At 39.0% G+C, this 125829-nt stretch overlaps 2 protein-coding genes across 3 annotated transcripts; both read left to right on the top strand.

Moving 5' to 3' along the window:
- The first annotated feature begins 18004 nt into the window (after positions 1-18004).
- On the top strand, positions 18005-40826 carry MAP3K8 (mitogen-activated protein kinase kinase kinase 8). Of its 2 annotated transcripts, none has more exons than XM_054592095.1 (8): positions 18005-18216; positions 22350-22708; positions 29576-29743; positions 31991-32252; positions 33650-33756; positions 37903-38055; positions 38737-38983; positions 39908-40826. In XM_054592095.1, exons 2-8 carry the CDS (start codon positions 22373-22375, stop codon positions 40036-40038), a joined length of 1404 nt encoding a protein of 467 aa, XP_054448070.1. In that variant the 5' UTR covers positions 18005-18216; positions 22350-22372; the 3' UTR covers positions 40039-40826. The 2 variants fall into 2 exon arrangements, with proteins under 2 accessions (XP_054448070.1, XP_054448062.1); XM_054592087.1 differs by lacking the exon at positions 18005-18216 and adding an exon at positions 18400-18602.
- Positions 40827-49087: 8261 nt separating this feature from the next.
- LOC129084162 (armadillo repeat-containing protein 3-like) lies at positions 49088-113633 on the top strand. Its single transcript, XM_054590173.1, has 18 exons — positions 49088-49145; positions 60648-60765; positions 62945-63070; positions 72374-72442; positions 72681-72856; positions 75213-75407; positions 78296-78476; positions 81846-81998; positions 82100-82205; positions 90718-90967; positions 94648-94784; positions 95628-95796; positions 98493-98590; positions 99307-99402; positions 99636-99740; positions 106112-106312; positions 108252-108414; positions 113427-113633. The coding sequence occupies exons 1-18, from the start codon at positions 49098-49100 to the stop codon at positions 113631-113633; spliced, it is 2598 nt and encodes an 865-aa protein (XP_054446148.1). The 5' UTR covers positions 49088-49097.
- The last annotated feature ends 12196 nt before the right edge of the window (positions 113634-125829 follow it).

Below are 125829 nucleotides of genomic sequence, written 5' to 3'. Positions count from 1 at the left end.
TAGTGCCAATGAGGTGATGACTGATTCCATTTCCAACGGAGCTGAAACTGTGAGTTAAATTGGTTTGGTGACATGGGGCTTAGCAAAAGTAAGTCCATTTGGGGCCTGTTGTCTTGTTTTCAACAATGAATATGCCACATATGGCCATCCATTCATTAGTTAATGGACATTTGGATTGTTTACATTTTTTGCTATTATAATTAATGCTACTTTCAACATTCATATATAAGTTTTCATGTGAGCATATGTTTTTACTTCTCTTGGGTAGAAATGCTTAGTCCTGTAATAGCTCTGTATTTAATCTTTTGAGGAACTACTTGGCTGTTTTCCAAAGCAGCTGCACATTTTCATTCTCGCTGGTAGTGTAGAAGGATTCCAATTTCTGCACATTCTTGCCAATACTTGTTATTTTCTGTTTTGTTTTTTTAAATAATAGTCATCTTAATGGATATCTTGCTTTTGATTTGCATTTTCCTGATAAATGTTGAACTCTCTTCATGTAATTATTGGCTATTTGTTTATTTTCTTCAGAGAAGATATTTATAAAATAGGTTATTTGTCTCATTATTATTTGAAGAGTTCTTTATATATTCTAGTTATAAGTCCCTTATCAGATATGTGATTTGCAAATATATTATCCCATTCTGAGGGATGAATTTCTCTTTCTTGATAGTTTCCTTTGAAACATAAAGTTAATTTTGATGAAATCCATTTATCTATTTTTCTTTTTATTGCTTATGCTTTTAGTGCCATATTTAGGAAACGTTGCCTAATTCGAGTTTGTAAAGATTTACCCTTATGTTTTTTTTCTAAGATCTTTTTATATTTTTAACTCTTACATTTAAGTCTTTGATCCATTTTGAGTTAATTTTTGTGTATGGTATGAGACAGGGGTCCAGCTTCATGTTTTTAGATGTGGATATCCAATTGTTCCAATACTATTTGTTGCAAAGACTCTCCTTTCCTCAATAAGTGGTATCTTTATACTTATTGCAGTCAGTTGATCCTGAAACACCTGGGTTTATTTCTGGATTCTCAACTCTATTTCATTGACCTCTATGTCTATTCTTATTCCAGTGCTGCACTCTGTCTTAATTACTATAGCTTTGCAGTAAGTTTTAAAATTGAGACGTGTGCGTCTTCACCTTTGTTTTTCTTATCAAAATATTTTGGCTATTAAGTGTACCGGCATGTCCATACCAATTTTAGGATGAACTTGTCAATTTCTGCCAAAAAGGCAACTAAGATTTTGATAGGGATGTGTTGAATCTATAGATCAATTTCAGAAGTATTGTCATCTTAACAATGCTAAATCTTCTAAAATGTGAAATGGGAGGCCCTTCCATATATTTACATCTTATTAAATTTCTTTCAACAGTATTTTCCAATTTTCAGTGTATAAGCCTTACAGTGTTACTAAATTTATTCCTAAGTATTTTATTCTTTGTGACACTATTATAAACATTTTTCTCAATTTTGTTTTTGGATTGTTCACTGAAAGTTATAGAAATATAATTGATTTTTATGTTGACATTGTATCCTATAATCTCACGAACTCATTTATTAGTTGTAATAGTTTTTTTTGGTAGCTGCCTTAAATTTCCCTATGTGCAAGATCATGTCATCTGCAAAGAGAAATAGTTCTCCTTCTTTCTTTACAGTATGGAAGCTTTTATTTCATTTTCTTGCCAAAGTACCTAGGTTCGCACCTCCAGTACAATGTTGAATATTAAGTGGTGAGAATGCAAATCCTTAAAGCATTCTTGTTCTTAGTGAAAAAGCATTCAGTCTTTCCCCATAAGGTTACTCTTGACTGTCGCTGTTTCTCAGATGCCCTTTATCAGGTTGAAGAATTTACCTTCTTTTTGTTTGTTAAGCATTTTTATCACAAAGGGTGTTGCATTTTGTCAAATGTTGTATCTTTTCCATCTATAAAAATGACCTTATGGTTTAGTTTTTTATTTCTTTAATATGGTATACTACATTAATTGATCTTCAGGTGTTAAACGAGTCTTGCATTCCTGCAATAACCCCACTGGGCTGTGGTGTGTAATTGTTTTTATATGTTGCTGCATTCAGCTTGTCTATATTTTTGTTATAATCTTGTAACTGGTTTGCCTCTTCTTATCATGTTTGGTATAGTCTGTTCGCAGCCCACTGGCTAAAATGTTATAATCATAACATTATTTTTTTCCAAAACCCTTTAGGAACTTCTTTCCCACTCTCTCATTCATGAAACCAGGATTTGTAATAAAAATTAAAATGTAAACTGTGTCTAAGTTTCTTTGAACTACTTGAAGAACAACCTTTTTAAATGTCCTTCAGATAGTTTGGCAATATTTGTCAGTATTACAAATGCATATATGCTTTGATGCAGCAATTCTACTTCTAGAAATTTATGGTATAGATATAGTTGCTAAATCTTGCAGTTGATACCTCACAGCAAAAGATAATAACCTAAATAAATAAGGAAGCTCTTTATTAGTGACCTCAAACTACCTTCAAGATATATTGTTAAAATTGCTAAGAAAAACAAACAAAGGGTAGGACGCTGTACATATAGACACATGTACACACAGATACAAAACACATTTCCTTGAATGCATAGGGACTATCTCCGGAAGGATACACCAAAAACTGATAGTCTTGGTTGATTTTGGAAATGAAACTGAAATGCTGGAAGACAAGTGTGGAAAGAGGATTATTCATACCTTTTATACATTTGAGTTTTTAAAGATTTTAAACATACAATTCAAAATTTTAAAAATTTAAAATACTTCTTGATTAAAATGTAAAATGTGTTTATTTTTGTCTATAAATCCTCTATGTTGAATGTGTGTTATTTTCATATTTGGAAAATTTTCAAGGAAATTATTTGACACACTTGGAAAATGTAGTTTACAGAAAAAAAATTACCCTACTTTTTTTTTTTCCTTTTACTGAGGGGTTCAAGTAAAAAGAAATACAAACTGCTGCTAAAAATGAAGTCACCATTTTTCCTTGTATGTTGTACAGCTATTAAATAAAAATTTAACTGTTAGGAAAAAATGTAGCCCAGGCTGGTGTGGTTCAGTGAATTGAGTCCCAGCCTGTGAACCAAAGGATCACAGGTTTCATTCCCAGTCAGGTCACATGCCTGGGTTGTGGGCCAGGTCCCCAGTAGGGGGCATGTGAGAGGCAACCACAAATTGATGTTTCCCTCTCTTTCTCCCTCCCTTACCCTCTCTCTAAAAATAAATAAGTAAAATCTTTAAAAAAAATGCAGAATGCTTTCAGATCTACAGTTTGCTTCCGAGGGGATGAATTTAGTATTTAATAACCAGGGAAGGCAGGGAAACTCACTATTCACTGTCTACCTTTTTGTACCTTTTTAATTTTGTACGATGTATATACAAGGAGGAAGGAGGGAGTACCACTTTAGACCTTCCATATAACTTTGTTAATGAAGTTATTATATAAATTCTTAAATGTGATCAAACACCTTTAAATATAAAAACCTTAATAAATCACATACATATTCTAAGGTCATTATAATAACTGACCATTCAAATCCGTATCTCTGGGGTTTTGTTGGTTTTACTACCAATATTAATTTTCAAGTGTTACTTGCATCTCTATAGTTATAGATATTCATAGACTTAATAAAGTAAAAGCTTATTTTTTTAATGACTTTTAGATGTTATTTATTTATTTTTAGAGAGAGGGAAAAGGAGGGAGGGAGAGAGAGAGAAACGTCAATGCATGGTTGCCTCTCACGGACCCTCAACTGGGGACCTGGCCTGCAACCCAGGCATGTGCCCTAACTGGAAATCAGACCTGCAACCCGTTGGTTCACAGGCTTGCACTTAGTCCATTGAGCCACACCAGCCAGGGCAATAAAAGATTATATTAAAATTATATTTTCTTTTATTTAATCCTTATAGGTAGGTTGTAGAAACCATGGAATTAAGATTGGTGTGATGTTTTCTGAAATAAAATGTATGAAATATGTAAATTCATCATCTGACAATTCAGTGGTTTAATATATTCAATATTCTCATTGTATAATCACTTCTGGTTGTATTTGTAGACTGTAGGCCTCCCTGCTTCTCTAGAATTCAAGCCAGGGGGCCTTTCATGAACTGCAGCTCGGGTAACAGCATACCAATCCCAACCATTCACTAAAATTCAGTCTTAGAGTTTGCTGGGATTTATAAGGTACAAGTAAAATTGCCGAAGTGACTTCTCATGGTTATATTTTTCAAAGAGATAAATCATTCCTATGCTGTTTCTGTAGAAATGATGGTGAATTCTTTCACCAGTTCATACATATCTGAGATCTAAAAGACATCATCATCTTTCAATATTTAAAGCAATCACGGAGGCTCGCTCTCATATTCAGATGGATAGCGCTCATTATCCCTTTCCTGAGCCTGTCTATCTCAGATGGTTCAAGAATCTCAGGCACAGGCTTCTGTCGTCCAAACGGACAGTCCTGTCAACAAGCACCATGGCGCGCGCGCACACACACACCCCCCCACCCACCCACCCATTTTTCAGCTGCTGCTGTTTCTATTACCGCCACACGGGGTCACTGTTGTAAACTGGTGATTTTACAAAGTGCAATGCATAGGCTTCCAAAGCTAGGAGGAAGCAATGCAGTGCTGCCGGTCAACATGACCTAATTTAAAAAAAAAAAAAAGGCTTACATTGATTTTGAACTCACTATGCGCCAATATGGTATTGTGTCTGAGTGCATCATTCCTTATATAAACCTTACAATATGCCTGTGAATGTTATCATCATTCTCATTTTGTAGATGCAAAAACGGAAATGTAGAAACATTAAGTAAAATGACCAAGATGATGGGGTAAGTGGTGATTCTAACCCAGGTTTGACTGACTTTCCAGTCGCTGTGATTATAAATCCGTCCTCAATATGTTCATGCTGTTTGACCTAATAATTACACTTTTAGGAATCTATCCCATTTAGAGATGCATATAAAGGTTTACACACAAGGATATTCAGTGCAGTATATAGTGGTAAGAATATTGGAGACAAGCTAAAGGCTGAACAAAGAAAGACTAGTTAATTTGTAATCCATCCACATGCTAGAACACTAATAGATTATGTTTAGTAAGTGATTATTAATCACAGTTCTAAGCATTTTGTTTCTTAGCTCAGTTAACCCCCACAAAACCCTGGACATAGTTATTATTGTATTTCATTTAGTTTAAGACATCATCATAATAATACATTCTATTATTTTATGCATCTCTATAAAAAATACTTCCAATTAACCAAGGATGCAATGCTTTTTCATTGTAAATGGTGAGGTATACTCTGACTTCAGAGATATTAAAATATAGGGAGAATGTTCATTTTAGAATTGATTTTTTAAAAAGCTATTATCATCCCTTATTTTATGGATAAAGAAACTGAGGTGCACAGAAATGAAATAATTTTCCAAAGGTTAAAAAAATGAAAAGGCTGTGAGTAAAGGTAGAATAGTAATTAGGGCAACCAATAGTCCAAGTCTCTCCCTTCCTCTCTCTCTCCATCCCCTTCAGAAAAGTATAGTATTTAAACAATTTTTTCAAAAAACCTACAAAACACCCTTAAAAAGAGTAATTTCAGGTATCTCAAATCACATAGGGCTTTTGGACAGGCCTTAAATAGCAGAAAATATTTCTACTGGGACCAGAGGAACCTCTTTGGTTAAGCGAATTGAAGAGAGCTCTCAGCTATGAACTTTTCTCACTTTAAAGTTTAATATATTCTTCACTCATAGGCTGTACGCAAACAACGAGCATTAACAGCTTTACTCTTTTCCCTTTGATTTTTTTTTCTAAGCAAATGGTGCTATTTGGGGAAAATGCAATGACAGTTTTAAAGTCATGTCCACATGCTTGTAAGCAAATGTTCTGAAGTACGAAAATCAGCTTTGACTTTGTATATTTCACACTAAGCTCTACTTCTCTTTTTGGAGGGAAGCTAAGGTTTCCATCGTTGATCCAGGGCCCTGATTCTGGCCTCAGAAGCATTTGGTGAGCTTCCTAAAATATAAAGAGTTCTGACACTGATGGTTGCCAGAGATAGGAGAGGGGATTAGGGGACTAGGTGAAAAAGATGAAGGGATTAAGAAGTATAAATTGGCAGTTACAAAATAGGGGGATGTAATATACAGCATAGGGAATATAGTTAATAATATCATGATAACCATATATGGGGCCAGGTCAGTACTTGATTTGTGGGGGAACCACTTCGTAATCATTTTCTAACCACTATGCGGTATACCTGAAATTACTATAAAATAATATTGAGTGTTAAAATTTTTTAAATAATAATTAAAAAGATAAGAAAAAGCAAAATAAAAATAGAGAATTCTGGGTTGCACTGCCCTGCAAGACTTATAATCAGGTTATCAAGGGGTGGGATTCAGGAATCTGCATTTTGTACAAGCTGGTAGGTACGCTGACCCTCAGAGCCACTGCAGGAGACCGTCACTACAAATGCGTCATCCCGCAGAATTCCACACCTTCCAGAATTCCACACTTTTTGGAAGAGGTTGTCTTACCCCATGGAAACACTTCATCTAATCTAGCAATCGTAAGATTTCATCACTTTTCTTCATAAAGAACCAGTTAATGCTATTTTGCTATATTTGTTATAATAAAAATATTTGCTCTGTTGGCTAAATGTGTTTATACTAATTGTTACTCAGATTACAGTCTATTAACTCACTTACATATGATTTTTAATTATGATCCCATCTTTTAATTAATGAGTTTTAGGAGTTGAGATCTCCCATTCAAGTACTAACCAGGACCGACCCTGCTTAGCTTCTGAGATCAGACGAGACCGGGCACGTTCAGGGTGGTATGGCCATAGACTAGTGTTAAGATCTCAACAAGCTCATGAACTGAGACACATAGTCATCAGTACAGAAAACTCATTTCTACTCTCGCCACATTTAGGGCTCACTCATATCTTCTTTAAAAAAAAAAAAAAAAAAAAGCATGGCCCTAGCTCATGTTGCTCAGTGGATTGAGCACCGGCCTGGGAACCAAAGGGTCACCAGCTCAATTCCCAGTGTAAGGCACATGCCTGGGTTGCAGGCCAGGTCTCCAGCAGGGGGCTCGCAAAATGCAACCACACATTGATTTTTCTCTCCCTTTCTTTCTGTCTCCCTCCCTTCCCCTCTCTGGAAATAAATAAATAACCCCTTTAAAAAAAAAAAAAGGAAAGGAAAGGAAGGAAAAAAATAAGGAAGAAAAAAGCTTTTGAAGAGGGAAGCAAAACTGCTCTGCCATGTCTTTTCCTGTGCAGGCTGCTGTCCCCTGTCACAGCCATCTGTCACTAGCTCCCTTGTCCTCCCCTCTGCAAAAGCTGCTGCAGCCACCTATAGTGAGCCGGTCTCCTTGTGGGCAGCATGGCCGCCCAGGGGCTGAAAGCACAGGAAACCTGCTGGGGTGGGGACCTGTTGCCTCTCGGAAGAGTGTGCTCACACTCCTTGGGAGGCAGCCCACATTTTCTGTCTAGGTCAAGCCACTTCTGCTTGGTGTGTGGCAATGTAGTTAGGTTAGGTAAAGAGAAGCCTGCCCAAAAAGCCTCACAGCTAAAGGCCCAAACACATTAAAAATTGAGTTTATTCCTGTCTGTTCCAGTGTTCTAAAAATAAGCACTCCACAAAAGTCCCTGAGACATAAAAATAAGCCTTCAGATTGACCTTTCTAGAGAGACAGTTAAGATCTCCCTAAAACCTCTGCAAACTATGCAAAATATTCAATAATTCCTTACTTGGGTATTTCCTGACAAATGTCCTGTTTCTTATCAATTTCAGATATTTTTCCAAGAACCCCAGGGAGATTTGCAGTGGAATAATCCAGTTCACATGGTAAAAATGAAACCACTACCACGCAGCTTATGATGCAATAAATAAAATATAAAGAGCCACCAGAGAAAACCCGAAAGTTTGGTTTCTTAAAGAGAAAAACCACAGTGATATGGCTTCAACCTGCTGAACTGGTTACCCAGGTTTCTGGTTGCACAGACCAAGGGTTTCTGTTACTAACTAGAGCCAAAGTCAGTTGAGAGAAAAACCCAGTCTCCACCAAGAACTACTCTAGATCCCCTGCACTGAAGACACAAAATTATATTACTCTTTATATGCCATTTGATTCTATAAAGACTCACTTAATATTTTTGTCATTTAAACAGTGGAAGAATAACCATCTTTACTGAACAATCTGGTTTCATAAATAAACTAATGCCCAGAGGGATTGAGTAAGCTTTTCCAAGTCACACAGCTAGTAAAGGCAAAAAAAATTTTTTTAAAAAGAAAAGAAAACGAGATAAGAAAGAAAACAGAAAATGCACCTGGGTGTTAAATAACACTAAACCTTATGTTCTTTCACTACAAACTTTGCATCAGGGAAAAAAGACACAATGTAATTGTAGTAATATAATTGATTACTGTATTTTGCCTTGTATAATGCTTACTTTTTGGCCCACATTTTTGAGGGAAAAATAAGGATGCGCATTAAAAATGGGTAGTACTAATTCCACATCTATATAAATGTTTTTAATTCTTTTATTTATGCTTATGCATTAAAAGGAACTCTAGAAAGCAATAACAGTATCTGTAAGTTCAAAAAATAAATGCTAAATTTCCTTTATAATACAAAAAATAAGTATTCAAATATAAATAAATAAATAATTGAATAAAAAAATTAGAATGAAAGATTTTTTTTCCTGAAAGTTTGGACCAAAAAAGTGGGTGCATTATACATGGCAAAATAAACAGTATATGTGATTACAATATATTTATGGGAACTATACAAAGCAACATTTCTTTATATTATACTTCTCTAAAAGCAGCTGAATGTTACCAGAAAGACAGGTGAGATTTGTGAGTCAAAATGCCAGCCTCTGGACACGGTTCTGTTATTTGCTAGTGACTCTGGCTAAGTCACCCCTTGACCATTATCATCACTTACAAAATGAAGGTGTTGAATTAAGTCATTTCTAAGATCTTTGCTTACTTTGAGAATCTATCCACATCAACTAATAATAAAATTGCAGCATGGATTTGCATGACAAACAGCTACTTCTACACAGTGACATTTGACCTATAACATGTTTCTGTAACCTCATCATTGTCTTTACGTGAGGGGCACATTCACAGGAAGGTCCTCTCTGACCTAAAGAAGGTCCACTCCATAGCTTCTCTCACACCCCTTTACTTTCTCCACCTTGTTCATGGAAGGAAGTTGTCACAAGTTGTAGTCTCTTATGTATTTACTTGTCCAGTGTCTCTGTCTCTCTCCCAAAGCTATAGGCTCCCTGAAGGCCATGACCTTGTCCCCTGCTGTTTCCTGGCACCTGGTCTTATGACTAGAACATAATAAAACACTCAAATATATATTGAATGAATGAATGAGTGAGCCAATTGCCTTTAAAATGATGTGGTGATTATTCTTTGCCTTTTAACTTGTAAAGTCAATTTTACAAACAATTACCAGAGACAAAGGTAACAAAATTTCAATTTCTGCGCATTACAAAGAAAATCAGAATGATATTCACTAAAATGTTGACAGTATGTTTGTTATCTCCGATCTGAGTGGGGATAAATTTTATTCTCTTTATTTTCCAGAATGTCTTTATTGAACATGAATTGTTTTGCAATCAGATTTAAATTTTTAAAAAGTCCAAATTCTTGGTGTGCTCTCTACTTTGGTATTTTTCTGGGGGGCAGATAAAGCTATACCCTGTGCATTCAAGATGGGGGCGCTCCTGGGACTCATGTGATGCATCAGGAGCTTCTCCATATTCAGTTACTTGGAAGTAAGAAGATGCATCTCTTATTCCAGCTCCCTTTGGAGGACTGCACCCCAGACTGTGCTCATGAATCTTGGATATCCTGTGTGCAGCGGGGGGGCTGGGGTAAAATTTTGGCTTGTGTATTATCTTAGCATCTAGCACAAGTAACTTATCTCTAAATTTCAGATTCCTCAAATGTAAAACAAGGCAAATTTCAACAAATATCAGGATTATTGTGTTAGTGATAACACCAAACAAGTAAATGGAAGTATACGCTTTTCAAAAGTACTTTAGTGCAGTATAAACACATGTAATAATTGATTTACCTTTTCTCCTAATGTCAAAGGTTTTAGCGACTTCTGATAGTATATATAAAAAAGCAAAGTGAAAATAAAATAGCTTTAATTTCTTCCCTCTTCTATAAAAAAAAAACCCCAAGGCTTTATGAATTTAAGTGATTTACCCAAGGTCACATGGACGGAAAGTGTCAAAGCAGATGTTTGAATCCAAAAAGTACTCTTAACTTGCTCTGTATTTCCCAGGAACATTCCCCTTGAGCTTTTTGAACTTCAGACATCAGGGCCCCAAGCCTCCATTTACAGAATGCGACTTCCCCAGGTGATTCCTATGAGGCCAATGGGACACACTTGTTCTACACCTGGCCAGCACCAGCATGGCAGTTAGGATTCCGAGGGAGAGGGGCCCCTCCCACTGCCTAGTGGCCAGGCTCACAGTGCCACAGGCTGGCTCTCAGGAGAGGCCACGGATGAGCTTCTCCCCTCCCTGTGGCTCTCCTGTTAGATTAGAGCTGAAGCTGGAGGAAGGCCTGGACTAACAGAGATGTGGAGGGCCACCATCACCTCACCCTTCCCTGTTGGAGATTTTCCTACCTGGGTAAAAATAAAAGAAATATAGATGTATTATTGAATATTAGAAAAGGTCAAGTAGAATACAAATACAAAATTGATAACTTAAAATGTGTCAAAAGTACCTGAGAACGTAAAATTTACCTATAGGCCATGGTAGGCTGATAAATATTTAACAACCAGCTCTCTGAAAACTCTGCCCTGGCTTGTAGCATTTGCTGGCTTGCATGGTGCAGACACTCCCACTGAAGCCAATGTGAAGCTACTGGTGCGAGGCCCCCAGATGCAGAGTTGGAAAGTGATGCACAGGCGCCCGTCGTGTTATAGTATTTCTACCACGCAGATATAAGAGACATGAGTAACCTCAGGAGCCTAGAGAACAATAAAATGTATTACATAATCAGAAAGTGGGAAGTAACATTTATTACCTTTATTTTTAATGTATATTTTATTCACTTGTGATTTTATATCACTTCACTTTTAATGACTGTATTTAAAACCAGCTCTCACAGATCCTGAACGTTGAACACCGGCTCTGTGAGCTGGTAGAAACGGGCTCCATCCAGCACGCCACAGCCTTCAGGGGTCTGGGCAGAGGACTCCTGTTGTGGGGAGAGCATGGGCCCAAAGACCTGGATGGAGAATCTGTGCCTGAGCTGGGCGGGCGAGCGAGGAATGCTCATCCTGCACCCTCAGCATTCTTGAGAATCTTAGGACCAGGCCTTAAGCCCCAGCCGTACCTCCACACACCTATCACCCTACCCGGAGAGGAGGCAGGAGATCTCTCTGGGTGTCTGCAGACCTCAAGGGGAATTAAAGCTGGTTTACCTAAAGGATGAGCGAAACTAAAGTTCCATTTCTGTGGCTTTCTGGGCCCAGCCCTCTCCACGGTCTCTACTTCTGGGAGATAGCTGGAATTCCTGCTAAGCCTCTCCTCTCCCAGTTACAGATAAAAGTTTAAAAATATCAAGACCAGGTCAAGGTATGTACGCAATTCACTCACGTCTTGAGGAAGGGGGCCAGAGGTTAGAGCCTGAAAAGGAAAAGTCAGCCTCCTCTAAAAGAGAAGCCAGGATGGGAAAATTATCCAAGACTTTGCACAACTGGCCTCTGGTCAGTGCAGCTGTGCATGGGGGTGCCTTGCAGTGGGAGGTGGATACAGGAAGTTGTTAATTTGGGTTTAGGGTCACACAGATAGGGGTTAGCATCCAGTTTTCTTGGACACATTATAGTAGTTCCCTTATATGAACACTAGATACACTATTTTTTTTTTCCTGTACATAACATATCTATGATAAAGTTTAATTTAGAAATTATGCACAGTAAGTGATTAACAATAACATAACAAAGGAGAACACAAACAATATTCTATAATAAAAATTATGTGAGCGTGGTCTCTCAAAATATCATATCGTCCTGTGCTTACCCTTCTTATGATGATGTGACATGATACAATGCCTATGTGATGAGACGAACTGAAGTGAGTGGCATAGGCATTGTGACGTAGCGTTAGGCTACTACAAGGATGACTTAAACACTGCAATACCGGCACCGAGGCAGACTTTCTGATAACAAAGAGGCTACTAAGTGACTAACAGGCCAGAAGCACAAGCAGCGTGGAGAGGTTGAACAGAGATAATTTGTGTCCCAGATGGACCAGAGCAGGACAGAAAAAGATTTCATCTTGCTACTCAGAACTATGCGCAATTTAAGACTTAACGAATTGTTTATTTCTGAAATTTTCCATTTTATATTTTGGACCACAATTGACAGTAGATAACGGAAACCTCAGAGAGCAAAATTGTTGGTAAGGGGAACTACAGTACTTACCCTCTTTGCACTCAAGTAAATCCCACATGCAAATGGACAGACTCGTGCCCACCTCAGGGAAGTTGCCAGATGACCCAGAGACAGAGTTTCGGAGGGTGCCTGGGATGTAGTAAGTGCTCAAAATACAATGGCTATTCTTTCTATTTTTAATATGGATGGAGTGTATAATGATGCTTCATTATTATGAAATCCATCAAGTAAAGCATCTTGATACTAAGAAAAAAGCTCTGATGAACACGAGTCCAGGGCTCTAATAAAGAAAGAAATCTCGCCATCCACGCAGAGGGAGTGAATCTTTTGGCCGTTGTTTTTAGTTCTGTAACAACTGCAAGAGCAAAAACAAAATGTGTTCAACTAACTTGGCTTAAAACAAGTCACATGCAGATAAGCACACCACAACTTTTTTTAGACTGCTGAAAAAATCTGACCAGTTTCCTCACATTTGCATGTGAAGAATGCCATTTCAAAGGAGGTTAGGAAATTACTGTTTTTCGAGAGTAGGCTATTCTAATGTTTTTCTCTACCTATTCATTTACATTTGCAGGTACAGAGTGGGGATCAGACAGTGCAGACTTTTTAAAACCGAATCCTCCCCTCACCCATACAAAATGTCGGTGACAGTTCCCTTCCATCATGGTAGGGCCTTTTCCATGCAGCTTGTGCAGGAGATGGGAGTGCTGGTGTGGGAGACTGAGGGTTGTAAGGAATGGCAGGAGGTGCTTCAGGTTGTGCATGGGTCCCCTGGTCCATGCAAGGGCTGCACTAAGGACATGGGGCTCGCAGCAGCTGGGGGATTGTCACTGCTAACCCTTTCTCTCCCTCACACTTTCAAATATGAAAAGTGAAAGCTCTTGCATAGGCCTGAGCACAGAGCCTTGTACTGCTTCCGAGCCACGTGGTCATTCTGGAAACCCACGATTAAGAAATGCTATAGCAGGACTTTCCATTTGGGAGGTGGAAGAGAGAAGCACAGAACAGTAGTTTCTGTTTTCAAAATGTGGTTTAAGGACCTCAAATTGCAGGAAGTCACAGCACAAAGCAAATAATAAAAACACACTACAAATCATACAAAATAACACAACTGAGGCACCTAGAGAGATCTAAGTTGGAGCTTTCTGCAAATGCGAACAGGGGACCTCTGATTCACACACAGGTCCCATTTACAGGCAGAAATGGCCACAACTGAGAATATTGAGGAACTTCCCTTCCCCTCCCACAGCTACCCGGGGATTTCTCTCCCCTCCCCAACAGGAGGACTCCATCTCCTCCGCCCCAGCCCCCTGTCTCTCCTGCAGCTGTTGTCCCCACTTTGCACAGTGATGGCAAAGGTTGGGGAGTGCAGTGCTGTCCTGAAAGGTGAGGAGAAGAAGCAACAGGAAGGAGGGGGCCAAAGGAAATTGTCCCTTTCATTTTGTCTGCACTCCACCCCCAGAGGATCTGAAGGGACAGAGCTGTAGTCGCCCAGGGCGCGCTGACTCTGCCACGAATGCATTATAGATCCTCCTTTACTCCTTAAGGCAGCCAGGCAGGGCCGGAGGCTCCAATGCCTGCTGCCCCGGCTGTCTCATCTGGGCTGCCTTAGGGTGCTGCTGGGGCAGAGCAGAATCTAATGATGCACCATGTGGTCTCCACAGGCCTGAGGGACATCCACCCAGAGATGCTGAGGGGAACAGGGTCAGCAGCTGCAGCGGGAAGGGCTGTGTCTCAAGTACCAGAGAAGCCTGGTCAAAGCCCATGGTGCAGCCAGCAGTGGAGGTGGGGCATGAGATGGGGCTGTTGATTCCTTGGCTCCAGAAGGCAGCCCTAAATCCCCTCCTCCACTGGGTATTTCATCTATGGGCTGATTTACTGTCCTTTTAGAAGTGTGCAAGCTAACTGATCAAAGCAAATTAAAGCTTTGTGATTTTGAAAGATTTAATATGAAAAAGTTCAATTATAATCAAAACCCAGTCTCATAAGAAAGTTAACATATATCAATGAAAGAGAAAGAAAAGTTACTGTGTTCTTAAAATACATTTCAACTGTTTAAAACTTTTAAAAGTTATAATAATGGTTTTAAATTTATTCTCTCCAGTCTATACAGTTTCTTACCTAAAGGTTATTATCAGAAGTTTGAGAGATCATTATTCAAACATCTTAATTGATAAATATGTATAGCTGTTACAATAAAACCATAGATTTGGTTGGCCAAAAAGGTGATTTAGTTTTTTTCTGCAAAAGACACATTTTTCATTTTCACCAATAACTTTATTGATTTGGATATTTTGAGTATGTCAGCTATCTCCCTCATGGGATGACATTGATTGTTTTTAGTTAATGTCTTGATTTGATCGCTATCAACTTCAACTGGTCTACCTGACCATGGAGCATCACCCAGTGAGAAATCTCCAGCATGAAACTTCACAAACCACTCTTGACACGTTTAATCAGTCACAGCACCTTCTCCATACACTTCACAAATCTTTTTATGCATTGCAGTTTCATTTTTACCTTTCTTGAAATAATAAAGGATAATATGCCAAAAATGTTGCTTATTAAAAAAAAAATCACCAGTTTGGTAAGTTTTTTTAAAAAATGGATGCTGATATGACAGCTATCACAATACAATCTAATATAACTGTTTCAAATGAAGTTAAAGACAACTAATTGCTGCTAGAGCCATTGTACAGAAAAAAACAAATGCACATTTTGGCCCACCCAGTAGAAAATAGTTATGCTCGTGAAATGAGGCTCAAATTCCTCTTTAAAAGTATCTTATTTAAAGCTTTATTCAAATCCAATATTTAATTATCTTCCTTGAAATCTTTGTATTTTATAGTTATAATTTAAGAAAACTGAACATGTTTTTCACCAACCCACATGCAGGTATTCCCTAATTTATTCCAATTTATCCCAGTATTCTGTAAAATATTGCATTTTATAAGTATGAAAAAGACTGGGAAGCAATGTCCTATATGACATTTATTAGTATAGAGCCCCATTTGGGGTTCCATAGGCCAATGCATTGTCCAGGTAGCATACCCATTGTCAGTAATTTGGATTCCATGAGTAAATAAATTCTGATTTCCAAACTACAGATTACAAACCCATTATTGTCCCTACCTATGAGTAGAGAGAAAGGCTCTTCAAGTTACAACTTATTTTTAAAGTGCATTTTGTTTCCTACCAACAGCTTTAAGAGAGCTGTTTTGTAATGTACTTTAAGATGGCTTCTTGAGTAACTCCACCATGCTTGTGCACACTGGCTCAGGTGACTTCCTGCTGGCCAATTTAAACCTCACTTTTCTAGTGCTCCTGCAAGAAAAGGATTGCTTTTGTAAGCCTATGTTAACAGCCCTGATCAAAGCCCGGGCCAGGTAGCTCAGTTGGTTAGAATGTCCTTCAGATATACTAAGGTTGCAGGTTCAACCTCTGGTCAGGGTACAAACAAGTGACACATGAATGCATAAGTAAGTGGAACAACAAATTGATATTTCTCCCTTTTCTTTCCTTTCTTTCTCTCAAATCAGTAAGTAAAAAAATAAAAATAAAAAAAGTCTCATCAAGAAAACCACAAGGAGTCTGCAAACTTTCTTCCTTTTTAGTTCTCCTTCAGTCTCTTCTGACCCACCAGATCCAATCTTTGAGTTTTAAAATGTTTTTGAGTTAACACCTCTTATTTCACCCTGCTGGATGAAATCTTCTATTGCGTAAGTCCTAATCAGCCAGAGATAACACTGCTGGAGCAACAATTTCACCAGTCCCCGAAAACATAGCTGTGTTTGGGAGATCTCGATGTAGGAAGTTAGGCTAATACTTAGTTCCCAGAAGATTAGGTGTGGTTTTAATGATCTCATTCAAGCGGGTGGGGGCCGGAATGGTTCCATGTTTCTATTTTTAAAATGCTTATAAAGATCATCCTTTGCTGCTCAAAGGCAGCAGATGATGGAGAGACTGGTCTCAGGTTACCATTAAAGGTAACAACCTGGCCAACCTGGTTTACAGAGAAAAAAAGCACTCGAACTTCATTTTCAGCCTAGACTGGGATAATTTGCTCTTGAGACTGGGCCATAGTCCACAGAGCCCCAGTCCAGACCAGCGGATCTTCTCTCTCCTTCCTGGGCATGCAATCTCTGCCCAGTTAGAGCCCCAGGGTTGGTGCAAGCAGAGCTCCCTCCCTCCAGAATCAGAAAGGCAAGTCCCCAAGAAGGGCTTTTCCTCCAGGCGCCTGGGACTTCGCCACTTCCCGAGTTCACGTGGAGAGTTTGATGCAGTTTTGAAAAAGCTTGGGTTCTGGAAAGGGCAGGGCGTGGCCTCAGAGTGAAGAGACGTTTGAATCCTGGCACTTTCTGGCACGCTCAGAGTCCAGGTGGGTAAGACAAAAAGGAAGTCTAATATTCTCTCTCCTCCTCAGGCCTGTCTTGCCAAATGCCTGGTTCTTAGTAAGTGCTTGATACTAAGGCAGTGTTGGAGGGGGTCGCGGGGTGTCGGGGGGGGGGGGCAGGCGTGTGGCGGTGACGAAGGGCAGGCTGCAACTCAGTAAGTACCGGGAATGTCCCGCCAAGTGGATTTCGTGAAAAGAGGCGCCATTTCCCTAGAACTCCTGTATCTTCCAGTTTTGCTTGGAATAAACTCTTTCCACCCAAAAAGGGAGAACACTGTAAACAATCTTTGATCTTCTTTCCAAGCAGGACAGAGAATCCAGGATTCACAGCTGGGGTTAGGAGGTAGAGGTCAGTTGACACACTTCGTCGTGGAGCGGTGACATAAAATAACCAGGTCCAATAAAGAACAAAACCAGGTTTTCCTGGCGGAGTACACCAGCCACCCTCCAGGTGCTCGCCCCCTAGCTTCTGGCCCAGCCTACGGCAGCCTTTACCAAACCTTTAAACCCAAGTGCGTGCGTGAGTCCGGACCACTGGTAGTAGCACTATGTCTATGGACTTGAACCGGAACCTGGACGAGGCTAGAGAAGGCCAGGCGAAACTGCACTTCCTGAAGCACAGCGAGGACAGCACGCGCACCCCTCTCCCCAAGGGGCGTGGTGGCCGGGGAAAGGGACTGGGCTTCTTGCTGTCTGGGCCTGGGATACCGGAGTAACACCCAGGGCGCAAGCTCATTAGGAAATAGGATCTTCTTCCAGAGACTGGGACGGGTTGAAGAGGCGCGGTCGCGCTTAGTAACTCCACCAGGTTTTTCCGGCCAGCAGATCCGAGGGAAAACTCAAAGGTGTCTCAGGCCCTCGACTGCTGTCCCCGGCCCCTAGGTGGCGTGGCGATCCTCGACTCCGGAGCTCAGGGTATGCTCCTCCCCAAATGACGCTCGCTCCTCCCTCACCTCGCCTTCAGCACCGCCCGGGAGCCCCGAGGGCAAACGGGGGGAGGACGGAATTTCCCTGCGCTAGGGCTTCGGCTTCCCCGCAATTCTTTCTGTTTACAGAGAGAAAGGGGAAATGGAAAAGGCGGGGAGGCGGTGGCTAGAGTGTGCTGCGCCGCCCCTCCACCGGCTCAGACGCTGTGAGTCAGGGGCCGACGAGGGCGGCCGGAGATCGTTAGTCCAGTCGGGTCTGGACGACGCACCAAGCTCTGGGGCCGGTCGCCCTGGCTCCGGCCTCTGCCACCGCCGGACCTCGGGGCCCTGGCGCTCCCGGTTTTTGAAGGACGGCCACCTGCTGCGCGCAGAGCCGTCGGGGAGGCCGTAACTGGAGCGCCCAGGCTGCGGGGGCGAGCGAAGGCAGCAGGTAACCCAGAATTCGGGGGCTTAGGGGTATCTTCTGGTCTCAGTCCTCCCCGATACTCCAACCGGTCTCATCCTAAGAACGAGGGTTCCCCCAAGGCAGGGGGTAGATTCCGGGGCTCCGGAAGGTGGGGGCGTGCCGGCCTTTTGCTCGGCTGCGCTTCCGTCCTTCGCGCGGGTCGGGGCTGCGGCCACCACCGCTGGAAAGCACCTTGCGCAAGGGTCTCACGCGGGGTAGACTCGCGACTCCGCCCCCTTCCTCCTCCTTCCCGGATCCCTAGCGTGGTAGCAGTGTGGGCTGGAGAGTGAGCGGGGCAGCAGGGACCCGTGTCACCGCGCCTTCCACCGCGAATGCCTCCCGGACAGCTGCACTCTCCGTGCCGACAACCGGTGAGTGCACCTCAGAGGCTGGGCGCCCCGCTGCCATCGCTGACAGGACAGGCGCTTTTATAATTTACAAACCCTTAAAAACTCCCTTAACTTTGAGGAACAGGAGGAGGATGGGAGTAAGGGTGGGAGCTGGCGGAGCAGAGAGGAATTTGAAGAGCTGAAACTTAATTTCATGCTTATACCCTCTGGTGAAGGGTGGTTATAGAAGAGCACGAATGCCGGGGTTTTGGTCTGAGAATATTACGGGGCGAAAAGTTATTTCACAGATACTTCCCGGTAGTAATGCGTTATCAGGACCCCGAAATTCTTCTAGTTCTGGGCGGAGAACAATGCTTAGAAGGTAGTACGAGCTTATCCCAAAAGTTGACAGCGAAGGCCACTAGCTGTCTTTAAGTGGAACATTGCAGTGTCTACCTGTTTCACATTTGGAAAGATACATGTTGATTCGGAATAAAGGTCGTCCTGATAAACACCGGGAACGAAACATTAATACAGCTGCTTTACATGTCCGTGGCCTGAGTCTCAGGTATTTGCCAAGTAGAGTATAATCTGCTTCCAGGAGACGCCCCCAACTCTGATCGATTGAATTTGTGTGCAACATCGCGGGCACATGGGCCGTTCAGGACGGCGTCCTATAAGGAAAATTAGGTGGTTGAGGAATCTAGAGGGTTTGAGGCAGAGTGGCGGTGCTTCCGCACAGCTAACTGCACCATCCTGGGGCTTTTTGTAAGCAAAAAGATGTAATAAGAGATGTGCCGTGAGGGTGAACGTGCTATTTTAGCAGAAAAATCGTTTAAATGGGAAGTAATTCAGGTATGATCATACTTTGTTAGGATGCCGGTAACCTTAGCCATTTTCATTCCCACTTCCCAGGAACCCACACTTTTGTTTATGTAGATGCAAGTAGCCAAGAGTATAACCTTAATGTTTAGGAATAGGATTTCCTCTAAGTTTTATGGATGGTTTCTGAAATAATTTGAAGGAAATTATTTTGACTGAATTTACCCATCTCTCCATTCCTTCAAGTGGCATAGTCATCTACTTGGTTACGAAGTAGGCATTTTATGAGGATTTTAAAGCGCGTGGGGGAAGGGTCTTTATTGTTAAACTAGACTACCTTCACAATCCACACTTTTTCTACCTGGGTACCGATCGTGAATAACTTGGAAATCGTTAGCACATTGTCTGCTAAATTTAGGCTTGGAAGTGCTGAGGCTCTTTGCAGGGATACTTAGTGGGCGGACTGGTCATCGGAGTTGCTCCGGGAGCACTGATTTGCGTGAGAAGAGCCTCGCGTTGCTAGGGAATTATGCCTGGCTCTGAAGATAGTCTCAGTCACAAACTCCTCCACCTCCTCTGCCCTCCTTCACGGCCTCTTTGCCTCTCCCCTTCCCCTCTTGCCCTGCCCTGCCCCCAATGCGAAGTTTAGGATTGTGTATTTAACCTCTTACTTAGGTTTTACATACAAATACTTAGCCTTTCTGCAGGATTTAAAAAACTGTAATCTGTCTTTCCTCTCTGGATCAGCTGACGGACTCTTAAACTGTATGGACTTTTTCACCCTCTTTCTTGAGTCACATTATTATTAGGAACTTTATTTTCTCTCAAGTCAGCCATTTGATAAGTTAAGTCCGGCAACCTTGGAACTTTCCAGCCAGTGGAGTCCTAAATCAGGCTATTTTTGTTTTAACTTCTGTTTTTCAGTAAATTCTACAAGTAGAAACTGCAACTAAATGGTTCAATGAAACCCAAGTCGAATGTCCCTCCCTTAACTTGAGAAATTCCTTTCATAACTCAACAAACTCCAAGAGTGTGTAAGATCTCTGAGGAGGTTTCTTTTCTCTAACGATGTAACTGTGTTGATAACAGCCATCAAACCACTTCATAGGTTTCTGCTATTTTTTCTTTGTCTCTTAGATACAATCTTTAAAAGCTTTCTGTGAAGAAGCTGGGGACTAGGTAGCCAAATCCCAGTTGCAGATAAGAAAGGAGGCCTCATGCAGTGTCTGCAAAGTCGGGTGGCTGACACAGTCCTTGAGTCTTTTATGCACATAATAGCACTTACAAATGACACAGCTTATTTACTCTGCACCAGGCACTGCTCGAGCACATGAGCTGCTTTATTCCTCACAGCCATTCTATGAGGTCGGTGCTGTTATGATTCCGTTGAACAGATGGGGGAGTTTGAGATGCACAGGCTAAGGTACTATTGATCATGCAGGCATTAAAAGGGGGACCAAGATTTGATCCCAAGCAGTGTGAGTCTAGATGAAACTTCAGACTGCAGGATGCTACCTTGCTGTTCTGAAGCTCAATACATACATCAGAAAATGAATGTCAAGTAAGTTAACGATGACACAAAATTATATGATTCTCTTCTTTTGTTTCTAAATTATTAAACTTTTAAAAATTGTGTTAAATTTATTGGGGTGACATTTGTTAATAAAAATTATATAGGTTTCAGCGTACAGTTCTGTAATACCTCATCTGTATATTGCATGCTTCTTTTCTGAAATGAAATTCTCTCAGAGGCCAGCGGCTGAGGGGTGAGTTGCCTGTGGGACGTTTCCTGGCGCCTCATACTGGAGCTCCAGGCAATTGTGTGTTTATTGTTGTTTTTGTTTTGGTTTTTTTTTGGCTGTGAGTTTTCAGTGTGTTAGGTTTTTGCTCCTGTGCATCTCCAACGTCTTTCAAAGAGAGGCGGTGCTTTCAGGAGCACAATAGTTTAAGAAGACATACAGGCCTCCAGATTCTTTTAGGTCTCTTACATTTTTTTTACCTTTAATTCTTTAGAATGGAGTTGTTCTAAAATTCTGAGCATCATTTTCACCCTTGGTTTACCTTCTTTTTCTCATTTACAGGTCCCCAGGTGTAGCACCTGATTTGTATATAAGAACTAAGATATAATAGTGGCTAATATAGCTAATTGGCCTTAACTTAAGTCTTGCCTATGATAAATTTGGCTTTCCTGGCCTCTTTCTTAGACCACAACTCCTCGAGGGTCATTGATCTAGATGTTACATTAGCTTTCTTGGCACCTTGAGATGTATACTCTGTAGTATGAAAAAATTCTGGTCACAAGAGAGGCCAGCTGATTCACAGGTTTAATGAGTCTTCTTTCCCTTTTTCATACCCATCACAGGCAGAAGGAGGATTTGAGGATTTTCCCATGTCTAAATGAGCTTTTTAAGTCATTTGCATCAGAATTATTCCTGAAACTTGATCTATCATCATGAATTTGCTTAAATTAAAATCCATTTTACATGCTTCTAGCTTCCAGGCCTGAATTTTATTTGCTAGGTTAGTTCCTGAATTTGGTAAAGTAGTTCTTTTTCTTTAACACCAAAGGCATAAAAAGGCATAGAGAAGCATGCAGGGAGGGTTGCCCCCTTGGAGGAGCAGCAGGGCTGGAAATTGTAAAGGGCCTGGAGCCTCAGCTTCTGGGACTTCTGAGCTGTTTATGTTTAGGGAAAGTTTGTTTTCGGTGGCTATGGCTTATGCCACCTACTCAGTGAGTAAGGAGTAAGCTGTCTGGATCTCAGGTTTCCCCTCTGCAAAATAAGTGAGCTGGATGGTTTATCTAAGGTCCCTTTCTTCATTGCCATCTTGAATTCACGCATCTATAGACACAGCCCTCATTTTTTAAATAAAGGCATGGAGAAGCCCTATCATTTTATGTCAGTTTCCCATTGATTTCAAATGCCAACACAAATATAGTGAACAGGGTATTTATGTTTTCTTTTGCAGGCTCTCTGGAAAGCACAACAGTAATGGAGTACATGAGCACTGGAAGTGATAATAAAGAAGAAATTGATTTATTACTTAAACATTTGAATGTGTCTGATGTAATAGACATTATGGAAAACCTTTACGCAAGTGAAGAGCCGGCGGTTTACGAACCCAGTCTAATGACCATGTGTCAAGACAGCAATCAGAACGAGGAGCGTTCAGAGTCCCTGCTGCTCAGTGGCCAGGAGGTGCCTTGGTTGTCATCAGTCAGATATGGAACTGTAGAGGATTTGCTTGCTTTTGCGAACCATATATCCAACACCGCGAAGCGTTTTTATGGACACCGACGACAAGAATCTGGAATTTTATTAAATATGGTATGTTTTTTCCTCATCAGTTGAGTGCTGTGTTTAGCTTTCCCCCTGCAGCTTCATTGCATGCACAGTGGCATTTGAACTTGATTTAAACCGACTGCCAAGTATGATTTTTAAAAAATATAACATCTGTAAGAATCACCTTCATGTTAAAGATACAAAAAGAGCCTTTATTAAAAGTTCCATTGAAAGAATTTTGGTAGTAGTTCTACAAATAGGCAATGAAGCAGAGTGTATTTTAATTTAACAATTCATTAAAAAACTGATTCATCAATGAAGAAGAGGAGAAAGACTTAATGAGAATCCTTCATTTGAGAGGGGAATAATTAATATTTCTGAAGGCTGACTTTTTTTTTTTTTGCTTTTTTTCTTGTCACATCTGGAAAAGTCACAATATTAATACTGTATAAATTCAGTTTTTGTAGAAATGTAGTGTGTAGGCAGTAAATAGCTATCTACAGATTCACTCTCTTTAATTGACAAAGTATGGATGACAAATGACATATTTGCTTAGTCCCAAGTATGCAAATAATCCAAAATATTATGACAACATTTTGTTGCCATAAGAGTAGATCAGGTGATGTGTGTAGGTGTGCCTGGCATTCTCTCAGTCTTTAGTATGTCAGAGGTGATTGTAGGTGTTGGCTAAGGGTGATCTAATTTTTGAAAAAGAACAATTAAAGGAGTAGGTGGTAACTTGCAGAACATGCTTATCGATGAAAGTGACTCCCTTGCCTTTGATGCATATAAACAGCAAAATGGCTAATGTGGGGAGGTCAATGCTAAACAGTAAAGAGTCTGGACAAAGAATTTAATAATTTGGGGGTTTTTGCATACCGCATTCATTCAGTAAAAAGCACAGTAATTTAGGTCAGCTATGTAGTGAATTATTTTGTTAGAAACCTGTTATCTGTAGTTCAATTTGGAGGAAGATTACATTTTGCATACTTGTGTGACTTATTTTGGTCTGGTATACCAAATTGTATTTAATAGTTGACAAAGTACTTAACATTGACTGTTCTGCTGATCATTGAACTAGAAGGAAAACCTGATTTTCTTAGTTAAAATACATCTGGAGAACTCTGGTTCTAGATTATATATAGGTCTATAATGACAAACACAATTGGTTATGTATTTCTTTTTTCTAACATTTATTTGTGAAAATGGACATTTTAAAGGAAAGCATGCAGAATAAACAAATTACTTTAGCTAGTAAATATGCAGAGGCTTAGGTATGCCTCTCCTTGTCCATCAGACTGGTGAAAGACAGGACATGGACCTTCACTGGGAATGTACAGAAGGAATTCAGGAAAATTAGAAGGAGTCCAAAGAAATAGCTCCCTGAAGGTTTTGGAATTTAAAAAAGAAAACGGCTAATTCAGAAAAGGAGAGAAATGAAGATATTTAAAGAAAGTGAAAATTTTAGGTCAACAAGTGTAAGTGTAGAATGGCAGTTCCTGTCATCGAGTCTGTGCTCCGTAAATGAAGAAATCCATATTTTGGAGGAAATTTAAGAATAGGACTTATATTGGGTTGGCCAAAATATCTGTTTAGTTTTTTCCCGAACTAAAAGACACATTTTTCATTTTCACCACTAACTTTACTGATTTGTATATTTTGAGTACGTCGGCTCTCTCCTGCTCTTGGCTTCTAGCGGGTGGAGGCCAGGGAGCTGCTAAACATCTCCCAATGCATAAGACAGCCCCACAGCAAGTAAATATTTGGCCAAAATGTCAATAGTACCAAGAAACTTCATAAACCATTTTTGATACGTTCAATTCATTACAGCACCTTCTCCATATAGGGCACAAATCTTTTTTTTGGCATTACAGTTGCCTTTTTACCTTTCTTGGAATAACAAAGCATAATACTCAGAAAATGTTGCCTATTTCCTTCCATCTTCAATGTTAAAATGGCTACACAAAAGTTCACCAATTTTGATAAGTTTTTAAAAAATGCACGCAGATATGATAGCTGTCATAATACAATCTAACAAAATTGTTTCAAATGAAGCTAAAGATAACTAAGCACTACTAGAGCCACCATACGGGAAAAACCCAAACGGACTTTTTGGCTAACCCAATAATAAGGTAGGGATCTTGAAAACTTTAAAAAAGATTTTTTATTTTAAAAATGATCAAGAATGTAAAATATGAAGCAAGAAGACTTAAAAACAAAACAGAATAACCGGAGCATCTTAAAATCCACAGGGACATAGACTGTGCGTCACTGAGAAAACCAGCCCAGTGTTGGATGCCTCTGGGGGCCGTGGTTGGCTTTCCTGTCCCTGCCCTTAAGAATCAGCTCAGTCCCTGTGACTGCTATACCCTGTCGCAGCTCTGTGTTTCATGAGTAATAATATGGGAAATGTGACTTTCCATCCTTGATCATAGCTAGACTGAGACAAGAGGGTACAGGAGGCAGGGTTTGCTTTAGCTCCCTTTCATCCTTATGTTGTGGTCTCCTTGGAACCATCCTGTGGTCAAAACCTTTCTCTCCCCATGGTCTTCCCCCTAATACACTCTTAAAAATTTTCTCTTTTACGCTTCATTTGCCACTCTGTCTCTCTCCTTTACAAAATGACAGCTAATGATCTGCCAAACAGCTTGGTTCCATGATAAAATCTACTGTAAGTGTATCTACGTATGGACCAAATGCTTTCATTCAGGTGTTCACCTGTTCATTTGTTAGATGTAGCTGAAGCAGCCGCAATGTATTGGGTGCTTTTCCAGGCGCTGGAGATACAGTACTGAACGGTTTGTGCTTTCTGGTAGCTTATTGCCTGGTGATTGCAAGAGGCAAGTAAACAGGCAATTATAATGCAATGTGGTACTTCCCAATACAACTATGCTATGACTGCTGTGGGGATGGTCAGGCAGAGTGCCTCACAAAGCCACGGGGTGGGGGGGTTGGGCAGCCAGGAGGCTGTCAGAGAGGCTTCCAAGGGGAACTGATGCCTCTGTTCCTGAGTTAGAGTCAGCCAGACAGAGGGGATGGGGAGCAGAGTGTTCCAGCTGAAGAGAGGAGCATGTGCAAAGACCTGGAGGTGTGGAGACATCATGTGTTCCAGGCAGCTAAGCACCACACGCCTGTGGAGTTAATTAGTTAACTAGGGTGGAGGAACAGGAATTACAAAAATATCTTGAAGCCCAGCCATGTTAAATGATGGTCTGCGTGTGTGTGCAGGCGTACACTCTTTTCCTAAAAATATTTCATAAAGATTCCACCAACTTCCAGCAGGACCCAGGGAAGAAACTTTAGGAGACTAACACTGGGGTTGCTTTGTGTAAGAGTGCTTTGCTTTTCAAGTTATTTATAATCTAGACAATTCGTAACCTGATCTGGGATGAATAACCTAAAATGGGTTCCAGACACTTGACTCTGGAGATGATAGAAGGAGCCAAAGGGCCCAAAGGGCTCACTCCCCGATGTGGGTGTGAGACGCTGCTTGCTGATTCTCAGGGGTTAGTCATGGGGTCCCTGCTTCTCAGGGCTGGAAAATCCTTAAAGATACTGAGTCAAACCGTCCTCTGTCTGTTGCTGAAATCACCCCACTTATCATCTCCAATAATTGCCTGAGCTGTGAGGAGGAGTTAATCATGTAGTGCGACATTTAATTTCATATTTGGCCAATTCTGATTGTAAGGCAGTCTTTCTTCCCTCCCTCCCTCCTTCCCTTCTCTCCCTCCCCCCTTCTCTTCCCTCCCTTCCTTCCATAAAACTAAAATTCATCTCTGATTCCTCTTAGTCCTATTTCTACTCTTTGGCCATCAAAAGGTAGATGGAATGAGTTGGACTGCAGGCCCATGAATTGAAGTGCTTGTGTATGTATCTCAGCTCTGAAATGGATTAGCTGTGTGACCTTGGCTAGTTAGCACACCCTTCTGTGCCTCAGTGTACTCATCTGTAAAATGGGTAACATGCCAGCGCTTACTCCATAGGGTTGTTGTTAGAAGAAATGATATGAAGGCACGTGACCTGTTTACACAAAGTGAGTGTTGACAGAACACAAACAATATTGCAGTATTTGTTGTATATAATTGTTATTCTCCTTCCTTGTGACAGTCCTGTCAATATTTTGAAAATTGTACATTCCCTACATCTTCCCTCCTCTTTTACAAACACGTCCCCTAGTGTCTGCTACCCCTGGGCTATTGCAGTGTCAGCTTTCCTCATCATCTGGGGCTCCCTCTGAACGCAGGCCTGTGCCGTGCCTGTCTCGTAGCCTGAAACAGGAACGCAGTGGGCCATTTGTGGTATGACCAGCAGAGTGAGACAGGACCAGCTCTGCCTCTGTTCTAGAGAATTGGCTGTTTTAATGGAGCCCAAGGACTCATCCATTTCACAGCAGCCACATCTCACAGGCCTCTCATGAAATGGATTTTCACTGAAATACCCGAGGATTTTTCTGAAGCGCTGCTCCTGGCCCACTGTTGTCCAATACCTATGACAGTGACCTGGATGAGGAAGTCAAAAGCTTATAATGCATGCACTTGCAGCTGAAGAACTGGCAGAAACATGCAGCGTGGAGACCCACAAGGGTATCTGGTGGGGCCCCTAGAAAGAAGAAGAAGGAGGGTGAAAACAAAAGCATCTTCAACCCAAATAAGGAAGGTCTAGAGTGAGGGGAAAACCAGGGGCTGTGCAGAACGGCAGAGTGGCCTATCACCCTGTGCGCTAGGGCCTGTCATCAAAGTGGCCATGGAGAACTCGTGGGACATTCTGAGGGGATGCCCTGAATGTGGCAGATTGTGAAATACGGGTAAAGGCACTTGCAGGATTTGATGCAAAGAGGAGAAGGCTAAGGTATGCTCAGTGACATGTAAACATAGGCTTTTAATAACTGGGTTTTGATCATGCCTTAGCTTTAATTACAGTTTTCTAGAAGATAAAAGGCTCATCCAAAGAAGAGGAGTGGTGACTTTGGGGTCAGACAGCTCTGAGTTTGAATCCTGACCTTGTCACTGACTAGTGAGTTACTTAACCTCTGAAGCCAGTTTTCTCATCTGTAAAAAAGGAGATAAAAATAGCACTTACCGCGTAGGACTGTTGTGAGGCTCCGATGAGATAATGTGTAAAGTACTGAGTATAGTGCCTGGTCGACAATTAGCACTCAGTGTATGGCTACTATTATTATGCTTTATCCTCTTGGATAGAATAAGAGGACACTGGGTCAAATTGGATTATAAGAAATTTTGGTTAAACAAAAGTAAAGCTTTCATGCAAGTGTGTTAAACACTGAAGTGGATGACTGAGAGGCTATGGGGAAATTGGATCTGTAAATATTTAATAATAAGAAAAGCAAGTAAGAAACTATTTTATACATAAATATATATCTATATTTAAAAAAAGAAAGGTAATATTCAAGTACAGTTGAATGCGGTGAGCATGGCTCTGTTCAAATGTGGAAGAGGACTAGATTCCTCACGTTCTTATCTGTAAGAAGAGGCCTCTAGTAACTTGAGGTGACACACATCTTGAAAGGAGGTCCTATTTCAAAGGAGTCAAACCTGTGGTCTGTCCTTAGTCCTCTTCCCTCCAGGGCTCTGCATAGGATCCCGCATGGAGGCAGTGCTCACGTATTCAAATTTTCAATGAAGTGACTTCACACTTCTAAGTATTAGAGTTATTCTGTTTCCTTTCCTGACTAATAGTGAGCACAGCTGTTTGTGGAGTGTACAGCTAAGATTAGCAATGGTGGAGACGGAGTGAATAACCCTTACGGTCACTAGAACCACTCCCGGAGCAGAGGCCTGGGAGGAGCCTCTGCCTCTGTACAGGAATCTGGGGTCTGTTCTTTTCCCATGTGATCTGCAGTCCCCGTTTGCTTTATTTGTGCTTGAAATAACTTGATGCTGTTTTGATAGTTCCATAATTCCCAAATTCAGTATCGAGTTATACTTAGGAAAAACTTGTATTTTTGAGACACTTTATCCCTTGGAAGAACACCTTAAATGTTTTTTTTAGGCCTGTACTCCATGTCCTATCTCCTGTGGACTACCTTATTAATTTGTTTTAGTTTTAATTATTTCTCTTTGTCATATTTTACTCTTTGAAAATTGAGATAGACCTTATATGCAGTAAAATGCATAGATCTTAAATGTGCAGTTTGTAGAGTTTTGGTAAATGCCCTCACTTCTAACCCACACTGCTATCAGAATACATCTCTTGGTTTGTGAGTGGACTGGTTTTGAAATCTCTTGCTCTGAGTGCTTGCTCACGAAATCTTAGAGGTCAGGGGCCATCTGTCTCTTATGTGTAGCTGCCTCCCTAGCACCGAACACAGTGCCTGGCACGTATTATGCACTCAATAAATATTAAGTGAGTAAGTAGATGAGAAATAATGCTGCCCTTACTTTATTTAGGTAGCGCTGTCAGCTCATAGCTCTGGCATAACACATTGTTTTTCAGAATCCTCCATGATCATTGGTTTATTTCCACACTCTCTCTGGATGCATCATGTGTGAGGAATAGCTATGCGGACTAACAGGTTAGCACAGTCTAATTGGAAGCAAGTCACCTTGCAGGCACAGTTTATATTTATGCAATCTTTATTTTCAGCCTCTTGGTCACAGTAGTCACGCTCCCTTAGGTAAATCATTTTTAAGTTCAACTTGGCAATTCATGACTCCTTGAGTAGGTGGAAATCTGATCAGGTCTGACCAGGGATGGACATGTTTCTGTTACATGCTTTCTCTGCCTTGCTGGAACTCTAAATATAGTCTCTGTACACTGTTATGATTACACAGTGACACTAATTTCAAACACTGCATGTAAGTATGCAATCTAAAGTAACCAGTTTTTAGAGGGCGTGTCTTAGAAAAGGACTGTGCTGGAATGCTCACCCTCCTGCATTTTTATTTGTTGTAGGTAATCACTCCCCAAAATGGACGCTATCAGATAGACTCTGATGTTCTCCTCATCCCCTGGAAGCTGACCTACAGGAATATTGGCTCCGATTTCATTCCTCGGGGGGCCTTTGGGAAAGTGTACTTAGCACAAGATATAAAGACTAAGAAAAGAATGGCATGTAAACTGGTATGTACTCTGTAACCAGACAGCACACACTGCATGTTTGGGATTGTGGCATTGGTTTATTTATTAGCATTACTCAAAACTTGTTAGCCTTTGACTGGATCTTGTCTGAGGCTGCCCCATCCAAAAGCATCTGTATTTTATGGATTTGCTTGCTTCCTGGGGCCGTTCAGCTCCTAAGTCTGTCACAGTGCATAGTTGATTTTAATGTAGGATGCCGTGATAAAAAAAAAGGAAGTGCTGGCTAATTTAGCACCAGTTTGGATAACATCATCTAACACCATCCCTCTTGTGGTAAGAGCAGGTGGAGAGGCACACTGCTATAGGAGCAAAGCTTGTGCTACTCCTTTAGTCCTACCTGCTGTGGAAGTGCCACACAGAGAAGCAGAAACTGGAAAGGATTGAATTTAAAGAGGCCAATTCTTGAAAAGATCCCATCTCTTCTTATTAACCAATCATAGTGCATATGGTCACCAAGAGCTACATACTAGCATGTTCATGGCAGCACTATTTGGAATAGTCCCAAGAAAATAAATGATTTACAATGATAATAATAATGTAGAGGAGTCTCCTAATCATTATGTTGGACTAAAACAGCCAGACACAAAATAAGATCTGCAGTATGAGATTCTACTTATATCAAGGCCAAAAACAGGCTAACGAAATGCATGCTGTTGGAAGTCCGGTTGGTGGGCTGCCAGTGACTGGAAGGGGCCTGGGGTCATCTCTGGGTGCTGGGAGAGTTCTGTTTCTTCATCTAGATGATGGTTACATGGGTGTGTTCAACTGATAATTCATTGAGTTTGATACTTAACCAGTGTTAAATTTTTATGTTTGTCTGTTTTACTTTAAAACATTTTTAAGTGCAATCAAAATAAACTCACTTGATTTAACAAAAATAAAATAAAAAATTGTTGACTATCACCCCAATCCCTGTTGTCAATTTAAAAGATTGACAATATGTTAGCCTCATTTGTTCCTTCATAAAGATTTGGTGGACTCTCTGGGATTAGAAGGAAGAACAGGTGTCATAATAAGCCATGTGAAGCTTGCATTTAGAGGGGACATGTTCAAGTTCTTTTGAAAAAACCTGGTGACATTTTATAAAGTTCTTAGAATCAAAGTGTCCCATGTTTCAGTTTCATCATAAAAGGCATGGAAAAATAGCTTGTTTGTTTTCCTTGTAGTACTTATATTTGATTTTTAAGCTATATTTTTTCTTAAAAAAGAAAAACATATGATTACCAACCCCAAAGAGATTCAAAAGAGAGTAGGCTGAAGAATGAGATCCCTTTCCTTGAGGAAACTACTGTTAATGGGTTCTTATGTATGCTTCCAGAAAGTCTCTATGGACATATAGTTTTCTTTTTTTTTTTTAATTGCAAATGGGAAAATAATATATGTACTTCTTCATCTTGCTTTTTTCATCTAATTATATTTTGGAGACATTTCATATCTACACGGAAAATTTTCTTTATGAATGACTTTTTTTTTTAATCCTCACCTGAGGACATGCCTATTGATTATAGAGAAAGAAAGAGGGAGAGAGGAGAGGGAGAAAAACATTGATATGATAGAGAAATATCAATCGGTTACCTCTCACCCCCCCTGACTGGGGACCGAACCTTTAACCTAGACATATGCCCTGACCAGGAATCAAACCCATGACCCTTTGGTTTACATGACAATGCTCCAACCAACTGAGCCACACTGGCCAGGGTTCAGTCCTTATTTTAAATGCATTGTTAGAGCATGAGCTGTGGGACGAAAGACATATTATTTCATGACATGAAATACTGAAAAATGATCTAAAATCTAAGTGTTTTAGAAATTACATCTATAATAGAAATTATATCCCTTTTGATTTAATCATAAATGATTTTTTGGTTGGCTTTCTACCCTCTAAATGAAAATAATAATTTACACATTATTTTGTTTTTAATTTTCTCATTTTGGACTGTTTAAAGCTGACATAGTGCAAAGGCAGATAACAAGTCAACGTTATTTTAACAAGGCAATACAATTGTAGGCAGATCAGGGCACCTTCAGGGCATTTATTTGTTTTCTGTTTTGTGGCTTGACCTAAATTACAGTCATCCCGTGGCTTCTAAGGGGGAGTGGTTCCGAGAAACCCAAAGATACCAATATCTTCAGATGCTTACGTCCCTTAGCTGGCCCTCCTTATCTGGGGTGTGGAGCCTGCATTGTCCTGGGTTTGTTTGGAATCTTACTGGTATTTTTGTGTTTTAGATTCCAGTAGATCAATTTAAGCCATCCGATGTGGAAATACAAGCTTGTTTTCGGCATGAGAACATCGCTGAGTTATATGGCGCGGTCCTCTGGGGTGAAACTGTCCATCTCTTTATGGAAGCAGGCGAGGGCGGGTCTGTTCTGGAGAAACTGGAGAGCTGTGGACCAATGAGAGAATTTGAAATTATTTGGGTGACAAAACATGTCCTCAAGGGACTTGATTTTCTACACTCAAAGAAAGTGATTCACCATGATATTAAACGTGAGTTATCTTTGTACATGTACCCTTTTGGCTTGAAGAGACTAGTTAGACAGGGGGCAAATGGATGCTTTCCTTCAATCTAAAGATCTTTAGAGGCATGGAGTGCAGCTCCCTTGGAGCTCTTGGCGCTTTCTTCCTTGGTGCTTCTGAAACGCCTTTTAGAATCAAGAGGGGTCACTAGAACTTTCAATGTCATAAGGAAGGGTGCCTATCCAATTGTGGGAAAGATTAGAGCCACACACCTATTAAGTACTGCCTATGCCCTTATGGCTTTTAAAATACTAATTTACTTAAACACACAGACATACAGCCGCATCTTTTTGAGAAATAATTAGCTTTTAAATTTTGAACATCAACTTGGCAATAGTTTATTTAACAAGCCTTCACTGACCGCACTTGTAGGAGCAAGAGATAATGAGGAAATGCACAGAGAAACCTACTATGGAACCTTAAAGATCAGTTGGGCTACCAGAACTTGCCCTGAAAAAAAATGTGTATTCTACATTTTTGTTTTAGAAAATGGCTTGATAATTTTATGTTTATAGCACAGAATTTGAAACTCAAGCTCTTGGTCATTATTGTATTTAACTTTAGAGCTATAATTGACAAATAACATTGTATAAGTTTAAGGTGTACAGTGTAATGATTTGATAAATGTTTATACTGCAAAATGATTACCACAGTTAGGTTAGTTAATTAATGTTCATCACCGTACATAGTTATACTCTTTTTTTGATGGTGAGAACTTTTAAAATCTACTCTTTTAGCAACTTTTCAATATACAAAATGGTATTGCTAATTATAGTCATGATGCTGTGTGACATCCCCAGAACTTATTCATGTTATAACTGAAATTTTTATCCTTTGACCACATTCACCTACTTTCCCCACCCGCTGGCTCTGGCAACCACGAGACTGTTCTGTTTTTATGAGTTTGGTTTTTTCAGATTCCACATATAAGTGAGACCAGTGTTTGCCTATCTCCGTCTTATTTCACTTAGCACAATGCCCTCAAGTTCCATCTAAGTTGTCACAAATAGCAAGATTTCCTTCTTTTCTTAATGGCTAAATAATATTCCATTACACACACACAGATCACATTTTCCTTACCTGTTTTTCCATCTGTGGACACTTAGGTAGCTTCCGTGTCTTGGCTGTTGTATCTTGAACATTGTTAGTGACTACAGTCATTTGCATCCACCGTGGCTGAATTCTTGGCAGATCTGAAGTGATTTCACCTACACTCTCAGCCTCCTCTTTTGAATATATTACACATATTTCAGTAGGGAAAACTTTTCAATCTATTCTGATTTGGGACTTGCTGTTTTAGATAATGTTTTCATTTTATTTATGTGTATATAGACAATTTTATACTAAAGATTTTCTTCTCTTTACAGCTAGCAACATTGTTTTTATGTCCACAAAAGCTGTCTTGGTGGATTTTGGCCTAAGTGTTCAAATGACTGAAGACATCTATTTTCCTAAGGATCTCCGCGGAACAGAGGTATAATTATATTCCTACAAGAATGGTTGATATCTTATAGAATAAAAATAAAAAATGTTCTAGCATTACCGCGGAAAGCACAAAGAAAGGGAGGAAAAACCATTGCATTAAATTTTTATTGTCATTGGAACATATTTAATGAGTTCTTGCTCTGTGCCAAGTGCTTATTTTAGATTTTAGCCATTTAAATGAATTATATATTTTAACCCTTACCATAATCCTCTTATTGGTAAATACTATTATTATATGCAAGTACTATTATGATTTCCATTTTACAATAAGAAAACGAGATTGAAGAAATTAAAATAAAGTGCCCATAGCTTCTCAGCTAGTTATAGATCTGGAGCTTGAACCCAGTTTTTTGTGAGTCTAAAGTCTAATATCTAACTGCTGTATAAATTTTTAATATAACTAACATATATATTCATAGTTTATCTAATATTACTGTTTTGGTTCATTTACAGCCACAATTTTCATGGTTGTTAATAATATTTATTGATAACTGACAACATTTTAGGCCTATCTTTAATCCTAGGGATCTCATAATAAACCTCAGGGTTGTTATAGCTTAAATATATTTTATTGAAGATGTAAACTAGTTATAATACTTACATTTGGGAAGCAAAATAAAGCAAAACCAAAACAAAACTTTCCTGAATCTAAATGAGATTCAGGGAAATACATTACTGGGTTTTCAAATAAAAATTAACATTCACATTTTTAAGCTGAGGAGTTGATTCACATGGCGAGTATCTGTTGAGCATCTGCTGGATGGTGGGCTGTTGTAGGACCAGGGATGGGACATGGGACAAGGCCAGCAAAGATCATGCCCTTGGTCGTACTTCAGCAGTCCTTACTCTTTGGGGGAAGGAGCAGTGTTAAATTTTGCTGAATCATTAACAGAGCAACAACTTAGTTCACAGTTGGTTATGATGGACAATGGGGAATACAATTGGGAAGATAAATAGGTATAGTAGCTGCCTCCCTCACCCATTCCACTGTGGTGGGTGCTTAACTATCAGCCTCCCAGCCCCATGCCCTTCTCTCTACTGGAAATGCCCCCAGAAAATGGAGAAGAGGGCACTTTGCCCCAAGATTATCAGGTCAGTCTTAGTATTCAACCTAATAACCACCCTTAATCTAGCTGGTAGATATATTGATTACGCTGAATTCAACTGCAGTGCCAAAAAAAAAAAAAATCTTCATTTCAAAACAACACTCTATAAGCCTTTTCCTTCTTTTTAAAAAAATACTATATTTATTTTTAGAGAGAGGAGAAGGGAGGGAGAAAGAGATGGAGAGAAACATCGATTGGTTGCCTCTCTCATGCGCCCCATCTGGGGACTGACTGGGCTTACAACCCAGGCATGTGCCCTGACCAGGAATCAAACCAGCACCTTTTCACTTTGCATGATGAGGTCCAACCAATTGAGCCACACCAGTCAGGGCTATAGGCCTTTCCTTAACTCTCACAAAGCAAAGACTCCCCTGAGCAGCAGAAGAAATCCTTGTTTTTGCTGATATTACTGAAATTATTCTGGAAAATGCTTGAGAGAGGATTCTTGATAGTCATCTTTGAGCAGAATAATATTCAGAAGAGAACACTGTAGACTTTTTTAAAAATGCTTTAGTCCAGGATGTTAAGAATACACAAAACCTAATAAGACTCAATGCTGATGACAGTCTTTTTTTTTTTTTTTGGGAAAATGTCCAGCATATTTTGGCATTAGTCAGAAGTTCAGATACATGACACTATCATTTTTCCTGGAGCCAGCTTGAGAAACAAACTGCTTATGGTATTAAAGATGGAAAATACCTTTTTCTTCCTGGCAGTATGATCAAATCAAACATTTTGCAATGGCTGGAGGAAGACATGCCCTTTCTGGGATTCTCTAGCAAAAAAAGAATGTATGCTAGAGTATGAGATAATCATACTACTCTTGCATAGTATATGAATCAGGTTATTTTTACCAAATGTAAATTGCTTCAATTAGCTTTGGTGTTTAGTGTTTATAGTTATAAACTCTCTTCTAATCAACCTGCATTTACTATATGTGTGGTACTCAGGAGCCGAAATTTGATCATGAGCAAGGCTGTGAAGTCACCAGTGGAATCTTATCAGCAAGCTTGTTTTTTACTCCTCATACTTAAAGGGCCAATAAGATATAGTGAGTCAAAGTCAACAGTGCAGATTTGCTTTCTGTTAGAACCTTTTCACTTGACTACTTCATAGCTGTAGATGATTTTTGATCACTGCAGTGTAGCTTGTCAGTGCGCACACTAGTAACCTGTGTTTGATCTCTCTCTCTGTCTCAGCATTTATGTTCAAAACATTATATTGTAACCACATAATATATACAGTGGGTGGGCAGAGTAGGGTTATAGTTGTGAGCACTTGAAACACAGAGTTTATTCTTGTATTATTATTTATTAATTATTATATTATTTATTAGTAGTACAGCTGTAAACTTACTTTGACCACCCCTGGAGACAGGGTTAACCTGGTATATATTTAATCTATTGTTTTTTAATTAGATGGTGCAGAGAAAGAATAAATAATGAATGCAGATAGCTAATTAGAATCACAGTTATAGCATGGTCCTTTTTAAAAAGTTTTTCTTCTGATTCAGTGTTTGGTCTTTATGTAAGTTAACATGTAATTAACACATGTGTGGACACACACACACACACACACACACATACAGAGGCTCTTTCCCTTTCTAATAAATGTGCTGAGAGGTGAAGGCCTTGGCCCCTGACGTGACACCTAGGTTCCCCGTGCCGGTGCCCGTGCCTGCGGGCCTGCCACTCTCAGAGCCCCGCCCAGGTCTTCGTGCCTTCAGTCAGCCTGCCTGCAGAGCCCATGAGCACCAGGCCCTGCTGCCTTGGCTCTTGCAGAACTTGAGGAAGCGGGAGCTCTGAACCATTGAGCCCTACAGCTCTGGGCGATCCGCCTGAGCGGCAGCAGCCAGGCCACCAGAGGGACAAGACATTGCTGTCCCCAGATGTGTAGTCACATAGAGCCTGCAGAGCCCCATTGCACCACTGCTGTTGGTTCCACCAACAGTAAATACTTGGCCTAATCCTTCTCCTGGGGGGAGAGGGTGGGCACCCCCTACAGACAGTCCTACCCACTGCATTACTTTGTGATGATACTGAGTAAGAAAGTCCCTCAAGATCTGTCTTTGCCTCAAGGGAAGTTTGAGAACAAGAAGGTTGGTCTGGCCAGTTTGGAGGGGGGCAGGGAGAGAGAGGGAGAGAGAGAGAGAGAGAGAGAGAGAACGAACACGAGAGAACACTCAAGCTAGCCCAGAAGTGTGTTATAGGAAGTAGTTGAGCAGGGTTTAGATGGGGAAACTGGGCAATTTCCCCAGTTTCTGTAAGCCAGGTCTTTACTTATTTACTCTGAAATGTATTCTGGGAACACTTACCCCCTTCTCATTAGTCATATAACAGACAGTATAAAATTTCTTAAAGTGAAATAGTGTTAACTAAGATATGTCTGGACCAGCCATAAATACTGATCATTGGGCACCAGGGTTTTCTCTCTTTTTCTTTTTCAAATGTAGAAACAAACACTTCTTAGGAAACTATTTCTAAATCTAGGCCTACTTTTCAAGCAGAGACTCATGAAACCAAATTGAACTTACACAGTATTAACATGGCCATCAATGTTTAGTCACTGGGCTGCATGGGAAGTAGAAATAACTAGTTCATAGAAATAACTAATTAGGATCACTTTGACAACACTTCGCTTTTTAAAGTTCTTCCCTTTCAAGTGATTAGTGTTAATACCGTGTGGACTTCTGCCACCTTTTATTACTGCAAGTAATTACTGCAGGCAATTTAGTGACAAACATGAAGTGAAGAAGACTATTTGTGGTGTCCATTTAAATATAGAAGGAACTGGTGTTTTAGCAGAAACATTAAATATGCATCAGTGCTTTGCAGAACTTTGATGAGCGGGGACCCCAGGCGGCTGGCCGCTACTCTCCTTACCTCATAGGAACAGAGCACCGGTGCTCCCCGGAATGGAAGAAGGTGCAATAAATATGGTGCTGGGGGATGAGCCAGATTCCAAAACTGGATTGGGGAAACCCAGACAAATGAGGGTAGTCAAACTGATGTTCTTTGCTGCTGTTTCAGATTTACATGAGCCCAGAAGTGATCCTGTGCAGGGGTCATTCAACCAAAGCCGACATCTACAGCCTGGGGGCCACGCTTATCCACATGCAGACGGGCACCCCGCCCTGGGTGAAGCGCTACCCTCGTTCAGCCTATCCCTCCTACCTGTACATAGTAAGTAGGAGTCCACCAGGACTAACAGGGCGGGATTCCACCTGCTCAGGAAAGCTGCTCTCCTTCCTGAGTGGGATGGTGGTGAGCTAGTGACCCATGAGAGGCAGCTGAAGGTTCTTCCCGCATGGAGGAAGCCCCATTCTCGCAAAGAGGGCATTGCTAGTTTAGGGGGAACTTACTAAAATGTGTGTTGGGCATTAATAATATGCTATTCTGTTAGACATATAATAATAAAATGCCACTTAGTAGCCTCAGAGTAGCATAAACCTGTGAGCCAAAGCAGTTGTATATGTTCTTTGAACACTTAAAAAAAAAGTATTAGATTATAGATCCTTGCACCAGCCTGGCCTGTAGTGAAACAGACAACTCCCATTTTATTGTTGGGAGATTCAGGAGCAGATACTTCCTCATTACGGCATGGTGATCCATGGGCCACTACTGAGATACAAAGCTGCCAGTGTTTATTCAAACTTAGCATGTACCTCTTCACTGAGCCAAAAGATGGGTTTAACTTGGTGTTTTTAGGAAATTAAAGGGTAACTGGCTTCAGGGTATGAACTGTATTTACTGCAGGGCGTGAGGTGGGAGACCAGTGAGTTTCCAGGTCATATTGCTAGAGTACTTTCCCTCTCGAGGGGATGTTTTCATGAACTGGTGCTAACAGGGCTGGTTTGTTGATAGATCCACAAACAGGCCCCTCCATTAGAGGATATTGCCGATGACTGCAGTCCTGGCATGAGAGAGCTGATAGAGGCTGCCCTGGAGAGGAACCCCAATCACCGCCCCAGGGCCGCAGATCTCCTGAAACATGAGGCCCTGAACCCCCCCAGAGAGGACCAGCCACGCTGTCAGAGTCTGGACTCTGCCCTCTTTGAGCGGAAGAGGCTGCTGAGTCGGAAGGAGTTGGAACTTCCAGAGAACATTGCAGGTATGGACACCCTGCTGCTTGCTCTGCCCCGGGCTTCCCTTCTTTTTCTGTCAACATCACAATGCTGATGGAGTGTGAAAGCACTTGGAAAAAAATAAGAAAGGGACTTCTTGAGTGCCATAAATTCTCTGAGAAATTTCAGCAAGAATGTTAGCAAAAGCATGTTTAAAAAATGGCTAATTTACTAGCAAGTTGTAACAGGTTTTTAGTGCAAGTGTAGGTAACACAGTCATTGAGAATTGCCTCTGACTTGCTTTTATGCAACAGAGAATAACATTCGTCTTCAAAAGCAAATCAAGCAGGACAGTTTTGCTGTTGGTAAAGAGCAGGGTTCTGTGAAGTGCAGTTATGGTAAAAGCCACTCCAGTCTTTGCTTGGAAACGTCAAGGGCACTGCTCTGCTCAGCTCAGATAAAATGTTGTTTGAAGTCAATCTGCATTTCTGTCTTCCTGTGCTTAAACAGCTATAAATCTTTCCCATTTAGGAAAATCAGCACATATTCCCAGAGCATTGGATATGCATAGGAGGGGTTTCTATTTTTGATATTAAAATCTGTGGCATTCTTAATCCATTTAGGTACAAACCCAGATGTCAAGCCTGGAATGCTTGTTTGCATTTCTGTGCTTCTTCTCTGGCTTCTCCATATTTAAAGAGAACCATCTGGGATGTTGGAAAATATACAAGGATTTCTAGCTAATTTCTTGCTGTCATTCACTCTTTTTTGAACTCTCTTGTGTATGACACATTACCTAACTTAGCACATGGTTTTCAGTTCTGTAGCTCTCTAGTAAAATCAGGGCTTGAATGCTGTTTCATTAGGCACGACCTATTTTATTTTATTTTTTTGCAGGAAAAAAACATGTTTTTAGTATTGAACACATTTCCTGGTCATTTATTTTACTTTTTCAATGATTCCCTTTTCAGATTCTTCATGCACAGGAAGCACTGACGAATCTGAGATGCTAAAGAGACAGCGTTCTCTCTACATAGACCTCGGAGCCTTGGCTGGCTATTTCAACCTTGTCCGGGGCCCCCCAACATTAGAATATGGCTGACTGATGACATCGTTAGCTCCAAATTAAGACGCCGCTTTTATCTCCTGGAAGCTAGTTCTGCTGACTCTACACAGGGGCTCTGTCTAGTGCATTGTACCACTTAATAGCTGGCCCTGTGGGCTCCCATGACTCATGAATGTGACTCCATGTGGCTCCTGTGTGTTTGATTTGTGGAGCTGCCCTGGTACCCACCAGGTATAAAGGTTCTCATTTCTCAGGTGATGTGACTAAAGAGGAGGAAGTTAAGCATGTCTGGAAGGATCATTTCTGGTGACTGATTTCATTCACTGTGCACTTTGCTCAAAATTTTAAAAATACCAATTTTAAGAATAATATATTATCCTAAAATTACTATTCTTGGTTCTAACTTAAGTATGGGAATTTCATTTAACTCAGAATAGTTGTTTTGTATATATCGATGTATATTATATGTTAACTCTCTGAGACTTCATCAGTGGATTCTAGTTTAAATTAAAGTCATTCTATTTTGGGTGAATAGAACAACTTGAATACTGTAGCAATAAGCTGAACTAGGGTCTTGAAAGTGGCTCACTGACTCGAGAGGAGCCCCTGTCAGCAGGCCACTAGCGATGGTTCTGTTGTGTTCCTATGGAAACATTTTGTACTGTACATGCTATGCTTAAAACATTTAAAACATGATGTTTTGAATGTGGATAACACTGTGTAAACCACATAATTTCTGTACATCCCAAAGGATGAGAATGTGACCTTTATGAAAAATGGAAACTTTTGTCAATTCTTAATGATGCTACTTTTGTACCTCCTATGAGTCTATTTTCTTTTAAGCATTTGTATATTAAAATAGCATACTGTGTATGTTTTATATCAAATGCCTTCATGCCTCTTTCTTATATGTGTGTGTGTGTGTGTGTGTGTGTATATATATTTAACATTGTAAAGTATGTGACTATTCCTAAAGTATTTTTTTACATCATGCAAATGAAACCAACACTTTTATCCAATGTGATTGGTCAAATCAACTGAATAAATTCAGTATTTTGCCTTAATTATTGTGAAAGGTGTGATTCTCACCTGGGACTGGAGGTGGCTTCTAGGTTTTGGGATATAGGTTAAAGGGGAACATGTATCATGAGGGGGCAAAAGATACCTGAGAGCTTTGCAAATTGTATGCACGCCCCTCTTGTATTGCTGCTGTATCAGGCTGTTGTCATCTGGATTGGGTTGTGTCCCTTTGGTGCACTGAGGTCAAAAAATTGAGAGCTGCTGGTTCAGGCTAAGTGTGATTCTACTTTGGATCTTGTTTTTCTATATTTATACTACTTTGGAATACACACGTATACTTGCATGCTCTGTGCCTATTAGTGTTTGGCGAGTTAATGACTAACTTGCCTTTGTACAAGGTAGTTTTCAATCATGCACACCAAATTCTAATGGAAACTGTTGAATGGGAGTTGGGCCCATTATTCACCGAGTGAATACTATTATACTTCCGCACTCATTGAGTAAGTAAAACATGCCAGCCCAGTAGTCTTCACAACACATATGTAAAAGATGTATTGTTATCTCTAGTTTAACTCTGAGTGGGGAACAAGGCAAGGAAAGAAACAGAGCTGGTATACGAACAGAGGTCTTTCCGACTTCGTCGTTCACGTTCCTCCTCATGCTATGCTGCTTATAAATGTTAAGTCATTTCACTGCAAAGCAAGGACAGTGCCCCCACCAGATTCAGGTCTCTAAATAAGGGTGAGGTGGATTGACCACAAAGCTAATGCTGCCTCAACCTTGGTTCCTCATTTGTGTGTGTCCCTCCAAGATCCTGCGCCCACTTTCACATTATCCCTGATCAGGCGCAACAAAACCTGGACCTGAGTCAAGGTAGGCAACTTTTGATGGTTTTCACCAAAATATAAATAGTCAATATGAATTGAGTTCTAGTTAACAAATCCCACTTGGAAAAAGAAAACCAATTCTTTTTAAATAAATTGGAGCACCTGTGGAGAGAATTGGTGATGTTTTCTAAGAGGTGACCTGTGGTGCTGGTGGCTGAGAAGGTGGCCATGAGAGCTGTGAGGGGACACTGAGGGCTGGACCTTCTCTGAGCACTTGCTGAGCTGTTGACCTTGGAAGCCAAGAGTCGCCTACCAAGAGGGGTCGCCAACTAGAGACTCAGCTTAGGAGGAGCTATGAGGCCTTGAGCGGGTTCTGAGGAAATCCAGCACCCCTCCTGCTGAGAAGATGAGCCGCGAGAGTGGCAGGCTTGCGTGTACCCAGGACAGAGTAACCTTACCCCGAAACCTGCCCACCCTCTACTCTTGAAGTTTCCATGGACTCAGGGATGCATTATCCTCCTGGTGTCTCTGTGTGGCAACCCATACATGTCGCCAACCTAAGAAGTTCATTGGAGCTTCGTTGTGCAGAGATTTTATTGAGGCTTCATTAAACAGGCATGGTTGACCGAGTCATGGCCCCCAGATGGTCACACTCAGTCTCTAGCCTTCTCCCATCCCTGGAGATCAAAATGGTATCATGTGGCTCAGAGTTCCAACCCTCTCATCACATAATAGGTTTTTCTGATGCGGCCAGTCCTCACTTTTAAGTCTTTTGGCGCAGGCAGGGGCCCCACACTGAGCCATCTCTTAGCATAGCCTATCAGGTGTCCTTCATGAGTCATTTCATGAACATAAACTATTAGGTGTGGTGTAAGGGGCCCACTATGACTGACAACACATTCCTGTTACTTGGGACATTCCAAGGGTATAAAGGTTAACTGCCAGGAGCAGGGACAAAGGCCAGACCTCTCTTTGAGTAAAGGGAATTCATCACTACACAGCCTCTTAGGACTGGCATGTTGGTGTCCAGGCCAGAGGGACTGCATATGTTTCTTTAAGTGTATATTTAAGGTCAAAAACCATGGAAAAACAACTTGGGGCTTAGGGAGGTTTTAGTCTTCAAATGTCATCAACACTTTTTTTTTTTGTCTTCAGCTACTTAAACTTAATGGTATAGACAGGGAAGATTTAATATTATCAGACACAGAAGTGAGAGATGACAGCCCTAAATAATGACCACCGTAGTAGCGTTTAGTTAAACCAAAGATTACAGCAATCTACCTTACCTTTTCCTGGTGATTTATAGTTTAAAGTGCTTCATATACATTATCCCTCGGATTGTTAGTCATAATGTAAAAACGAGTATAAATAAATAATTTAACAATTGAGTGACAACATAGTAAAAAGATTATTCAACTTTTTTATTCAAGAATTAGGTTTTATCAGAATTCATTTTTCCAGCACTGCAGAAGCATCATTTACATCACAATTGATATGCTGATTTAGGTTCATCTAGGAAATCTGGAATGTGGCAATACTTTGTTAATATAGTTGAAGATATTTTGTTAATTTGGAAGTTTGAAAAAAAAAATTTTAGCAGGATAACAAATTAATATACCTCCAATATATATGAGAGAGACCCAGGAAAACTGATTAAGTTCTGAAGATTTAAAACTTAATAGACAGTTTTTTTTCCCTCTAAAATCAAACTTAAATTAGCATGATATGAAAAAATTAAGGTAAAGCAGATAAAAGAACTTTTCTTCTAGGAAGGCAGCTATGTGCCATTTAAGTAGAATATTTAACCCCTTTCCCCTAGGTAGGTAGAAATTCTTTCATGTCTCTTTTTGGGAATGTGTAAAAAATTTTTTACTTCTACTGTTCTATCAACCTACCTATCAGAAGTTTTCAGATACAGAAAGTTATGTCTTCACCATTTTTTTCCTTTAAAATTTCTGTATTTAAACTTTTTACAAATTCATACTCATAAAACTAAGGCTTAGCTTAATACCCCTTGAAAAGTAGAAAGCGTATATATTGGGAAAGTGATGAGCTTAGGTGAGTTGTGTTGATACTTGAAGTCTCTGTGACCATCCAGTTGGAGGAGACCAGTAAGAGGATGATATATAATCCTAGAGCTCAGTATTGGACTCTGATTTGGAGCTGCATACATAGCAGTGAAATCACAAATATGAAAAAGATCACCCTGGAAAAGCATGTAGTATGAGAAGAGAGCCAGGGACAGATCCCTGGGAAATATCAACATTTAAGATAGTATAGAAAAACACCTTAAATAATAGTCATGAAAGTAGGAAGTCAAGAGCAAACAGCATCATGGAAATCTAGGACAGTGTTTCAAAAATGAGGTGTTATCCAGAGTGTTATATGCAGCAGTGATGTCAAGGAAGATGAAGACTAAGAAATAGCCAATGGATTTGGGTAATTTTAGTGGTGGGAACAAACCAGATGACTATAGTTTGAAGAGTGAATGAGAGGTAAAAAATGTGGCAATATCAAATGCAGGCTACCCTTTTTGGCAAGTCATGGTCAAGAACAAAAAAAGAAAAATAGGATGATAGCTGGAAGGAGATATAGGACCAAAGGAGGTTTATTTCATTTTTGGTTTGTTTTTGTTTTGTTGTTTTGTTTTGCATGAGGCATAGTAGAGGCTCTACATATACTTGAAGGTACGGGCCTGGAAGAGAGGGAGAGGGGTTGAGATCCAGGGGTGTAATATTCAAAGTCCAATCAGGAGACAGAAACCACATGTTATCTGACCATAGAAAATTTAATAGAAAGGATTGCTAAATATATAGAAAGTTATTTATCGGGTAATTTAAAAGGTGAGAGGAGACAAAAAGGAATCTGAAAGGAGCAACTGTAAAAACCATCAAACACTCTTAGGGTTGGAGGACCATCAGGAGCAGGTAGGAGATGGAGTGTGTCAGAGGGATTCAGGGGAGGGAGAGCTTTTTTGGAAAAGTCAATCAACGAGTATTTTATAAAGATGTCCCTTGAGCTGAGCTTAATTAAGTAGAAATGAAAGAATATTCCAAGAGTTATACATGGAAATAGTAACCGCTTAACAAGTATTTGTCGAACAGATGATGAAAGAACAGAGTGAGCAAGCATCTAGAGAATAAAATATGGAAAAATTTGGAACAGTAAGTTAGTTTGGGGCTCGTGTGGTGGGAAAGTGGTAAGAAATAAGGCTGCACAGAAAGAGTAGGGGCGGGCAGTCAGCTTTGAATACGCGGGTAATGAGTTTAGACTACATTTGAGGAAGCCAGTGAAGTTCGAGTAGGTAAGTGACATGCTAGAGCAAAGATTTCGGGAAGGTTGATCTGTTTGTGGTCTGTAGAAAGACCTGGAAGGAGAGAGAAATCATCGTCCTTAGGAGGCCCTGGATCGGGGTGACAGTAAGTATATACCACAGGAGGCAAAACAGAGGACAAAAATATTGATGGCCAATTGACTCAACCGCTGATTGGAGTTGGTGGAGGAGGGGGAAAGGAAACTGGGGTTCTAGGCGTTTGAGAGGAATGGCAGAAAGAGGAAAGAAATGAGGACGAAGAGGAAGTTTCCAAGAGAAGGGATAAGTTCTGTGTGAAAAGGCTGGAGGGAAAGACGGCAGGTCTGCAGCTTAGCGAAGTCCTGGCAGAGCGAGCGGGGGTTTGGAAGTTGTCTGCACCGAGGTCCTGACTGGGGTCCGCCGTGGGGAGGACGCCGAGCATCTCAGCGCCTGTGCATCCAGAGCCAGCCCTCGGGCCGGAGTCTGAGGCCGCCCTGCCTCCTGCTTTACACTTCTCACCTGGGCCGGAACTCAGAGGCGAGGAAGAGGAGGATTCCAGTGTCTACCCTGTCCCCAAACAAGGGTCTCTTGGGAACGTAAGGATAACGTGCCTCCCGGATAGCAACTGGGACGACGGGCGGACAGGACCGCGCTTCCCGGTCCGAGGCGCGCGTCCCCTGGGCGCGCGTTCCCGCGGCGCGCGTAGGCGCGGCCCGCGTCGCCTAGCAACCCGGGACAACAGCTGGCCTAGCAAGGGCGCGCGGGCCCCGGCTGCTGCGTTGGTTGCTGTTCGTTAGGTCTGCAGAGCGCAGGTCCGCTGCATCTCCGGGCAGGTAAAGGCTGATGGGCGGTTGCACCGGTACACAGCGGTGTGGAGAGGACCAGGGCAGAAGTGGGGACAGAGGAGGTGTCGCGGAGGCGGGGACATCAAGGGCATCAAAGGGACATCTCTGTTAGGCTGGAGTAAGGGTGGGTTTCGTAAGCTGCCTGGTCAGCTCCCATTTAGCAGGCAACACGACTTAGACCCCGAGAAGGCATATGAGGGGTTCAGATTCCTTTCCCTGACTCGGGAAGTGGGTCTCTACTTGCTGTAGCTCACCTCCTCCCCTATATGTCTTCTCAAAATAAATCTCCCCGTTAGAAAATATTTAACATCGCTGAGGCTGAAAGTTCACGAAGGAGAAATAAGAATGATCATGAACAAAAAACCGTGGTTCCTCTTCAATAATCAAGAAGTTGCAAGGTTAAAGCCGATTTGTTTTCATACCCAATGCGAAGAGGTTCATACCTTTTCAATTATTCTGCAGCTAGGGATTTATCCTAAAGAAAGAGTTGAGGCTGTGCCTGAAGATTTTATGCCTAAAGATTCGTGTCACTCATGTCTAAAGTTCATTGCCGTCTTGTCCATAATTCCACAAAATTGGGAACAAATAGTTAACAATAGGAGACTGGCTGGATGCGCAGTGGATTTTTAAAATATTGTTTTAAATGACATGATATGCTAATCCATTGGAGATGATTGGATCAATAAATGGAGAATGAGATTTCAAAACCTATTCATTAATTTAAGAATTTATTAGGGAAATGGTCCCAGGAAGGGAAGTTGAGAAATCCAGGAAGGATAATAAAATCACTGTAGAACACACACACAGAAAAGGAAGTATATCAAAATAGTGTTTCCTCCCAGAGCTTATTTCTGAGTGACTTTTGTTTTATTATACGTGCCCTTCTTGGCTTTTTACAAATTCTCTATAGTGAAATGTATTACCTTCATAAAGTCGTACACTTAAAAATCGTTAAAATGGTAAGTTTTATATATATTTTAGTACAACAAAAGAAATCAATGGACAGGTGGTAAAATAGTCAAGGTAAACAGGTTTAGTTTTCTTCCACAAGTCAAAGGGATTTATTTTCTTAATTTGACATCTCTGTAGCTTTAAAGGAAAGTATTCAAAGAGTAAATTAATATAAGGTAATTTAATTGTCTCATGTTGATTTTAAGTGAAATGGGTTTACGAAGTTTGTTTTTTTAACATTAGGATCATCTCTAAGGCTCCTTGTCCCTGGCCTATGTCAGCTGTATACTTTCTTCCCCAGTAACAATTACACCCAACATGGTAATTAAAACACAAACTAAACACTTCCTGCTTCACAACAGTGCCGAGGCCCAGCTTCCTCACTGCAACCCTGTATGTTTAGACTCTTCCAACCCCTGTACTCTTCAATATGCAGTTTCGATGCTGAATATGAGATGCTGAAATGGGAAAAGTAGGTTTCTGACTGAAAATCAGATGACCTGAAGCAAGTTTATGCAGGTGTAACTTAATTGCTTCCCAAATATCCATAAGGAGTTCCTTTATTAAATTTAAGACTGCTATATTTCAGAATTGGTTACCAAGAGGTATGAAATCTCTTTTTTTCCTAAGGGTTAATCATAGGATGGATTTTCATTTGTCCAGAGTAGTTTCTGTTTGCTTGAAATATTATGGGCACATCTATGGCCTGTGTGCTTTTTAAGATGTGAAAGACGTGTGAGATTTGAAAAAAATCGACTCTAAAATATGAAAACGGGGAAAATTAATATCAAATGCTTTACTATATATTAAAATTTGATTACATTTGAAAATAATTTTCTCATTTTCAAGAAATTCCAGGTGCACAAACTGATTGCTGAGAGGTTTCAACTGCAACATTTTAAGACAGTTTATGATGAAAATTATATGTAATGGGAGAGGTGGATACATTTTAACTTTTTAATACATTGTGTATAGTGTGAGGTAGCGCATCACAGAGTAAGTTTGCTGAGGCCATCAAAGATCTCGAAATTTATATGACCTAAAGTTAGGGACCTGGGGTAGATATCTTTCAGAAGTCCCTGTGGGTTTCTGTGAACACATGGCTTTTTAACATATGTGATAAATTCTGGTCAGTGTCTCTAATGCTAGGAGCTGCTTTTCTCCCATGACAACTCATCTGAACTGACCCTGACATTGTAGATTCTCTTCAAAGATTTTCTATTTCTCAGGATTTCTCTTGAGACTGTAGTAATTTCCTTGAAACTAGAATGTAACATCAGAGATCACTTAATGCCTAGTGCAATCTCACACGTTCTCACTGGAGAAAATTTGAAAGATTTCCAGGGTTATTCTAACAATCTCCAACATCTTGGAAAGTTTTCTGTACCCAGGTGGAGTTACTGATCTGTGGTACATCAACTATGTACTATTTCTTTGACTTTTTTCCACACAGGCGTGGACACATGAGAGCAGGAAGAAAAGGGTCTTGCAAGGAGTAACCGTAATTTCTCAAGAATACATTTTTTTTATATTCTCAATTACTTTTTATTAAGCTATAAATTATGTCAGGGAAAACTTTGTTATCTGGGAAAATGACGCAAATGTTCACCTGGGGTTGGTAGATCTTGCGTATAATTTACAAAATCATTACTCCCAGGAAAAGCAGAGTTAACTATTTTATGAATGCTGAATATCAACCAAGCACCAGACACTGTTCTAGGTGCTTAGGATATTTCAGTGCAAGAAAGCAGACAAAAATCCTTCTTTGTGACAAAACATTCTTGCATATCTCAAAAGTAACTTGGACTTCATCTCCCAAGCCCTGCATAAGTGCGCTGTCAGCATGGTAAACTAAAGAGCAAAAGTTATGTCACTAATATATTCTCTTCCTTTCAAAACTGGAAGCCAGGACTAATGGCCATGGCTTAGGACTAATGCCCATAGGGCTAATCTTATCAATAAGTTACTTAAAAATTATGGTTTAGATAGGGATGTAGGTAACATATTTGTGCATGTGCAGTAATTTCTATATGTATCACATAATCTGTTTTGGGTAAAATTTAAAGAAAATAAGCCTCATAAGGACATAGGTAACTGAGAAATTTGTACATATATAATGTATAAATGACACTTTAACCATTTATTGCATCTTCTCACAGAATGGGTAAAAAGATAAAGAAGAAAGCAGAACCTCCTCCTAAGGATGTGGTAAGTTTCTGATTTGAATTCCAATAGTATATTAACAACTAGTTTAAAAATAAATTGTTCAAACAGTTTGGCGTGTACAAGTATATACATGAGTACACAGTGGCAGATGTCCAAGGTCTGACTAATGATGAGTCAGAGAAATCTAACATGTAAACAAACAAACATTGTCATTGTATAACTAGCACAATTAGTGAGCGATTAATTGTGCTAGTTATACACACTAGCTTTTCCAGTATGTGGATGGCATGTTCATAAGCCAAGTTAATGAATAAATAATTTTGGTTTCTTCTTGTAAATATTTTATATTTGTCAATCTAGCATTAATGTTATTTATCCAAGTGAATTTTCAAAATTAACTGGAAGTTATGCTATAGTTGTTGGATATGTATATAAGGTTGTCAGAAGATAACCCTTTGGACATCAGGATATATTTTCAGTCCTGTGGAGAGAGAAGTCTGGGTTCATCATGATTTTCTCTTCCAAATGCTTAAGTAATGCATTCATTATTACAGAAAGCCCTATTTCTCTTTCTTTTTTTTAAAAGAGATTTCATTTATTTATTTTTAGAGAGAGGGAAAGGGAAGGAGAAAGAGAGGGGAAAAAAACATCGATGTGTGGTTGCCTCTTGCACACCCCTCGCTAGGGACCTGGCTCTCAACCCAGGCATGAGCCCCAGCTGGGAATTGAACTGGCGACCCTTTGGTTTGTAAGCTGGCACTCAATCCACTGAGCCCCACCAGCTGGGTCCCTATTTCTCTCTTTTAAAAGCATGTTTTTATCTTCTCTCTTGACATTTTTTTAATTACTGAAAGATTGTGTTTAAAATAAAAAATTACCTGGGACAGTTTTGAGTTTAGAGAGTTGTTTTGAAAGACACTTGGTGTGATTTTCTTCAAATAAAACATGAATGAAAAAAGAAGTACCATATAGCGGACTCACAGGGCTTGAGAGTTTGAAGGAGACTGAACCTGGCGCAGGGCCTCCCCGCCAGCACCGGGGCATTGCGGCTACCACGCCAGCTCCATTCCAGCGCCGCCTCTCACGAGCTGTGTGTTTCTGATGAAGTTGCCAAATCTGAACAAATTATTTCAGTTTTTCTTAATCTCTTTAACGGGAATTGTAATGTCCAACTCATTTTGGTTATTGTATGAATTATTGTAAAATGAAATGAAACATAATAAAGTTCTTGGTGCCTGACACATAGTTAACACTCAGTAAAGAAGATTTAAACCATGGAAATCCTTTAGACTCTGCTACACACACACATACACACACACACTCACACACACTCACACACCATGTAACTACTTATATATGATACTTCAGTGCAGTTGGGAAGCACCTCTCTGCCCAAGTCTAAGAAAGCTTTGCAGAGATGGTCATTATGGTATCCTGACATATTTTATAAGTCTGGCTGCTCTTCTTTGGACATACTTTTAAAACATTACAAATTTTATTTTATTTTAGTGCATTCTAGTTCATATTACCTCTCTTTGCTGCAAAAGAGCGTTACTGCCATTACCAGATCGTGGACTCATGAACACAGTACTTGACGACATACACTTTCTGATTAGAATTAAGAGACTATTAATCAATGGATATATTTGTCTAAGACACTTTTTGTAATTTTATCATGTCTTGCTGCTATTGTCCTCTGTATCCTAATCCTTGGGACACATCAAGACTTGAGAAACTGTTCCAATCGTGGCTTTCACAAGAATCGGGCCCCGGCTCCTCAGTTCACAGCAGCCTTGCGGGCAGCTGAAGGCAGTGCAACAATTACTGATGGTCCCCGCCTGCTGTTTTTCCCAAGGATCTTTCCATTTTCCCCCTATTCGGACTTGATGCTAAAGAGTTGATAGAGTAGTATTAAAATATCTAATTGCTTTTCTCTCTTGTAAGTTCTTATACTTTAAAACAGTATACTACAATTTAAGATATCTAAACTTGGAATTTGTAACAAATCATACTTCTTCAAAGCCTAGGCAAGGTCTGATGTACAAATCGTAAATGAAAACCAGATTTAAAAAAGGGATACATATGTGCTTGAGAAAATAAATTTTTCTGTATCAACTAATGATAGTTTTGTATTTGTGTATTTTCTGAAAACATTGCGTCCAAAGATTTTTATTTTCCCCCATTTATAAGCTTTTTATTGAAGCATAATATACATACAGAAACGTTCACAAAGAGACACAGCTTAATTCATTTTTGCACAGTGAACACACCCATGTAACCAGCACCCAGATCAAAAAACAAGCATGACCAGTCTTCCAGAAATCCCCTCAGGCCCCTGAGGACTCGAATAGTGTGACCTGTATTTGAAACATATAAGTGGAACCAGAAAGTATATTGTTTTTTGTCTGAATTCTGTTCAACTGTGCATTTTATTGCTGTATAACACTTCCATGTATGAAAATACCTCAGTTTACCTCTCCATTCCAGCATTGATAGGCATTTTGAGTGGTTCCCCATTTGGCGTATTATAAATTGTGCAGTCATGAATATTCTAGTGGATGTCAAAGATTTTTATTTTCATTAGTCTTTTGTCTACTGGTTAAAATGGGTAATAGGGACAGAGAGAAGAATGTTTGGTGATATGGTTAAAATGAAAGACTCTTTGTTTTTCTTAATATTATTCTTGTCAAAACATATGATAATATGTGCATATATGGTTTATTGATCTCTATTCCTTCTCAGAAAAGGGAACACTAGCTGAGATGCCTATAGGAAGATATGGCTTAAACACCAACACAACTATATTCTGCCTTCCCAAATTATTTCCAGGTCTGGCTGAAAGGCTGTTTGTGATGCTGTAATACAAGGCAGACTTCCTGTGAAATTACTGCATTAAAAAATTACTAGTAGAAATGACCTTAGAAGGCACTATTTAGTATAAGGCAAGGTATTTAGCAACTAAGAGTAAGGCTCTGGAGCTAACTGCCAGAGTCTGAGTCCTCACTCCATGTATCACCCACCATCCATGGTCTGACGCACGTTTCCTAACCTCTGTATTGCCCAGGGAGGATGTAATGATATCCACTTCACAGGATATCCACTTAATATCTACTCATAGAGGTGACGGAAGGTTAGATCAATATAGGAAGCTTAGAACAATGCCTGGCACTAGCTAAGAACTTAGTGCCGTTATTATTAATGATGTAGTTAAGGGTACTGTCCATCGTTCTACAGAACTGTAGAAGTTTGAACTGTCAAAGGAGGCAGGTGATGCACTGAAATTCCTGTGATCTAGTGGGTAACTGTATGATCCATGGTCAGGTCTTTGAGTTTATGAGCGTGTACATTTTATTCTTAGTATTTCAGAGGCAATTGAACTTCAGTGGATAAATCACAGTATCTAAACTTTCAAGAGACTATGACCTGGCTCTGGAATATTAATGATTAAGCTTCCACTGAACATTTATGTTAATGGGTCAGCAACTTCTCTCCCTAGTTAAGTTCTTAGGGGAATCTAAGCCTGGTAGGTATTTAATCAGAGCAACACACAACACTAGAACCTGCCTCCTCTCCTGGGCAACCAAACCCAGTTCTTTGGAAGATTGGGATGTCTCCTGGGGCTTGTTTTTCCAGAACCTTCTTCATCAACCTCACAACTCAACATTTAACTCTGTCAGAGACTGCAAAAACTGTCACAAATGTTTTTTTTAGAAAGAAAACATCATTGGGACTTATTTTCCCATCTTTCTCCCTCATCACAGATAAACCACCATGCCTAAGAAATATAGTATAAATTCATAAATAATGCAAATATACAAAACTGAATAAATAATTATCAGCTTGTTCACTTTAGTCTAAATGTTTGTTATTTTGAACCGTATTGTAATGCAAACTAGAGGCCAAATAAACTAGCTGTTTTCATTTTAACCTTTACAGTTTTTAGTATATTTTAACTTCTTTGTAGTCTCTACTAAAATTTCTTACTGTAATCATTATTTATTTTTAGAGAGAGGGGAAGGGAGGGAGAAAGAGAGGGAGAGAAACATCGATGATCAAGAGATACATCAACTGGTTGCCTCTTGCATGCCCTCAGCTGGGGACCTGGCCTGCAACCCAGGCATGTGCCCTGACTGCGAATTGAAACAGTGACTCTTGGCTTCCTTTTGGTTCTCAGGCCAGCGCTCAATCCACTGAACCACACCAGCCAGGGCTAAAAGTTCTTACTACAGTGGTGCAGTCTACTACCTTCTGTATCTGTTCCTCTTTTCCTGTGTACTTGGTTCCTCATGATATGAGACCAGTGAATGCCTTCCAAATGAAAATAAAAAAAGCCTTTTAGTTGGCCTTACCTGCATCATCAAAACCAGTTAGCAGTCGTGATTTCCATACCTGTCACTGAGTTCAGTTTTGTAAATTTGTGTTCTTTTAGACTTGTGCTAATCCAGTAACTAGTAGCCACATGTGATTATTTAAATTTAAATTTATAATAATTAAAATTATGTTAATTAAAATTAACAATTAAAAATTTAAAAAATCAGTTCCTTAGTCACATTAATTACACTTCTAGTGCTCAAGTGGCATGTGTGGTTGTGACTGTCATTGGAGAATGCAGAATCAGCATTTCTGTCACCAAAGTTCCCTTGGACAGCACTATTCTAGACAATCTTTTTTTTTTTTCACAGACATATCCAAGTATCCCTATAAATCTATGGCCTCTCTAACTGAGCTTAAAATTCAAAGCTTAGCCAAAGTGGTTCTCTTTTCTTTTTTCCTTTTTGAAGATAATTTTGGTTCATCATTTTTTTGCTCAGATCATGCAAGTATAATTTCACAACCAGCTTTTTGTTGTGGTGATTGATTCTATCTCACAGGAAAGCAGATGGGATATGTAATTACAATGCATACAGAGAACCTTCTCTCCTTACATCAACAGACAATACACAGTTAAGATACTTTAGGCCAGAATCATAAAGAAGTTTCCAGAGACACTTGAGTTTCCATACCCCAGATTTATTCTAGGTAATGGACATAGAGAAAAACAGTTTTTTGCCTGAAGAAATTCATTCATTTATTGGAAAAATATTGTTCTATATCTTTGGCATATACATGAGAGCAAAGCAAAGTTCAAGCCTCAAGGCAGCACCCATTTTAGTGGGGGGAAACAATCAATTAGCCAACACTAATATAATTGAGGTAGTGATAAGATCCACGAAGACAAAGTAATGTGCAGGATGGAGAGTAATGGGGTCTACATCACTGTCCACATTAGGGTAAGCCTTCCGAGTGGGGTCGCATTTGAGAAAGACTTAAATGGAATGAAGGAAATCTGCTCTGCAAACATCTGGGTGAGAGTACTCCAGCTGATAGCAATAACTAAGGCTTGATTTAGTATGTTTGAAAAATGCCAAGAAGGTTGGTGCGCCTGGAGATTAGTAAGCAAAGAATTAGGATGTGGGTCACCTAGGTGGTGGGGTGGTAGGATCATATAGGACCTTGTAGGCTATGCTAAAGAGGTTGGAATTTTTCCCCTGATGTGCAAAAAGGAGTAGCTACTGGAAGGTTACAAGTAGAGGAGTAGAAATAACTAAGCTATATTTAAAGCAAAAAAAAAAATTAGATTCCACATATTAGTGAAATCATATGGTACTTGTTTTTCTCTGACTGGCTTATTTCACTTAGCATAATGTTCTCAGGTCCATCTACACTGTCTCAAGGGGAAAATTTTTCTCCTCTTTATGGATGAATAGTATTCCATTGTGTAAATGTTCCATAGTTGTGTTACCCATTCCTCTACGAATGGGCACTCAGGCTGCTTCCAAATCTTGGCTATTGTAAATAATGCTGCAATGAACATAGAGGTGCATATATTCTTTTGAATTAGTGTTTTGGGTTTCTTCAAATGAATTCCAAGAAGTGGAATTGCTGGATCAAATGCAGATCCATTTTTAATTTTTTAAATTTTTTATTTTTTTAATTTATTTTTTCAAATACATTTGTCTCTGCCTACCCCATTTTTAATTTTTTGAGATAACTCCATGCTGCTTTCCACAGTGGCTGCACCGGTCTGCGTTCCCACCAACACTGCAGAAGGCTTCCCCCTTCTCCACATCCTCACCAGCACTTGTTTATTGATTTACTGATGATGGCCATTCTGACAGGTGTGAAGTGATATCTCACTGTGGCTTTAATTTGCACTTCTCTGATGATTAGTGACATGAGCATATTTCATATGTCTATTGGACATCTGCATGTCATTTTTGGAAAAGTGTCTATTCAGGTGCTTTGCCCATTTTTTTATTAGATTGTTTGATCTTGTGGTGTTGAGTTTTATAAGTTCTTTCTTTTCTTTTTCTTTCGCAATGAACCAGCTGAACTAACAAGCAAAATAAAGACAGAGTCATAGAGAGCAGGCTGACATCTCTGGGGGCAGAGGTTGAGGGGGTAGAAGGATTGAGCAAAAAAGAAAGACAGAAAGAACTTATAATCATGGACAACAGTGTGGTGATTGTGGGGGAGGAAGAAAGGGAGTGCATGGAGGTGCAAGAGGGTGTGGGGAAATAAATGGTGATGGAAAAAATAACATAAAATTACATTTAAAACAACAAACAAAAAAAGATCATTCTAGCTACAATGCGAAAGAAGAGTGAAAACTGGGAGACCAATGTGGAGGTTATCACAGTAGGAAAGCTAGGACTGGGAGGTAGCTGTGGAGAGGGTGAGGAGTGGCCAGAGTGAGGACACAGGCTGATGGTAGATTTGACAGGATTTGCTGAGGGATTCTATATGGGGTGTGAGAAAGAGAGGAGCTGAGATGTTTCAAGGCTCTTGGCCTGAACAATTGAGCAAATTATGGTAAAACATACTGAGTGAAGATGTAAAACAAAGAGACAGTGCAGTGTGTTAAGTGCTATTATAGAGAAATTTGGAGGAATGTAACTGTGGGGAAGAAAAGAAAGCCCAAGGATTTTTAACACCTAAACTATCATGAATAAAAATACAATAGATAATGTATCCAGATATATGGAGACCTGACTATTAAACAAGCCATAAGCTTCTATAGTTTTAAGTATAATTTTGTTACTTTAATTCTCTAGAAATAAAACTATAGGAGCGTAGGTGGCATGGGGACCCTTGATGATGACCTTAGTGAGAACTCTGCTGGGGACTCGAGGAGGGTGAAAGTCAGGTAGATGTTCGTCAGGAGGTTAGGGGGAGAAAATGAAGAAAAGTAAATAGTTCATAGGATATTTGACTGTGAAAGGGATGATTGGGCAAATGCAACGGAAGCAAATACTAGCGGTCATTTATGGTTTGGGTTTTCTATAATTGATTTGATGAAAAGAGAGAGGGACAAGGAGATTTAGGGTTTGGCAGGAGTGTTATTAAAATAGTAGGTCATAAAACCTAAGTAGCATAAGAAGTGAGGAAATGAAAAAGCTGATGAAGTGAAAGTAGAGGCAGTAAATGGATGGGGATCTCAACGAAACTGAAGGATAGCTGTGGTGGGAGTAGCTGAATGATGAAGCTGGATCTTTCATCATATGCTGGTTCGCTACCACGAAACCCTTGAAGTCTGAACCCTGTGGGTGCTAAGAAGGCAGAGTAGACTAAGAAGGCAAAGTGAATAGGCAAAGGAAAATTGGTGGGAAACCAAGCATAATAGCAGAAAAAGAATGATGAGTGATAGGTGGATGCATTTGAGTCAGAATCAAGTAGAAGAGACATAAGAGAACTTTAAAGAAAATAATAAGAACCTTTCTGCTTCTGAATAGGATATAGTAGTGGTGGATAGCGGTAGAGCATTTCTTCACTATGATAAGTATGAAAAGCAGATGGATTTAAAAATATCATAGAAGGGCCATAGAAAGGCAAATTAAAAAGACTGATACACTGAGTGTCGGTAAGAATGTGGAACTCTTATTCATAGCTGGTGGGAAGGTAAATTGATAAAACTGCTTTAGGAAACTGTTCAACAGCAACTGTGAAAGGTAAATATGTCTACCTTATGACTCATCAATTTTATTCCTCAGTATATGCCCAAGAGAATTGAAGGCATACATCTACAAAAAGATATGAATAAGAATATTCATTGCAGTTTTATTTGTGATAGCCTCAAACTGGAATAAAGAAACCAAACTGGTATATCCATAGAATGGAATACCACATAGCCATAAAAAGTGTAACTTAGTAATATAAAAATGTGAATGAATCTCAAAGACATTGTGCTGATCTAAAGAAGGCAGATGTGAAAGAATAAATGTTGTGTGATTCCATTTACATAAAGTTCAAGAACAGGAAAAACTAAGTGATAATTTTAAAAGTCAGAATAATGGTTATCCTTCTGGGAGGGTTTTGGGGAAGGAATGTGAGGAAATATTCAGTGGTGATAGAAATGTTCTGTATCCTGGTCAGAGAGGTGTTATATTCTGAAAGATCCAGTGGAAGAAATCTCAGCCGCTATAAAAACAGAGTAGATTTTGCTTTTGAACCCAATCTGACAATTAAAAAAAAAAAAAAAGAAAAGAAAGATTTATTTATTTATTTTTAGACAGAGGGGAAGGGAAGGAGAAAGAATGGGAGAGAAATGCCAATGCGTGGTTGCCTCTCGTGTGTCCCCTACCGGGGACCTGGCCAGCAGCACAGGCATGTGCCCTGACTGGGAATCAAACCAGTGACCCTTTGGTTTCCAGGCTGGTGCTCAATGCACTGAACCACACCAGTCAGGGCTTAATCTGACAACCTTAATGAAGCTTATTTACCCTATTGATGTTCATTTTGATTGTTGATATCTTTGATTTTATTCCTATTATTTTACAATAAGATTTTGGTTTTTCTTTGCTATATTTTTATGCCGTATTTTTTGTATTTTCTTTTTTTCTTAGTTGAGTCACTTTTTTGTTAGCCCCCGCTTCTTTTTTTGGTCATTTGAAACAGATTCTATTACTCATCTGCAGTCTTTAAATACACATTTCCAAACCTATATTTTTCTATTAATATAAAAAATAATAACCAGTCAACAGTTGTACTCTCTTTGCCAAAAATTACCTTTACCTGAGTTTTGTTGAACAAACCTAGAACCTAGCTTTTCTTTCTTATAATATGTCATTATTATTTCAGGAATCTTTCTTAAGAATTACATTATGATTCACAACATCATTATCATTCAGATTAACTACAATATATATCTTACAGCATCAATCTACCCCTATTGTTTTTATATTTCATCCTCCTCATTTCTAGCTGGAGTACTGCTAAGTAATTTGAGTATATAGCTGATATACCTGTTGAGTCTGTGACTATAAATCTCTAGTGTCATAATCCTTTTCCCTCTGAAAATTGTTGACTATCCTCAATAGAAAGTTGGGTAAAGGGTTTAAGTCACTTGCTGAGACCTCATCTTTCCTTATTACTCAATTTTATTTCTGCTTTCTAGTATGTATTTTCTATTTGGTCAAGCCCTAATTTTATCACCGTAAATACAACATTTATTCCTCTTTTAAACCTTTCTAGTATTGCTTTCCCTTTTAAATATCCTTCCTCCTTATCTCAACCTATTCCATTTTATCCATTTTTCAAATCATATCTAAAATTCTACCACCTCCATGAACCTTTCTGCATTTACCCCAATTCATATTAATTCCCCTTCGTCATCACAACATTTATTGTCTCTGCCATGTTTTTGTACTTCCTAGAATTCTAGAATTTGAAGTCTGGAAGAGATCTAAGAGACATAACCCAGCTCCCTAATTTTTCAGATTAAAAAAAGGTGATCAGTAAGCCACATTGGTAACCCCAGATGACCCCAAGTCTTCTGGCATTCTGAGGCTACCCTTTATTAAAATAGTTCTCAAGCCTCAATCCCCAAATACTCCCAGAAGCACTCCTTTAAAAGTTCTGTGCATTTCCAGTCCTCGTGCCCTCCTGGTCAGAGTTGCAGCCAGGGCACTAGCCATTGCTCTGGGCTCTGCTGGAAGCCGGTTGTTTTTTGTTTTTTGTTTTTTGTTTTCTTACTGGTCATGCCACTGGAAACCTACAAGTGCCAACAGCCTGGTGTATATGGCAGACTTTTACTGAAGATTTGTCTCTCCAAAAAGAGTCTAGGAGGCTTAAGAATGAACAACATGACTTATGCAACTCCTATAGTTTCTAGTGTAAGGTTAGGCATACACAAACGACAGCTTTACTCTGGGTGTTAGATAATGCTACCCTAAAACCCAACAGCTATTTCCCCTCCAAGGGGAATTTTTATCCCAGCCATGTCCTTTCAGGTCATTTTTCCTGCTACCCTCTTTGTCTTCTTTACTCTTCCAACCTCACACAATTATGTTTCCTTATTCATACTGATCTATCTCTCCATCCTCTACCTATAACTGAACATTGATTTTTATTATGTCCCAGAGCACAATAAGCTACTCATTCAGGAAGGGCCAACACAAAGGACCAGCTAAAGCTTTGAAATTTAATTTTTTTTTAACTGAACCAGAGTTCCCTCCTCCACCAGTTTCTGGAGCTGGAAGAAAAATAATGTAATAATTTATTTTCTCCTTGATAAAGAAAGTCCATAGGTGTCATGAGTATGTTATTGTTCATTTCAGCTGCATATGAATTATCAAGGTCTCATTGCAGTATACAAGTCTTCTTAGAGTCCTATTTTTTTTTAATCTTTACTGATTAAAAAAAAAAATCCTCACCCAAGGATCTGTTTATTGATTTTAGAGAGGGCGGGGGGAGAGAGAGAGAAATCAGTTGCCTTCTGTGCCTACCCTAACTGTGGCTTGAACCTGCAGCAGGTGCCCTGCCTGGGGGCCGAGCCGGCGATGTTTGATGTATGGGACAACGCTCCATCCATCTTAGCCACCAGGCCAGGGCCCTGTGCTTTTCTTTATACTATATTACCATCTTCTCTGTTCCAGATTTTATCCAATTTTACATTTTTATATGTTGTTTTCTATTGCTTTTAAATTGTTTTACATGTGCAATTGCTGCTTTCCTAGAAAGAGTGTAGTGGTCAGAATGTAGGTGCTGATTATTGAGACTGTCAGGGAGTCCAATATGTACAGGTACTCAAGGGTTCTTGTGTACTGATTAAGAATGATACTAATATATGTCATTTAATGAGTATTTATTATGTGCCAGACAATGTGCTCAGTGCTTCACATATATGATCTTTAATTTTCTCCTTAATCCTTTGAGGAAGGTATTATTATACTCATTACAGAAAAGGAAACTGAAATTTTAGTGGCTTAAGAAACTTGTTTGATTCCACAGGGCTAAATTGAGAGACTAAGTCGGCCAGATTCCAAAACACTTCGCTCTTTCCTCCGTATGCCAGGTATTCCAAAGCTGCCATGTTGATAGCTGTCTCTGTATTAGTAATGTTTTGTTTTGTTTTTTAAAAATAAAAACTTTACAGTGTACTTACTGGGCCATGACCACATCGTTGTGTAAGATCATGTTATTTTTTAAGTCTTAAGACACCATTCATTTTTTTATGTGCTTTTAAAGTTCAGATGTGAACCTGATATTTTTCTCTCTGCATTTCAGTTTGATCCATTAACAATTGAAAGCAAAAATGTAGCAACTGTGGTGTTAATGCTTAAATCTCCGGAAGAAGAAATTTTGGCCAAAGCATGTGAAGCCATTTATAAATTTGCTTTAAAAGGTTTGAATTTTTCAGTTTATCTTTCTATTTCATTAGTTGCTTAAAATATTTACTACATAACGATCACTTTTCTCTCCAGTCTTTAACTTACTTCCAGTCAAGTGAATTATGTCAGACAACCCAGCTATCATTTAATGCATTACCTGAAAGTAATGTATCTCCCTAAGTGCCTAACTTAATCTGAAGGAGTAATTTTGTCACTGGGTAGAAGAGTCATTTTGAAGATTTTATTGTAGTTGAAAAGATTGTAGATGTTACAGGAACTGAAAGAGATCCCAGTGGTCAAAGCCCAAACAATTAGAGCAACAAAATATAGTGGTATTGGATTATAACCCAAAGTAGAAAATAAATATCCATGAATCTATACTTCAAGAAATAAATGATTAAGTAAGTAAATGGGAGAGGAAAGACAGATTTCCCATGCAAAAGAATTCCCTTGTGCCCTCAAGGAGGCAAAACATAACTGCTTTATGTGTGGGCTGTGCATAGTGACTTCTTTCCAAAGAGTAAAATATGGAAACGGAAAAAATGAGTACGTTTATAGTGAAGGAACCTGACAGAACCACTTGTCAAGTGATCAAAATCAATATCAACAGGGATACATCATGTTGATAATCTTGTAAATAAGTCAATGGCCTTGACACAATATAACAAAAATGGCATTACTGTGTTATTTTCCCCTCAAACCTATAACCCCCTGCCTAATTATGATTTTAAAAATATCAAATTCCTGTTCAGAAATTCTGCAAATACCTAGTTAGTACTCCTTGACACTGTCACAGCTATCAAAATAAGGACAGCCTAGGTAACTCTCATAGACGAGAGGAGCTAAGGGTCCATGATGACAAGATGTCATGGAATATCTTACATAGGACGCTGGAACAGAAAAAGAACATTAGGCTAAAACTAAGGAATTCTGAATAAACTATTGGTTTTAATTAATAATGACATATGAATAGCGGCCCATTAATTATAACAAATGTACCTACTAATGTAAAATATTAATAATAGCAGGGGAACCTTGGTGTGACTTATGTGGGAACTCCTTATACTATCTTTGTACTAAAACTATTATAAAAAGTAAAGTTTATTAAAACATTGTAAATATTACAAATTAGATTCTATTGAGAGATTTCTTCATAGAATACTTATAAACATAAAAGATGGTTATATTTTAGTTCATTCCAAATGGTGATAAAATTAGATTTTTATTATACTGTATAACATTTTAATTGGGACGATTTGAAGAGTTTAGTGTAACTTGGTATTTTTGACAAGACCTTCTAAACTAAGGAAGAATTTGATTTTAAAGAAATGGTAATAAAACATTGGTTGGGGACTTGTATGAGAGAACAATAAAATATTTGGTTAGCAAATGGTAAAATACTCATCCCTCTGTGTCACTCTTGCCATCATTGGGAATCCAGACAAAAACCAGAGTGGTTCTGGGAGGTATAGTTTATGAATAGCTTACATAGAATAGCGCAGGGTGAGCTAAGAACTGAATGACAATTCTAAGTGAAATAAGTCAGTCAGAGAAAGTTAAGAATCATATGATTTCACTCATATGTAGGATATAAAAGAGAAACTCAGACAGACAGCAGTATGGTGGTTCCCGGAGGGAAGGGGTGGGAGGTACTAAAGGGTAAAGGGGGCCAAATATATGGTGGCAGAATATGATTTGACTTCGGGTGGTGGGCACTCAATGCAATATACAGATCAGGTGCCATATACATGTACACTTGCAACCTATATGACTCTATCAACCAATGTCAGCTCAATAACTTTAATTTTAAAAAAAGAGGAAGCCAACTTTGTAAACATCAGGGGAAAGGTAGAGAAACCGATGTCCAGGATGCCTGTGCTCCATAGCCTACTCTGAGAGAAAGACATGTGGCAGCAGAGGAGTGTGAAAGGCAGGTGGCAAATAACAAACTGGGAAGGTCCAACCAAGGAACAGGTATAAAGGACCCACGGACAAAGCCAAAGTGAAGAAGGATTGAGGGTGGGAAGTGGGGGTGGGTGGGGCAGGGGAGTGTGGTGGGGGGAAAATGGAGGCCAATGTTTTGAAAAATAAAAAGAAAGAAAAAGAAAAAAAGAAGAAACTGGAATAACACAGAGAAGTTTTGGTGAAATTGATGATATCTATGCATGATTTTAATTTTACCTGTAATGTCAGGTGAGGAAAATAAAGGAACCCTCCTGGAACTTGGAGCTGTAGAAACTTTAACTAAACTGCTCACCCATGAAGACAAAATTGTAAGAAGAAATGCTACTATGATAATTGGAATCCTGGTTTCTAATAGTAAGTAGCAACTTTTAAAAATAAATATCATAAAACGCCTTATCTTTCTTTTAAGTTTAATGTTAAGGGATTTATTTTAATTTCACTTAAATTGATCTTAATATTAATGAAAAAGTAAAGTATGATGTAACCAATATATGATTTCGTATTTTAAGGAATATTTTTAAAATATAAAAATATGTGCAAATACTCTCTAATTTGGTGATGTAGTATGTTCCAGTCTTACAAGTTAGGAGAGCAATCATTGTCTTTTAAAATTGAAATAATTTTTTTTCTTGAGTTAGTGTAATGTAATTTGTCTGCCAATACCTACATTACACTTCATATGTATTTTATAGTGAAGGAAGCCCAGGATACTGGGGGGCATTGTGCTAAGTAAAGTAAGCCAGGCAGTGAAAGACAAATACCATATGATCTCACCTGTAAGTGGAACCTAATCAACAAAACAAACAAGAGAGCAAAATAGAACCAGAGACATGGAAATAAAGAACAAACTGACAATGACCAGAGGGGTGAGGGGAGGGGGATAATGGGGAAAAAAAGGGGAATGGTCACCAAGTAACATGTATAAAGTACACATGGACATGGAGCAAGGCTGGGCTTGAATGTGGGAGGCGGGGATGGGTAGGGCAGAGGACAGTAATGGGGGTGGAATGGGGACAACTGTAACTGAAAAACAATAAAAAAAATAGAATCACAAAAGAGTTTTGATAAAGTTATTTTTTTTGGAAGCAACAAACTATATTTTGCCCAAAATAAATTTAAACATGTATTTACTCCTTAAAATCAGGCCTTTTACTTCCTTGAATATTTTCAGATATTTAACAGGATGGAGTAATAGTATTAGTTTAAATACACTGGTATGTCTATTAGAATATCAATTTTGACCAAAACCATGCAAATAAAGGCAGTTCCTGACTAATGAACAGGATATGTTTTCCATTTTGTAAGTCATTTTCATACTATATGGTAGGTTTCTGAGTTAGCCAACAGAAGCTTTATAATTTATAATAAAAATGATATTCTTGGTGGAAACTGAATTCTAACATGAAACTCAGGCTGCTGGTAATAAACATGGCTCTATCACAGGGGTTGGCTAAAACCACCACACTTCTTCCCTTTAACATATTTTCCCCCAACATCCTGCCTCCCTTCGCTTCACTTTCCCTGGACCCTGTGTGAGGCAGTGGGGTCTCCTTCGTCTGTGGTGCCCAGCAGCACTGTGGCATTCGTGTCTTCAGAGACAGCTATGAGCGAGGCTGGGGAGGGAAGGGGAAGGGGAGCCTTGGCTGGCATCTGCGCCTGGACCACCACAGCCGCAGAGACTGTACCGGCGGCACCTGCCGTGTCCGGGAAACCAGGCTCCCCTGGGGACTGTCGTGGAAGGGGCTCTGGCAGCGGCTGCAGGAGTGCTGCGCGGTGGCCGTGCTGGGTTCTGGGAGTATTTCTGTGGATAAGAGCAGGATGAGGACAGTCGTGGGGGAGTGGGTGTTCCACCAACCGGGATTGCGATATCATCAGTTAGTACTTACGGAGTATTTACAATGTGCCAGGCGTTGTTCTACATGCTGTTTATGTGTTGAATCATTTAACGAGGTTGGTGCTATTACTATTTTCTTCACATATAGGCAGCTGAGGCACAGAGAAGTTAAATAAGGTAGTAATCATTTGTATTGCAGGGTCTTCGTAAATTTATCTCAGGGGTTGTCTGTATACTGATTCTGCCATATTGAAGGTGCCATATTGAATGTACTTACAGATGAAAAAGGGAAAATTAAAAATTTTCTTATGTTTTAATCTGTTTACACACCAAAGAATGTGAGAACAAAAGGTGTTTTGTAACATCTCTTGTGCAACTCATTTTAAAAATAAGAAAGCACAAGGGAAAGAGGTCGGGGGGAGGCAGAGACAAATGTATTTAAAAAGTAAATAAATAAATTAATTAAAAAAAAAATAAGAAAGCAGTATGGAGTTACTCCCAAAATTAAAAATGGAACTTCCTTGTGACCCAGTGATTCCATTTCTGGGAATTTATCTGAAGAAACCCAAAACACTAATTCGAAAGAATACAAGCACCCTATGTTTATTGCAGCATTATTTACGGTAGCCAAGATTTGGAAGCAGCCCAAGTGTCTGTCAGTAGATGAGTGGATAAAACAGTTATTGCACATTTACACATGGAATACTACTCAGCCATAAAAAACAAGAAAATTATACCTTTTGTGACAGCATGGATGGACCTGAAGAACATTATGCTAAGTGAAATAAGCCAGTCAGAGAAAGACAAATACCATATGATTTCACTCATATAGGGAATCTAATGAACACACTGAACTAACAAGCAAAATAGAGACCAACTCAGAGAGAGCATGCTCACCGCTCTGGTGTGGGGGTGATTAGGGGGTGGAAGGATCTGGCAAAAAAGAAAAAGGACTCACGGACGTGGATGACAGTGTGGTGATTGTGGGAGGAGGAAGGTGGGTGGAGGTGGAAGAAGGTATAACGGGGATGAATGGTAACAGAAAAGTGCAATAAAAATAAACTATTAATAATAATAATAAATAGGAATTATCCCTAAAGGATTAAGTTCCTTGCCCAAAGTCATACTGATAGTTATTAGCAGAATTTAGATTAGAGCCAGAATTGGAACTATACTCTCTGACTCATAGTTTAGTAAACTTCTGTTCACCAAATCTTTTTTTTTCAAAGTTAATTATAAAATATTAAAAAATTTAAAACCATTATAAAGTCTCAGTAATTAAAACAGCATGACACCAGCACAGAAATAATCAAGTATATCAATGAAATACAATGAGCATTCTAGAGACAAATGTATATATCTGTCTAGCAATGTACTATATGATTAAGTTGATATTTCACATCAATGGGTAAAATAAGGCTTATTGAACAAATAAGGTGCGTGGACCACTATTATATGAAATAAAAGAAATATACAGCCCTATTTCACACATTATACAAGAAATACTCATGGGAGTTAAAAATCAATATGTAGAATCTAAGGAGTTTTAGAAGAAAATAGAACTAATATTTTTCATGACCTGAGGTAAAATATTCAAACCCAGAAGATATAAAGTAAATATTGACAATATGACTACATTAAACATTTAATTATCTAGTAATATACATAGAAAAAAGTTTTGATCTCACCTATAAGTGAAACCTAACCAACAATACAAAGATGCAAGGAAAATAAGACCAGCAACACTGAAAGGAGAAACCAACAGAGACAAGAGGGAAGAGCAGGGGCGGGGGAAAAGGAAGGGAAGGGGAAAGTCAAGGAACATATAGCAAGGACTCATGGACAAAACCAAAGGGGAAGAGTTGAGGGAGGGAGGGAGCAAGGGAAAATGGTGGGGGGGTAGGCAGAGACAAATGTATTTGAAAAAATAAATAGATTAATTTTAAAAAAAAGTTAAAGGACAAGGAATAGAGTAGGAAAGTATTTGCAACACATCTGAAACATGGTTAATAAGTTTTTGTTTTGTTTTTTAGGGAAAAACGTTCTACAAACCTCTAATCAATAAAAGGATAAAGAATACCAAAAAGTCATTTAAAGCTCTTTCTTTAAAAATAATAGAAATAGGCAAGAAATATACTAAAACAGATTTAGTTTCAACAAATAGTAAAGGAACAATTAAAATAACAACATTGTCACAATCAGATTAATGAGTATTAAAAATTTTGGTAATATCAAGTATTGGTAACTGTGAAATGAACTAGGTATTCATCGAAACTTTTTCTTTATCTTAAAGCAGTCCCTTTAGCATATTTTGCAGTGCTGGTTTGGTGGAAGTGTAGTCTTTTAGCCTTCTTTTGTCTGGGAAACTCCTTATTTCGCCTTCCATTTTAATTGAGAGCTTTACTGGGTAAAGCAGTCTTGGTTGCAGGCCTTTGCTTTTCATGACTTGGAATATTTCTTGCCATTCCCTTCTGGCTTGCAGTGTTTCTGTTGAGAAGTCAGATGTTAGCCGTATCACGGCTCCCTTATATGTTACTACTCCTTTCTCTCTTGCTTGCTTTAGGATTCTCTGTCTGATATTTGCCATTTTAATGATGATGTGTCTTGGAGTGGGCCTCATTGGGTTCCTCTGTGCTTCCTGGACTTGTATGACTTTTTCTCTCCTCCAATTAGGGAAGTTTTCCATCATTACTTTTTCAAACAGGTTCTCCATCCCTTCCTCATTCTCTTCTCCTTCTGGTATCCCTATTATATGGATATTATTACATTTCAGGTTGTCCAGCACTTGTCTAAATGCTTCTTCATTCTTTTTGAGTCTTTTTTCATTTTCTTGCTCTTTCTGGGAGCCTTTTTCTACTTTGTCCTCCAACTCGCTGATTTGGTCCTCAACTTCATTGAGTCTGCTTTTGATTCCTTCTACTGTGTTTTTCAATTCAGAAATTGTATTCTTCATTTCCTCTTGTGTCTTATTGATAGTTTCCATGTCCTTTTTCCTGCTGATGTAGTTTGCAGTAAGTTCCTCATAGTTTCCCTGTTTGTAATTCTCTTGAGCTCACTGAGGTCATTGAGCTTCCTTAGAACTGTTGTTTGGAACTCAATATCTGATAGTTTACTTGCCTCCATTTCATTTAGTTCTCTTTCTGGGGATTTCTCCTTTCCCCTTAGTTGGGGGGTGTTTCTTTGTCTTCCCATTATTTGTGAGACTCTTCTCTTTTGCTTCTGCTTCTTAAGATGATCTGTCTTGATTTCCTGATTTTGTGGTATGAACTTCTATGGTAGGAGACTGCTGTTTTTACTTTCTGGATCTGCCTCTGATGATGTCAGATGCTGACCCTGTCTGGCCTTAGGCAGTCTGTTCAGACTTCCTGGAATCTTCTGTTTGTGGCTGTCTCCTTCAGCTGTTAATCTATTCACTCTGCACTCAGCAGGGTGCCTTAGACAGCACAGTGTGGAGCAGCGTCTCTCCTGGGAGCGGGGTTATTGGCTCCTTTCACGCTGCTGCTGTATGGGGGAGGAGTCTACACTGGGATCCCGCCAGCTACTCTCTCCGTTCTCTCCTCAAAGTCTCTCCTCAAGTGTCACCAGACCTCTCTGCATCCCCTTTAGCCAGAGATCTACTGTCTGTGGCTGCCACTCTGCACTCAGCAGGCCTCACCAAATCTTTTATGATCCTTAACATTACTGTGAATTCTAAGTTAGGTTTTCCTCTTAAATAATATTGGGGGAGAATGCATCTCATTTGGAAAAGAGAATTATAATTTCCTGTTTAAACTTATTTTTTCCAATTTAATGTCTACATCTCTATGATTTTTTCCCAGCTTTGTTCTAATATTCATTTTATTTTGTATTTCTATCTTCTAATATGAGGAGTTTATAATCTGTGAGCCCTCCAAATTGGTTGAAGAATTTTTCTGAGCAGATTTATAAATTGAATTTCATAAGTATTTAAAGTCTGTGGCCCTAAAATGTTAAGAATTATTGTTACATTTGAGTATTAAATGAGATAACCCTCTTATACCCACCAGACCATACTCCGTGAGTGGACTGGGTTGTCTGTGACCAGTGAGAGGAGAGAGCTTTGTCCTTCAAGGTCTCCACTGAGTGCTTGAGTCTCAGGTGTGCTAAACAAACTTCTAAGAGCTTTCGTTTGATTCTGTGATGTGGGTGAAAAAAAAACCCCAAACAAACCATTTTAGGGATTAATTGAACCGATTTTCTGTTTGAACTACCTGAGATCATGGATAAAACACATGGTATCTTCAACTGCTTGTGAAGATCCTTTTTTGTTAAGAGAGCCAACTCAATTAACACCTATTTCTTCACTTTTCACACATGTTCATGGAAACTTGAAACAAAAAATGAGCAACTAGTCATTTGATCCAAATGAAAAGTCATGTTTCCAGAATAATCTGTAAATAAATGCATCTCTGAAGAAACACAGTTAATTTATCATCTTTGGTTATTCTTTTTAAAAAAATTATTACTATTATTATTATTATTATTAGAGAAAGGGGAAGACAGGGAGTAAAACATCAATGTGTGAGAAAAACATCAATCGACTGCTTCCTGTACATCCCACCCGAGGACCTGGCCCATTTCTCAGGCATGTGCCCTGACTGGGAATTGAACTGGTGACCTTTTTGTTCACAGGCCAGCAGGCAACCCACAAAACCACACCAGCCAGGGCATCTTTGGCCATTCTTTAAAAAAAGAATTGCTGTTGCTTCAGAAATTTGTATCTTCCCATGGTTTTTGCACATTTAACAATATCACTATGTTCATAGTGGATGAACCAACAGAACGTTCCAACAGAATTCCAGGTTCTAAAAAGATTGCCATGAGAACCATCTTTCTCTTTGGCAGTTGAGAACAAATTCTTTCTTCTCCTTCTCCTCCTTCTTCTTTTTATTGTTCTAGAGTGGTTGAGCTATGTGTCTATGCTAAGCCTGTGTCATTTGAGACAGGCACTTAAATTATTTTGTTAAACATTTTTATCAAAATGGAGTTATTGTCTTTTTTTACCTGACAGTTATATTTAGTTAGAAGAGGTTATATAACAGAGACTCATTTAATGAAGTCAGTTAGAGAGACTTCATCAGGATCCTTGTGAGAAGTGTACTTTGAAGCCTAGACTTTACCTAAGGCAATCTGAAGATCTACCATCTTAGGAAAAGGTTGATGTAAAAGAGTATACAAGGTCCAAGATAAATTAGATGGTTAATGTTATACAACCAAAAAATTATAAGTAAGAATACAGTTAAAACAGATTTCATGAAGGTATTGGGTTCGCCAAAAAATTCATTTTGTTTTTTCCATAAGATGGCTCCAGTAGTGCTTAATTGTCTTTAAGTTCATTTGGAACAATTTTGTTATATTGTATTGTGAGAGCTGTCATATCAGTTTGTACTTAAAAAAACATCAAAATTGGTGAATTTTTTGTGCAGCCATTCTAATATTGAAGATGGAAGAAGATATGCAATGATTTCAGAATATTATGCTTTATTATTTCAAGAAAGGTAAAAACTCAACTGGAAAGATTTGTGCAGTGTATGGAGAAGGTGCTGTGACTGATGGAACATGTCAAAAGCGGTTTGTGAAGTTTCTTGCTACTCTTGACATTTTGGACAAATAATTCCTTGCTGTGGGGCTGTTTGGTGCATTGGAAGGTGTTTAGCAGTTCCCCTGGCCTCTGCCCACTGGAAGCCAATTGTGGGAGAGAGCCAACATACTCAAAATATCCAAATCAATAAAGTTATTGGTGAAAATGAAAAATGTGTCTTATTTTATGTGACTTTCTGGCCAATACATTACTCCAGGAAATAAGGTGTTGGCAGTTCTGCAATAACATAGAATTGAAGGTGAGAAAGTAGAGGACAGAGATCAACATTGTGTTTAAAGTAATGGAAGTATCAGCTTATTCATTATTTTTACTGAATTAACCTCAAGAAAAGAAAGGTTCTTTGAATAACCTGGTGTTCAAAGAAGAATAACAAATTGATCAGTGATGCCATTTATTTACAAGTGCTGCCAATGAATCTGAATTGTTCATTGAGCCATAGGGAAATGGTTTAATGGGTGGATCTACGAGATCTGTTGTTGAACAGATTTGGGCTAAATTCATATCTAGAAAGGAATTTCATGGCACAGAGAATCCTCTGAAGAAAACTTTTAACTTGTTTGAGCAGACCAAGGCGTGGTGCCGCATGCAGTGCCGCACAGGGGCCTCTCCCTGGGGGAGCAGATCCTCCCTGCAGAGAAGTAAGAGGAGCACAGAGTATGTACCCAGAGTGTGAATCTTCTTCACCTCATGGTCAGTGATGCAGCAGAAACTTTGAAGTATACGGAAGGTTATTTTGTGTGCTAAATGGGGAGTGTACTTGGAGATCTAAAAGCCCAGAGATATTTTTCTTCCAGATGTAAAAACTGGAGACTTTGGTGTGGTCTTTACAAATATCATTCCAAGCAGTACACACTGGTCTCATAAGAGAAGAGAATACCAATGGATTCTTCCAGAGGGTGCACATCTCTACAGTTCACTGGAACACTCGGAAGGATCTGAGTATTGTGAAAGACTATTATTTCTTAACCTGTGGAGGTAATGCATTTTTTAAAAAACGAGTTTCAGCTATAAAATAAGGTCCTCCACCTTGGGACGCTACACTTCCAGAAGCTCGATTATTCTTTTGTACTTCAAGCCTACTCACATACATACAGCTGGCTATAATTTTGCCGGCTCTTGTTTAGCCATTTTGAACAGAAACAGATAAGTTGAAGTACAGTCACGTCCCTGAATCCCACAGGAAAAAGTGTCTAATAAAAGGCAAGAATACCCAGCAATTAATAAGAATTCATCCATCAACCATCTGTTTCAGCTGCTGCAAAGTGAAATTTTCCAAAATTCCAATAATGCTAATTTCGGCTTATGGACAAAGGTAATTGACTAAGAAGAAGAACTATGAACCTAAAGTAGCAGCTATGTTTTATCTCTCAGAAAAATGGGCTTAGGGATGGCCAAAAAGAAGCAGGGGCGTACCAGTCTACCCTTAATTAGGCTCATATGAAGAATACAAAAGTGAGCTTAAAAAATCAATGTACTTATCTTTAAGTATTTTTTGCATATTTGACAATACAATAAAATGTAAACAAGATGTGTTACCCTGACTGGTGTGGCTCAGTTGGTTTGGCATTGTCCCACAAATAGAAAGGTCACCAGTTTGATTCCTAGTCAGGGCACATTACCAAGGTTGCAGGTTCGGTCCCTGGTAGGGAGTGTACAAGAGGCAATCGGTCTATGTCTTCCTCTCACATGGATGTTTCTCTCCCTCTTTTTCTCCACCCGTTTCCTTCTCTCTGAAAAAATAAATAAAATTTTTTTAAAAACAAGATGTATCAATACAAAGAAGGCTGAAGATCATTTTTATGCATATTCTGTAAGTTTTCTTGAAATCAAGATTTAAAAACACCATCCCAACAAAACAAAAAAAGAATTACTATAACATAATAAACAAGTGTAGGTCACAATAACTCAAGTTTTTGATATGTGTTCTAGGCATATTTTGCAGTTTTATTCTTATTTTTTTCTAATGTTTTGGAAGGTAGTGTAATAATTCAGTGATCAAGGAGCAGAGGCTAGAGTCTGTCTGGCGTCGGACCTGGGCATGAAACCCGGCTCCACCGTTTCCTTGCATTGTGGTATTGAGCCTCAATTTCCTTATCTGTGAAATTAAATAATAATGGAACATATCTCATAAGGGACTATTCAACAGGCATGGCCATTAATATTATTATTAATAAACACTAATAGTGTGTTTCTTCTGTTGTAGATGATGTAAAAAAATTGTTAAGAGAATTAAATGTCATGAATTCTGTTATTGCTCAGCTTGCTCCAGAAGGTAAATTGGCATCCTATATATATTTTTAAAAAAGGGACTGGTTTATTTTTCACATTTGATTACACTACTAGTGAAAATAGTTTATGGAATACCAATTGTGAATGTCATTAAAATCTCTCAAACCAAGCTGGGCTCCAACCAGGGTAGGATTTGTAGAGCTTTGGTTTTCAAAACATGCGTTAAAGTAATGGTTGAATAGGCATTTAACATAGTTGTGTTATTTACTTTTGATATGCAGAAGAAGTAGTTACCCATGAGTTTGCGAGTCTTTGCCTAGCAAACATGTCTGCAGAGTACACCAGCAAAGTGCAAATACTTGAACACGGTGGATTAAAGCCTCTCATCAGATTGCTGAGCAGCCCAGACCCTGACGTGAAGAAGAATTCTATTGAGTGCATTTACAACTTGGTCCAGGTAAGATTAATTCCTAAAAATGTGAAATGTGTTCTGACCAAAGGTGATTACAGAATTTACTTTCCCATATAAGAAAAAGCTTAAAACTCACCAGTTTTGATTAATCAGTCCTTTTTGATAATATTTAGTAGTGATCTTTCAGAGATAAAATAAAGGAAATTCCATGTAAGCTTTTTTCAATTTTCACATTTTATAAGTATTTGTCTCTCATGAAAGAGCTTTTTAAAAATGTATTTAAATTTCAGAAGAATGGAATGGTTTACAAATTAAGGTGGGATTATTCTGGATAAAATGTATTTCTTCTGAAACAGGAAATCTAATATTCACATTGAACTAGGTCTAAACTGGGCAACTACCTATTGATCTAACCTTGGTGATCTAAGCATATTAGATATAATATATGCCCTAGTCAGTGTACCAAGATTTTGTGAAAGCCTAGAGAGTTGCCTGTGCTGAAGAGAATTCATTGTTTACAAATCGCAAGATGTGATCGCCCTGCGCTGTTTTCTTTTGTAATGGAAAATGATCACCTTCTTCTCCCCAATCTCTTTTGTTTTCCCTTGTCCCCACCACTGCCCCACCTCCCAACCCAACATTCACACCGTCCCACCCACAGCAGGTCAGCTCCCTGACACTGTCGTTTCTGCCTCTTTTCCTGCTCAGGTTCCCGAACAACTTCCATACACATTTGTTCAACTTTAGATCAATTGAAATTATGAAAACACCACTGTAAGTGGCCAGCAGTAGAGTGTGAAAGGGAGAGATAACGAAGCAGAGCTGAGAGAGGGTTCACTGAGAGGCAAACTGTCTAGACAAACCACGTAGAAAAAGAGAGACCTCTAGGCTCATGCCAAAGGCAGCGAAAGCACACATTCCTGGCCTTAGCAGTTCTTGCCACTTGCCTGGCACTGACTGGCTTTACCCTTACTCCTCCCCACAAAAGACATCCTGAAGAAGCAGCTCGGCTTTGCTTCCCTTTTCTGGTTATTTAAGGCTTAGCTTTATCTAGTAGGCCGAAATAATCCTCCAAGCATGTTTGTGTTTTACATCCCCAAACTCTTTACAGCTCTATTTCCTTATTTTTTTTTTCAAACAGAAATGAAAAGGCTTTGCCTCCACTATTCTTCATAACAGAAATACTAGTTGGTAATAGTGCGTTAATTTCTTAGGACCACAAACTAGGTGGCTTCAAACAACGGGAGTTTATTCCCCAACAGTTGCAGAGGCTGGAGGTCCTATATCAAGGCGTCAGCAGGGCCATGCTCCCCCTGTGACTCCGAGCAGAGCCGTTCCTTGCCTCTTAGCTTCTGACAGTGGCTATCGCTCCTTGGGATCGCTTGGTTTGCAGCTGCAGCACTGCATGCTCTCTGTCATTTTCCTCTCTTTTTATAAAGACACCAATTTTATAAGGTCATCATTGAGTACCCACCCTATTCCATGATGACCTTAGTTACATCCGCAATGACCCTGTTTCCAAATAAGGTCACATTTTGAGGCACTGAGGGTTGGGACTTCAACCTATATTTTGGGAGGATACAATGCAACCCAAAACAAACAGAAACCTAAAATTTTTATATCTGAAGGAAGCTGAATATTAACAGTTGAAGGATGGATAGAGGAAAAGTGAGATGTAAATGGAGCCTTTTGCATCTTTAATACCATTTTACATTTACCACATTTTCACTTAAAATGTCAGAGTTTGGGAGATTTTCGTGGCATTTTGCCTTGTATTCTCCATTGTTCAGCCCAACGAACCACTTCCCCCAGCCTCAATTCACACACATGAAATTACAGACACACAATGCAGAAAGATTTGTCTAGACTCTAATGACCTCTTGATATTGTAAATATTTGAAATAACGGTCATGTGTCTGAACTAAGAGGTGAATGTCCATGCACAGGGCATGCACATGCACTGTGTGCAAGGAGCATTTCATAAACAATACATTTGAATGAAGATAATAAAGAACTGATGTCATCATTTCGTTTTATCAAACACTATTTGAAACAGGACAGAGAGTGTGAAAAGAATTTCATTATGCATAGCTTTTGTTGTAATACCATTTATAGTAATAGGAATCTGCTGTATAATAAAGAAACAATAGATACTGTGAAAATCATAGATCATGTTTATTTCCTATTATTGACAATGTCTACATAGTTAAAATGAATATTTTGATGTTATCAACTGAGAGTTTGCTTACTTTTATTTGTGAGTATTTTTGAAGGGACTCTGGGATAAAAGATTTGAAAATTATAACTTAGAATATTCTTTGTTAGAAAATAGAAGTTTTCCATTCTTGAGACTATATTTTGCTTTAAAAATTGCTGTTTGATCATTTGTATTTCATGGTAGGATTTTCAGTGTCGAGCTACACTTCAAGAACTAAATGCAATCCCTTCTATATTAGAGCTCTTGAAGTCAGAATATCCAATTATTCAGTTGTTGGCTCTCAAAACCTTAGATGTTATTACAAATGATAAAGGCTCACGAGCAATGCTACGAGACAACCAAGGAATGGACCACCTTACTAAGATCCTGGAAACAAAGGTAGTTATATCATTTATTCAGCTGTCTATGAGAAAAATGTGTCTCTCTTAAATATAGTTATAAAATGTGAATTGTAAAATATTTTTAAAATGAAATTTTATTATGTTTAAGCATGGTACTAAGTATAGTGGTCTAATTTGCTTGTTGCTACATAGTTTACCAGCATGACTAAATCAGACTAATGATAAAGGCAATTATCAAATAATTTTTAAAATCTTCTGGAAGGTTTCTCAAAAAATTAAAATAGAACTACCATATAATTCAGCAGTTGTACTTCTGGGTATTTCTCTAAAGAAGATGAAAACACTAATTCAAAAAGATATATACACACCTGTGTTAATATATATAAATAAATATTCCATAGCATGTAATAATATTATTAATAATATTATTACATGCTATGGAACATTATTCAGACATAAATAAGAATGAAATCTTACCATTTGCAACCACATGACTGGACCTAGAGGGTATTAAGTTGTGCGAAATAAGTGAGACAGATAAAGACAAATACCATATGATCTCATTTATACTAGGACTCTATAAAAAAACAAAACAAGGAAACAAAGTTCATACAGAAAACAGAATGGCAGTTGCCAGGGGTGGGGGTTGGGCAAAATGGGTGAAGGGGTTCAAGAGAGAAATTTCCAGTTATAAAATAAATAAGTCATGGAAATGTAATGTACAGCATGGTGACTATAGTTAATAACACTGTACTGTGTATTTGAAAGTGGCTAAGAGAATAAGTCTTAAAAGTTATCATCACAAGAAAAAAATTTTTGTTACTATGTAAGGTGATGAATGTTGACTAGACTTACTGTGGTGTTATTTGTAATATACACAAATAGTGTACACCTGAAACTAATATAATATTAATATGTTGCTTATACCTTAATTAAAACCTTCTGGTTTAGAAGATTTAATGTTTTAAAATTATTGTTTATGATCTTCCTGAATTTCTGAAATGGCTAGAATTAGTCTTTTAAACTTTGCCATAGTTTTCTCTAGGGTAAAGCAAGAAGAATAATTTATCCCACATTATGAATGGTAATCTTGCTTTACTCAGTCTACTGATTTAAATATTAAATTCATCTAAATAATTAAATTTTTTAGATCTAGAATAATGTTTGGTCAAATATCTGTATACCATGGCCTAGCCAAGTTAAAATACAAATTAACCAAAACAAGTTTGGCCCAATTTGGCACCAATACATACCTTATTAAATTATACTTAAACTCCAAATAAAGACAATAACAAGGTCCTACTTCTGCCTAATATAATACGAATATCGTGTGTACAACTGAAAGCGCACTGACACTTTCCACAAAATAGGATGCAAAATCCTTGGATGATGTATACTCTTCTCTTTGATATCCCATAACTTAAATACTGTGATGTAAAATTAACAATACTTAAATACTAGTTCATAAAGTCATACATCTGATGTTATGTAAGGGAATAAGAGAGGGAAGAAATCAAAGATGTTCTGTATACACACATATTCATAACAAAATAAGGAAGAAATATTCATGACAATTACAACCTCTTTTCTATAACTGGTCATGTGGTCATAGTTGGTATTGATAACTACCTTCTTTCAATACTGCTCCTATATTGCCTTTGCCTTCAGCAAGTAGCTCAGCTCGTCTTAGTTCTTTGCTGGAGGAGGGACCCAAATGCCATTCCTGAAGGGCCTGGCCATTAGCAGCCTGCCTGGATCGGTTACTGTAGCTTTCCATCTACTCTTATCACCAAGCATGATAATACTAGGAGACACCCTAAGGGATCTGCTCCATCCTGGATAAACTCTTTCTTACCTCTATTGTGGCGCAGCTGGTAGGGATCAATCACCCCAGCCAGCAGAGAAACTCCCTTCTTGGCCTGTTGATGTAGAGGCATAAGGAGCCCGAAGTGGCCAGGTGGTGATCTTTTCTTTCTGTGTCTCCTGTGGACGCATTCCTCTCTTTAGAACTAAGACCTCTAGGTCAGCAGAGCATAAGGTCACAGAGACAGGAAGTAAACATTTTGTTAGTGGCTCACTAGAGGTAATAATAAGTGGTGTCACTCCCATTTATACCCCTTGATTCCTGGGCCCATGAACCCCGGATGTGGGAGAAACAGCACCACATATTAGATGCTGATTCAGAATCTATACAGTCTTCTGGGGAACCTGGCCCCAGACCTACAAGGTATTGCTTCCTAGCAGGCCCTCTAACTGAATCATGAAAAGGCCATTCTATCAAACCAGCTACTTTAGGGTGATGGGGACAAGGGTAAGGCCAGTGAACTCCGTGAGTGTGGGCCCACTGCCGCACTTCCTTTGCTGTGAAGAGAACTCCTCCCCCAGAAGCAGCGCTGGGTGGAATACCATGACGGTGGGGCGGCCTTTCTGCATTTCTCTCCCTTTAAGGATGCCCACCTTAGATTTCTAGCTCAGGTAAAGCTGCAGTTTTCCACTACTGTGGGGATTTGGGAGATTCCTCAGGCAAGAAAGCCACACACTCATAATACTTCCTTCTACCAGTTGGAGAGTCGAAGGAAGGTACACTTTTCTTCTGTCTGCTTTTTCAAAAAATATTTTCTTCAGATTTTAAAATTGTCTATGGAAGGTTGTATAAGCACCTTTACTTGGCTACCATTGCTGGAAGTTTTCAGTAATTATTTTTTATCTATAAAACACTTTGGACTAGGGGAAATGAGAAAAGATGGGGCAAATGGTTAGGGAGAGTGATGTTATGTTAATAAACAGAACTGTTTCCCTGGGCCTCTGTCCCAACAAGATGGATTACGTTATGTTCTGACTGACCATAGGCCTTCTTGTGTAAATTTGGAATGTATAAATTTCTTTTAATACAATTCCTAAAGCGGTGTTTCCTTTTATTATTAGGAATTGAATGACCTTCATATAGAAGCGCTTTCAGTGATAGCCAATTGCCTTGAAGATATGGATACTATGATGATTCAACAGACAGGGGTTCTTAAGAAGCTCTTAGCATTTGCAGAAAACTCTACAATTCCTGATATTCAGAAGAATGCAACAAAAGCAATTACTAAAGCAGCTTATGATTGTATGTCTCAATTTATATAGACAAGCATATATATTTCCTCTGTATTCTTGATTTTAATTAGTTCTAGCAAAGATGAGAGTACTTGTCTGTTTTTAAATGGCCATTTGAGAAAAATGCTATGCTTACTATTTAAGGCCCAAATTCATCTCAATGCCAGTGAGTTAGAGATTGCTTTGTCATATAATATAAGGATATAATAAACTGAATATGATTTAATTATAACCGTATCTTTTTTAAATGATTCAATCCTAAATTAAGTTTTAAGCCTTTATTTCTCTTGATTTTTGGAATTATTCAGAATGTGCTCATTGCTTATGGTCTTGGAAACACTGTTTCAATAAATCCACATTTAGAATGGTGTCTATATAGTAATTTCAAATTTCAGCTGGAGTCTGTGGCATGCTCTAGAGCTGTGAAAAATAATATGCTCCAACTATATATGTAATACAATGTCATCTCAAGGGCAAGCTAGGTTGACAGAAATCTATAAAATATGAGAGATTAATTATATCACAAGTGCTGAAGATATAATTACAGTTTTAATTTATGTATATTTGGAGTATATGATTTAGTAAAAGATGTGACTTTATTGTCCCCCTTCCACATATCACTCCTAGTATAAATGATAACAACTTTGACTAGTTTAAGTGATTTATATTCTAAACTCATATCTATGTATACGCTTATGTGTACATTGTGGGAAACATTTCCTTTTCAACCCATACTGGATTTCTTCAAGCCATTCTGACCGGTGTGAAGTGGTAACTCATTGTGGTTTTAATTTGCATCTCTTTGATGGCTAGTGATGCTGAGCATCATCCTTTCAGATGCCTCTGGGTCCTCTCTATGTTCCCCTTGGAGAAGTGTTTGTTCAGGTCCTTTGCCTATTTTTTAACTGGATTGTTTGTCTTCCTGGTGTTGAGTGGTATGAGTTCTTTATATATTTTGGAGATCAAACTCTTGCCTGAAGTATCGTTGGCAAAATCTTTTATTTATTTTTAAGTTTGTTTTTAATAAGTGAAAATGTACACAAAAAACATTTTTAGCAGGGATGAGAAACTAATTGCCCACAGTATTTAAATTATTTAAATTTTTCCCAATAATTGCATATGTACTATTTTTTTAATACAACAATTACGTATTCCAATCTTAGCCTTTTCAGATTAATTCTTTTGGCTGATTTTCCCGATAGAATCCGCACTCAGGGTGCTCTGTTCAGTGTAGCTGTCTTTGAGCCATCAGAGAAATCTTAATTATAAATCTGGACAATTTAATTCAGAGACTGGGAAAATTTCATATATTGTTTATTTTGTAAAACTAATAAGGACTACATATATTTTAAAACATTTTAGAAGCCACATAGTTGAGATTTAAATATATTAATTGCAGCTTTTTAATGAAACTGTTATGGCCTGCCTGAACTGTAATTTTATTTTAATTTTTTAATATTTTGATTTTGTTTTTTTTAGAGAGAGGGGAAGAAAGAGAGGGAGAGAAACATTCATGTGAGAGAGAAACATTGATCAGTTGTCTCTTGTGCATGCCCCAACGGGGACAGAACCTGCAACCCAGGCGTGTGCCCTGACTAGGAATTGAACCAGTGACCTTTCACCTTGTGGGACAACACCCAACTGAGCCATAGTGGTCAGGGCCTGAATTCTAATTTTAAATAAAACGTGCAAGGGATTAAAATGATAGGATTATAGAGCATGGTTCATGACTGGTTTAAGGCAAATGAACAGAAATGTTGGTGATTCAGCTTGTGCCAGCCGTGGGCAGGCCGCCCAGCGCACATCTCCGCAGCAGATGGGCCGAGCCCCAAGTACCTGCAAACATGGCAGCACCTAAATGTGACACCGCTTCTGCGAAAGGGGCAATTTAAAAGTTACTGTGAAAGAAGGCAAATCATATGTTACCTTTAAAGTGAAAACCTAGATGCAATCTTTTCTGAAAGTATTTCTGAAAAACACAATTAATTAAAATAGATATAAGTAATGAATTAGTTCCAAATGTAGATGTTATAACCTCAATCAGTATCAGGATTTTTGCAGAGATTCTTATTTTAACTGAATATTCTTCTCAAATATCAACATCCTAATAGCATATACCACACATTCTTCTATTTTAATCGTGTAAACTGACTTCATAAAAGTTAATGGAGAATCAAATGGATGATAAAGCTTAATGAAGGAAGCTGTAAATAAATGAATTATTTGTTAGCTGTTTCTTTTCAAAGTAATTTCTGGTACTTCTTATGGCATCAAAACTGAATTTGGTTTAATATTTATTTTCTACTACATGCTTTTTAATAAATAGTAACTTATTTAAAATTAACTATAGAATATACAAAAAATTAGGTTTTAATGTTCTAATTTATTTGAAGTAATATTTGCTTTAGCATAGAAATGAGATTGTCATTTATTTAAAAAATCAAATGAGCTCTGACTGGTGTGGCTCAGTGGGTTGGACATCATCCTGCAGGGCAAAGGGCTCTGGGTTCAGATCCTGGTTGGGCACATGCCTGGGTTGCAAGTTCATTCCCCTGTCAGGGTGAGAGACAACGGATTGATATTTCTCTCTCACACCAATATTTCTCTCCCTCTCTGTCTCCCTCTCTACCCCCCTCTCTCAAAATAATAATAAGTAAAATCTTTGAAATCAAGAGAAAAACATTAGGGAATGAAAAGAACATTAAAAATACTTTGGTTTTTAACTTAGTATTTTATAATGAGGTGTGAATTATTATGGTATGTGCTTAAAGCCATAAATTTACTTGTTTTCAAATAAAAACTATACTAATGTATGTTTAGATTATGTTTATGGTAATTTAACAATTAGATACTTATTTTAATTGTTGATATGTCACCATGTATTGTAACTTAAGATAAAAGATGGTTATGATTTTTATATAAACTTATAAACTATGGAATCATAATTTATTACTCATTTTTACTTTCTCCAACTCACCAGTTTATAGATCTAAGTCATTCTTCAAATATTAGGTTTGTGTTTAAAATAAATATCAAATAAATTGGTGTTTGTCCTTAGTGAAAAGAAAGCATGTGTGAACGTAACACCATGTCAAGCACATGACTGTTGTTAAATAAGTTCTTGCTAAATCTAAAACTCTTCTTGTCATTATTATTATAGAATTTTGCTATAGTATTGCCATCATATAAGGGAACAGAAAGAAGAGCAATATTCCTGACACATTTTGCATAACCATTGTGAATTAAAGGCTAAATAAACATTTTTTGTGTAGTCAATACTCCTTGTGACTAAAACTAGCAAATAGTTTGAATTCCTATCATATTTTGGACACTTTTTGCAGCAAAATTCTAATTTTTTTTTTTTTTTGGCTTATGAAAGCTCAAAACAGAAAACTTTTTCATGAACAAGAGGTTGAAAAATGCCTGGTAGCCCTTTTAGGCTCTGAAAGTGATGGAACTAAAATTGCTGCTTCCCAAGCTATCTCAGCAATGTGTGAGAATTCAAGCAGCAAAGAATTTTTCAATCATCAGGGTAAGCAAACCGGAAAAACTGTTTTGTACATTTTTAGGTTACCATATCCTAGGTGATGTGGATGTTTGTAATGCTACATTTTACCTTTCTTTCTTCTGTAGGGATTCCACAGTTGGTTCAGTTGCTAAAAAGTGACAATGAAGAGGTTAAGGAAGCTGCAGCCCTGGCGCTGGCTAATCTGACTACTTGCAATTCCGCTAATGCAAAGTAAGTTCAGAAGCGCTGACTCAACACTATGCCGCATGGGAGATCTAACAGTGCAAGATGTGCTCACTTTAATATATTGGCTTTCAGAAAAGTTTACATTTTCTTTCAGATGGTCTATCTTGGGATAAAACCCATATGAAACTTCAGAAACCCTTATGAAAACAAGTCATCAGATAGGCCTGTTTTCCAATGATACAGTCATGTGCCACATTACTGATTTTCAGAGGAAATGACCAAACAGTTTACCTATCTTCATATTTTGTGAATTTTACCTCACCCTCTCAATTTGAAGCAGTAATTAAAAAACCTACATAAATTCCATTTTTACTCATACTTGGCCTTTTATATTAACTTGTTCCCTAGACCTGTCTTCCCTCTGGAAATGGCCTTCACTGCTCAATGATTACACCCAAATGGAAAGACTAGGGTGGGATTCCTGAGGAAATCGGCCCAGCTCTAGCCCTGCAGATGTTGGAGATTTGGCTGCCTAGCTGAGAAGTTGTCTGAAAATAAAAATTTACACACACATGCAAATATGGAAATCTGGTCATATTTTCCCATGGTCCAAGGATATAGGGAAATCTATGCCCCCATGGCTCACAGAGTATAAGCAGATGATGGTGGTGATGATGATGATGATGATGGCTGGCATGTGTGCCAGGCATTGAGCTAAGTTCTCAAAATGGAATATATCATGAAATCCTCAAAACAGTCCTGTGGGGTAGGGTATGTTGTTGTCATGTCCATTTTGCAGACAATGAAACAGAGGTGCACAGGGGTGGGGTGGACTCTCAGGCTGAGGCAGCCTGCCCTCTGCATCTATGAGGAGTTTGCAGGAGTCAAAGTTCTTGATTTCCACCCTTGCAACTTCCAACCCTGTCTTCTGCTCACTGTCTCCTTGACTCTGAGACTCCTCCAAATCTTTCCCACTACAACGTTTCCCTTTGCCTTCCAGATCTCTTTGAATTCCTCTAGATTGGGAGGACCAGGGTTCCTTGAACTCCTGTAAGTGCCTTTGAAGGAGTGAGTTTTCTTCCCCTCCTTTCCCTCCTACCCTCATTCCACTCTTTGCGTGTGTTCCTCCTCCCACCATCCCTCCTCCCTTCCTCTTCTCCCTCTTCCCTCTCTTATAAAGAGTAAGAAAAGGCAAAAAATATATCCAATGACTAGTAAAAATTTCCCATTATACTATAAATCAAGTGGCCTGCCTTGTTGCTCATTCTTTGAGGAATGATGAAGTGAACCGAGTAGATTCTGGCCTTTTTTTTTTTTTTCCTAGAAAATATTCTACTTTTTAAAGCTTAAGAAATTGATGATTGTAAAAAAGGTAATGCACTAATAGTCAGAATATCACATTGTTGATCCTGTGTTTCCTGAATGAATTGCTTCGTGAACAAGTTCATAGTCTCTCTAAATTTTACCTTTCTTAATTATAAAACAAACAATAAAAAGGGAATCCAGATTATCTCTTATATTTGCTGCTTCTGAGTGATTACCCTCTTCCCAATATCACAAAGAGTCTGGAACACAACTTTTACCCGGAACTAGATGGGATCACACTTTACTACTGCTATCATTTTATCCATAAAGCTAAAGAACTTACTTCCTCTGAACTTTGGCTTTTTTTGTAATTATTTCACCCTCACCTGGTGTTCTTTATGTGCTAGTCCCCTTCCAGGCTGTGGGGATGTAGTAGGGAACACGGCAAAGGTTCCATGCCCCTGCTTCTGTGAAACTGACATTTTAGTCAGGGAGACAAATAATACCTGAGAAACTTTTAATAGGAAATTTCAGAAGTGATAATAGTATAGATTAAATACTGCAGCACAGTGCCATAGAGAGAGCACAGGGGACACTGGGGCTGTGAGAGGAGTGGTGGGGAGCAGCACGGCGTTTACCCAAGAAGGCCTCTCTGAAGAGGTGACGTCAGAGCTGGTGAGAATAACCCAGTCCTGGCAAGTGCCGGGGTTTTATTTGCTCTCACACTAGAGCACTCAGTGTTCTAATTATTTAATTAAGACATTCAACAATATGGTTGAGTCCCTTGTCATTTACAGATATGTAAATAGACTGATTTCCAGGCTAAACAGAAACATTTGGTAACTGCAAAAGCCACTTATTAGGAATATTATAATACCTTGACCATTATGCCTATTCTATCAGGAGAGAAGCCAGCCATGTAAGATGAAGACAGTGTTTGTTCCTGATGGCAGCTGGTTAATTATTGGCAGGCAGTCCAGCTTTTGAAACAGAAGGTGGCGTGTATAGCAGTGAAGTATTGTGATTGAACAGATAGGTCAATAAGGATTCCATGTCACTTGTAAGAAAACTACATTTGATTTCCCCAGAGAAAAACCTACATGCTGTTTGTGGAGGTCAGCAGGTACTAGTTTCTTTGCAACTGGCATTTCTCTCTTGAGAAACCATGATGTCTCAGCAACTGTAGCAGAAAAACCCATTCTGAATGCCTCAAAATCATGCCCCCTAAAACAAATCGATATGAGAGAAACAATTTGGTTTCACATACTTTTAAAATAATTTTTGCATTTTTTAATTTTGCTGTAGGATGGAAAACTGTCATTCCTTTCTGTGACTGGGTTTTACTTTAATAATTATGTTACTTAAAAAGTCTTTATTTCAAGACTTTGCCTGTAACTAATTGTGATCCTCTCCCTTATCACTGATAAGTTTCTTCATTATTTTTTAAAAATTTTATTTATTTATATTTAGAGAGAGGGGAAGGGAGGGAGAAAGAGAGGGAGAGAAACATCGATGTGAGAGAGGAACATCAATCATTGACTGGTTGCCTCTTGTACTCACCTTGACTGGTGGTAGAACCTACAACTCAGGCTTGTGCCCTGACTGGGAATAGAACTGGTGACCTTTCACTTTGCAGGACAATGTCCAATTCACTGAGCCACACTGGTCAGGGCCTGATAAGCTTCTTTAAATATTATTTCTTAAAAAGGAGAAAATTCTCCTGGCTGCTTTCGTCAGCCCTGGAGTCCAGCCAGAGTTTGGGGGCACAGACCGAAGTCTTCTGCAGCCGTGGCGCTGCAGCGGGGTCACAGTGGTTTTGGACTCTGGAATTGATCAATTTAAGGAACACACTAGACATCTTGGATCCTTACCTTTGTTGAAACACTGGCTGGAACTGGAGTCAGGAGTCCTGTTCACAGCATTCCAAATCTGGCTGTGATAACCAGGAAGCCTGATTCTCATAATGGCCAGTGTCTCACCCCCGCACACCTGTACAGATGCACTGGGGGCCCGCAAGGCTCAAACACGCCAACCCTGAGTGGCCGCTGCACATGCACCTCTTGAACACCTGCGTGTGTCTGCTGCCATATGCAAAGCCACGCTGGTGGGAACGGTTGCAATCACTGTTAACAAACAAGATTCTGATTGCCAATATTGCCATCTGTTCCCTCAGGTTCCACATACTACCCTGTATGTGGGCTCTGTTAAACAGATTTATGTACTGCCCAAGGTCACCCTTGCTTCATGTAACCAGTCTTTGCAGAGGTGTTAAATGGGAACCTCAAAACTGCTCCAAGGATCAAATTCTGAGAAGTACCACATAGTGTCATCTGATGACACAGCCAAAATAAACAGAGTCAACAATGTCTGCAAAGACAACATAGAGACATCCCTTGGTATATAAAAAGGACAGATTGATCAAAAGTTTCCCAAAGTGCAAAATTTCATTTATAAAACTCCATCAAAAGGTTCCTTCATGACATGATTGCAGAAGCACCATGGGCAGGGAGGAAATACCCCGATTTCAACAGCAGCTGTGAATGATACAAGTGGGGATCCCGATTTTGTTGGGTCCTCTCCCTCCTTGCAAACTCAAAGTTGAGCAGAGTCCTGTTCCCTCACCCTTTCTCAAGAGTTCCAGAGGTTTTTTCTTCATGCCTTTTGAGTTGATCCAAGTCAATGACAATATACTGACCTGTCAGCACTTGGGATATAAATAAGACTCAAACACTGCCTGTAAGAAGTGGGTACCAGGGGCAGACAGAGCACAGAGGAGGGAGTGTTAACAGGGAGAGGTAGCGACGGTCACAGATGGCTTCGCAGAGGAGAGGGTGGTTGAGCATGATTTGAAGGGTGGCCTCAAGTTCCTCAGGCAGAGGTGCAGGAAGGGAAGGGTGTTTTGGACAAAGTGAACGTGAATGCGAAGGCACACAGCAGACAGGAAATCGCACGGTTTTCAGTGAGCCGTAAATAGACACTATCTGTGTAATTGAGTTTTTCCTTAATAATGTTCTTAGTGCTCAGGCTGTAAGTGCTTTCTTATTGTGGGGCCTGGGCACTTAGTGAAAACTTGTGCTGAATTCCTTTCCATAAAGAGTGCTGTAAAATAATCTTTCAAGATTGCTGCTATTCTCTGATTGTGAACATTTGTGCCAAACATCTTTTTTTTAAACAAAAATATTTGTTTATCTGTTTAGCAAACAGATGCTCTGAGCTTGTGCTAAAAGAGACCTAACCTAGTTGTGAGGTCAAGACATGCTTCCTTGAGACATTTGTGTGGAGCCTTGAAAGACGAATGGGAATACTCCAGAGGGAAGAGTGTCAGGAAGTGGGGACAGCGTATGGGGATACCCTGAGGTGAGACAGAGTCTGGTCAGTCCAAGAGGCCCAGAGCAAAGAGCAGCCAGAGGGCTGGTAGGGAACGCGGGCAGGTGAGGGAGGCAGGCTCGGCTCATGCAGGGCCTGGAGGCCACGGGAGATATCGGGGGCTTCATCTGAGCCATGGGGAGCCATGACAGTTCTAAGCAGGGGAGCAGTATGATTATATGGATTATTTTAAAAGATCACATGGACATGGACAATAGTGTGGTGATTGTGGGGGTGGTATAAGGGGACTAAATGGTAATGGAAAAAATACAATAAAATTTTTTTAAAAAGATCACTTTTGCTGTAAGATGAAGAAAGAATTGGAGAAGAAAAAGAGAGGCCTGTCATGACAATACTTACACTAATTCACAACAGAGTGTGGTGGGTTGGATTCCGTGCGAGAGACAGAGAAAAGAGAGATCTGAGAAATGTGGAGGTGGAAAATAGGACTTGGTAATAGTTTAGATACACATGACATGTCAAACTTGACTTCTTTTTACATATATCAAATGATATAAACAGATGACTTTCTACATCCCCTTTCTTTATTTTAGCTTGACTCTTTTTTCAGTTTACATATAAAAATTTATTTGATTAAACACCAACTGAATGAATACCAATGATAGTAAATGTCAGAGCATATTTTCAGATTATTGTGATGACGCACGGCCCTGTGATTCTGGATCTTGTAACAAAGCGGTGTGACTTCTGTCCCACTCATTTGGATAATGCTGTACTATCCAGGAGACTGAAATGTGTTTTGAAATATGTTTTAAAATATGACAGGCTTCAACCTGTATACATATAAGACAAGAAAAAAATAAAACAATGTCTTGGGTATGAAAGATGACATTAATGCAATTCTTTTAAAAAAGTAAAAATTGTGTACTCATAACTGAAACTAGTTTTTTAAGTAAGAATAATAGCTTGATTTTTTACCATAATAATTCAATCTCAGTGATGTTTTTTGCACAATAAACAGAGCTGCACATCAATTACAGGCAGATATGTACCCATCATGCAAGTGGCTCTCTCAGCTGTACGTGTACGATCTGTTTTCCTGTGTGGGCATTTACATTTAATATAGTGAAAGCCATATTCCGCTGTGTGCTAGAGTCTTTGGTTTTTTTAAACAGCTAGGTTTTTATGTACTTTCCTTTACTGCCCTCATGAAGAGCAACGAAGAGAGCAGAAGGTGGACTATAAATGAACCAAGGCCAAATATGACTTTGTACAGGAGAAAGGCAGAGACAAAGCCCAAGCAGAAAGGCTGTGAGCAGAGGCGCACCTGATGCAAATCCCTGTATCGCCCCAACCCCATTTATTTATAAACAAGAGAGATTAAAATGATGCAGCCTGACCCTGTGCACTCACTCACATTTTCCAAAAGCTCTTCTGTACACAGAAGATAGAGCCTTTGAGATTTATTGGAATGTGGTTACCTAACATACTCTGGCTTCTGTCGTGGATGCCACTGAAATACCTCCACTGAGTGTTCTTTCTTAGTCTCCAAGATGTTTTAAAAAGTGAACATTATCAAATGAAAAACCATTAAGTGACAAAGGACTGGTGCATTTTAACCAAGGTATGTTTTTAATGATTAAAAACTAAAAAATATTAGGTTTAAGGAACTGATTGCATTAAGTGCCTGAAAAATAAGTCAAAGGAAAAAAAATTTTTTTGAAAGGATTTAAGTATATATTAATTAATTAGTATAAATTCGTCATTTAAAATTCTTGCTCTATTTTAAAGTAAGTGTTTCAGTTCTGAAATTGAATATAAGTTTCTGATAAATGAATCAATTAGAGCCCTTAAATTTTCCCTTATTCATAAAATCAAAAGACCACCATGTCAATTAATAATAGAAGAGAGAATTAAATGTGACATTACCATAAAAGTGTTTTATCCCCTAAGAAAGGAAATTAACTTCCTCCCAATATTTTTATATCAATAGATTCAGGTTAAATGTCATCTAACCAAATTTTAGTTTTAAGAGATGCCTGTCCAGAGATACCCCAAGAAGGGATAAATACATAGCAAATACAGGGGAAGTGGAATCCAGCACTGGCTTTGCCTTGACATTAGTATGGTGTGCTTTCTGGATGGATTTATATGAGCCAGGGGTGGGAAGTGCCTTCCAGGTTAACACCAACCCAGCCCTTTATTCTCCAGAGCTGCCACCTCTTGTCATTTCTGTCCCCAGTCTCTGCTGTTCGGGCTCCTTCAGAGCTGGTTTGTGTCACAATCATAGCTTCCTTTCACCTAAAGCTACCGGTTTACTCATTGAGAATTTATTTTCTGGATAGTTGTGATAACTTATGTTCTTAAGGTTGTCAATTCTCCTTTGCAATCAGGAAATTTAAGTGGTGGTGCCGAATTAGATTCTTTTCATTAGAACACAGGGTGATGGGCTAAATCATATAGTCTCACTTATATTTTGGGTTATTAATATAACCCTAAATTTTGAAAAATGTGTCAAATATACAAAGAACATGTATGAGTGACCCATGGACATGGACAACAGAGTGGGAATTGACTGTGGGAGCGGGGAGAGAAGGTACAGGGGTAAAAATGGAGACAACTGTAATAGAATAAACATGACTTATAAATTTGAAAAAATAATAAAAAAGTTAAAAAAGAAAAAAGAAAAATGTATCAAGTATAAACTTAAAAGAGAGGTTGATATTATTGGAGTCTCACATATGCTTTTAGTATCTTAATTACCTTTATTCCCATGATGACCTAAATGGAATTTTAACACACAATTTTGGGTCTTCCCTTGAAACCAGGAAGCTTTATATATCTTATTGTTTAGAACATCTCTTATTTGAAGACATCCCAAGCATTATAACACATAATTAAATTGTCTTCCACTCATTAAAATGATCTCTTTTTTATTTTTACTATTTTATGAGCTTTTTAAGTATTTACAAAGCAAAGACTATAGAAAGTATGGTGTTCTTAAAAGGAAATTTAATTTAATTTTGAGAAAATGTTAACTTATTTATGGATAATTATAGTCTTTTATGTTAGAAATCAGAAATTTAACAACTGAATATGCCTACATTACTGGAATTACTTATGTCACTGTCATGACTTTGATTTTGGATGTTTAATTTATAAAAGCAATATTCACATGCAATATGGTTTTCTGCCTTCAAATGTGTTGACGTCTGCCCATAATTAGCAATCCAATTTGAAAAAGGGAAAGATGAGTTAAAGAATCTTCACTTAATCAAGAGTTCTTATGCTCATTCATTCCTTCTTTTTAAAGCTTTGTTTTCTTACTGGTTAGGAATATTTTAATAGACTTTCTTTGATTAGATTTGCCTGGTCTTATAAGTATCACTGATTTAAAAAATGAACATCTGTAGGCCTGACCGGTGTGGCTCAGTTGGTTGAACATCATCCTGCAAAGCAAATGTTGCTGGTTGGATTCCCATCAGGGCACATGCCTGGATGGAAGGTTGGTCCCTGGTCAGGACTTGTATAAGAGGCAACTAGTCAATGTTTCTCTATCACACTGATGTTTCTCTCTCTCTCATCCTTCCTCCCTTCCCTTCTTTGTAAAAATAAATAAATAAAATCCTTAAAAATAAAATAAAAATGAACATCTGTAGAAGAGTTTCTAAGTAGTTGTACATTTTTCTATAAGAAAAAGCTATAGATATAGGAAAAAGATTATTTAAATACATTCATACCTGACATTTCTCTAGACTTCATTTAAATCACTAAAGCCTCAATTCTGGGCTCATTGCATTGTAAATTAATTTATTTCTAAGACTATATTTATGTACTCGTTTGTTTTATAGCTCAGTTGTACACTCTTAAAGATAACATCTTTAACTTAGTTGAATGATACTCATTTTGCCTTTCATTTACCCAGTGCTGCTGCTGAAGCCGATGGCATTGATCCATTAATAAACCTCCTGTCCAGTAAACGAGAAGGAGCCATTGCCAACGCTGCCACTGTGCTGACGAACATGGCAACGCAGGCGGCCGTGCGAGAGAACATTCAGAGCCGTGACGTCATGCACGCGCTCATCAGCCCATTGCGGTCTGCAAACATGGTCGTGCAGAGCAAAGCTGCTCTCACCATCGCTGCGACTGCGTGTGATGTTGAGGCCCGGACAGAGGTGAGAGTTTTCAAAAACATTTGCTCTCTTTCTTCTGGTTCATACTTATGGGTGGATTAACTTGAAACATTTTCAAGTGTTTGAATAGATCCATTATTTAAGTCTTTCAAAATTGATGTAATGCTTCAGGAAACAAAAGGACATTACCCAAATAAGAAGGTGAGCATAACTTGTAAACCAGCAATTCTGTTTCTAAGTATATATTCCTAGCTAGTCTCTTGCCTCTATGCTCCAGGAAGCATTGTTTATAATATCTAAATAACTGGAAACAAACCAGTTGTCCAACTGTTAGTAGAATGGATAAATAAATTATGGTATATTCATAAAATGTGACCTCATGTCAGTAAAAATGAATGAACTATTGCTACAGACGTCAGCAGAGATGAATCTCAACAAGCTTAACGCTGAGCAAAATCCAAGTGTGAAGAATGCATCTTATAATTCCATTTATATGCCATTCAGAAATATGGAAAACTAAGAAATATGTTGTTTAGACGTACATACATACATATAAGTTAGCACTATAAAGAAAGGTGAGAGAATGATTAACCCCAAGTTCAAGAAAGTGGTTTCCTCTCGGGGGATTAAGGGTGTGGATGTGATTCAGAGGAGCACGCGGGACTCACGGTGACTGAAATGTGCCGTTTCTTAAGCTGGTGGTAAGCAAACAGGTGGGCCTTTTCCTGTGATTCTTGAAATTGTGCAGATGGGTTACACATACCTTTTGTTCCTCATATTGCAAAATTTTAAAAGATAGAATCGCATTTTTTACAAGTCCCTCACATAAAATTGTGTTTGGTACTTGTGGTGGGTCCCATTAAATCTTCAGCAAGATTTAATATTACCCTACAAGCCTCTCTTTATCTCTTGCTTTTCTTATATTCATTTGTCACCATGGCGCTCATTCAAGCAGCCTAGCACTTTGTCCCTCTCTCCTCAATGTAAGTGACAATAGCTAGCATTTATTGGGCACTTACTATGTTCCAAGTACTGTACTAAGCACTTTATATTCATTTAAGCCCCACTTGAAATAGGTATGTTTGTAATAGGTATGTTTTCCATATGAGGATGGTGAGGCTTAATGAAATACTGTGCTCCAGGCTCAGGCGGTGTTAGGTCAAGTCCAGAGTCCACGCTCTCACACAGTGCTAGCTGCTCAGGTCCCATGTCTTTCTGGTTCTGTCCCTCAGGTTTCTATTCAGTCCCCCTTCTTTGTGCCCATTAACTCAGTTCATTTGTATTCATCCATTAAAGTAGGAAGTTAGTGACCAAATATTGTTTTCCAGCAACTCTGTGCCAGACTCCATGCTAGGGATGGGGAACACAGTGATAAGCAAAAGTGTCTTGGCTGTACCTCTGTGCAGCTTGCAGAGTGGACCATCTATTTGCTGGAACATTGCAGCTGACCCCTGAATGATCTCCCTACCCCTGCCACCTCCCGCTCCCCGCACTGCCTCCAGACTGACCTTTCAAATATGTGACCTCTTCACGTTACGGCAGGTGCCCGGTGGTGCACCATCGCCCCATGGTAAAAGGCGAGCAGCTTAGAGTGACATGCAAGGCCCTCAGTGATGCGCACCTGCCTCCCTGAAGTCTCTTCCAAGTGGAGCTCTGTACTCCAGAAATCCACACTATTTGTAATTCTGCCAGTATGCTCTGTTCTCTTATTTATAGCTCCTTGCTTCCTCTGCTTGGGAAGCTAGTTTCACTTTTGTCAGCCCAGTAAACCCCTGTTTTCTCTTTCAGAACCCAGCTCAGCCATCCTCTTTTATGAGACCTTTCTCCAGCCCTCAAACTTGGGTGCTTCTTCTTCCGCGCTCCCATTGCACCCTGTGTGGGCTTCCCTGGTCCTCTGTGTTACACTGCATGGTTCTCGTGTGAAGGATTACAATGAGCTCCTTTAGGGAAGGGAACTGAGGGTTTTCTTTCTCGTGTTCATGCCATTAATGCACACCCGGCACACAGTGCATGCTGAGTAAACAGTTGTTAAATAAATGAGTAAATTAAATGAATGAATGAATGGAGGAACGAAAGAATGAGTGGAGGGATTAATAAATAATTACATCTTTGCCCAAAGGACACATGGAGTTAGATTACTATTTATCTTATGTTATGCTCACAAATAAAGACGTTCAGAAATTTGGCATGTTAAGCATGAGGAACACTTCAGGAAATGTTTCTAAGCTGCCCCAGTCCCATATGCTGACATGTAATCTCTGCCAGAGTCCCTTTGTTTGAGAAGAAAATGATTGAAAGTGGATCATATTCTGCAAGGACCCTTGTCTTCAGATGCTACACATAGAGACTAGAAGAATATTCTCTTTGTTCTCCAGGCTCAGACACTAGAGTATTGCATTTCAGACAGTGAAACAATAGCTCTGTCAAGTCTTTTTTTCCTGACTGGAATAATTGTATACACAAGTAATTTCTTTTCATAATGTAATTAATGTTAATTCTGCCAAATTCTCTTACTATTTTTTTTTCTCTTTTATACTTTTTGGAGAAATGAAGAAAAAACACTGCAGGGGTAACAGAAGTGGGCCTCTGCCTAGGGCGCCGCCTCAGCACTGCCGTGGCCCCACGCGGATTTGGGGGCTGTGTCCACGCGCTGGGTGGCCTGCAGCGGCGCCTCCTGCCCGGCCACGAGGGCTGCGTCAGCTTCCTTTTGCTGCCATCACAGAGGGCCACAGCTTTGTGCCTTAAAACAATACAGACCCACTGTCTCACAGTTTGGGAGGTCAGAAATCTGAAAATGGGCTAAAATCAAGGTGCCGGCAGAAATATATTCTTGCTGCCATCACAGAGGGCCACAGCTTTGTGCCTTAAAACAATACAGAGCCACTGTCTCACAGTTTGGGAGGTCAGAAATCTGAAAATGGGCTAAAATCAAGGTGCCGGCAGAAATATATTCTTGCTGCCATCACAGAGGGCCACAGCTTTGTGCCTTAAAACAATACAGAGCCACTGTCTCACAGTTTGGGAGGGCAGAAATCTGAAAATGGGCTAAAATCAAGGTGCCGGAGACTGCAGGGGGAAACCCAGTTCCGGCCCGTTTTAGCTTTACCGGCACCGGCGTGCCTCGGCGGTGGCCCCTTCCTCCAACCCTCCAACCTCTGCTTCCATGCGTCTCCTCGTCCTGCCCCTGGCACTCTCGTCTCCCTCTTGTAAGTACCCACCCTTACGATTACACGGGGTCCGCCCGGTAACCCTGGACAGTCGTCCCATCTCAACTCCTTAACTCCATCGCATTGGCAGAATCTCTCCCAGGAACAAGGGCATCTTGGGAGAACCATTCTTCTGTCCGCCTCAGGGCCAAATGGGCGCTCAGTGTTGAGGAGCCCCGTGCATAACGGCAGGGCATCCCCCCGGGGGCAGTGAGAAGGTGGCTCTCTCCCCAGTCCTGCCCTGTGCGGAGTCACCATGAGCTCCCTGAGTTACCTCAGTGCGGCTGCTTCCCGACTTTGAGCAGAAAATTGGGCTTCGGTATGTAGGGGTTTGTGATTGACTTTTTTCCCTCCTGAATTTAATAAATCTCAATATGGACACATCCTAAAATGTTTTAACATAGCTTTAAACCTTTACAACCTTTAAAACGATCGAATAATGAGATTTTTTTTTTAACAGATATACTGCTTATATACAGGACTCCTAATGCATAAAGTGTTGGTTTCTACTTTTAGTTAAGAAACTCGGGTGCACTGGAGCCCCTCATAGAGCTCCTGCGCTCCAAGAATGACGAGGTCCGAAGGCACGCCAGCTGGGCTGTGATGGTCTGCGCCAGCGACGAGCTGACGGCCGCGGAGCTGTGCAGGTTCGGGTGAGTGGAGCTGTCTCAAGTTTCTGGCTCCGATGAAGAGCCGGAGATGGAGAAACACACTTTTCAGGCCCAAGGAAGGTCAAGCAGCGTCTATGCTCCCCTTCTCAGGTCTGCGGAATGCTCAAGGGCGCTGCCTGTCACAGCGAGAGCCTTACCTCTGAAGGGACTGCCTGGTGGAAGGCGGGCCCTTCCTTCATCCTCCTCACCTTGAGATCTCCCTCATCACCTTTACAAAATCATCTTCAACAGTTCCTTTTTCACCTTTTCATCTTGAGAAATGCTTCTCTTTCATTTTTCTCAACTGTTGTAACACAATCCTGTTTGGCTCTCAACTTTCAAAGCTACAATAAAACGGGTGAGCCCTGACAACCATCTCCATTTTTCACCCTCCCCAACCCAAATCTCTTCATCAGAATTCCTCATTGAGCTAACCTCGCTAGATCAGTTCTTCTTATCAATAGCAGATGAGTTCGTTGCCTTTAGCATATCAGCAAATACAGTTTTTAGGTTTTAGACAGGTTCACCCTTTTTCTAACATTTTTATTCTTTGTGTTCATCACTGGCTTAGTTGCAAAAGTTGGAGTTCTGTACTAATTTTGCTTTAAATGAAGAGACTTTTTTCTAAACATGTCCTTTTTAACTCTTTGAATATGAGTTACTACAAGGCATATGTGTTCTCAGGAGTGATTTGCCTTCCTAACTCTGTCAGTATTACTTTATCAAGGGTGGGAGGACTTTAACTATTCCGTCTCATTCAGGAACTTAACTAGGTTGATGATGGATGAGTACTTGATGTTGGATTGCTTATATGAAACAAATAATGCCTTTTGCTTTTATTGACAGGGCTTTAGATATCCTTGAAGAAATTAATCTGTCAGTAAGTCGAAAAAATAAATTCAGTGAGGTAGCTTGTAAGAAATTGCTCAACTACAACCTGCCTCTGAAATACAGCCGAACTGGCTACTTGTCATCAGGTGACATAATTACTGACGGATTCTATGATTATGGTCGGGTAAGTGGGAGCACTAATTAATATTTCACTATGTGTGATAATAATTTCTTCTTTAATCATGATGCTTTTACACTGAAATTTTATAACTGCCTAACAATTTATATTTTTATAGACAGAAACTTGGGAATCAGAATTTCATCCTTAATTTTGGCTGTAAGATTTCACCTTTGTATATACTTTTAACTGAATCTGATTATTTTTACTTAAATCAGCTTGCTGAGCTAGTTCAAGTTTCAGAGAAGATATGAAAGAAACAGCATTTCAGTTTGGAGTTCTGTTACTTCCAGGGCTCAGTGTTAGTGATAGGACAGAAGTATAAGTTTTTCATTTTAAAATTCTAATCTAATTGAAATTTATCAAATTGTAATACTGGATTTAAAAATACATTGTAGAAGAATATTGTTTTACTTTACTGCATTTCTGATTATGATTTTTTAAAACAACATATAGTGCAATTCAGCGTTAATGTTGAGAGAAATGGGAAGCTAAGAATTAGAATCTGGAGGACTTTTTGACATTGCTGCTTAAGCCAGCATTTTCTACTTCATTTGGAAACTAAAAGCAGTAAGAGTGGGCAAAACTTAAAAAGCCACAAATACCATTTTAGGCAAAACTAGGAAACATATATGATACACATAGACTTCAAAAAAATTTAAGAGTTGCTAAAAGTGCCTGAGATCAGGCAGAAGGTGCTGGAAAAGAATATGAAGGGAAAAAAAAAGAAAAAGCACACAAGAGTTAGTGGTGGCAGATCTCAGAAAACACCGTCTCTATATATGTATTTCCTGAGGTGCTAGGAGAACTCAGAAGCACAAAAGTGAAACTTGCAGGCAGGTGCAGGGCCTCAGGAGCAGGCAGGTGCAGGGCCTCAGGAGCACGGCTGGCAGCAGAAACCCTTAGTGCAATTTGGTTCAAAAGAGCAAAGGAGACAGAGCTACAAAAAAAAAAGAGTCCCATAGCTAAGCCGTATTTGCAGGAAACACTCTCTCATGGTAACAGAATCAGAGATATTTGGGTAATGAAAAACAGCCAGCCTAAATCTTTACTCCTTCCTCCTGCTCCCCCTGCCGCCATCACCATCCTAGCCTAGGCACGGATCCCCATAAGGCATGTGCATGCAGACCCCTGAGCAATCACTGCTCCTAGAGAGCGCATCTCATTAATGAGTAATTTTTAAAAACCTGGCACAACATTAGTACAAAAATGCTTTAAGAAAAATGAGGAGAAAGAGCAGAGAAACCAACACTGAACACATCATACATATGTTGTCATGGATCAGAAAATGGCAGTGAAATGTATTTGTCCAGGAGCTTTTTTAAAAATTAAGGAGACCATATACTTATAAAGGAGAATTCTCTGATTCATTCATTCAGTAAATATTAGGTTTCTAGTACCATAGGCTTTGAATATGTCAATGAACAGAAGAGACAATGATCTCTACTCCCATGGCAATAAATATCACAACTAAATAAATTACATCACGTATTGAAATAAGAGCAACAGAGGAGAGGAAAGGTGAGCAGGGGCAGGATAAGGGGGCTCTGCAGTGCTGAGGAGTATGGAGGCTGATGGTTGCCATTTTTAAAATTGTGATCAGAGAGACCTTACTGAACAGTAATACCTGAGCAAATACTTGCAGAAGGTGTGGGCCTCAGCCATGGAGATATCTAGGGGAAGAGTTTTCTAAGCAGAGGAAACTAGTGCAGAAGCCACATGATGTAAATAGGCTTGGCATATTTAAGAAACAGCAAAGTCGGTGTAGCTAGAGGCAACTGAACCAAGGGGCAGAATAGTGGAGACTAAATCAGAGAGGTAAAGAAAGATCATGCAAGTCTTATAGACCGTCAGAAGGATTTTGCCCTTTGCTCTGAATGTAGCAGGAAACCTTGGCAGGTTTTGGGCAGAAGAATGACATGATTGTCTTTCTATTTTATTATTTTTTTATCATAGCTTATTTTTTATCTTATTTTTTTTATCCTCACACGAAGACATGTTTATTGATTTTTTTAGAGAGTGGGGAAGGGAGGGAGAGAGAGTGGGAGGGAAACACTGATGAGAGAGAGAAACAGATGCAAGAGAGAAACACTGATGCATCCCACCTGGAGACCAAATCCTCAGCCCAGGCATGTGCCCTGACCAGAATCCAACCTGTGACCTTCCGGTTTATGGGATGATGCCCAAACAACTGAGCCACACTGGCTAGGGGGACCATTTTAGTTTAAAAGGATCGTGACAAGATCTTGGATGAGAGAACTCTAACTATAATATTGTTGGAAAAAGACCTCAGAAGGTATAACCTTCTTCACCAGGCTAATGAAGTTGCCAGTGTAAAGCTTTGTCTAGTCTATTTTCAGATAACCTCACTACATTTTTTATAATCTGTTTAGTAATTAGTTACTCTTATAGACCATAAGTTCTCCCTAATGTATATAGATTGATAAACTCAAATATTTTCAGGGGCCAAGCTGATAATTATGGTGCGAAACAGCTGAGAATAAAGCAATAGAGATTGTAGGGAACTGGAGAGGTATATATCCTGCCCCAAAGGCAAGATGTCCACAAGCTCCAGGTTCTTATTTTTAATTGTGTATATGAAATTAGACACATCAAACAGTTGAGAACATATTCTGTCAGCATTCATATTAAAACATATAACACAGGCAAATATTACTTTTCAATCTTTAAATTATCTGCAGATAAATCCTGGCACCAGATTTCAGCCTTTGAAGGATCTCTTCCTAGAAGAAGCAAGTGATCTACGTACTATACTCTTAGTTAACAGTAAATCTGATGTGTGAGTCTTTGGGGGAAGGAGGGATGCAAAGAAACACACTTTTTTTTTAAATTTATCCGTTATCATGTGAACATGTAAAGATTCCCAGAATAGTACCTTTCCTTTCCCCTGTGTATCAAGCACCACTGTGAAAATAAACCCTGATCCATAAACATGTAGCTTGACGTAGTAAAGTCCATGGAATAAGCACCACCATGGTTTTTCCCTTTGACTCCATGTTCTAGTCGATTCCAGATGTATTTCAGCAGCCATGGTTTCTTACTCTTCTGGTAACCTAAAGTAATTGAAGAAAGTATAAACAGATAAGAGCAAACCAAGATGAATTATATTTACAGCTTTCCAGGACTGTATGCAGGCATCCAACCACTGCACAATGTTTTTTGTTTTTGTATTTTTTACATATATAATAAAGAGTAAATAGAGCTAAAAAACTAAAGCTTCAACATTCTATAAATGGTCACATAGATTTATATATTTATATAATACATTTTATGTGACACATTTTATAAAACTATTTCTTATTCTAGCTCACTGAAAGCTTTATAATATTTCTTGTCTTATCATAACCTCTCTTTATGCTTTTAAATTAATAAGTCACTGTTAAAATCAGCTCTAAATATGATTTTCAGAAAAAAAAACTGTTTTGTAGGACAAAGCCAATATTGATGAGTAAATTATTTTAATTTGTTCATAATTTCATATATGTAAAATTATAGTTCTCCACCTCCATCTACAGAAGATAAATCCTCAGACATTGGTTATGGGCACATTGCTTCATCTTCTTTAAGGAGAACAAGTGAAGAAAAGACTAGGTAAGAAAATGATCTTTCATCTATACTCAAATAATTTTCCTCTCAATTTGGGGGTCAAAGAAATTTAGATTTTAGATTTTGGTGACCATTCTTAGATCCTTCTTATAGTAATATAATTAGGAATCAAAGCATATAAAAAAGTGAAAATGCCTTACAAAGTATTAAATGCCTTGCGAATGGATTGTTATTTTCCTTGTGATTGAAATTGGTTGTGGTTCTTTTCAAATGACAAGGAAAAATAGTGCTCGATTTGGATCTCCCACAGAAGAGAAATCAGAGCCTACTTCTGGACGAAACACTGCTGTTGGCAAAAGTGCCACTAAAGAAAAAGGATCAAGGTAAGAAATGTGGTATTTATTCTTCTTATAACTGTCATAGGTCAAGTTTTAATTACCCAACAAAGCTGGTGAAAGGGAGGGGTGGCTTTTAAGTGGGAAGCTTTTCTTATGGAATCAGTATGTTGAACTAAGCAAGACTCATGAAATGTAATTAAAATTAACATTAGTTTTGTCTCTTGCTGTCTCTGAATCTTACCCAGAGGGTGAGAGCTGCCTCTGGGTGTGAACTCAGGTCACTTTGATGATATAAAGTCTAACAGTCACTTTAATTAAAAAATGATAATGGAAACAGTCTCTAATCAGCTATTGAAAAGTCCAGCCTTGTGTAGTAATCAACTTAAAATGGACTCTCTGCTCTCCTGCAGCAGCTGCCTGCGCAGGTGCTGAGCTGCGTGGGCTGGAGTGCGGTCCTCTCTCTCCCCACTTTCTGCATCCACGCCCATCCCATCTCGCTCACTGAAACCTCCGACCCTTCAGGTTCAGGTAGCTGCAAGAGGGCGACAAGTGAAACAGGATCAACTTCTTATTTGGATGAAACATTTATAATATAGTTTTGTGCCTTTTAAGCCTAGCAAATTTAAAACATACTTTCTACTTGTTTACCTTGTTTTCAAGTATATTATTCCTCTTGTGAGCACTCTCCCAGCCTCTTCAAAAGTTCATCTGGACCTTCTGCCACACTCCATGACCCTTTAACTATTGTCAACTTAAGCCCCTCAGAACCACTGTGGTATTGCATTCTATTTGGCACTGATATCGAGCTTAGACCTTCTAAATTAAGACTGCCCCAAAGGTCCGTAAGGGTGTGAGCAGCGGTTTATTTTCAATTTCTGACTTTATTTTCTACTGTCAATCTCTGTCGCTCATTATAAGGGTCTCTGCTTCTAATCTGCTGCTGTTGTTCCAACCCTGTTTGCCCTCCCTCCCCTTCTCCCCTTCATGCAGCCTCTCTGCTTCTCCCCTACTGGACAGAGAATTCCTTGAGGACAAAAACATGTTCTGATTTGAGTAATTTCCCTTTTCATCATCAAGATTTAACACATTGCTTAGTTGGCATATGTAGGCATTCACATTGTTCAAGATAGAAATCTGAACTTTTTCCAAGAAATGGTTATTTTTGACAAGGCCCGTGCTTATAAATTATGCGTCTGGAGCAAATAAGTTGTCTTCTCCTTGCCTGAGTTCCCTCATCAGTAAAATGGAAAAAGTAAAAACTAAGCATCTACTAGGTTCCAGGAATTGTTCTAATGTGGGAAACATAGCAGTGAACAAAAGCTTCCCCCTTTATAGAACTTATATCCTAGGGGAAAACCAGACAACAAACAAAATAAACTACATGCCACCCACATACACATGCACGTGCATGCGCATAACATGTATCCTCCTCAGCACAGAATAAATCATATCTTATTTTGATACAATACTCCTTGTCATTCTGTTGGAACAGATGGGATGGAAATAGGACACTGAATGGAATAGGTTTCATTTGACATCGAACTCCCTGAATTTCTTATTTTTATCATTCAAGCGGAATTCATTGAATGGAATTTGGCATTGTGATTATTTTTGATGCACCAAAATCTTCCTACCTAAATTAAAACTCCAGTGGGTTGGATTTAGTACTTAAATTTCTCCCTCCAGCTTTGTCCTATAGTTTCTACATTCAATTTGTTAATGATATCAAAAAGGAGCAAGTGATTAAACTTTGAAAATGTCAGTACACAATTTGGGGCCAGACAAATCTCTCTCTCTACTTACCTACCTACGTCCTCATTCCCCTATGAAAATAGAAAATATTCTTATTGTTTTGGATCCACACAGTAATCTGCTTTCTGAGGCAGCTTTGCTAATGTTCCTGCAAGAAAGGTAGTTCTGCTATCTTTAATCATGATTGATGTTCTTTCTGAGGATTAATTTTATAAGAGTTAATTTTATAATGTCCAAGTGCTTGTTTCCATGTCTAGAAATGAAATTCACGTGAGCATCGAAGCCCTTATTAATACAAATTGGCAGCCTTCATGGGAAAGAAGTTCAAATGAAATACTTCTATTTATAACAGCAGAACAGTACCATTTAGGTGTTCCAGTAAATTATCTACTTTTTAATTATTAATAGTTCATTTTTATTGTGTTTTTTCCCATTACTATTTATGCCCCCATACACTCTTCTACCTTCACCCACCCAGCAATCACCACACTGTTGTGTGTGTCCATGAGTTCTTTTTTATTGCTTGATCCCTCCACCATCCTCAATCACCCCCAAGCTGTCAGTCTGCTCTCCATCTATGAGTCTGTCTCTATTTCACTTGCTATTTTTAATCACTCAATAAGATGGTCCTCCTCGGTGAGCTTAGCTGGTGTATTGGATAGCATCTTCTATACGCCAAATTATTTTTCTTACTTCACGCAGCACAGTCAGTGGGAAATATAGCTCTTTGTTTTACAGGTGGCTCTAAGTAATCACAGAATCGAGTTTTCCAATCTTAAAAAACTTATAATTTTATAATTCCTGTAATTTTAGAAAGCAGTTAAACCTTTCTATACTTTCTACAATTCTAATTGACCATCCTAGTAGTATTGGTTCCTAATTTATAAAAATCTTACTATGTATGTGAACATGTTCAGTTTGTCTCTTTTACAGAAAAAGGAAAGGGTTAAGATGATACAGCTGGGAAATATTAATTTTTGCTTAGAGATTTTATATTACCTTGTATCTTAGATTCATACAATCCAATGATTTTATTAAGGCTCCCCCAGTTTTACTTCCAACATGTGTGTGTATTTAGTTCTATATAGTTTTATCACATCTGTAAATTCATGTGTCTATGACTACAATTAAGATAATGAACAGTTCTATCACCACCAGAATCTTTTGTGTCTAATTCCTTCAGCACCACTGTTGAAAAGGCTACACTTCTTCCATTGAACTGCTTTGGTACCTTTGTCAAAAACCAGTCGAGCATATTCATGAGTCTCATGCTAGGTCCTCTGTTCTGTTGCATTAATCTGTGTTTCTGTCTCTCCACTAGTGTCTCTTTGGCTGGATTTCTGTAGCTGTAGAGTAAGCTTTGACATCGAGTAGGGAGATTCTTTCCACTGTATTCTTCTTTGTTAAGATTGACTTAGCTGTTCTAGGGCCTGTGCTTTCCCATATAAATTTTAGAGCAAGATTTTTTTTTTATGTCTACAAAAAGACTCTGAATTTTGATAGGAAGCTACATGAAACCGAGAGATCATTTTGGGGAGAAAGTACATCATTAGTAGGTTGCATCTTTAAATCTATGAACACAGTACATATTATCACTTATTTTGGTCTTCTTTGATTGCTTTCAACAGCATTTTTAATATTTAGTAGACAGATTCTTTACATATTTTGTGAAGTTTATACTTAAGTATCTAACTTTCTTAGACCAACTGTGTTTCCAAACTTTTTTCATTTTCACATGTTTGTTGTTACTATATAGAAACACAATTGATTTTTGTATATTGCTCTTATATCTTGAAATCTTGATAAACTCACATGTTAGTTCTGGAGGTTTCTTCTTTCTTTTTTCATTTTTTGGTAGAGTCCTTAAGATTTTCTACAGACAATCATGTCATCTGCTTTGCTTTTAGGTTTTTTTTTTCTCTTTTAATCCTCACCTGAGGATATGCTCATTGATTCCAGAGAGAGAGGAATGGGGAGAGAAACATAGATGTAAGAGAAACATTAATTGGCTGTATCCCATATGTGCCTCAACTGGGACCAAACCCACAATCCAGGACTACACTCCAACCAACTGAGCCACACCAGCCAGAGACGGCTTTAGGTTTTGATTATTTTTGATGTGTCAGGGGTGAAATTCTTCAGGTTTATTTTATTGATATTTACTAAAATTCTTTAACCAAATTGAGGAAGCCATCTCAATCCTAATGATTCATTTTTTTCTGTACTTCATCTTTCTCCTCTTCTTATGGGAATTTCATGACAACAATATTAGATCTCTGTTTGTTGCACAACAAGTCCCTGAGACTCCATCGGTTGTTTTTTCAATCTTTGTTCTTTGTGTTGTTCAGACTGGATAATTTATATTCATCTATCTTTGAGTTTATGGATCCTTCTGTTATCTCTATTCTCTTAAATACATTCAAAAAATTATATTTTTCTAAGTTTTGGTATTGTGTTTTCAGCTCCAAAATTCTATTTCATATCCCCCATTTCTTTCTAAGACATTCTAACTCTACTTATTTCAAGAGCATTTGTTACTAATTGCAGCATTTTACATCTGCATCATCTGGGCATTGATGTCTATTGATTGTCTTTTCTCATGAGTTGAGGTTTTCCTTTTTTTTTTTTTTGTATGCTGAGTAATTAGATTGTAGTATGTTATAAGTCCTACTGTTCTTATTTATAGGTCTTGTATACATTCTAAGAAGAATGTTCTGTGGTGTGTGCATGTGTTTTACCAGGTAATTGACCCAGGTGTTTTTGGTCTTCAGATTCCAGCCAGTGTTCTGTGAGTTGTCATTCCACTGTCAGTCTCATTTTCAAAGGCTTTGCAGTGCCATTTGAATCAGCCCTACATGTATGCCCACTAGTACCCTGTTTGGGACTTGGAGGATGACCTCTTCCATAGGTCAATCCTCAAAACCTGTCTAGGTCCCTTTTTGTGTCAGAACCATGTACACACAGCTTGGGAGTAAGCCTAGAAAGCCATAAACAAATTTTTAGGGTTGCTTTCCTGAGCTTCTTCCTCTCCCTGATCTTCTTTGCCTCTTCTGGTTCATGGGGGCTTCCCTCTTAGTCCTCAAGCCAAAATCTTTGTTTATCCTGCCCTGACACACGTTTGCCATGACTGCATCCATATCTACAGCCAAACAGCAGGAGGACTGAGTGACTATAAGGCAGTTTTAGGCTCTTAGGGACTCCAGTGACACCACTGCCACCATTGTCACAGGATTCCTTCAAGGCTGGAGCACAAGAGAGTGAAGAAAAATGAGAAAACAACCAGGGCTTTTCTCCACTCTCTCTCTTCCCTGTTTCTCAAACAGGCTTCTCCTTGCGCTTTCACTGTCTGTGCTGATGCCCGCTTTTAGATTTGGGGTTATGTTAAGTTCAGCTTGTAGAATAGTAGGGAAAAATAAAAAAGTTAAACTCACCAACAGTTCAGTAGTAATTCAATGTCTTCTCTGATCTTTCTGCTACTTACTGCTTTTGAGAGTCTTGAAATAGCTATTGAGTATATTCTGCCCAGGTTTTATGACTGTATTCAGTGGGAGAGACAAAGTAAAGTGTGCTTATTCCACATTACCTTGCAAAAGAACCCACGTCATTGTTTTTGTTCAACTCATTAATTAGAGACAATAAGATGTTCAATACTGGCTCAAAGAACATTTGAAAAGCTAGGTATTTAATTAAGAAATGTTAGAAAAGGATTGCCAAGTTACATAAAAAAACCATCCTGTAGGATATTAACCATCCTCTAGAGTAATAAACTGTAATCTTTGGAAGTACATTTTCCACTGGACAGGAATAGTTTGCATCTTTACTAAACAAAAATCTGTATGATAACTGAGTTACTTAGAATAACTTCTCTAAGTCAGGAATTTTTAATTAATAGAATATTTTAATTAAACAATATCTTTAATCTTTATTAAGTACATTCCATTTTTCCCAAGTACAGAACTGAGTACATTTCACTGGGGTGGATGGAGGTGCAAGTGGGCAGATGGGGGATAAATGGGGACGGAAGAGACATCAGGCAATAGCCATAGGGTGCAGTGTTCAGGTGATGGTTGGCTGAGTTGTACACTTGAAACCTGTATGGTTTTATTAACCAATAAATTTATTTAATAAATAAATTTAAACAAATAAATTTAATAGTAGAAAGAACTAAGTATACTTCCCTAGATGAACTTCTGTGAGCCTTTGCCCCTGCATAATGTGAAATCCCTGCCACCTCTGTTTTGTTGTGATGTGCTTTTTTCTATGTTTTGGATAATTTTTCTTAAAAATTGTGATACAAATTCTTCCTTCAGAAAGTGTCAACTGAAACAAGAGATGATATGAAACCAGCATAGACTTCCTATTTTTTCCCAATTTCATAAGTATTTATTACACATTTATGATGGGCCAGTCATCTTGCTACACAATTGTGCAGAAAACCAATAGATCCTTTTCATGATGTATTTCAATCCTGTAGTGTTCTCTTGAAAATTAATTTCTACTACAAAGCATAGGAACTCTAAAACTGTATCATTGTCCCGGAAAATTTGACAACTATGTAGTATGGTTGTTGAGGTATAAACACTGTTTTTCTGGGATGTTCTTCAGATTAACTCAGAGCACAGTGAGTGCTTATTTATTTTGATTGCTATTGTTTACTCTTAAAGGAAAGGCAAAGGAAAGAAAGAGGAGGAAAAATTGGAGGAGGAGGAAGAGGTTACAGTAGTACCAAAATGGGTTGGAGAAGGATGCTCCGAGAAAGAATGGTCATGTCCGTTTGATCCTGATTTCTGTGTTTACGTGTTTGAAGTAATCAAATCAATACACCCCATAGCAAATACAAGGGAACAGGTTGAAGCTCTTGCAAAGTAAGTTGTCTATATACACATATCCATTTTTAATTCCTGAAAAATGTTTTTTTTTATTTTAGTGGTTTGCATTTTTAGCCAATTTTCAGACTATACCATAATAAAATTGAGCTTTAGTGCTCCCTACATCTGACTCTGAAGCAGAAACACAATGAATTGAAAAAAATTTCTCAATTTCTATTTTGGATCAGATTTCTGCCAATAATGAGTACTAGAAGTTAAAAACTGCTTAAAGAAAAATGCCTATGTATATGCCAACTATGCTTTACTTAAATAAATAAATTTAAAAAACAGGCAAAAATGCCTGTCATTTTCTCCTACTAAACCATGAAAAGCATCTTTCAATATGATCCTGAAGAAGTCATGAATGAACCAAAAGTTTGAAAATTAAATCATTCCTTGGGTATGTGGAGTGCTCAAAATTGAAAGAAATTCTATTGTGAATTAAAGTTTGAAAATTAAATCATTCCATTCTATTGTGGAGTGCTCACAATTGAAAGAAATTCTATTGTGAATTATTTGTAAACTCACAAGTTGTTCATTAATACAAATAACCATGCCCCATTTTTATATGTCTCACATTGCTCTGAAGTGGGAGTGTGAGTATTCTAAAATGCTTGGGCAGGCTCAGAGTGTTTAATCTGATCCCACTAGAGAAGCTGAGAACTTAACTTGGTAGCTATAAGGGAAGAAGAGTCACTAGAAACGGAGGATGCCTTCTTGACTGACACCAACCAATAGGTGAGCTACTGGATTGTGCAACAGCTGCGGTCTCCATGGGATCTACTCCAAACAGAAGTGAGCTGCAGTCATCAAACCTGGATGTGACAACTGCAAAAAGCCCAGCCACCAGACTTCTTATCAGGCAGAACTGGAGGAGAACATTTTTGGCTACCAAAGGTTTCCTCATGTCCTTGAGAAGTTATGACTTAAGCAGAACTCTGATTTAGTTCATTTCAACATTTGTCAAATTTCCTCATGTTCTGTTCCTATCAGAAATACATTTCATCATTCCCAAATAATTGTTCTTTAACCTGAGCCTACAGAAAGATAGAGACACAGATTTGCCCCCATGCTTTCAGTTGCCAGCCTTCCTTCTAGCACACCTGGCCAATAGACTGTGGGTCAGGTCAGTAGATTTCTCCTCAGCTCATTCTCTTTTTTTCACCATTGTTTTTTGCTCTATTCCACATACAACAAGGAGAAATTCTTGCTTTAAAATATGCAATTCTGCCTTTACTCTAGGATGCAGTAGGCTTAGTCTACAGAGGATTTTTGCAGGTGCATTTACTGATTTCTTCAGGGAGAGCCTACAATTAGGAGAAATCTGCAGGCGAAGTGTACCACAGCCATCTTGCCTCCTCACCTGCTTCTGATTTTTCTTTTTTGTTTCTTCCTCTCTTCTCTAACTTCAACATTACATAAATGTTATGTCTCTCACTAAATTTAAAACATAATTAAATTTAAAAGAAAAACATTATCAAACTTAAAAATGTTTGGAAATCTAATGGGAAAATTTCTATGTGTTTGTCTTGTCTCTGAGTTTAAATTTCTTTTAAAAAGGGCCATATGTTAGTAGTACAATGCCTTAGATTTCAGACAGAAACATTGACAGGTACTTTTCAAGAATAGGATAAAATCCCAAAACTCCATTGATACAAATTCAGTGATACTGATTTGTACCTTATTGGGAAAATTAACACTCATTTCTTTCCATGAGTTAAATAAAATTGTTAGAATTTCAGTTTATGTATGATATTTTGCATTCAGGAAGTCTAATGTTAACCTAGTTATAGTAAGTACAGTTTTAAAAGTAAAAAAAAAATAAAATCAGAGAGACTATAGTTTTTATAAATATAATTATACATATAGTTACACTCAAAGTGTCCAAAGTGAGATATTACACTTGATTGATTTGATCTCAATGTAATTGACACAGGTATGTGGCAGAAAAAATGGGTGGTAAAATTCCAAAAGATAAACTACAGAATTTCAACTGGCAACTTCATATAAGTGAAATAAAATTTCAACTTAAATCCAATGTTGTTCCAATTGGACAGATAAAAAAAGGAAGCTTCTATCATCGAGCTTTGCTTTTCAAGGTATTTAAGATGTTTTGCCTCATTTGTCATTAGGTAAAAATGTTTTCTCTTTATCATAATAGAGTGAGTTGGCTGTCAACTGGATGATATTACTCCTATCACTGAGATTTGAGATATATGTATGTGTATAATATGTAAACACAGAGGTACATATGTATTCACAGACTATTCAAAGCATATTCATTTAACATTTATTATACATGAACTATAGGCCAGGGAGTCTTCTAGGGTCTGGGAATATAGAGATAATAAAGTGGCAGTCTCTGTATACACGGCATACCTAAGCCAGACTTGTGGGTTCTAAGGTGATGTCAGGGAAAGTTTCAGGAGAGAAAATGATATATTAGAAGTGACATAGGATTTCAACAGGTAAGAAAAGAAGGCAAGAGTATTCTAAACAATGTTCACATTTTATGCAAAATAACAGGTATGAGTCAATGAGCCATTGGGAAATGTAGAATAGTTGTCTGGATGAAAAAAGAAGAAGGGCTGGATGAGGCTAATAGACCAGATCATAAAGCACCATGTGAGTAGCCATGGAAAGTTATGAAGGGGAAATGAATTGGCAACATTATTTTCACAGACCATTCAGGCGACAAAGTGGAATGGATTAGAGCAGGGGCGAGATCAGAGACAGGAAGACCAGTTGGAAGGTCACTGGAACAGGAAGTAGGGATGACCTGCACTGAAGCCATGGAGAGGTTGTAAAACAGGGGATGAATTTAGAGGGAGATTTAAGAGATAAAACTGAAAGGAGTTGGTGACTGCGTGGGCCTGGTGTGAGAGAAAACAGGAGGAGAACAAAATGATTTCTAAGTTCTAGGTGGGGCAGCTGGTAATAATGGCATTATTCCCTGAAGTGAGGTGCACTAGGGAAGGATCAGGTTTAAGAGATCTTTGTTTTTCTCCATTGTATCTAGTGTCTGTAATATAATAGGAGTTAAGAAAATGGTTTCTAAACTATAGACCGTATAAAATTCTTATCCTCTTCCAAATACCTATAAACCTTATTACATTCATGTGTATCTTGCCTACAGTCCTTAGCTAATTCTATTTATAATCCAGATATCAGTCTTTCCTCACTCCTCGGATTTCTTGTTCTATCAATTCTTCTCTCTTGTCTCTAATCTCTTTTGCTCTCTTAGATATTTCTCCTTTAAAACCTAAAATTAAATCTACAATATTTAAAGAGTAAATGCATTTTCTTTTCTCATGATATCCACAACCACTACTATAGCTCCTATTATCATAACCACTATCATTTTTAGGTATGTGCCAGGCACTTGATAAATATAATTGTGAAGAGTCTCAAAAATGCCAAAGGTGAAATGACTCCTTGTTTTGGAGATAAGAAAACAGATATTTGCAGAAGAAATTTACCTAAGGTCAACCAGAGGAACAACTGGAATCTGAACCCGTGCTTATCTGAATCAAAGCCTACCATAGTGCTTCTCTCTGTAGACCATTCTCATTCCTGGTCAGAACTGAGTCATCTCAACTCTGTGACCCTCCTTGGCACACCTCTCATTTTTCTTCTCAACTCACTGCAGTCTGGCTTTTGCTCCCTCTCAGTAAGGATGATAGTGATGTGTTGTCTGTGTTACTTGACATGTCAAAGAATTTGTCATTGATCATTCTGTTTCTTTGACACTTGTCCTTTCTCACTACTTCATCTCAGTCTCCTTTGGAGACCTCTTATCTTCCACAGCTCTCTTAAATGTTGGGGGCCTGTAAGACTCTGATACAGGCTATTTTCTCTTCTCCCTTTATGTACTTCACAGGGTGAGGTCATCCTCTCCTGTGGCCTTAAAGGCCACCCACTGCCTATAGCTTCCACATGCTTTCCTCTGTCCCACAAACCTCTCCTGACTCCACATTAGTGTATCTTTTCACCCATTAGCTAGATACACTTAAGTATCTCAAAGGCACCGCATTAGTCTGCTTGGGGCTTCTGTAACAAAATACCATAGACTAGGTGCCTTAAACAATAACATTCATTTCTCATAGTTCCATAGGCTAAGAAATCCAAGATCAAAATGCCAGGAGATTCAATGTCAGATGAGGATTCACTTCCTGATTTGCATCTGCCGTTTTCTTAGTGTAAAATCATTTGGCATAGAGAGAGCGAGCTCTGGTCTCTGCTTCCTCTTATAAGGGCACTAATGCCATCATGGAAACTCAACCCTCATGATCACACCTGAACCTAATTACCTTCTAAAGGCTCCACCTCCAAATACCATCACATTGGGGGTAGGGCTTCAACATGTGAATCTAGGGGGGAACCAATGTTCAGTCTATAATGTCATGCCAAACTCGCACCTCAACTGAGTTTTGCAATTAATGACCCTGGCCTGGCCTGCCCACCAATGAAATCCTAAACACTAATTTGACTCACTGATAAAGTCTCTAATCCTTTCACCCCTTCTAAATCTTTCACTCCTCTAACATATATTGTCTCTCCCATTTTCTTCCAGTTTTTGGCTCTGTTTTGGCTTCATTTATTTATTTTTTGCTTCCTTAGCAGCCTAGATGAATTGTCCACAGACCTTATAATTTGCCCACTAATTTCCCTCATTCTTTTTGCCCCTAATCTTTTTATCCCTCTGCCTGGCCAGCCCACCGGTCTGATTGCCTGTCCTTTCCACTAATGACACTCAGGCTGCAGAACGTGGCAGTGAAGACTGTCTCAGCCGATTCAGGGTGTCCATCGTGGGCGGGCTTGCTGGTAGCCTGGACACCTTTTTCCAGCTCCTAGTCACAGGCTTCTAGCTTCCTCAGCAGCTGTGCCCCACATCTGCCCTTTTTTCTAAGCCTTTCCATCTTCACCTCTTCTCTAAGCAGGTGACCTACTTTCTCCCTTCACAAAGAAAATAGAGACTTTCAGATTCATCTCAGCAGGAGGTAGCATCATTCTAAGGTTAAGAACTCAGACTCCTGAGACAGAGTCCCTGGCTCTCACATTAGGTCACCACCTACTATGACCTTGGGAGAATTACCTGACCTCAGTTTTTTCAAAAACAGGAAATGCAATAGTATTTCTTTCACAAGGTAGTTTTGATTATTTAATGTGCCTTGGCATGGAGTAAGAGATCAGTTATTTCGGAAAAGTTATTTTCGAAGAGATAATTATACAGGGGTGGGCAAAAGTAGGTTTATAGTTGTGAGTACACAAAACACAGAGTTTCTTCTTGTATTATTATTAATTAATTGTTGTATTATTTTCCATGCAAACAACTGTAAGCCTACTTTTGCAAACCCCTGTATGTTTATTTTTTTTCTCTCTACCCCCCTAGATTATGAATGTTAAAGGATTCTAGTACTAATACCAACATAGGAGGGAAGGTGTTCCACACATCAAAGCCATTTTCCAACAAAAGTTGGGTTTCTACAATTCAATTCAATTCTGACGCTATCTACTCAGAGATAGCATTAGGCTCTGCAGGGGCTCAATCTTCAGATGCCAGTCACAAACCTAGGTTATCACTTGTGCTTCTGAATGACCAGCTGTAGATTGGAGGTTCCAACAACCCTTGGGTTGGATTAATTTGCAAAAGCTGCTTGCAGAACTGAGGGAAACATTGTACCTACCAGATTACCATTTTACTATAAAAGAATGTAACTTAGCAACAGCCAGGTGGAGAGATGAGTATAGGTAAAGATATGGGGAAGGGGTGTGGAACATCCATGCTCTCCCTAGGAGGCCACTACCCCAAATCTTTACCTGTTCACCAACCCAGGAGCTCTTGAACCCTGTCCTTTCGGATTTCTGTGGAGGCTCATTACATAGACACCGGCCATTGATTGATCAAACTTTCAGCCCCTCCTCTCTCCACAGAGGCAGTGGGAGGGAGTAGGACTGAAAGTTCCAAACTTCTAATCAAGTCGTTGATTCTCCAGTCAACCAGCCCCAGCCTCAAGTGAGGTCCAAAATCACATTAGCATAACAAAAGACACCTTTATGGCTCTCATCACTTAGGAAATTTTAAGGATTTTAAGAGGCCAGAAACCCTGATAAAGACCAAAATATATTTCTTATTAGAAATCACAATATCACAGAGTGTTATACATTCAGATATATTACATTAATACATCAATATAGAGATTATTGAAACAACACAATTCCTGCCTTTTAGTACCAGGAACATGTGTTGAGTGCTCACTCAGTGCCAGCATCCACAGCTCTAGTACTTGACACGTATTAATTCACTTCATGTTTATAAACCCCCAGTGAGGAGGGTGGGTAGACTGCTGTTTTCCTCATTTCACAGATGAAGAAATGGAAGCACACAGAGGCCAACTTATTTGCATAAGGTGACAACAACTATCAAGTGGCTGAGCTGAAATTCAAACCCAGGCATTCTGGGCCTGCTCTCTTATCCACTATAATGTGACTAAGAAGTTTCCAGGTTATTTTAAGGCTACTTAAAAAAAATAAATAACCTCAGCATCAGGTCAAATTGAGGCAACAACTCCCTAATAACATAAGCAACCCATGAGAAGGTGGCAGCAGGCAGCCCAAGGACCAATTGCTCACAATTTCATTCCTGCTCTACAGCGTCTGTCTATATACATCACACAGAATAAATTGGCTAGAAATAGGTCCCCACCCATTTGGTCCCTCCAATCTCACTGTGTATCACACCCAAAGAGCAGCCTAGGTGCGTGGAAAGACTGATAGATGCACTAGTGGTGAAGGCCCATGGAATAGCTTTTCTCCAATGACATTATCAGTCCTGTGCTGATATAATGAAGTAGAACTGCCTGAAAAATGTCACTTCCCAGCAGCACCTACACAGAGATTTTAAATCTACAGGATCTTCAGGAACAAGGAAACCCATCACATTTTATCGGCTCCTATCACAATATGCCACATTTTTTCAGCTTCTTATCTAAGCACTTCTTTGCAAGAGTTTTATATTTCACCTTTAACCAAGGTGGGTCTTAAAACTAAGGATTTCCCCCCACCCCTCTCCCTCTTCACTCTTGATTGATCTTGGATTTTCAACCCACAGGCTCTGGCTGATAAAATTGGCATCGGCTGCTCTTTGGTTCGAGGGGAGTATGGAAGAGCGTGGAATGAAGTTAGGCTGATTAATGAATCTCAAAAGGGAGTGATTGGGGGTCTCCGCCCTGAAGTATTCATTGTTGACCTCATGTTCCATCCAGGTGGATTGATGAAGTTAAAAAGTAAAGAAGCAGATCTTTATAGATTTCTCTAAAATGATCAAAACACACAAAAGGGCACAAACAAGAAACTTATTCTATACACTTTCTACGAAGTTCACCCATTGTTTCTTTAAATAAAAGTATTAGACAGCTTTTCTCTGTGTACAAATGAGGAAGCTTGGATAGACCTAGTTGTGCTTCTGAATTCAGGCTTTGGCAAAGTTTAGTCTGATTAGACCATAATATGCTTACTGTCCCCTGTGAAAAGCTTATTATTGTCAAAGCCAATCCTCCCCAGTGTTTCCTAAGGACCGTCTCTGCCCTTTGGGACTCCTGTTGTAAAAACACTCAGCTGCTGATCCCAGACAACCCCGCGGCCTTATCACTGTCATTCTTCTCGCCCAGAACCCTCCAGGGACACTTGGTTGAATAAATTCAATGGTGTTTAATGCCTTCATTCACCTTTCTCACTTTCATAAAGTTAAAATTATTTATAATTTGAATGTTTACAGATCTATTCTAGTACGACAAATTCTAAATTATTTTGTTCACATTTTTAAAAACTTATTTAGAACAATGTTTGAGATACTTCACTAGACTATAAATATTTCTAGAAACTTTTCATAAATTGTATTTGTCCTATCTGTGTTGACTTGGACACATACCCTCAGTGAAAAGCAATTCTGTTTTGCTTTTACACATTTTAATGCTGTGGGTGACAAAAACATTATTTTTAATTTAAACAACTTAAAAATTCTTCTTTTCTGGGAAACTTTGAAATATAGAAATGGAATAAACCTTTGCTGAGGAATAGTGAACAAAACAGAGCAAACACACTTTTCAAATGGTAAGAGAGATAAAAATGAGTAATATGATGAATCTCATGAAGTATTTATTTCCTGGTCACACTTTATAGTGTACCTGTTTAAAGTTTAAAAGTTTACCATAGGTTTTTACTAGAAGGTTTTTTAATTTTTAAATTTTTTTTTAAAATTTAAGAAATTAAGGCCAAGCTTCATACAGAGAAATTTAAAAAACTGTGTAATTCATATCTTAATAAAGTTATGTATATCAAATATTATGGTAATTATATTTATCACTCAATTTCATGAACTAGAGCATGGATTAGAAGATACAAACTCTTCTAAGCATTTTCAACTCTGTTTTGACCCAGAAAGCACTTAGATTTCAAAGACATTAAAGATGTAACAAATAAAAATAAATGAATATTGTATAATTTCACTTATATGTGGACTCTGATGAACAAAATAAGCAAAGGGGAGACAGACTTATGGATACAGAGGATAGACTGACAGCCATCAGAGGGGAGAGGAATAAGGGGTAGGCAAAAAGGGTGAAGGGACTAAGCAAAGAAAAAAAGAGAAAGACTCACAGACACAGACCACAGACAAGAGTATGGCAATTACCAGAGAGAAGGGAGGTGGGGTGGGGGAAGGTAAAAGAAGGTAAAAGGGGATAAATGGTGATGGAAGGAGACTTGACTTGGAGTGGTGAACACACAATATAATATACAGATGACATACTGTAGAACTGTATACTTTTATTAACTAATGCACCACAATAAATTAAATTAAAATTAAATTAAATAAAACAAAATAAAAAAAAGGCATAAGTGTAGGAAAGAAAGTTCAGCGTGACCAGGAATAAGCTTAGAATTCAAATGCATACATGAAAATTGTATGCATTTTTTAGAGGTGAATGAAAACTTGACTCTATGTACTCTAGCAGCCAGTGCAGAAGGAAATACTCTAAGTTACATGCTCTCTAATCAGGGCCACTAGGTGAAAGCACAGAGCAGTTTCTTGGGAGGAGCAAAGACCAGAGAATTCCTCTATGGGAGCTTCATACAGATGACAAATGTAATACAGAAAATAACTTTTCTGAAAAACAACTTCCTGAGCAGTTTTAGAAAGTTTTCATAGGGCAATGGCCCAATATCAGAATGGAGTGAGTCAGAGTTTCCATACATATCCACTATGATATGGTCCAGGTAGATAGACACCACATTTTTTTAGTCCGGTATGTGCCAAAGACTTTTTTCATCTTTGAGACATTATGTGCATAGTTTCTTAACTAGGTTCTAGGTAATTACTAATAGAAGTGAATTTAAATTATATTCTCAGGTCTTTGAAGTTTATCTATTCTGTTACCAGTTAAGTATAGAGTCATAAAGTTTAATAACAATCCAATCTAGTATAAAAAGAAAACATATTCACAATAGCAACAAAAATTATAAAATACCTAAAGGTAGATTTAATAAAAAATACATTTAAAAAAAACAAAATTTTAATGAGATCCTTTTTCTTGATCAAAATATATATTTAGTATAGTTTCACTTATAATCTCAACACATTTTCTTATTTGGAACTTGAAAAAGTATAACATTTATCTGGAAAAATGAATGCATATGAATACCAATAATATTTTACAATAGAAAAATGAGGAATTGGCTTCATCATATGTAAGAATACATATTAAAAAGCAATAATAAATAAGTTAGTATGAAACAGAAATAAAAAGAGAAAAAATATTAAATCTGGACATAGCTTCTTTTGCCCTCTGGGGGAATGATAGCCTCTTCAGTAAATGATAATTGGAATATTATGATCTTGGCAAATGGAACTCCTTTCTATTATGAATATAAAAAATCCCTAGAAGCCATAGAACATCATTGACAAGTTTGGCTACATAAAATTCCTGTTCAGAAAAATACAGGATAAGAAAAATTATTTCTATTCAGTAAAATAAAATGTAAGCAAAATTATAGGCAGGGAGAAAATATTGGCAACATATGTAACACAAAAAAATGTCCATATCCTTAATAAAGAGTTACTATAAACCAAGGAGATGATCCAAATTGTTCATCTTCTCCAAGATGGACCAAGATGGAGAAGACGGTTCACTTGGAGAAGAGGCCAAGATGATTGTATTTGAATAGAACATCTATACAATGGTAATAATCCTTGAGTCTCAGAAGCTTCACATAAAAGTCTTTATTACATTGCATGTCAAACACAGGCCCATAGAGAGGGTTCCACTCCACACAGTCACTCAAGGAGCCAGGCTGACAGCAGCCCCTCAATGTGTTGCTGCACTGTCTGAAACACAGGACCTCAGTTGCTTCAATGGGAGGAGGAAGTGCTAAGGATCTCTTCTTGGAATAATGTTATTGAGTCAGAACTAGATCCGGGAAATATGGGGCAATGTCTAGAACTATGGAGAGCTGAGATAGAATCCTGTCACTTAAAAACTGTGGAAACTCTGAAAACTGTTGTGGTTGTGAGATTTCAAAACGATTTATATGAAACTCCTTGTGAGGCAGCCAGAATCAAAAGCTACGGTTTCTCTTCTAGAGATCAAACCATTTCATTAAAATGAATATCTAAGGTTCAAAAACAGCTATTAATTAAATGAAGAAATGAACAGATAAACAGAGTTCTTTTCAAAGCTTCCAGCCTTTGAGCAGGTATCGTAAGTGAGGATCCCAGTCTGCACTGCACTTTTAATGAGTACAGATCAGATTTCAAAAGTATTATTTCCTTGTCAAAGAAAGAGCATTGTCATCCATGAAAAATACTTTTCTAGAAGCTCAAAACCATATGTTAAATCAAATGGATACTGCCTATTCTTTTTATTGGCACAGAATTTTTTAAATGGTAACTTATTTTCTTCAGCGAGATATTACTAGAGTATTCCTCTGCCAGAGGCAGTGATCTGGAGGCAAGCGGCAGGTGTTCCAGGAGATGGTGCCTTTTCCCTCAGAGCCATTCACAAGGAAGCTGTGAACCCACACACTGATAGTGCTTATTTGTTTTAATTCACTGAAAACTAAGGGTAGGATAAACTGACTCTACTAAACGGAACACTTCACCTTGCTATATTCTTAGAGGAATACAATAGCATCAAATCATTTACCTGGAGCTTAGTGTTTAAAAGTGCTATATGTTATTAAAAATTACCTGAATATTATTATATAGATTACTAACAAAAGCTTTGCTTTTAAAGCTGTGATTATAATTATTTCAATAATAAAAGTGGTCGTGACTTCAAAGAACAGCTATCAAAGTGTTAAGTGTGAATGTATTAATATAGTGAATTCAAATAATGCTCTTTCAGAACTCACCCAGCACAGGGACCTGTAGGATCTGCCAATAAACAAACGACAAATCTTAATTTAAAAAATAAAAAGAATTTTAGGGAAAAGTAAAGAAATGTTGTTGTGGTGACTTTACTTAAAATTCAATAAGCCTTTTTTATTGCGAAACAGTATCATAACAGCAGTGAAAAGCCCAGGTTTGGAGTTAGAGCTGAGATTAAGTTGTGCTTCTACCTTTTTCTACCTGTGTGACTTTGACAAAATTACTAAATCTCTCTGTTCCTCAGTTTACTCTTCTGAAAAGTGGAGGTAAATAGTAACAACTATTTACATGTTGCTTACTATGTGTCAGAGTCTAGTATATGCCTCCGTTTAATCCTTCCAGTGACTCTGTGATCTATAAGGTAGCATTACTCATGTTCAGCAAGTGAGGCACAGAGAAGTTTAGTAACTTACCCCCAAATCACTTAGCTAGTAAGTGCCAACACTTTAAATATGAACTATATGCCTAATAAAGCTTCAGTGAGGATGAAATAAGTCTATGCATGTAAATGACAGATATGCAAGGGGCTGGGGAAGGTACACCTATATATGTCAGTGTGTGAGTGTGCGTATATAGTATCTGTTTGATTCTCACATAATGTTCTATTCATACCACTGCCTTTAGCATGTTTTGAGGGAATATTTTATTCTTCATGTATCTGTCTCTTCTTTTAGATCTCAAGTCAGCAAATGTTTTCCTTAAAGGGCAAGATAGTATTTTAGGCGTTGCTGGCCATAGTCTCTATTGCATCCACTCAACTCTGCTATTGTAGCGCGAAAGCAGCCATAGATAATAAACTTTGTTTAGTAAAACAGAGGTGAACCAGATTCGGCTCCTGGGCCGCCTTGTCAACCCTTGCTTTGGACGTTGAGCACTTTGAGGGCATGACATGGAAAGGGCTGTCCTTGACTTACCCTGGTCCTTGGACACCCTGTCTGAGCATTCATGGGAGACTCTCACACAGGCTTTTTATCTCCCTTGGCTTCTCTGAGCTCTAAGGGGGATCTACTTGATATCCAACCAATGGATGCCAAAGCAGATCCTTATTTTTCTATAAGGACGAGGACAAAATTGACCTATTTAAAAATGTTAATTTTCCTGTCGTCTAAACTGTGAAGGGTCTGAGGTTTAACCCTACACATAAGTTAACTGCCACAGTTTCATGGCTGCTCTCAGAAACATGAGATTCCTGGGTCAGAGACAAAGGACTTTATTACTCGGGGCACAGAAAGTAGCATGAGACAGCTTATTGTGTCAGTTCTCCTTGCCCCCAAGTCTCTTGGGGCAATGTGAATAGACCAAGATAGATGCCTACAAGTGCAGTGGGTTGTGATACAGAAGAGGAACCCTGAGTTTAGAGAACCCAATCTTTTATCATACAGAGTAGGCATGCCTGCCCTTTTCACCAGAGGAAAGGCATTATATCCCCTGAGGCTGTTTGCTAAGGAGCTTGAAAAGGCAGTCCAGAACAAGGAGCTGTTAGGAAGCCTGCATTTGTGAGGCATGCAGAAACAAGTAGACCCATGGAGAATTGTCTCTGAATACCTTCATTGACTCTTACAGTATGCAGGGCTTTATGAAATTTCTCATTTATAATGGAGATGATTGACACATGGTTATGCGAGCTTGCCTTAATCAGTGCTCCTATAAATACATATATACATATATAGTTTAAAATATATATTTATAGAAGTTTTAATAAAATTTTACATATCTAAAAATTATATATATAATTATATAAGAAAGGTCACAGTAAATCAATTTAATGACTCATGAGGCCAATTTTCTTTCTCTGATAGCACCAAGACAATATTTGTGAGAAGGTATGGTAGTTATCCTCAATCTCATCCTACTAATCTTTTGTCCACAAGTTTAAATCTAAATTTAAATCATGTCTCACCTTCTCTTTAAGCTTTTCCATATGGCTTTTGCTCTTTTGATGACCTCCTATGACACTATTTTGTCACTCATTTTGCTTTTTCTCATAAACTTACTGCCTGGCATTGCCATTTTCCTAATGCACACACATAGCATGTAGTGGTTAAGAGTATGCGCGGTCTTTGGAGTCAGAGGCACTTGGGTTTCAGTCCTGCTTCTGCTATTCTTAACTGTGGGATGTCGAAAAAATGTCTTAGTTTCCTTGTCTCTAAAAAGGGGTGATAATAATAGTAGCCACCTCATAAGGTTGCTCTGTGGAATAAAAAAGATAGTTCCTATAACATGCTCAGTACAGTGCTAAACATAATAAATAGTGGACAGTCGTTAGCTATTCTGTTTTGATCTCCCCAATGAGACAGAAAGCTATTTCAGGTCTGGTACAGGGCTGCTTGAGCAGTATTTGCTGACTGTCTTTATGCCTTAAATTAATTGACCTTAAAGAAAACAATGAGATTTTTCTTAGTTTTCATTTTTATTTGGATACTTTTGAAAGTAGTTTTGTGGTAAAGAAAATCACTTTCATTGATTGCATACTACTTTTGAACTTGTGCAACAGGAAGTGAAAATGCAGAAATATGCACCATCTTTGGAGCTTATGTCTGAAATCACCCCCATATGCATGTGTTCATTTCTCCATCACCAACATCTTGTTCACCCACAGGGTGTAACCTGTGGTAGTTGCTTCATTATGAAAGGACCCAGCTTTACTCCATGGGTTGATGATTTTGTATTGATGCTTGGCCCGACTTGTCTGTGATCTGAATGACTCATCTTGCATTTTTACCTTATAAAGTACTATTAGTGTGTGTAGTAAGACTACTTAGGTTCTTGTTAACTTGCCAACAATGTATAAGGCCCCATGTTGTCTAAGATCTTTCCACCGACCAACACCTACAAAGAAGCAGGACTTTTGTTTTTACAAGTCCCAGTAATCAGCATCTACTTTAGATATATGAGGTCTGTCCAGAAAAAGTCTAGCAATTGTTAACATAACAAGAATGGTTTGCACAGCATTAACGTAACCTGGCAGCCAAAGAGAGTGGACTAGAATGTGCATGTGTGAACAATGATGACTTCACTGTACTAGTCAGTGGGGGCAGTAGATGCTATTGAGTGAGCATGTGTATGTGTGGCCATCGTCTTCAAAGTGACTGAGAGAGTAGAGCAACAAATATGCATCAAATTTTGCGTTGAGCCGTAATTTTCCTTTGTGAAAACTATTCAGATGATTCAGAAGGCTGCAGCTGCAGGCAACTGGTGATGGGCAGCTTCATCATGACAATGCACCCACTCATGCATCACATCTTGTGCAAAGTTTTTTTGTGAAATATTAAATCACCCAGGTGACTCAGCCCCCCTATGACCCATATTTGGCACCCTGCTTCTTCTGGCTTTTCTTAAAACTAAAGTCACCTTTGAAAGGGAAGAGATTTCAGACCATCGATGAAATTAAGGAAAATAAAATGGAGCAGCTGATGGCCATTGGGAGAACTGTGTGAGGTCCCAAGGTGCCTACTTTGAAGGGGACTGAGGCATCATTATCCTGTGTAGCATGTTTCTTGTATCTTATATATTCTTCAACAAATGTCTCTATATTTCATATAACATGGCCGGATAACTTCTGGATAGACCTCAGTATATTTGACCCTTGAACAACACAGGGGTTATGGGCACCAACTTCTTGTGGAGTTGAAAATCCTCATATAACTTTTGACTCCCTAAAAACTTAATACTAATAGCTTATTGATTACTGGGAGCCTTACTCACGATGAAGTAACCAAGTATCAGATTCACCCTTCCAATGTAAAAACAATGAGACTGGGCAAATATATGAAGTAACTGTTTCCAGGCAGTAGATAACAGACAGTACAGGGCTGTGATCTTTGGGGAAAAAAGCAAACAGCACATTCACTCTGGAACCTTCCTGGGGGCACTTTCCAAACTATGGTGTGGGAAAATGGAGCCCAAATATAGCAGAGGCCTCACTGGGCTGAGGAAAGAGAGAATGGGCTCAGGATAGTTAAAGTAGCTAGAATTTAGGGGAGAGAACACTGACAGAGAAAGAGCTCCAGAAATCGTGGATTCTCAGAATGTCCTCTGGAGTCTTTGCTGAAGACTAAGCTGTGTAGGTACAAGGTAAGACCTCAGTGGGCAGAGAATGGCCACTGGAGGTTTTAAGCCAGACAGAATCTCCAGTACCACGCAGGGCTTCAAGATGTTGGAGTTGCAACTAGCCAGAGTGGAGAGAACTTGCTGAAGACATCAGGCATTCAACAGAGGGTCTAGAAAGGCCACATCTAAAACAAGGACCACCCAACACCCACCGTAACAAAGCCTGAAGTAAGTCTCAGCAGGATCAAACTGATCCATCAATAGATCAATGGAAAGTTGAAAGTAAACCCAACAGCCTTTAAAGAAAAACATCAAAATTTAGCACTAAGTAACATATCAAAGCATATATTTTTTTTAAAAAAATTATTAGATGTGATACAAAGCAGGAAAAAAGTGACCCATAACCAGGAGGAAAAATGTTAATAGGAACTGATCCAAAGATGACATGTGTTGCAATTATTAGATAGGACTTTAAGACATATCATAAATTTGTTCAAGGATTTAATGAAAAAGATGAACTTAAAGAGTTAACAGATATGGAATTTCAGCCCAGAAAGAAAAACTGTAAAGAAGGAACCACCTGGAAACTATAGATCTGAAAAATAAAATATAAATTATACTGTAATGGTTTAACATTGGATTGCACACGGCACAAAAACCTGAAGGCAAAAATAATAGAAACTTCAAAAAGGAAGTACAGAGAGGGATAAAAAAGGACTTGTTAAAGTTACCATAACAGAGCCTCAGCACCCTGTGGGGCTGCATCCTGTAATCTACTCTACGCACAATGGGTCACAGAGGAAGAGGAAAGAGAAGGAATAAGGCAGCCTCCTGTCTCCTCCCCGGGCCTTCCACAGCCAGCAAACTCACCTGAGCTCCTCCTCGCCTCCTATAGCCTTCCTACCCCTCCAGCCCCACCCCCACCCTTCAGGTGGGAGAGAGTGAAGGGAAGCTCGCCCAAGCTCCTTCTCCTGTGTTCCCCCCTACCCCCCGCCCCACCATCTTCCACAAAACCTGTCCCTGGTGCCAAAAATGTTTGGAGACCACTGAGATATAAGTATTGTTACTCCAGCTTTTATTTCCTTTCCACTTGCATGAAATATATTTTTTTTAATCCCTTTACTTTTAGTTTGTGTGTATCTTTCGTTCTGAGGTGGGTGCCTTGAAGACAGCATATATATGGGTTTTGTTTTCTTATCCAGTCAGCTAACATATGTCTTTTGATTGGAACATTTAAGCCATTTATATTTAAAGCAATTATTGGTAGGCATGTATTTATTTCCATTGTATTCTTTTAACTATGTTTCTCTGTTTCTTCTTTTTCTTCTCCTTCTCCTCCTCTTCCTTCTTCTTCCTGTGTGGCCTTGCTTGGTTTAGATCCATAAGGTGAAGGAGGGAGAAGGACAGAGGGTTCTGAGGACATCAAGTGGTGGTGTCTGTATAAGTGGGTAGTGGCGTGTGGGTTGAAGGGTATATGGGCAACGAGGTCCTCAGAAAATCCCTCAAGAGAAATACAAGGAAGGGTATGAGCAGCTTGACAAAAGTGAGCATTAGGTGTCTAAAAAAGAAGGTCAAAGTGCAAAGAAGAAATGTGTCAAAGGTGAGGGAAACTTTGGGAGTTCAACTAAGACAGATCACCCCGCATGGTGAAACTCCACTGAAAGTTGACACGCATATGACTAACCCAGAAGCCAGAGACACAGCCGGGCAGAGGGAGGAACTAGAGAAACAAGCGAGGGGGCGGAAATGAGAAGTTGTTTGTTGTGCTAGAAGAAACTGGGTGGAGGTGCTAGGGATGATTTCTGGCTTGTGTGGTGGCAGGCCGGGGCAATTATATAATGACAGCCTGTGAGGACCTTCCCAAAATAACCACCTCACCAGCAGCTGATAATAACAAATAAAACAAAGCAACAACAAATACAGAAGCTAGAGGTACTCGTGCTGATAAGAGTATTGTGTGGTCAGCAGGAGACACTGAGCACATCCCCTAGGGGTCAGGAGGATCAATGGCGGATGCTGCCGGATAGGCCTCCCTAACTTAGGTGGGCCGTGCTGGCAGCCCCGGAGGTCAGTGTCAAAGAACCTCTGAAACCTCAGCCCAGCAAATCCATTCTTCTGGAAACTACCCTGCCCTTCTTGTTCCAGCTCTGGCTGTTTCACTTAGATATTGAGACTCAGATCCAAGCTGGGTTTTGGATTTTGGACTGGAGGGCCAATGCCATGAAGGTAAGTTCTTTATGTCTGTGTTAAAGGCATTAAGGTGTGCCTGACTCTCATCAAGCACAGCAGTTAAACAAAGTCAGTCCTCTCTTACCCAGTCATTAACCAAAACTGGCAGAAGAGTCTGAGCTGAGATGCAACAGAAGCCACTCGTGCACACAGACCACCAAGATACCTGTTTCCTGCAATCACTAAGCAGTTAGATCTCTCCCCTGTATTCAGGATTACTTCACACAGAGAATAATATGCCTAGGCCCCCTGTGCCTTTCCAGCCCAGTGTTACTTAGGGCCTCCTGGTTGTCACGCCCCAAGTTCATACCTAGGAATTAATGGAAATATACATGTGGCTGCATGTGCGTGCATGTACACGCACCACTACGGAGAAAAACTTGGGAACTCAGAGACCACCTCTCCTGGCACATGCTAATGGTAATGCCTGTCATCTAGGGGAGAGACTCAAGCTGATGACCCTAAACAGGACAAGAGATGATACAAAGTCTGAGTGGCACTTGGATCTTTGGTTCAGTCTTTCCTTTGCATCCCTATCCTTCCCATTGTTAAAAATTTTTTTAGATCCTTGAGCCAATGAATTCTTTTGGGCTAAACCAGCTTGAGCTGGGATTCTATGTTTTACCAGCAAAGCAACCCACAGAGGCTAGTAGAATCAGTGTGGACACGCCAAAAAGGATCTAGCTGCAGAGCAGAGGGGCACAAACCTCACAGCAGAAGCGGGCTAGCAAAGGTCTGGGAATTGATGACCCAGACATCTTGCTCTGGACTTGGGAAAGTCCTGGCAAATGTTGCAGTGGGTGCCAGTAGACACACTAAAAGACAGACAGTCAGATTAAGCCAAAAAGTTGGGGGCAAAGTGGATGAGGAAAGTAAGAAAGAAACATGCACAGAGGAGGGAGAAGAGGCAAGGATGGAGCTGCTGCTGGGATCTGAACTGCAACTTCAGTGACCAAGACCATGAACACGGCAACAAGTTTAGCCACCCATTTAAGGAGTTTGTTGCTTGGAAGAGGAATCTGGCTGATTTAGGGGACAGATAGAGACATGCAATACATGTGACTTAATAAACCATGCAGTCAGGAATGCTGCTAAGATCTGCAGGATTAGGACATAAACACATCTCATAAAAGAAAATGATATGAAATTTTGGTGTTAAAATATGTCATATGTCTGCATACAATGGGGTGACCATAAACTCTGTTTGGGACGGTCCTGGTTTACACCTATTGTTTTGGCATAATTATTATGTTATGTTTGTTATTGTTGGCATAATATGTTTGGCATATTGTTTGGCACCCTTTCACAACTAGGAATTAATGGAAATATCTCAGTTTCGGCATGGTGGCCCTAATGAACAATTAACTTGCTACCGTGTCTCCTTTGAAGGAAAGGTTGGTTTACAAGGCACCAGTGTGGAAGGGGAATGGTATCTTCCGCCCAAAGGAATACAAGGAAGCCACAGGAAGCAATGAGAGCAGAGGAAGGGGCAGCTTTGGGAAGAAAGAGAAAAAATGAAACTGCTACCCATGTTGGTAGGAAAAATGTGGATGATATAGAAATAAACACAATGGTATGAAAAGAAATCAGCAACCAGAAGAACACTGCTGAGGACAGAATGGGTGGAGCTGCTGGTGAGGTCTGTGAGCTCAGAGCCACAAGGACATGTGATCCTGGGCACAGTGGGATGACTTTGGAGAACACTGAAGTGTCACAGATGGAGATGACTGAGACATGGAAGAAGAACCAGACTGGGCAGAAACCAGGCCTGAGTAATTTGCTGGAGGCAGTTGGGTTAGCGTGTGTCACT

This window comes from Pteronotus mesoamericanus, unplaced genomic scaffold (genome assembly GCF_021234165.1).
Source record: "Pteronotus mesoamericanus isolate MK-2021 breed Mesoamerican mustached bat unplaced genomic scaffold, CSHL_Meso_final contig_130, whole genome shotgun sequence".
Classification (NCBI taxonomy): Eukaryota; Metazoa; Chordata; class Mammalia; order Chiroptera; family Mormoopidae; genus Pteronotus; species Pteronotus mesoamericanus.
The sequence above is the reverse complement of the archived record's forward strand: the minus strand, read 5'-3'. Positions and strand labels throughout refer to the sequence as shown.

Excerpts from the sequence above, each read along its gene's own strand:
- LOC129084162 (XM_054590173.1), top strand. The coding sequence starts at position 49,098 with ATGGGTAAAAAGATAAAGAAGAAAGCAGAACCTCCTCCTAAGGATGTG. Across the intron at positions 72,857-75,212 it reads GCATTTACAACTTGGTCCAG|GATTTTCAGTGTCGAGCTAC; the intron begins GTAAGATTAATT and ends ATTTCATGGTAG. Across the intron at positions 99,741-106,111 it reads ACTAAAGAAAAAGGATCAAG|GAAAGGCAAAGGAAAGAAAG; the intron begins GTAAGAAATGTG and ends TTACTCTTAAAG.
- MAP3K8 (XM_054592095.1), top strand. The coding sequence starts at position 22,373 with ATGGAGTACATGAGCACTGGAAGTGATAATAAAGAAGAAATTGATTTA. Across the intron at positions 38,056-38,736 it reads ATCCCTCCTACCTGTACATA|ATCCACAAACAGGCCCCTCC; the intron begins GTAAGTAGGAGT and ends GTTTGTTGATAG. Across the intron at positions 38,984-39,907 it reads ACTTCCAGAGAACATTGCAG|ATTCTTCATGCACAGGAAGC; the intron begins GTATGGACACCC and ends TTCCCTTTTCAG.